Source organism: Moschus berezovskii, chromosome 12, assembly GCF_049115385.1.
Source record: "Moschus berezovskii isolate FMDL1 chromosome 12, NW_MosBer_1.0, whole genome shotgun sequence".
Taxonomy (NCBI): Eukaryota; Metazoa; Chordata; class Mammalia; order Artiodactyla; family Moschidae; genus Moschus; species Moschus berezovskii.
Genome location: NC_142471.1, coordinates 1,717,363 through 1,861,541, shown reverse-complemented (window position 1 = coordinate 1,861,541; position 144,179 = coordinate 1,717,363). Strand labels below are relative to the sequence as shown.

The 144,179-nt window shown below is 44.9% G+C and overlaps 2 protein-coding genes, 1 long non-coding RNA gene and 1 pseudogene across 3 annotated transcripts; 2 read left to right on the top strand and 2 right to left on the bottom strand.

The window, feature by feature from the left end:
- Positions 1-27,762: 27,762 nt before the first annotated feature.
- Positions 27,763-34,957, bottom strand: LOC129555898 (uncharacterized). Its single transcript, XR_008685847.2, has 3 exons — positions 34,400-34,957; positions 34,229-34,320; positions 27,763-28,340 (listed from the first exon to the last, which is right to left on the bottom strand). It is a non-coding gene; the product is annotated as an uncharacterized LOC129555898 (long non-coding RNA).
- A 140-nt stretch (positions 34,958-35,097) lies between these two features.
- LOC129555213 (uncharacterized) lies at positions 35,098-83,830 on the top strand. The gene is made up of 7 exons (XM_088842472.1): positions 35,098-35,103; positions 35,622-36,487; positions 68,383-68,445; positions 69,516-69,670; positions 71,097-71,192; positions 74,661-74,794; positions 78,785-83,830. Exons 1-6 carry the CDS (start codon positions 35,098-35,100, stop codon positions 74,774-74,776), a joined length of 1,302 nt encoding a protein of 433 aa, XP_088698598.1. The 3' UTR covers positions 74,777-74,794; positions 78,785-83,830.
- A 14,144-nt stretch (positions 83,831-97,974) lies between these two features.
- Positions 97,975-119,847, bottom strand: CCSAP (centriole, cilia and spindle associated protein). Its single transcript, XM_055425840.2, has 4 exons — positions 119,717-119,847; positions 118,883-119,287; positions 106,289-106,554; positions 97,975-104,246 (listed from the first exon to the last, which is right to left on the bottom strand). Exons 2-4 carry the CDS (start codon positions 119,235-119,237, stop codon positions 104,070-104,072), a joined length of 798 nt encoding a protein of 265 aa, XP_055281815.1. The 5' UTR covers positions 119,238-119,287; positions 119,717-119,847; the 3' UTR covers positions 97,975-104,069.
- A 9,510-nt stretch (positions 119,848-129,357) lies between these two features.
- Positions 129,358-131,699, top strand: LOC148775913 (28S rRNA/ribosome and sororin micro-cofactor pseudogene; annotated as a pseudogene).
- Positions 131,700-144,179: the final 12,480 nt, after the last annotated feature.

Below are 144,179 nucleotides of genomic sequence, written 5' to 3'. Positions count from 1 at the left end.
GCCACCTTCCGGGTACCTCAGGTGGGTAGAGCCCAAGGAAGCAGAAGCAAGAAGCCTCACCACGGGGCCGTCCGATTGCAAAGCTCTCAACAGCTATTACACAACACACAGTCTTCTGGCCTCTCAACGCTGCACAGGTGCACAGCGGAGACCCGGGGCTAAGGGACGGTCCTGTTCTCTCGCAGCAGGATCTCCGGGCCAGTTGCCGCTCAGTCCGGGTCTGAAACTGGGACGTGGCCGCTCAGCGCCCCCTGCCGGCTCCTCCGAGAGCGCCGCGCACGCAGCAAGGATGCTCACAGACAAGCAAGGGCAGCCTTGCTCCGAACGTTCTAGGCTTGGAACACACCCTGCAGACAATAACAGGAAAGAGGGGAACACTTCAAACGAGAGTTGATCCTAAGACGCAAATGACTTTTCACAATGAAAAGTATCGAAGTCAGGTGGATGGGGTTCCCACGGTCTGACCGCAGAACACAAAAGACCCAAGTGAGGTCTGATCGTTGACTAAAAATAAAACAACAGTAAAAAAAAAAGGGGGGGGGCAGAAATGGTATGGACCTAACAAAAGCAGAAGATATTAAGAAGAGGTGGCAAGAATACACAGAAGAACTATACCAAAAATATCTTCACGACACAGCTAACTACGATGGTGTGATCACTCACCTAGAGCCAGACACCCTGGAATGCGAAGTCAAGTGGGCCTTACAAAGCATCACTAGGAATAAAGCTAGTGGAGGGGATGGAATTCCAGTGGAGCTATTTCAAATTCTAAAAGATGATGCTGTTAAAGTGCGGCACTCAATATGCCAGCAAATTTGGAAAACAGCAGTGGCCACAGGACTGGAAAAGGTCAGTTTTCATTGCAATCCCAAAGAAAGGCAATGCCAAAGAATGCTCAGACTAATGCACAATTGCATTCATTTCACACACTAGCAAAGTAAAGCTCAAAGTTCTCCAAGCCAGGCTTCAATAGTACATGAACTGTGAACTTCCAGAATTCAAGCTGGAGTTAGAAAAGGAAGAGGAACCAGAGATCAAATTGCCAACATCTGTTGGATCATCAAAAAGCAGGAGAGTTCTAGAAAAACATCTACTTCTGCTTTATTGACTACATCAAAGCCATTGACTGTGTGGATCACAACAAACTGTGGAAAATCTTAAAGAGATGGGAATACCAGACCACCTGACCTGCCTCCTGAGAAATCTGTAGGCAGGTCAAGAAGCAACAGTTAGAACTGTACATGGAACAACAGGCTGGTTCCAAATCAGGAAAGGAGTACGTCAAGGATGTATATTGTCACTGTGCTTATTTAACTTATATTTATTTAACTTATATGCATGAGAAACGCTGGGCTAGAAGAAGCACAAGCTGGAATCAAGATTGCCAGGAGAAATATCAATAACCTCAGATATGCAGATGACACCACCCTTATGGCAGAAAGTGAAGAACTAAAGAGCCTCTTGATGAAAGTGAAAGAGAAGCGTAAAAAAGTTGGCTTAAAACTCAACATTTAGAAAACATCTGGTCCCATCACTTCATGGCTAACAGATGGGGAAACAATGGAAATAGTGAGAGACTTTAATTTGGGGGCCTTCAAAATCACTGCAAATGGTGACTGCTGCCAAGAAATTAAAAAACGCTTGCTCCTTGGAAGAAAAGCTCTGACCAACCTAGACAGCATATTAAAAAGCAGAGACATTACTTTGCCAGCAAAGGTCCATCTAGTCAAAGCTATGGTTTTTCCAGCAGTCATGTATGGATGTGAGAGCTGGATTATAAGGCTGAGTGCTGAAGAATTGATGCTTTCAAACTGTGGTGCTGGAGAAGACTCTTGAGAATCCCTTGGACTGCAAGGAGATCGAACCAGCCCGTCTAAAGGAAATCAGTCCTTAATATTCATTGGAAGGACTGATGTTGAAGCTGAAACTCCAATACTTTGGCCACCTGATGTGAAGAGCTGACTTATTGGAAAAGACCCTTGATGATGGGAAAGATTGAAGGTAGGAGGAGAAGGGGATGACAGAGGATGAGATGGTTAGATGGCATCACCAACTCGATGGACATGAGTCTGAGTAAGCTCCTGGAGTTGGTGATGGACAGGGAAGCCTGGAGTGCTGTGGTCCATGGGGTCACAAAGAGTCGGACACAACTGAACAACTGAACTGAACTGAATAAACATATAAGGACAGACAGGAAACAGTAAGTATGTGTGTACTTTCTGTGAGCCAGGCACTGTTCAGGAGCTTTGCCTTTACTGTCTCACAGTGCTCCTCTGCAATGATGCTATGATGAATCAAATTATCAGCTGCAAGGGGTGGGGCACAGAGGTGGGAAGTAACCTGTGAGGCCACTTGGCCAGAATGGCAGGGCAGACAGACACAGCAGCAAGGGCCACGGGAGCAGTGTCTGCTTAGGGAACATCCTCTCCTAGGGTATGCAGGGACAGTGATCCCACCCTGGGTGTGCAGGAGTGGTAACACCCCCACCCACCCCACCCCAGCCCCCAACCCTGCTGATATGCAGGTCCATGCTCCCAGAGCAGCAGGTCCATGCTCCCAGAGCAGCAGGTCTTGTCTGTCTCCTGTTCCTCCTATTCATTCTCCCCTGGTGACTAAAACCAACCAACCAACCAACCGTGTGTGAGTCCATGGTCAGATGGGCCCTCCACCCACCGTGGAGAAGCCCCATGTCCCCTCCCAGAAGCCGATCTCCTGCACCTGCAATGGTGACGCTGGAGGAGGGGGTGGGGGAAGGGGTGGGGCAAGCTGAGGTTCCTGGAGTGACCAGGCAGCTTTACCGCAGTCCCGGGGTTTGGGGTTCATCCTGGAGATGCAGGGTCACCTGAATCTGCCTCCTCGGCTCCTCGGAGTCACTGCCCGGTCTTCTCGCCCACTTGGTTTTCTACTAAAAGATGAAATTGTGCCTATCTGCCTAGCAGGAGAGGTCAATGATTTCAGGGGACAAAGTTCAGCCCTGTTGACTCGCGTGACTCCCAGTCCTTCCATAAAATACAAACAAGACCAGTCACTGGGTGGCTCCTGACATCAGGGGCATTAGGGCGCCCTGAGCCAGGCTCTCCACACTGGGAGGAGGGAGAGCAAGCCTGTGACCTGGGCAGATGCAAGGCAGGGAGCACGTTTAAACCTCCAAACTGACAGCACCTGGGGACCCTGGCAGGGTCTCAGCCTCTCTTCTGCACTTAGGGGAGGGACAGGGCTGACCTTCGAGATGTCCCCGCCTTACTCAAGGGCAAAGTAGAGCTTTGGCAGCTCACCCAGGCACAGCCGTGCCAGGGACGCACCCAGAACAAAGCACAAAGGAGAAGGAACAAATCTGGCTTGTCCATGGGTCAGAGTGTCATCGTGTTTATCCAACAAGACAGAACTGGTGCAGTAAGGAGTCATCGCTGCCAAAGGCAGATCCTCTCAGGCCAGACCCTGAGCACCAGCCTGGGCCCAGGACTCCAGGCCGGTCCCTCTAGGATTTGGGAGGTCAGGCAGCCTGGACAGTGTCCACCCACTCCCGACCCCCACCCCAGGGAGAGCAGGGCAAGCAGGGGCCTCGGGAAACCAGCTGGAAGGGAGTGCTGTGGAGGCTGTGCTGTCACTGACTGATGGAGGCCTTTCTGGGTCAGAGTGACACAGTCCGCCCTCATTTGTATCCTCGGGGCTTTAAATCATGGTGACAGCCCCGCTGGGCTCTGACCACCGGGGGGGCTTCCAGCGCCAGCTCTGCCACTCCTCACCTGCTGGGGAAGCGGGAACAAGGGAGGAAGCGGGCGTGCTGCACTGCACTCCCCTCTCCCAGCTGCTCCAAGCCACACCCCAGCTCCTCTTGGGCCTCTGTTTAGTCAGATAATCATCAGAGCCAGACTCTTTTCACTGACAGAAGCTTCCTAAACAGAAAAAAAAAGTGTATATATATATATAAGCCAGAAAAAAACTGATTGACACAACAGCTCACCTTACAAGACAATACTTACCTTGTATTATTGCTAAGCTTCAAAGCAAATACCTGCTACTGTTAACAGAGCAAACGCTAAAGCAGTAGGCCGGCTAAGTTCTTTCTTCAAACAAATTCTACCAAACCTCTGCAATCCTACTGGGCTGGAGGAAATTTTGAGTGCTCACCCAACTTTCAGTGCCAGACCAAACCTTTGAAGTCTACTGCCTCTTGCAAAAAAAGAAATTAAAAACACAGCACACAAGAAAGCCTTTTTATTTTTTTGAGGGGGAGGCCACAGTAGCTCAGTCTCCATATGGTAGCTGTAGAAGCAAGTAGAAGCAGAAATTAGGCAGGAAATGAAAACCAGGCTAGCTGTAGGAAAGTTTGAGGAAGCAAAGTGACAAGGAAAAGGGAAATGGGTGGATGATTTCTTCTCTCAGATCAGAGCTGAACTCCCCAGCTAACAACAGGGTGAGCCATGCAATTATCAGACAGGAAGCAGGTGTTTCTTATGCTCCCAATATGTGTGGCTGTTGAGTTTGGAATTAGAGGTTGTCTCTGAGATGATCTGGGCTCTTCTGGAAAAAGAAATCCAGCCTTAGACATCTAAATCATCCAGAGATGCCCATGGAACCTTTCCTGTCCTGCTTCTTATGACAGAAGAAATTCTGATTCTGACACAGGGATGCCAGAGATGCACTTCAATCCGTTGACTCAACTCCAGGGAGATGCTCAGGAGGCCAGGAGACTCCTCAACTTGCATTCTGGTTGGTGGGCTGTCACGCCACTGTTTTCTCCAAACCTCCGAACAGGAGGCTAGTGTTGGGATTTCCTTCAAAGAGTATAGTGCGAGCCAATGCCACCTGTAAAGCACGCTGCTCAGAGAGAGCATTGTGCGTGCACAGCCAGGGACAGCCACCTGGGCAACTGAGAGCTTTATTCTCTTATTATCAAAGTGGTAATTGAGGGGGCAGTGTAAAACAGGGCTCTGATTAGGACTCCGAATTTACATTCCAGCTGGAGAAAGACACATGTGAGTCACTGACAAACTCCAAAACTCTGTGAGCTATTGAAATGAGTAAGAGACACATCATACCAGAGTAATGGGAAGAGCAGCTGCTGGCAAACTCCAGACAAAGCAGAGGGCAGAGGTGGGCAGGGGCACCTAACAAAGTCGGCAATGATGGGAAGTGCACGCAAAACCGACAGATTTCTGAGGACACATGATCCGCCCAGCAGGTGGGGAACTTTCTCTTGAGAAGGAGAGAGGATGAGGTCATCAGTCATATGGGAGTCATTGGGCTCCTATGGAGGAGAATCAAGATATTGAAATCAACGTTTTACAGAGATTCATCTGGTGTCAAAGAATAGACGGATAGAAGATGGAAGAAAAACAGAGAGAGTCTCGAGGAAGCTCCCAGACCCCGCAAGCTGAGGACCACAGAGAGAGGAAGAAGCAGGCAAGGTGACAGCCGCTGCGCATCACGAAGGGCAAGGCTCCGGGTCCAGGTGACCACAGCAGGCAGAGGGGGAGGGAGGCATGTGCAGACGCTGAGCTCTGTTTCCAACTAACTTGGTAGAACCTTCCATCGAAGCTTCTCTAGCTGCCACCTTTGTCACATCCAAACTCTACCTGCACTTTGAAATCTGCTCCTGCCAGTGGACTAAGCTCTGAGGCCCCTTGGGGCTGTTTTCATTAGGAAAAGTTTCAAGTGTTCTCACAGAGAACCCAAACAATCAGAACTCCAGGTAGATATGGATTTATCTCTCCTGTAATCTCCTGGCGTGCTGTGATTCATGGGGTCGCAAAGAGTTGGACACGACTGTGCGACTGAACTGAACTGAACTGAATCATCCATATTTCATGCAAAGATGGGCACAATAAAGGACAGAAATGGTATGGACTTAACAGAAGAAGAAGATATTAAGAAGAGGTGGCAACAATACATAGAAGAACTATACAGAAAAGATCTTCACAACCCAGAAAACCACAATGGTGTGATCACTCACCCAGAGCCAGACATCCTAGAATGCAAACTCAAGTGGGCCTTAGGAAGCATCACTATGAACAAAGCTAGTGGAGGGGATGGAATCCTAGTTGAGCTATTTCAAATCCTAAAAGATGATGCTGTTAAAGTGCTGCACTCAATATGCCAGCAAATTTGGAAAACTCAGCAGTGGCCCCAGGACTGGAAAATGTCAGTTTTCATTGCAATCCCAAAGAAATGCAATGCCAAAGAATGCTCAAACTACCACACAATTGCACTCATCTCACACGCTAGCAAAGTCATGCTCAAAATTATCCAAGCCAGGCTTCAACAGTATATGAACTGTGAACCTCAGATGTTCAAGCTGGATTTTTCCAGAAAAACATCTATTTCTGCTTCATTGACTATGCCAAAGCCTTTGACTGTGTGGACCACAGTAAACTGTGGAAAATTCTGAAAGAGATGGGAATACCAGACCACCTGACCTGCCTCCTGAGAAATCTGTATGCAGGTCAAGGAGCAACAGTTAGAACTGTACATGGAACAACAGGCTGGTTCCAAATCGGGAAAGGAGTACGTTAAGGCTGTATCTTGTCACCCTGCTTATTCAACTTATATGCAGAGTACATCATGAGGAACGCTGGGCTGGAGGAAGCACAGCTGGAATCAAGATTGCCGGGAGAAATATCAATAACCTCAGATATGCAGACGACACGACCCTTATGGCAGAAAGCGAAGAAGAACTAAAGAGCCTCTTGATGAGAGTGAAAGAGGAGAGTGAAAAAGTTGGCTTGAAGCTCAACATTCAGAAAACTAAGATCATGGCATCTGGTCCCATCACTTCATGGCAAACAGATGGGGAAACAATGGAAACAGTGAGAGACTTTACTTTGGGGGACTCCAAAATCACTGCAGAGGGTGACTGCAGACATGAAATTAAAAGACGCTTGCTCCTTGGAAGAAAAGCTATGACCAACCTAGACAGCATATTAAAAAGCAGAGACATTACTTTGCCAACAAAGGTCCGTCTAGTCAAAGCTATGGTTTTTCCAGTAGTCATGTGTGGATGGAGAGTTGGACTATAAAGAAATCTGAGTGCTGAAATATTGATGGTTTTGAACTGTGGTGTTGGAGAAGACTCTTGAGAGTCCCTTGGACTGCAAGGAAATTGAACCAGTCCATCCTTAAGGAAATCAGTCCTGAATATTCATTGGAAGGACTGATGTTGAAGCTGAAACTCCAGTACTTTGGCCATCTCATGTGAAGAGCTGACTCATTTGAAAAGACCCTGATGCTGGGAAAAATTGAAGCGGGCGGAGAAGGGGATGACAGAGGATGAGATGGTTGGATGGCATCACTGACTCGATGGACATGAGTTTGAGTAGACTCTGGGAGTTGGTGATGGACAGGGAGGCCTGGTGTGCTGCGGTCCATGGGGTCACAGAGAGTTGGACACGAGTGAGCGACTGAACTGAACTGAATCGTCCACATGTGACGGCCACGGTCGCCTGCATTTCAGACCTGCTCCCCCCTCCCCAGTGGCTCTACTATCCCTGTGGTATTCTCTTCTTGGTGTTTCCTGAACTGGCTTGCTCCAGCCTCCATGGTCTCAGCAGCAGGATGGAGGAAGGTGTGGAAGGAGAGAGCACCATTTCCCTTTAAGGAAATGACCTACAAGTTGCACCTGCAAGTTTCACAGCCCTTTGGCCAGACCCAGTGTGTTGCCACACCCAGGGGCAGAGAGCCTGGGAGGTGGAGTCGGTGTCATGGGCAGCCTGGGTGAAAGTTCCATAACCATGAAACAAGGGACAGATGGCTGTTGAGAGGTCACCTGCAGTTTCTGTTGCAAAAGCACTTCACCTAAATTAATAAACCAGACCTTTCTGAGCAGCGTGGAAAGAATGGCCCAAGAAAATGATGGGACCATTAACAGAAACAAGAGGAGTGAGGAGGGGCCAGCAAGATAAGCGAGATGATTAATTCATGTGGGGATGTATTTGTTTTATTGAACTATGGTTGATTTACAATATTGCATTAGTTCCTGGTATACAACACAGTGGTTCAGTTACACATAATTCTTTTTCAGATTTCTTTCCATTATAATTTATCTGACAAGATAGTGAGTATACTTCCCTGTGCTATACAGGAGAACCTTGTTGGTTATCTATTTTATATATAGAAGCTTGTATCTGCTGATCCCATACTCCTAATTTATAGTTCTCCACCTCCCTCCTTTGGTAACCATGTTTGTTTCCTATGTTTGTGAGTCTATTTCTGGTTTGCAAGCAAGCTCATGTATCAAACTTTAGATTCCACATATAAGTGACATATCACATTCGTCTTTCTCTGTCTTACTTGGTAGGACAAGCTCTAGGTCCATCCATGTTGCTATAAATGGCGTTATTTCATTCTTGTTTATGGCTAAGTAATATCCCACTGTGTGTATGTACCGCGTCTCCTTTATCCCTCTGCCATTCCTCTGTCCGTGGACAATTGGGTTGCAGTGACTTCTCCTTACTAAGCAAGCTGCTGCCTTCCTGATGTCAGTCCCTTGCTGTGTGTGTGCATCTTGGTGGGAACGAGAGACAAAGACAAAAACAGAAGCGCTGAAAATCTTCAAGCCACCTATCGAAGCACCAGCTGCCTTTTCTTGTGGGCGCCAGCATTTTAAACTATCCTGAGTGTCTCATCCCCATGGCTCTGTCGACCATTTTTAAGGTCTTTAGACCAAAAAGTAGGATTAGTGTCACATGGATGGGATGCCATCACTTTCACCCGGCAAAAGAAAAGGCTCTCTGGCTGGAATGAAGTTGGCTCCAGAATACAAAGTGTTCCCTAATCCAGGCTGCTTGGCAAGGTTCTCGCTGAACTGGGGAGCCAGCAGCCCAGTGCTCTAGAAGATCAATGTAAATGTCACGTGCTGAGGGGATGTGTCAGATGTGGCAGAAAGGGGGGCAGTTTTCCAATCCACAGATCTGTGGAAGGCTCTCAAAATCACAACTGTAAGAATGCTGTTTTGCCTGGTGACATTCTGTGCATCAAAAGATAAAGTTTATATTGAACTATTTCTGTCCTGGAGCAAGATCAGGAATGTCGCACAGGATGTTTAGATTTACCCTGTGTGCAGGGTAAACCAAGAGTCAAATGAAGTCCGGGTGATGCTTGGCAGTTGGCGTTTCTTGCCAGCCAGCAAGGTACAGTTAGCAGAGAAGTAAGGTCGTGCCCACTTTAGCAGCTCTGTGAACTTATGAGGCAAATGTAGCAAAGAGGCACCTGATGCCCTTGCTTCCGGCACAGAAGGAAACTGAGACCGACGGAATACGCCATGCACGTGGGACACTCCACATGTGCCACCTCATTCACCATTCCAGCAACCCCAAGAGACGGATTTTGTTGCTGCTACTCTACAGATAGGGAACCCAGAGCTCTGAGAGGTTCAGTCACTCACCCAAGGCCACACAGCTAGTAAACTGTGTGGCCAAGATGGAAGCCCAAGTCAGTCTTCACAGTGTAACTTGGGAAAAAAGGAGGTTTAAGAAGTGGGTCTTCCCTGGCGGTCCAGTGGTTAAGACACCACGTTCTAAATGCAGGGGGGCACGGGTTCAATCCCTGGTTGAGGAACAAAGATCCTGAAGGCAAAATAAAGAACAAACCATGCTGAATTTATTTCAGCTTAATATTTATGCCATGTCTTAAATAGGGCAGGATAAGACAAAACTTAGGACTGAGGTATTGGATACCACTTCATAGGATGAATGAGAAGTGGTAAAAACACATTAGCAAAAATAAATGTGCAGGACGTACATGAAGAGGAGCACACAGCAGGATGACATCATCGTCAAGGGACTAAACCAGGAATGCTTTACTAGGAAGTGTTGCATAAACTCTTGTACAGTGCTTCTATAAAATCTAACATCTAAAGATTAGTAAGATTAAAATCTATTTTAAAACTAATTAAGAACAGAAAAGTAAAAATATAATATGTGGCAGCAAACAAGCTTATTGAAAGAAATATGGAACCTACCAGAATGATTAAAATTAGAGGACTGAAAAATACCAAATGTCAGTAAAAGTCTAAAGCAACTGAACTCTCAGACACCATCTGGTCAGAGGTTAAACTGGGTCTTTTTAAAACTGTTTAACATTACCTACTGAAGCTGAACACACACCTGCACTCTGGCCCAGTAATCCCACTGTCAGGTAAACACCCAACACAATGCAGATGTATGCTTCCCAAACACGCAGGCGCTCATGGCAAGTCTGTCTGTGATGGCCAGGAACTGGGCAGAACCTAGATGTCTCTTCAGCAGATGGACAGTTCCAACCTTTTGACTTTAAAGCCATTCATGATTTCCTGCTGTTTCACTGATCCAACTTTATCCTCCATTCCTTTTCCTTAAAAGCTCAAAGTTCCAAAAGGCAAAGTATCTCAATACAGGCCCCTGCTGAGTGCTGCAGGGAAATGGCGTTGAACATCCTGGGGCTGATGCAGTCAAGGCAGCTGGGGCAGAGGATAGAGGCTGGTGAAAGGACCCGGGAGTCACACTGCTATATATAAAATACTGAATCAATAAGGACCTACTGTATAGCACAGGGAACTCCACTCAATACTCTGTAATGACCTATATGGGAAAAGAATCCTAAAACCAGTGGATATATATCAATATAGATGTATAACTGATTCACTTTGCTGTATAGCAGAATGTAACACAACATTGTAAATCAACTATACTCCAATAAAAGTTTGAAAAAAGAACAAAAAGGCCTAGGGAGTCAGACAGACAATTCACTACCTGGGAAGGTTTGCCTGTACTTACATTTCAAAGCGTAATAAAAACTGGATCCACTCACTTCTGTTCCAAAGGGCCATAACAATCCAAGGACACCAGTGGTTTGATTTAAAGAAAGAAGTGATTCACAAAGGGCTAATAAACATATAAAAATGTTCAAGCTCATCAATACTCAAAAAAGAAACAAACTCAAAATCCAGCACAATTTTTTGCTTATCAATTTAGCAAAGCGTCTGTAAATGTTTTGACATGAAGTGGTGGAAAGGTGGAGATAAGCTTTCTCACTCACAAGGGGAGGGAAGGGGGCAAAGGTGCCTTGATACTAAGTCATTGAACACTGGAACTCACATATACACCTTGTCTTCTTTTCAAACCATATAGGGAAATGATAGTGGATCCATGCAAATCACAGGGTTAATCTTGGTAGCAAACCTAATAGTCCAACCACAGGAGGTTGATTAAATAAATTATGGTGTATCTATCCATTTTGAAATGCTGCAGGAAAATAATGACACAAAAATATATTCACAATATATCATTTGCAAAGTGTATTGAACATATACATAAATCTATGCATAGACACATGAACAGAAACACTCAAAGTCTATACACAAAATTGGTGGGAATATGGGATGTTTAAATGTCCTTCCTTCTGTTTATCTATGTTTTGAAAGTTTTCTAAAATGAATTCCCATGACTACTGGATTAAGAAAAACAATAAACATTATTATGTTCAATAATATAAAGAAGTCATCTAAGAATTGGCTGCAGCCTCGTGGTTCCCGGGCAGGAGCCCACCCCACACCGGCTCCCACCCACCCACTGCCTCCGCCCCTGGGCTTCTCCAGCCTTGAAAGCCACAGCCAGCCTCTGTGATGAGGGTTAGCGAGAGGGTTGGGAGCTTGTGATGCCCCTGGGCTCCTGGGGGAGGAGGAGTGAGATCCCATCAGTGTCTTCTGACCCTCCCCCACACACACATATGCACACACACGAATGCTCCCTACACAACTGACCCGTCTTTGCAGGATTAACAGATGAGGTCAGGAAGAGTTGCATCCGTGTAACTGAGCTGGCTGCCACCTCACCACCAGACACGGCATTGTTTCTAGGAAACACATTCCAGGTTCCAAAGCACTGACTGATTAGCAGTTTTTGGCAGCTGACACATAAGTAAACTGGGAAATGCCCAATTACCTTTTCTGGCAATTGGGGATTGTTCAGTGTCAGCCAACAATGAGGATTCCTGGAGGAGGGCTGCCCTCAAAGGTTCATCTCTTGCTACTGTCTCGGCGACCGTTAAGTAAATCCGCACTACGTGAGTGGAATCTGCAGGTTCACTGACTATGGACACGGGGGCTGGTCAACTCTGCCGGACTCCACGGAGACACCTGAAGGTGCAGAGGATGACGTCACAGGACCCCACTGAGGTGGCCGTCTCAGGAGGCTGTCATACCAGGTGAAGTCAGACTAGAAATACCGTATATCACTTACATGTGGAATCTAAAACACGACACAAATGAACTCACCTATGAAACAGAAATAGACTGACAGACAAAGAGAAGAGGCTTCTGGTTGCCGTGGGGAGGGAGTTGAGGGAGAGAGTTGAGGGAGGAAAGGATTGGGAGTTTGGAGTTAGCAGATGAAATAATAAAGCCCTACTATATAGCGCAGGAAACTATACTCAATATCCTGTGATAATCCATAATGGAAAACAACATGAAAAAGAATATATACATATATATGTGTGTGTATATATATATATATGTATATATATAACCAAATCAGTTTGCTGTGCAGCAGAATTAAACACAACATGGTAAATCTAAATAAATAAAAATAACAGCGCTACATATAAAGTCACGTGTTCTTATAGCCATGCCTCTTCCACAAGGTACTTCAAATATATCCCTCTGCCCTTTCTCTTCAAGCTTCTTTACTTTATTTTTATTTATTTTATTATTTTTATTTTTGGCTGTGCTGGGTCTTTGTTGCTGCTCTCTAGTTGCAACTTTCTGGCTTAATTGCCCAATGTTATGTGGGATATTCCTGGACAAGGAGTTGAACTTGTGTCCCCCGCACTGGCAGGCAGACTCTTAAAAGCTGGACCACCGGAGAAGTACCCTTCAAGCTTCTTAAAGCTACATTAAGGACCAGCTTCTGTAGCTCATGAATCTAGTTAATCAAAATGATTTGTTAAGCCCATTAACTGTCAAGAGTTCAGGTTTTATGAACAGAAGTCAACAGACTTTGGGCTATGGCAGCTCAGGATAAGAGCCAGCCTCCCAATGACTTGGAAACTGGCGAGTTTGCAGGGTTCCCTCACCAACACCTATGAAGCAGGCAGAAATGAGGCTGAGTTTGGGGACAACAGTATTCTCCTGGCTAGGTTGTGGGGCTGCCCTACAGGTGGGTGAGGGACCTCAGCAGTAGGGCCAGGCCTCCCTCAGCAGCCACGCAGGCAAATCTAGAAGGAAGACCAAGAAATGGGGGCAGAAACAAAGTGCTTTTCTATGCCAAAGTGCAGTGTTAAAGTTTTAGTGTATCCATTCCAAAAGCAAAAAGTACAGTGATTTAACTGTTCTGTGCCCCAGCTTTGCTCTAGGTGCCAGGGTGCTGAAAAGAGTACCCAGGGTTACAGCCCTGAAGGGACTGGTTAGGCTTGGGATAAGCATTTACAGGACTACCAAAGACTATAGGGACACCTATTTTACAGGGCAGGGGACATTTAAGATGAACTTGAAGGACGTGTAGGAGTATGCCAGAAATAATGAAGGGGAGCAAAACCCTGGAGAGGTAAGCAGATGTGGCAGGTTTGGGGGATATGAGTGGAGTAACCAGAATATAATGAGGCTTAACGGGGGTTGCTATCACATGAGACGGGAAAGAGAAGGGTCAGATTATGAAAGATTTTATGCATGATGCTAAGAAGCTTGTGTAGTCTGATCATAAACTAAAGATCTCCTGATGCTTTACTAGAGCCTTGCTTCTAAGCATCATCTGATCTCTTAAGGATGAAAAATGGCGTTCTTATCTCATTTCTTTGTTCATCTTTTTAATCTCAAGTGAGTACTTTAACCATCATAATTTCTTGTTCTTTCTTACTCTAACATGAAGCTGCTCAACAATGGAATAATTCATTTCTTTATTTCTCAATATTGCCCTTTTGAAGATTTTAGGTTTTATAAGAATCTTAATACTCATGGTATTGTTACGCAGGGATAGCCTGAAGGCACTTCAAAGCACAGCAGAGAGGCTAGTTTCCTGGGGACAAAAGGGCCTGTGTTAGATCTGATCCTGGGGCTCTGCCACCAGGGCACTGGGAGGGAGATTAAAATGCAGTCGGAAACTGAGCTGAAATCCACATTAATATCAGCAGCAAGTCCAGCTGCACAGTCTCCACAAACTGCCTCCACGACACTGAGAATATATGCATTCAAGGCACAGTAAGTAATGCCAGGCTTCATAACCCGCTTCCTTTCCACTCATCCCAGATAGCTGTGATACCAGCTGTATAAAGCAGCCTCCACATTTTATTTCTCTCTGACCTCTTTTGACTCCTGCATCCACCTGCCTGCATAGCATCCCAACTCACACTTGACAGATGTTGATCTCTGCATCCCTCCTGTGGCAGAATGTATTTCCCAAAGAGGGCAACAGGATATCCACCATCCCATACGCTCCTCTAGAATGTGATACTGACACCCCCCATGGAGATCCAGGGTCCATGTCCCCTGCCCTTGAGCTTGGCAGGCCTCTATGACTCGCTCAAGCAATAGAGGATAATAGAAATGAGCCAAGGGACTTCCAGGGCTGGGGCATAAAATGCCACACCCTTTCACCATGTCTGAGTCTCACTCTTGGAGCCTGGCCCCCAGGCTGGGAGGGACCGAACGCTGGTGCAGAAAGGCTAGTGTGGGGGTTACAACCAACAGCCAGTGTCAACAGCAGGCATGCACGGAGCCTCAGCTGGCCCAGCCAGCATGTGCACCATCTCACCCACCAGGTCCCCACTGAGCTCTGCCCACACAGCAGACTTGTGAGCAGAACTGAGTTTGGGATGGTCTGTCACTCAGCGATTGATCACTGAAACCCCCAATCCTGCTCCCTTCTTCCCACTCTCCCCAACCAGCAGCTTCTCTTTCTCTGATAATAGAAATGTTGTTTACCCCATGGCTCAGGCCAATGCCTAGAGACACTCACTGTTCACTCACTTCTCACATCTAATCTATCTGCAGATTCAACTGATTTTACCTTCAAAATACACCCAGAACCCATCTACTTCCCATTACTTCACTGCCCATGCCCCACAAGCCTCTATCATCTTAGAGGATGGTGGCAACAGCCCCCGCCCCCCAGCATGTGGAACTACCCCCTTCTCTCCCAGAGAGGACACATTTCATATTGACTTGTTATTTCCCTCAAGTCCTGTCTCCTCCAACACGTAAGCGAGCTGCAGGGGGCAGGATCATGGCTTGTGTGCTGCTGCAGCCCTAGAAACAGAATAGACCCGGAACTGACAGGCATACAGTGAACGTCTGCGGCCCAGACTCTGAACCCGCAGCAAAGGGCAGTGTCAACATAGAACGTGAGTCAGCCAGACGAGCCCATCTTTGTTCCTGCCTCCTTAACTCAGAGTTTTGTTTTTAATGGACAATACAACCCAAATTGGCTTCTTTCCCTGATACGGTCTTAGACGAGCCATATCTCAGCTCTAACATTTTCCTTGTCTCCAAAACAGGAATAGTAAAACTCAGTTCTTGCAGGGGTCTTTGAAGGACGAGAAAGAGTATGAAAAGTCCCCACCAGGCGGAAGACACTGAGTATGATGCTGGCATTGTTGTTGATATTAATAAAAGCAAGTGGCAATCAAATTGGGCCATGAAGGAGTTTTTATCCTGGGGGAATGGGAGTCATGGAGGGATTTTAAACAGGAAGTTACCCGGTTAGATTTGTGCTTCACAGAGCTCTCTGTGGGCCTTGGAGCCTCCCAAAACTCTCTCTGGGACATTCTGTGCTGTGCATGCATGGGCTTCACTAGAGTGTCCTTCAGTTCAGTTCAGTTCAGTTCAGTCGCTCAGTCGTGTCCGACTCTTTGCAACCCCATGAATCAGGTCTCTTTAGATCTCAGTGAGTCTGCGGCCCTGTTAAGGTCAGAACCACTGGGAAGGGAAGAAGGTGGTGAGGTCTGGGGAGGAAGCAGGCAGGGGCGGTGGGAGGCATGAGGAGGTGAAAAGTCAGGAAAACACTCACACTGACCTACAGGGACCGCGTAGTAAGGGCCTGAGGCTTCCCATCAGCAGTCACGTGAGGGAGCCGCCCTGGCATCAAGCCCCAGCCCCAGTCTGAACTTCAGATGCTGCAGCCTCTCAGGAGACCCCATGCAGAACTGTCTAGTTAAAGTGCTCCAGATTCCCGAGTCACAGAATCAGTGTGCAGCAACACATTTACTGTATTAATACACTAGTTTTGGTGTAATTTGTCACAGTGCAATAAATGACAGATCCCTTTAACTTCCTCCAACTGCATTCCTGGGCATCACTGCTTTGACTCACTTAATAATCCCATCTTTATAATATTTCTGCACATGGACCAAGGCAAACGGACATAAGAGCTTAGCTCTTAGACTCTGCGCTGCACAACCTCCCAGCTTCCCTTCCATAACAATATAACATTTACACCCACTCTACAGCTTACAGATCGCATGGTCAGACTCCATCTTCCCAGGAAACTTAGGGTACGGGAAACACTTGTATCTCCCCGTTTTGTAGTTGAAAACATTGAGGCCCAGGGAACTGAAGTGATTTGTCCCAGGTCACAGAGGCAGTGAGCGGTAACAGGCCTTCTGACTCAAGCCCCAGTCTCTCTCTGTATTAATTTGCTGGGGCTGCCATAACAAAGTCGCATGGACAGAATGGCTCAAACAGTACAAATGTATTCACTCACAGATCCAGAGGCTCAAGTCCAAACTCCAGGCGTCAGCAAAGTCTTCCTGGAAGCTCTGAGGGAAGATGTGCTTCATACCCTCACGAGATCCCAGTGTTGGTGGCAGGCTTGCCCACAAGCCCCCTGGCTTGTGACTGCACCATCTAATCTCTGCCACCATCCTCACATGACCTCACCTTATGCTGTGTCTCTCTACTCTTTTCATAAGAACACCAGTGTTGCTGGAGTAAGGGTCCACCCTAAAGACCTGATCTTACTTCTTAAATGCTGCTGCTACTGCTAAGTCACTTCAGTCATGTCCGACTCTGTGTGACCCCATAGACGGAAGCCCACCAGGCTCCGCCATCCCTTGGATTCTCCAGGCAAGAACACTGGAGTGGGTTGCCATTTCCTTCTGCAATGCATGAAAGTGAAAAGTGAAAGTGAAGACGCTCAGTCGTATCCGACTCTTAGCGACCCCATGGACTGCAGCCTACCAGGCTCCTCTGTCCATGGGATTTCCCAGGCAAGAGTACTGGAGTAGGGTGCCATTGCCTTCTCCTCACTTCTTAACTACATCTTAACTATACCTGCAAAGACCCTGTGTTCAAATAAAGTCCCATTCACAGGCACCAGGGCTTAGGTTTTCATCGTATCTTTTGCAGGGACACAAATTAACCCAGAAAATCTTCATAGTTATTTTCTTGCCTAGTAGACAATCTACAGACAGTCACTGAACTGGGCCTAAACTGTGGATTCTTGGGATTCTCCTTGCCCCCAAGTGCAGCCTGGGAAAATTCACAAATGGCCACGAGAGGGCACCACTTGACCAGACAATAACTAAAACATGTGTTGGTTTATTAAATTCCTTCATGAATTGTTTCTTAATTTTATTTCTTAAATTAGGATCTTCCCATTTGATAGTCCAGAGAGATTCAAGGATTTATTGGTCTTCCAATTACAGGTTTCTGAGCAACTTTAAAACTCACTGCTCCCACCTTTGGAGCCAAAAACTTGGAGTCACCCTGTGCTGCTAGGTTCGTAAGGAAGAGGGTGTCTCCTTGGTACTCAGGAGTATTCAGGGTACTCCCTTGGGATGAGCTCAGTTAGAGGGGCCATGAGCTCCCACTGATTCTGAAATTCAAGTGAATACAAAAGTACATGGAGGAGCAGGACGGTCATCCCTCTGGGACTGGCTCAAGCTCCTATCTCACTAAGGGAATTTCAACTCTCCCAGCGAAGCTGCCCAAGAAGAGAAGTCTGCTGTGGCCACCACTTCCTCCCCTACCCGCCCCCTTACCCCGCTCTCTTTCCACATGTCCCACAGACCTACCCCCAAACCCACAGCACATCGGGTCCCAAAAAGCCCTCAGGTTCCCCAGACCACATCTCCAACAAAGAAAATATGCAGTCCCTGAGGGCCAGTAGTGAAGAAGGGCCCCTCGTTACTCACATTCAGTGTGCAGCTTGTGAGCTGAGCAAGAAGGAGCAGCAGGAAAACCCACAGAAGCAGCCTCAGAATAACTGTCCCAGCCCTGAGTGGTTCACCCATCCCGGGGATGCTGGCTTGCAGCCCTGGCACGGACTGGGGGCTCCCCTGGGATGGATTAAAGACTTGTCATGGTCTCCATGGGCCTCCCTGGGGGCTCAGATGCAAAGAATTCACCTGCAATGCTAGAGACCTGGGTTCAATCCCTGGGTTGAGAAGATCCCCTGGAGAAGGAAATGGCTACCCATTCCAGTATACTTGCTAGGAGAATTCCATGGACAGAGGAGCCTGGCAGGCTATAGTCCGTGGGGATCGCCAAGAGTCAGACATGACTGAGTGACTAACACATTCACATAATCTCCATGGCCATCATTCCTGTTCCCACACAGGTGGTACCAGCTTCTACTGATCCAGCCACTCATCCCACACATATTCAGGGGCATCTAAAAAGTGCCTGGATCCAGGGCAGGTGCTAGAGAGGGAAAAAAGGGAGCACAACAGTGGTCAAGTGGGTCCTCAGACGCTCCTGGGTCCGAGGCTCCAGACTCAGCCCAATGACACTGAGCCATCACTCAATTATGGAGTCAGGAAACTGAAAGAAAGAAAGAAACTGAACAAACTGGGCTGTAAGAATGGAAATGGACCATCTCACAAAGGGGATCAGGGAGAGTCCTGAGTTTCAAGAGCCGCCTGAGAATGGTGAGAGAGTGACGAGGGGGCCCTGCACACGCACTCTGTCTCCCCACCTTTGATGGCTGACATGGTGTGGCTGCAGCCCTGGAGAGCTCTGCTAACTGGGAATTGAGGGGAGCGGTCTTGAAAGGGAGAGAGCAGCCCCCAAAATGGATAGCTTGCACTTTAGCCCATGGTGTATTTTCAACTCTTCTATACTTCTAACCAGAGGACTACCTCCCAGCAAGACATCCTCACTTCCAGACACGGTAGCCCCGACACCCACTGGATTTAAATACTCTACTTAGCCTCTGCCCCCTCCCTCGCGTGTCCCTCAGGCAGCCAGGGCCCAAGTCCTTCAGTAAGGAAGCCCACCCCCACCTAGCCCATACCAGGATTCCTCATGAGTGGGGACCACCTGTATCAGAAAAATGAGAGGTTGGTTTAAAAATATATGGATCCCTGGGCCCTGATGCAGGACCAGTGAATCAGAGCCCCTGGAGTTAGAGTCCAGAGTCTGTGTTCCTGCCAGTCTCCTAAATGTTTACAGTTTCAGACTCTGCGGAAGCCTGGTCTTCACATCTGAGAAGACAGTGGGACCTATATACTGTGTACCCTCATGCAGCATTTGGGTGATGAAAAGTGTTACTTATGGGTTGAATTGCGTCCCCACCCCCACACCCGTATGTTGAAGTCCTAATCCCTAGTTCCTGAGAAAGTGAACTTTTACTGAGGGTCTGGTTTGTTGCAGATGTAATTCATTGAGGTCACTGGGGCAGGACCCAGGTAGCACTAGCAGTAAAGAACCTGCCTGCCAACGCAGGAGACCTAAGAAATGCGGGTTCAGTCACTGGGTTGGGAAGACTGCCTGGAAAGAGCGTGGCAGCCAACTCCAGCACTCTTGCCTGGAGAATCCCACAGACAGAGGAGCCTGTTGTACTATAGCCTATGGGATCTCAAAGAATCAAACATGACTGAAGTGACTTAGCACACATGGGGTAGGTTTAATTCAATGTGACTGGTGTCCTTAAAGAAAGGGAAAATTTGGACACAGATACACACACAGGGAGCAGACCCCATGAAAATGGAGATGGGGGTTGTCGATGACAGACACACACACAGGGAGCAGACCCTGAGAAAATGGAGACGGGGGTTGTCGATGACAGATACACACACAGGGAGCAGACCCCGAGAAAATGGAGACGGGGGTTGTCGATGACAGACACACACACAGGGAGCAGACCCCGAGAAAATGGAGACGGGGGCTGTCGCTGGCCAGCAGAAGCTGGCAGCGGCAGGAACAGGCCCCCCCCAGCCTCAAAGGGAGCCAGCCCTGCCCACACCTTGGTCTTGGTCATGTTGCTGCCAAGGCTGGGGGCAGTGAACATCTACTATTTAAGCCCCTGAGTCTATGGAATTAACACTTTATCACAACAGCCCTGGAAAATTCATAGAGGAATAGAGGTGGTATTTGGCACAGTTTGGGTCCAAATAAATAGATGTGGAGACCAACAGAAAATTCCGAGTTCAGAGGAGGGAGGGCAGGCTACAGATGGAGAATAAAGCAGGTGTCCTCACAGTGGGAAAATCTGCCCTCCCTGGCCCGCAATTTCACAGAACATATCATATTTTCCCATAGGAAAGCCAGTAATCTTCTACCAGAACTTCTTAAATATCAGCCTAGAGAGGACTGGGGGAAAGTATGAAAGCGCTTTTTGGGTGACAAAAAGATTCTGTATCATGATGGTTGTTGGCTGTTCAGTTCAGTTCAGTTCAGTTCAGTCGCTCAGTCGTGTCTGACTCTTAGCGACCCCGTGGACCCCATGGCTTCCCTGTCCATCACTAACTCCCGGAGCCTACTCAAACTCATGCCCATCATTTCAGTGATGCCACCCAACCATCTCATCCTCTGTCGTCCGCTTCTCCTCCTACCTTCAATCTTTCCCAGCATCAGGGTCTTTTCAAATGAGTCAGCTCTTCCCATCAGTAGGCTAAATTATTGGAATTTCAGTTTCAGCATCAGTCCTTCCAATGAATATTCAGGATTGATTTCCTTTAGGATGAACTGCTTGGATCTCCTTGCAGTCCAAGGGACTCTCAAGAGTCTTCTCCAACACCACAGTTCAAAAGCATCGATTCTTCGGCACTCAGCTTTCTCTATAGTCCAACTCTCACATCCACACATGACCACTGGAAAAACCATAGCCTTGACTAGACGGACCTTTGTTGGCAAAGTAAAGTCTCTGCTTTTTAATATGCTGTCTAGGTTGGTCATAGCTTTTCTTCCAAAAAGCAGGTTTCTTTTAATTTCATGGCTGAAGTCACCATCTGGAGTGATTTTGGAGTCCCCAAAAATAAAGTCTCTCACTGTTTCCATTGTTTCCCCATCTGTTTGCCATGAAGTGATGGGACCAGATGCCATGATCTTTGTTTTCTGAATATTGAGGTTTAAGTCAACTTTTTCACTCTCCTCTTTCACTTTCATCAAGAGGCTCTTTAGTTCCTCTTCACTTTCTCCCATAAGGGTGGTATCATCTGCATATTTAAGGTTATCGATACTTCTCCCAGCAGTCTTGATTCCAGCTTGTGCTTCATCCAGCCCAGCGTTTCTCATGATGTACTCTGCATATAAGTTAAATAAGCAGGGTGACAAGACACAGCCTTGACATACTCCTTTCCCAATTTGGAACCAGTCTGTTGTTCCATGTCCAGCTCTGTTGCTTCTTGACCTGCATACACATTTCTCAGGAGGCAGGTCAGGTGGTCTGGTATTCCCATCTCTTTCAGAATTTTCCACAGTTTATTGTGATCCACACAGTCAAAGGCTTTGGCATAGTCAATAAAGCAGATCTTTTTCTAGAACTCTCTTGCTTTATGGATGATCCAACAGATGTTGGCAATTTGATCTCTGGTTCCTCTGCCTTTTCTAAACCCAGCTTGAATTCTGGAAGTTCACAGTTCATGTACTATTGAAGCCTAGAACTTTGAGCATTACTTTGCTAGCATGTAAGATGAGTGCAATTGTGTGGTAGTTTGAACATTCTTTGGCATTGCCTTCCTTTGGGATTGGAATGAAAACTGACCTTTTCCAGTCCGGTGGCCACTGCTGAGTTTTCCAAATTTGCTGGCATATTGAGTGCAGCACTTTCACAGCATCATCTTTTAGGATTTGAAATAGCTCAACTAGCTTTGTTCATAGTGATGCTTTCTAAGGCCCACTTGACTTCACATTCCAGGATGTCTGGCTCTAGGTGAGCGATCACACCATCGTGGTTATCTGGGTCATGAAGATCATTTTTGTACAGTTCTTCTGTGTATTGTTGCCACCTCTTCTTAATACCTTCTGCTTCTGTTAGGTCCATACCATTCTGTCCTTTATTGTGCCCATCTTTGCATGAAATGTTCCCTTGGTTGTTACACAACTGTATAAAATTTGTCAAGATTCATCGAATTGTATGTAAAACTGGTGAATTTTGTTGCATGTAAATTATACCTCAGTACCAAGGTCCGTCTAGTCAAGGCTATGGTTTTTCCCGTGGTCGTGTATGGATGTGAGAGTTGGACTGTGAAGAAAGCTGATCGCCGAAGAATTGATGCTTTTGAACTGTGGTGCTGGAGAAGACTCTTGAGAGTCCCTTGGACTGCAAGGAGATCCAGCCAGTCCATTCTAAAGGAGATCAGTCCTAGGTGTTCATTGGAAGGACTGATGCAAAAGCTGAAACTCCAATACTTTGACCACCTCATGGGAAGAGTTGACTCACTGGATAAGACTCTGATGTTGGGAGGGATTGGTGGAAGGAGGAGAAGGGGACGACAGAGAATGAGATGGCTGGATGGCATCACCAACTCGATGGACATGAGTCTGAGTGAACTCCGGGAGTTGGTGATGGACAGGGAGGCCTAGCATGCTGTGATTCATAGGGTCGCAAAGAGTCGGACACAACTGAGCGATTGAACTGAACTGAACTGAACTGAAAGCTGATTATTGGAGATGGAAATGGCAACCCACTCCAGTAATCTTGCCTGGAAAATCCCATGGACACAGGAGCCTGGTGGGCTACAGTCCACAGAGTTGTAAAGAGTTGGATACAACTTAGCAACTAAATGGCAGTGACGATGACCTGAATAAAGTTGATGCTGAAGCTGAAGCTCCGTATTTTGGTCACCTCATGGAAACAGCTAACTTATTGGAAAAGACCCTGATGCTGGGAAAGATTGAGGGCAGGAGAAGAGGAAGACAGTGGATGAGATGGCTGGATGGCATCACCGATGCAATGGACATGAATTTGGGCAAACTTCAGGAGATGGTAAGGACAGGGAGGCCTGGTGTGCTTCAGTCCCTGGGGTTATAAAGAGTCAACACAATTGGTCAACTGAACAACAAGAAAGCTGATAACAGCTTCCCAGGTGACACTAATAGTAAAGAACCCACTTGACAATGCAGGAGACATGAGAGACACAGGTTAAATCTCTGGGTTGGGAAGATCCCCTGAAGGAGGGCATGGCAACAAACTTCAGTATTCCTGCCTGGAGAATCCTCTGGACAAATGAACCTGGCGGGCTATAGTCCATGGGGTTGCAAAGAGTTGGACATGACTGAAGCGACTTAGCACACATGCACACAAAGCTGATTAAAGTAAAAATAAATCAGTCCAGAAATGAAAATTCACGTAAAATTAGTTTGGTGGTGACTGGGGAGAAAATAAAAAATAACAACAAAACAAAAAATTTTAGAAAAGCACTTATTTTTACAAACCATCTTTTAAGCAAGAAATCAGGCTAACAATAGGCCATTCGATTTAAAACATAGTATAGAAAGAAAGGGGCTTCCCTGGTGGCTCAGACAGTAAAGAATCTGCCTGCAATGGGGGAGACCTAGGTTCTATCCCTTGGTCAGGAAGATCTCCTGGAGAAGAAAATGGCAACCCACTGCAGTATCGTCTATAGGGTCACAAAGAGTCGAACACATCACACACACATGCACACACATGCATTCATGCTAAGTTGCTTCAGTTGTTTCTGACTCTTTGCAACCCTATGGACTATAGCCTTCGAGGCTCCTCTGTCTGCGGGATTCTCCAGGCAAGATTACCAGAGTGGGTTGCTATGCCCTCCTCCAGGAGATCTTCTCAACCCAGGGATGGAACCTGTATCTCTTATGTCTCGTGCATCGGCAGGCAGGTTCTTTACTGCTAGTACCACCAGAGAAGACCCGAACACACACACACACACACATAGAAAAGAAATAGAAAAATACAATAAGTATAATTTCATGGTATTTTAATCAGAAAAATGGAAAGAAAAAAAGTTTTGTAGTATACTCAGGCAGATAGTTAATCTGATACAGAAAATATAATAAAAAAAGGAACCATAAAATCTTCTTCTTCTGAAAAAAAATTAAAAGAATTCATGAATAATCCCTGAATATAAGTGTTATTAAGTACAGAAATAAGCAGGGAAGCACTGCCATTAGAACTAACGGAAGATCCACTAGTAGGTTTCAAACTGAAAGATGAAGGTGGGAATGACCATGTCACTGAACTGTGCCCATAGCTCTGTCCTCAACTGAACACTGTCCACTGTGCCCTCACATAGGGCGTTTGCCGCATACCCTGGTCAGGGCAGCACGTCTGCGTGCTTTCAGGGGAGGTCCAAAGCCCTGAGCTCGGCCTTCAGCGTCCATTCTGCCTCACAACCACAAGTGCTCCCATAAGCTCTCTCCCCTCATATCTCCATACTTTCACCATGGTGGCACCCAAGCAAACCTGGACTGGAACAGCCTTGGCTGTGAGGGAGGGTGACAAGAGCCACCTGGGCAGGTGCTGTAGGGTCAAGAGAAGAGACAGACAGACCCCACATGGGGCACTGTTTTCTTAGGTTCCCCTACTTGAAACAATTTAATGCCTTTTCAAGCCATGCTTCTGTACTTTTGATTGTTTTTATACTGCATTTTTTTCCCTCTTACCCAGATTATAGATAAAAGGAAGACATGTCTAGTTTAGTTTGACTTTCAAGAAAAATCCCAACATTGCTACATACTGGCAGTGAGAATTGGGGCAAAATATATATCCATTCGGACCTTTAATTCCTGACCTTCAAAATGAGATGATACCTACCTTATGAGTTTGTTGTGAAGACTGGGCTTTATAATACATGTAAAGCACTTAGCACTACAGCTGATGTTTAAGTCCTCAAAAAATTATATTAGATGATACATTCAAATGGCTTTCTTGCAGTCTTTCCACAATTACATGGTGGCATATAAAACACTGACTTTTAAATTTCCCATAAATCAACAAGTTTAAGATTAAGTTCATTATATTAATTTAATCCAAATTAATAAAGAGCTTCTGAGTTTTATTCCAGTCATTCCTCAATCAACAGCTTTTTAATTATTGAAGGTATGTGACCAGTACTGTTTTAGGTATGAGGACAGAACAGGAAATAAGATGAATATATCCCCCTCCTTTACAGAGCTTACAGCCTAGAGGACAGCAGACAATATATTCAGTTCAGTTCAGTCACTCAGTCGTCTTGGACTCTCTGCAACCCCATGAATCACAGCACACCAGGCCTCCCTGTCCATCACCAACTCCCGGAGTTCACTCAAACCCATGTCCACAGAGTCGGTGATGCCATCCAGCCATCTCATTCTCAGTTGTCCCCTTCTCCCGCCCCCAACCTTTCCCAGCATCAGAGTGTTTTCCAGTGAGTCAACTCGTCGCATGAGGGGGCCAAAGTATTGCAGTTTCAGCTTTAGCATCAGTCCTTCCAATGAACACCCAGGACTGATCTCTTTTAGAATGGACTGGTTCAATCTCCTTGCAGTCCAAGGAACTCTCAAGAGTCTTCTCCAACACCACAGTTCAAAAGCATCAATTCTTCGGCGATCAGCTTTCTTCACAGTCCAACTCTCACATCCATACATGACCACAGGAAAAACCATAGCCTTGACTAGACGGACCTTGGTTGGCAAAGTAATGTCTCTGCTTTTTAATATGCCATCTAGGTTGTTCATAACTTTTCTTCCAAGCAGTAAGCATCTTTTAATTTCGTGGCTGCAATCAGCATCTGCAGTGATTTTGGAGCCCAAAAAAATAAAGTCTGACACTGTTTCCACTGTTTCTCCATCTATTTCCCATGAAGTGATGGGACCAGATGCCATGATCTTTGTTTTCTGAATGTTGAGCTTCAAGCCAACCTTTTCACTCTCCTCTTTCACTTTCATCAAGAGGCTTTTTAGTTCCTTTTCACTTTCTGCCATAAGGGTAGTGTCATCTGCATATCTGAGGTTATTGAGATTTCTCCCAGCAATCTTGATTCCAGCTTGTGCTTCTTCCAGCCCAGCGTTCCTCATGATGTACTCTGCATAGAAGTTAAATAAGCAGGGTGACAATAGACAGCCTTGACGTACTCCTTTTCCTATTTGGAACCAGTCTGCTGTTCCATGTCCAGTTCTCACTGTTGCTTCCTGACCTGCATACAGGTTTCTCAAGAGGCAGGTCAGGTGGTCTGGTATTCCCATCTCTTTCAGAATGTTCCACAGTTTATTGTGATCCACACAGTCAAAGGCTTTGGCATAGTCAATGAAGCAGAAATAGATGGTTTCCTGGAACTCTCTTGCTTTCTCCATGATCCAGCGGATGTTGGCAATTTGATCTCTGGTGCCTCTGCCTTTTCTAAAACCTGCTTTAACGTCTGGGAGTTCACGGTTCACGTATTGCTGAAGCCTGGCTTGGAGAGTTTTGAGCATGACTTTACTAGCGTGTGAGATAGATGAGTGCAATTGTGTGGTAGTTTGACCATTCTTTGGCATTGCCTTTCTTTGGGATTGGAATGAAGACTGACCTTTTCCAGTCCTCTGGCCACTGCTGAGTTTTCCAAATTTGCTGGCATATTGAGTGCAGCACTTTCACAGCATCATCTTTCAAGATTTGAAATAGCTCAACTGGAATTCCATCACCTCCACTAGCTTTGTTCGTAGTGATGCTTTCTAAGGCCCACTTGACTTCACATTCTAAGATGTCTGGCTCTAGGTCAGTGATCACATTATCGTGACTATCTTGGTCGTGAAGATCTTTTTTGTACAGTTCTTCTGTGTATTCTTGCCACCTCTTCTTAATATCTTCTGCTTCTGTTAGGTCCATACCATTTCTGTCCTTTATCGAGCCCATCCTTGCATGAAATGTTCCCTTGGAATCTCTAATTTTCTTGAAGAGATCTCTTGTTTTTCTTATTCTATTGTTTTCCTCTATTTCTTTGCATTGATCACTGAGGAAGGCTTTCTTATCTCTCCTTGCTATTCTTTGGAACTCTGCATTCAGATGCTTATATCTTTCCTTTTCTCCTTTGCTTTTCGCTTCTCTTCTTTTCACAGCTATTTGTAAGGCCTCCTCAGACAGCCATTTCGCTTTTTTGCATTTCTTTTCCATGGGGATGGTCTTGGTCCCTGTCTCCCGTACAATGTCACGAACCTCCGTCCAGAGTTCATCAGGCACTCTATCTATCAGATATAGTCCCTTAAATCTATTTCTCACTTCCACTGTATAATCATAAGGGATTTGATTGAGGTCATATCTGAATGGTCTAGTGGTTTTCCCTACTTTCTTCAATTTAAGTCTGAATTTGGCAGTAAGGAGTTCATGATCTGAGCCACAGTCAGCTCCTGGTCTTGTTTTTGCTAACTGTATGCACCTTCTCCATCTTTGGCTACAAAGAATATAATCAATCTGATTTCGGTGTTGACCATCTGGTGATGTCCATGTGTAGAGTCTTCTCTTGTGTTGTTGGAAGAGGGTGTTTGCTATGACCAGTGCATTCTCTTGACAAAACTCTATTAGCCTTTGCCCTGCTTCATTCCGTGCTCCAAGGCCAAATTTGCCTGTTACTCCAGGTGTTTCTTGACTTCCAACTTTTGCATTCCAGTCCCCTATAATGAAAAGGACATCTTTTCTGGGTGTTAGTTCTAAAAGGTCTTGTAGGTCTTCATAGACCCACTCCAGTGTTCTTGCCTGGAGAATCCCAGGGACGGGGGAGCCTGGTGGGCTGCCGTCTATGGGGTCGCATAGAGTCGGACACGACTAAAGTGACTTAGCAGCAGGTCTTCATAGAACCGTTCAACTTCGGCTTCTTCAGCATTACTGGTTGGGGCATAGGCTTTGATTACTGTAATATTGAATGGTTTGCCTTGGAAACAAACAGAGATCATTCTGTCGTTTTTAAGATTGCATCCAAGTACTTCTTTTTGGACTCTTTTGTTGACCATGATGGCTACTCCATTTCTTCTAAGGGATTCCTGTCCACAGTAGTAATAGATATAATGGTCATCTGAGTTAAATTCACCCATTCCAGTCCATTTTAATTCACTGATTCCTAGAATGTCTATGTAAGCTGCCCCAAGTCCAATAGGCGGTGGCTGCGTGGGTGCAGGAGGGCTGAGAGGAGCTACTCCACATTCAAGGTCAGGAGGGGCGGCCTTAAGGAGATACCCCTCATCCAAGGTAAGGTGCAGCGGCTGCGCTTTCTTGGAGCAGCTGTGAAGAGATATCCCAGCACAAGGTAAGAGAAACCCAAATAAGACAGTAGGTATTGCGAGGGGGCATCAGAGGGCAGACACACTGAAATCATAATCACAGGAAACTAGTTGATCTGATCACATGGACCACAGCCGAATGTGGTCCACTGGAGAAGGGAATGGCAAACCACTTCAGTATACTTGCCTTGAGAACCCCATGAACAGTATCAAAGGGCAAAATGATAGGATACTGAATGAGGAATTCCCCAGGTCGGTAGGTGCCCAGTATGCTACTGGAGATCAGTGGAGAAATAACTCTAGAAGGAATGAAGGGACAGAGCAAAAGCAAAACCAATACCCAGTTGTGGATGTGACCGGTGATAGAAGCAAGGTCCAGTGATGTAAAGAGCAATATTGCATAGGAACCTGGAATGTTAGGTCCATGAATCAAGGCAAATTGGAAGTGGTCAAACAGGAGACAATATATTAATACTAATAAATGATGCACAGGGTAAATGCTGCGGTTGTGGGGGAGGGCAAAGTAGGAGATGTGTGAACAACTGGGGAGTGGAGGAATCACTATTTATATCTGCAAGTGAAGGCCTGAAGCTGAGGTGACATATAAGCAGAAAACATGAAAGTTCTGGAGGTATAAGCATGGAGACGTCTGGGGCAAGAGCATTGCAGGCAAAGAACATGTGCAAAGGCCCTGAAGCCAGAGAATGCCTGGTGTATTCAAGACACAATAAGAAGGCCTGTATGATCAGACCCAAGAGACTACTTGTGGGGGTGGGGGTGGGAGGAGAGCATCAGAGGAGAGGCAGACACAGAGCCCTGGCAAGTGGTGTGAGAGGAAGGGTTCTGAGTAGAGCACGATCGCCCTCCTAACCCCACCATTATCAGCTGCTCTAAAGGATTGTTCTTTATGTATTGCTTCAGTTCAGTTCACTCAGTCGTGTCCAACTCTTTGCAACCCCATGGACTGCAACACGCCAGGCCTCCCTGTCCATCGCCAATTTCCAGAGTTTACTCAAACTCATGCCCATTGAGTCAGTGATGCCATCGAACCATCCCATCCTCTGTCATCCCCTTCTATTCCCGCCTTCAGTCTTTCCCAGCATCAGGGTCTTTTCCAGTGAGTCACCTCTTCGCATGAGGTGGCCCAAGTATTGGAGTTTCAGCTTTAGCATCAGTCCTTCCACTGAACACCCAGGACTGATCTCCTCTAGGATGGAGTGGTTGGATCTCCTTGCAGTCCAAGGGACTCAAGAGTCTTCTCCAACACCACAGTTCAAAAGCATCAATTCTTCGGTGCTCAGCTTTCTTTATGGTCCAACTCTCACATCCTTACATGACTACTGGAAAAACCATAGCTTTGACTAGACGGACCTTTGTTGGCAAAGTAATGTTTCTGCTTTTTAATAAGCTGTATGTTTTGCTTATCTACATTTTAATAGACTTGCTCCAGCAGCTGTATAGAAAGTAGAAGGCAGGGAGGTTGGGAGAGATGCAGGGAGTCTGGTAAGGAGCAGAGGGCAGATGGGGAGGGGCAGCACAGATGATAAAGCTGGAGCCCAGGAGACTTGCTGAGGGTCAAATGCAGGCGGGCGTGACAGTGGAGCCGAGGACTGCGAGGGTCTGTCCTGGGCAAACGGCCGTGTGCAGAGACAGGAAAGCCCACAGAGGGCACGGGTTTGCTGAGAACTGTGATGTTTGGGCTTTATTTTGTGGGTATTAAGAAACCTCATATGTGTTTAGGTGAGAGATATCAAGTAAGTGATTGTATACAGAAGGCAAGAGGAAGATCTGGAAGGATCAACTTGACAAGATATTTAAAGCCCTGCGACCGGATGAGATCAACTAATGAGGAGGCGAGTCAGGATAAGGGACCAAGTACTGAACATGGTACACACACACCAAGACCCACTTCCAGAGATGAAACTACCATGTCGGAAACAGAAAATACCTGGATGGGACAGCAGAGGAAACACTGCGAGAAAGATGAGTGACTCTAAAGACAGGGCAGCAGAAGTTACCCAAAACGAAGCACAGAAAGAAAGACTGACCAGGGATGAACGGAGTAGCCATTAACTGGAGCAAACGCAAATATACGTGTGGTCGAGTCATCAGTGCAGAAGGAGGAGGGGCAGAAAGAATATCTGAAGAAATAATGGCTGAAAAGCTTCCAAATCTGATAAAAACCAGAAACTCAAACACACACACACCCCTAAAGAAGTTTAAGGAAAGTGGAGGACAAAAGCCATGAAGAAAACCACACCAAAGCACACTGCAGCACATCATAATCAAAGTGCTTAAACCAGAAATGAAGATCAAATCTTAAGTACTGGCAGAGATAAAAGACACCTTGCCTACAAAGGTATGAAGATAAGATGACAGCAGACTTCTGACCAGAAACAACATTTTAATAGGGGGGAAACACATTAATTTAGAAATCAAAATTTATCAAAAATATTCAAAAACAGAGATGAAATAAAGACCGTTTTAGATATACGTAAGCTGAAAGAATCCATCTCCAGCAGATCTGTGCTTCACTGGGAAAGCCCCGCAGGCAAAAGGGGAATCACAGCACTGGAGATCTGCATTCTCACTGGGGAATCCTAGATATGCTACCTATGGGCTCAGTAAGAAATGCTTGCTTTTATTGTTCAACAAGGAATTTGCTGGGAAATGTGGTAAAACATACAGTGGAATATATAGGAAGGAGATTCTGATATGTGCTACAAGATGAATGAGCCTGGAAGACATGATGCTCCGTGAAATAAGCCAGTCACAAAAGGACAAATGTGCGCTTGTATTCACATGATGCAGTCAAATCTGTAGACAGAGAAATGGAATGGTCACTGTCTGGGGTAAGGGGTGAGGAGAATGGGAGTCAGTGTTTAATGGGTGCAGCTGCATGTTTGCAAGATGGAAAGAATGTTGTGAATGGAGGGTGTCATGGCTGAACACTGTGAATAGAGGCGACCCTTGAACACGGCAGGTCTGAACTGCGTGGGTCTACATATATACGGGTTTTTTCAATAAATATACAGTGGACCCTCCATATGCATGGGTTTCGCATCCACAGATTCCACCAAGCACTGACTGAGATTTTCCTCTGAGGTTGGTGGAGTCTGTGGCTGCAGAACCACAGAAACAGAGGCCCAACTGCACCAGGTCATTTCATCCACAGGACCTGCGCACCCGCGGGCCTGGGCCTCCACAGGGGCTGCTGAGACCAGGCCCCACAGAAACAGAGGGCCAACTGTACCATGTCACTTCATCCACAGGACCTGAGCATCCGCAGGTCTGGGCCTCCACAGGGCCTGCTGAGACCAGGCCCCACACGCACAGAGGGCCAACTGCACCACATCATTTCACCCACAGGACCTGCGCATCCGCGGGCCTGGGCCTCCACAGGGGCTGCTGAGACCAGGTCCCCACAGGCAGAGGGCCAACTGCACCACATCATTTCATCCACAGGACCTGCACACCCGCGGGCCTGGGCCTCCACAGGGGCTGCTCAGACCAGTCCCCACAGGCATAGAGGGCCAACGGCACCACGTCACTTCATCCACAGGACCTGCGCACCCGCAGGCCTGGGCCTCCACAGGGGCTGCTCAGACCAGTCCCCACAGGCACAGAGTGTCAAGTGCACCACGTCACTTCATCCACAGGACCTGCGCACCCGCGGGCCTGGGCCTCCACAGGGGCTGCTCAGACCAGTCCCCACAGGCATAGAGGGCCAACGGCACCACGTCACTTCATCCACAGGACCTGCGTACCCGCGGGCCTGGGCCTCCACAGGGGCTGCTGAGACTAGGCCCCCACAGGCACAGAGGGCCTGAATGACTCGACTGTGCTCTTCAAGTCAGAAGGTTGAGATGGTCAGTTTCATGAGAGGAACTTTATCACAGCTGTAAAAAGAGAGTAAACTGGCTGCTTAAAGCAAAAACAGTAAAAACATATGTGGGGCGTATAAGAAACGTGAGGACAGAAGATGCACAGCACAGTGGGTGGAGAAGCTAGGGGTGCGCTGCTGGGAATGGAAAGTGGACTTGATGAGGTCAAGAATTTACTATCAAGTTGTTCTTTTCAGAAAATTTTTTGTTTATTTTTGGCTGCGCTGGGTCTTTGTTGCTACACAGACTTTTTCTCTAGTTGCAGCAAGTAGGGGCTACTCTCCAGCAGCGGTGTGAGGGCTGCTCAGTGCGGTGGCCTCTCCTGTTGCAGAGCAAGGGCTTTAGCGTGCTCTGGCCTCATTAGCTGTGGCTCCCGAGCTCTAGAGCACAAGCTCAAAAGTTGCGGCACAAAGGCCCAGCTGCTCCTTGGCATGTGGGATCCTCCCAGAACTGGGCCTCAACCTGTGGCTCCTCTATTGCCAGGCGGACTCTTTAACACTAAGCTACCAGTGAAGCCCCAAGTGAAGTGAAGTGATTGTTGCTCAGTCATGCCTGACTCTTGGTGACTCCACGGACTGTAGCCCACCAAGCTCCTCTGTCCATGGGATTCTCTAGGCAAGAATACTGGAGTGGGTAGCCATTCCTTTCTCCAGGGGATTTTTCCAACCCAGGGATCAAACCCATGGCTCCTGCATTGCAGGCAGATTCTTCATCTGAGCCACCAGGGAAGCCCCAAGACCTAAAACAACCACTAAACAATCACTAAAGACCCTAAAACAACCAGGAACATAATCTCACAAGTACTTGTTCCTAATAAGCAAAAAGCAGATGAAACAGAATCATTAAAAAATGCCTCTGTCCACCTTAAAGGCTTGGAAGCAGGGATATCCAAGTAGCAGTGACAACAGGTATACACAGATACCAAAAATTATTGATGTGTATAGCTGAAATAACAGCTATACTTCAGTGCAATTGTTCAAAATAAAAGCAGAATGAGCTGCCTGCACAGGTGAGAGCCCCCAGGGATGGCAGTGGCAGGGGAGGGCAGGGAAACGTCTCTCCACAACCCTCTTCTCTCCTCCTGGAGCAAGAATGACATTGTGCTCTCTGCCTGAGCTGTAACCACATCACTTGCTTTGGCCTGTAAGATGTCAATGAAAGTGATTCTGTCAGCTCCCAACTGGTCCTCACAAGCTAATCATGTGGCGCCATGTCCTTCTTCTGCCCCAGAGATGGTAGAAGTACCTGTGCAGCTGAGCCTTGGGTCAGCCTGGGTCTGCCAACAGCATGCAGCATCCCTGCCAGGACCAGGCAGGATAAGGCAGAGACGGCCTTCACAGACGTGCTGGGGCCTCTCTGTTACTACAGATGACTTAGCCCATGCTGACTGAATACCCCCTGACACCACACATATCCCATTACAGAGGTAGTCCTGTTTGGCCCTAGAAGGTAAACCAGTCCAGCAGCTTCTGCGGTCTCCTCCACCTTAAAAATATGAGCTATATATCACAGGCGTCACCAGCCTGAGGGTTTAACTAAGGGACCTTTTCAAGACTTCACCAACCTGTGCAGAACTTGGCACCTTCTCACAGTATCATCCAGATACTTCTGAGTCCCCAAACACGCAAACACAATTGGCTCCTGTTCTTCGCCTCCAGTTACCAAGGAAAGTCACTGCGACACAGACCGTGACCAGTGTCTCCCGCCAAGCCTGGCGCTGCCAAGATGCCACGTCCTTTTGTTCCCAGTGTCACCGCTCCCTGAAATGTCAGGGTCAAGCAGCATTCTCATCCCTAGATCTTTCTAAGTTCCCTTCCAGGGCACTAGGCCACTGTTTCAGGTCCGGCCCTGTGCCTAGGAGCCCATCTCCCACCATCCCCACCCATGTGGGTGTCTGCAAGTCCTAGGGAACAGGACTTTTTGGGAGCCTGGCAGTCTCCAAAGCTCCTAATTGCTTGTTAAATGTGAGGCACGTCAAGGAACAAAAAGGAAAGTGCCCACTGACCTGAGGAGGAGGCAGTATCTATTTTGGAAGAAATCCTCCTTTCATTTCCCTCAGAAGTATCTCCAACGTGCCTTGGCTTATGGAAGCCTTCCCTGAGGAGAAAGGAGAAAACAGCTGAAGAAAACACAAATTAATTTTGTGGTAGTTTCCCTTACACACAATCATCAGTACCTCAGAATCAAAACAGTCTCCAAGAACACTTAGAAGAAACGTATTTTCTCTCGAAGATTCAAAAGTTGCTGAGATGCAAATCACCTTTCACATTATTATACAAGGAAGCCTGGCTCCTTCAAACCTCAGTTCTTGAGTATTCCCCCTTCCAGTTGCGATGTTTGGCTTTATATTTACAAACTAAAGCAAAGATGGCTTCTCCGGGTGGTTTTTCCAAAACAATCTTTCCTGAAGGCCCATCTAAGTATTCGTCTTCTAAGGAAAACTGCTCTCAGTTTTTAAACAGTCATTTAATTTTTATTTCTATCACCCTGTCCAGGTTTCACAATTCATCAGGTCCAGTTTCAATAACTCATTGATTTCTTTCTGATTATCCACAGAAGTTCCTGACAAGAACACATAGATGTAAAGAATGGATCACTATCTTTCTTCTGAAATAGCTCTAATCAGAATAAGACTACTATACTCAGGAGCGTAGATTAAACTTAACCTGAAGAAAGCAACAATGTGTTCCAGCCACTGAACCAGGGATATATACAAAATAATCCTAGAGAATTACAGTTCCTACCACATTTCTCGGAGGCGGGGGTGGGGACGCTGGAAGGGCTCCTCTGTGATGTAGAAGCAGAGTATCTATTTTCTAGGAGAATCAGAGAGAGGAACCATGTAGAGCCAGATAGCCTCTGGGGAGGAGAGGAATGACCGTACGGAAGGGCTGATGCCAATTTGGAGGACAGACTCAAATGGACTTGAATAAAATGTATTTTCGGGCATTGCCCCCCACCATCCAAGTCACTTGGGAGCTTAGCCAGGGCATACCTTCAGTATTCTACCGTGCCTTTTGAACAAGGTTGAGCCTTATGCGGTAGCACGTGGTACAGATCATGCTCCAATGGAGCAAAATCCCATCCAAAACTCTCTTCCAGTTTATCGCTACATTGCCAACAGAAGGGGATTCTGAATTCAGCTGTGCTCCTTACATCAAAATATTCAACCAACGACTCCTACCCGTAGAAAATGCACTCGCGGCTGAGGGCCGAGAGATGCTTCCTGTACAAAAGCCACAGTCCACTAAAGTGGACGGCAGAGGGGCGACGACTAGTTTTCTAGGGACTCTTCGGAATAGGTACATCCTGAGATTTTGTCAGCTTCACCTAGACGCCAGCTCAGCCGCACCGGCGAGGGCCCCGCAGGTTAGGAGTGAAAGCTCCGTCCCCGGCAGCTCAGCCTGCCTCCCAGCCGGCAGCGCTGGCCTCCCGCTGGACACCTGCGGCCACCGCCTCCTAGTTACACATTCACCCCGATCCGGGTTGATCATTACATCCCAGAGGAAGTCCTTCGTTGGCCGAGTGCCCCAGATGACGACGACCAAGTGTTTGCGGAGGCGGCCCACCTGGCAAAGGGCGGCCTTCCTCTCCAAGGCGGGCGCTCAGCCTCCTCTGTGAGGGAGCGGACCCCGCTGGCTCAGCCCCGGACACCCCCAGTCCCTCCCTGCCTCCGCCGGGCCTGCGGGCCGCCGGCGCCTCCCCAGCCTCGCAGCCACTGCGGGGCCCCCGCGCCCGCGCCCGCGCCCTTCCCGCGCGCCCCCGGCGCGGCCGCCCCTCGGCCGGACCCGCCCCAGCCGCCCGCGCGCGCCCGCGCCCTTCCCGCGCGCCCCCGGCGCGGCCGCCCCTCGGCCGGACCCGCCCCAGCCGCCCGCGCGCGCCCGCGCCCTTCCCGCGCGCCCCCGGCGCGGCCGCCCCTCGGCCGGACCCGCCCCAGCCGCGCCCGCGCGCCCCCACGAGGGCCGGGCCTCGCGCCCCCTCCGCCGCTTCCTTCGCCTCCGCCCCTCCCCGCTCCTCCGCGTCCGGACCGGCGGGGCGGGGCCGTGCGCTTGCGCGGAGCCCGCAGTCCGGCGGGGCGGCAGGCGCTGGGGTCAGGCAGTTGCCGTGGGGACCGCGGGCCCCTCCCTCCGCCGCTGCGCTGCCCCTCGCGATCCCCGCCGAGGCGCGGCAGACTCCCCGGCCTCCCTGCCGCCGGCGCGGCGGAGCCCCGCGAGAGGCGGAGCCGCTCCCAAGATGTCGCAGACGGCCATGTCCGAGACCTACGGTACGGGGCGGGGGGCGCGGGCCGGGGCCGGGGGCGCGGGGGCCGGGATGCCAGCGCCGGGGCGCGGCCGCCCGAGGGTAGCCCGGCTGTGTGAGCCGCTTCTCCGGTGCTCTGCTTGCTGCTTCTCCGAGTACTTGCCGGTAGGGTTTCCGTTTCTTGGTCTGATGTTAGTTCAGGGTTTAGGGGAGCCCGTTAGAGACTGCGATACTGTCCCCAGCGAGGGACGTGAAGGACTTGGGGCGACGCCTGCAGTTGCGTGTGTTCGTTCGGCTGTTCCACTTTGACCTTTCCTTGCTTGAAATTCCTTCCTTTGCACTGAAATTACAAGGACTTATGGATAGGCATTTCTTCCTTCGGAGACCATTCAAGCTGTGTGATTGCTGTTTATAAATGTGTGTTTGCAAGACTATAAACACCTCTGAAGCAGAGACTATTCTGCTTGATCTTTGCTTCTTCTGTAGCACTCACACCCGAAGGCAGCCAGCAGAGATTTTTTTTTTTTTTTTTAATAAACGAAACCCTTCCCAATTCATAATCTGTGTGTTTTTGTCCTGCGTGGTAAAAATAAGCAATAGAGTACATCTCTGCTTTGAATCAAGGTTTACTAGTGTTTACCAGTCTGGAGTCACTCTCAGATGTGAGCATTCTCAAATTGTCTGATTTGGATTTTACAGCCCCAGGGAGGGGCTCGAGTTCAAAACCATTACCTCTAGTCAAATCTGTCATGTCTTCTTCCGTGTGCCCTGGCGTGCTGCCCCTTTCTGTCAGCAGATAGGTGTGGACCGGCTTTATGGGCTGTTGTGCTTTCCAGCACCGCAAGGTACCCACCTGCACTGCTCTGGTCTTGGCAAGCTTACAGTCCACTGGGGGATACAATGTTAATCCACTTATGATACTAATGAATGTTAAAAAAGCAAAACAAAACCCAGGCTGGAGTTCTAAAGGAATGTGGTCTCTGAAGGTGTGTTTAAAAGATAATGTGACTCAGACCTGGGGCACGGAGGCATTAACTGGTCTACAAGTGCCCATGCCCTGAGGGATCCACGATGCCTGTGAGAGGACTGTGGTTGAGGCCCCTCAAGCAGCCAGGCATTTGCTCCACCTTCAGCCACTCCTTTGCTTGGTACCTACCCTGTTCTTGGTACACTGGGAGCATTCCTAGAACGTTTAGGGAGTCCGAAAGGACACCCCTGGCTTGTAAGGATCAGTGTTGTCAGAGCTTCTAATGCTACTGCACTTGCCACATCAACGTGGTCTGCCTCTCTGGAGAGAACCATAGTCAGATTTCCTAAAAAAAAAATCCATTTCTCCAGTGCCCGCACTTTTTTCCTCTCTGACCTGGAGAAGGAGCACATGGGAGCAGTGGAAAGTCCAAGTAAGAAACCGAGTGGGGTCATGAGTTAGGAGGAGGACTGGAAGACGGAGCTTTTATGTTTCATCTGTCTCATGTCAAACTTGCATGCTAAGTCGCTTCAGTTGTGTTTGACTCTTTGTGACCCTATGGACTGTAGCCTGCCAGGTTCCTCTGTCCATGGGATTCTCCAGGCAAGAATACTGGAGCAGGTTGCCATACCCACTTCCAGGGATCTCCCCGACCCAGGGATGGAACCCACACCTCTTATGTCTCCTGCACTGACTGGCACCACCTGGGAAGCCCCCGTATGAAACAGTGTTTGCATGCTAAGTCACTTCAGTCGTGTCTGACTCTTTGTGACCCATGGACTGTAGCCTGCCAGGCTTCTCGGTCCATGGGATTCTCCGGGCAAGAATACTTGAGTGGGTTGCCATTTCCTCTGAAGTGGAGACACCATATTTTGTATGAAATGATAACCTTGATAAAATATGGTGTCTCCATTTCAGACAGAGCTCATCGAGCATCACAGGTCAGCTGATCAAATTCTGTTCATCAGGCTTTGACCTTTATTACTCTTACTTCATAGTAGCTTCCAAATAGGTTTTTACTTTTTACTAAGTGTGGTCCTTCCCTCTGATAGAGGAAATTAAGTGAAACACATAGAAAATTAGTTTTAGCAAGAGCAGATGTGGCACTTTACAGTGCTAACCCAAAATAAAAGTCACCCCAAACCAAGCTGTCACCTTCACTTACCATTGGTAGATTTGCACAGCATTGTTTCCCAGGTGGAAAACAGTTTCCCTCCTGCCAGAGGTTTGCCTGTTAGGTAGGTGGTAAAGGAATGTTTGCCTAATCTTTAAACTCCTTTGTACTCTGCGCTCACTTTCTGTCTTCTGGAAGAGGAGTCTCTGTGGTTTGACAGGGATATGATGAAAAACGAAGAACTGTTGCTCACTAGTGTACTGTGAATGGGTATACGTCCATGAGCTGTGTCTGCATGCCTTTTAGCTTATTAAGGCAGTATTTCACCTTCCAGTGAGTAGTGTTCAACACTTTGCTGCTCCAGAAGCGCTAGCCACAGGAATACCTTACCTTATGTAATACTTATGTAATATTGCAATACAGAATTGAAATCTCAAGCATACAGGTTTCTGACTGAAAACTCCTGCTGATCATCCCCAAACTGAAACAGTGCCTCACAAACCTTGTTAGATTCACAGCATTCTTAAAAGGCCTGGCCAGTTGGTGTGGCTTTGGATTTCCCAAGGAGCTCAATTGGCTGATCACAGATTGGCTTTAGGTGGTTTCTGATACCAAGATTTGTGAGACAAAAACTAACAAATCAAATATTAATATCAAACAGTGATGTTCAGTAAGGAGCTAAAAAGTGTAAGTGGTATAGAAGATGATAGAAATTAAAAAAAAAAAAAGATTTAAGGGCTGAGGCAGTTTGAGAGTGAGGAAGAAATCTAAGCCAAATCTCTATACACACTGTAATTTATGCATTCTACCGTGACAACAATTTGTGAAGCAAGAACACGAATTGTTGGTCCTGTACTAGCTTTATTACAGTGTACTCTTAATATTTTTATTTTGTGCTTTAGTTTGAAAGTATTACAGCATTTACCATATAATTTTGAGAATTATCAGGATATTTTCTTTTTTAAATGTGTGACTGTATGCTGCTGTGAGTTGAATTGTGTCCCCCAAAAGGTATGTTCAGGTCCTAAGCCCAGGCACCCTGTGAATGGGACCTTATTTGGAAACAGGGTCTTTACAGGTGTAATTAGGTTCAGATGAGGTCATGCCGGGTTAGGCTGAGCTCTCATGCATTGGAGTCCTTGTAAGATGAGAGAAATTTGGATGTAGACTCACGCAGGAAGGAATGTGGTTTGAAGAACTACAAGCCCAACCAAGAGTGGCCAGCAGCCACCAGAAGCCAGGAAGGGGCAAGGAGGGAGACCTTCCCTGGAGTCCTCAGAGGGGCTGACTGGCAACCTGACTTTGGACTTCTAGCCTAGAACTATGAGACTACGAAATAAGCAATCAGTTTGTGGTATTTTGTTATAGCAGCCATAGGAAACCAATAGATAGTAGTCAAAATATGATTCAAGGAGAAATTTAGGCTTGATAAGGCAAAGTGGAGTAAGCAGAATATTCTAGGCACAGGACATACATCTTCAAATTCACCTTGGTTCCAGTGAAGTATGAGATAACTTGCTGTTAGGGAGATCACTTAATTGGCATTACTGTATTTTGTTAGCGCATATTGAAAAATGTCAACAAAGGAAGCATGTGACCTCAGAATAAAGGGCCTTTCCCTAAATTGGATGAATTTGTCATTTTAAATGTTTGTATTTTTGTCACCATGAAAAACTGGTGAACAAAGACCAGAATTTGGGGAACACTTATCACTGTAGTTCTCAACTGCACGTGCCACAGCCCACCTGTGTGTTAAAGATGCAAATTCTGGTTTTGCATATTCACTTCTGCACCTGCCCAGCTCCCTGGCCATGCAGGTGCTGTTGGTCTAAAGACCACAATTGCATATCAGGGCACTATTCTGTGTGGTGCCTCCAGGCAATGGAATTTTGAAAACATTGGTCTTTGAGAAATCAAAAGTTTATGAGAATTTTTCATGGTCATTCGAACTATGCGGCATTCCAGTCCTTGCCTGTTACTTGCCTTTCATTGAAGTTTCCTAAGTATTTCTAGCCACATCAATCCTTCAAGCTGAATACCTTTGTTTTCAACTTCCTACCTACTTCTTCCCTGTGGATGGCCTAGGGGTAGCCTGGCCTATGTCCCAAATCCAACTGATTACCCATTGCTATTCCGCAGATTCTTGTTTTCCCCATTTGCCTAGGAGATAATCTTTGCTCTGAATATTTTTTGGAATAAGAAGGAAGCTGAAGTTTCTTTGTTTTTTTTCCTTTTCTCTTAAACCATCCTCTAAAAATTGCTTAGACTGATGTAATAGTTTTTTACCCACTTCTAATAACCATCAGAATATTCGCCAGTGAAAATAGTTTGAGGGAAAACCTTTGATTCCAATGCATCCTGTAATACTTGTCTTTGGGTGTCACAGCTTTCCCTGCCAGTCTCATCTTGGTAATGGACTAAATTCTGTGTGTTTGATGAATACTGTTGCTTCTCTTTAGCTGTGAATCAAAATCTGAAGTGATGTGCAGAGTACTGTCATTTAAAAGATTGATCAAGAAAGACAGATGTAGAGGATAGCGGACTTCAGCACGACGCATAAGTCAAAGGACTCTGTCTCTACAAATTCTCTCCCTTGGTAATCCCCACTGAGCTTTCTAAACAAAAATGTTTGCATTGAGAGAAATTTGGCCAGTAAACAAATCCCTGATAGTGACAGATGTGATGCCTGGAGGAATCACACTTGGTTGCTCTGCCACAGCCAGATGCAACCCTGTGCTCAGAATGGTCCCTACTTATGTGATGACACTTAAAGAAAGATAACTCTTTCTGTTTCTCTTATGTGCTAGGTTTTGGGCATTTAAGAAGTCTTAAGAAGTGGCTAATATTTAGATATGGAGGGAAGGCCACCATTTATAAAGCACTAATAATTTATGGCTCAATGGTTAAAGCGTCTGCCTCCAATGTGGGAGACCCGGGTTCGATCCCTGGGTCGGGAAGATCCCCTGGAGAAGGAAATGGTAACCCACTCCAGTATTCTTGCCTGGAGGATCCCATGGACGGAGAAGCCTGGTAGGCTACAGTCCACGGGGTCGCATAGAGTTGGACACAACTGAGCGACGGATCGGAATCGGAATAATTTATGATGAGAGTATTATTTTATGTTATTAGTTAACTTTATTTATTTGGCTTTGTTGGGTCTTAGTTGGGGCACACAGGCTTAGTTGCTCCATGGCATGTGAGGTCTTCCTGGACCAGGGATCAAACCAGTGTCCCCTGCATTGGCAGGTGGATTCTTAACCACTTGACTCCAGGGAAGTTGAGAGAGGATGTATTTTAGAGGGAGGTTTATCATTTTTAAATATGAATTTTTAATCTTCCAGAGAAGAGACTGAGGACTGAAAGTCACAGCATCTCCCTTCTTTGCTGTAACGACAGTGTCATTATGTGCGCCGGGCTCACTTCATTACAGCAGTTTCTCTGGTTCACTTGCTTACATGGGTTACGACAGCCGTCCTCACAAAATAAACACTCGCTGCTGCCTGTGGGGACTTGGCAGATCTGTTTTGCAATTCAGTCAACTCTCAGTGGTGACAAAGCTCATCTCTTTTGAGACCAGACCACAGACTCTTTGAAATCAGGGGACTGCTTGCATGACTGTCCCTCATGCTGTGACCAGTCCCTGGACAGCCTGCAGGGAAGGCTGAATGAACCTTTGCTTTGATTCTACTAGGTAGGTGGTCTGTTTCCCTCTCCACTACAGAACATGAAACAGAAGGCCAGGGTGAACAGAATAGCCAATTCGAAGATTACTTTATGGTAGAAGTCTACCAGTTTTTTACGTTGTGTGTGATATAAACGCAACTTGAATTAAGACGTCCCCTAAAGAGGTTACCAGCCATTCTTTTTGTAAATGAACTTCCCTCAAGAAGTCACAGGTGAAATCAGCTGCCAGTGCCTTGGGACTGAGGGTGCACAGGCACCTTTGCTGTGCTTCTTGGGTGGCAGCACTTGACCCCTGCCCAGCTGAATGTAGAGAGAACACGACAGTTAGATGGCAGCTGGCCAGCCTGGGGCTGCGAGAGCCCAGAGGCAGGCCTTGGTGTGCCCTTCAGGCACTTCAGGGAGCCTGGTGCCCTGCCCTGGGGCCTGGGGCACCCAGGCAGACTTCTCCCCACCGAAGGGACAGGCACCAGGTGACCTGAATCTGTGCTCACCAAATTTCTAGCAGTTGGTAGCTATTAAATATGTATTTGTTGAAAGTACTCCCCTGGTTTTATATCCATGTTTACTTAACTACCTTCTGTTTATAAATTGACTCTGCATAAGCAAAAACTAAAAAAAAAATTTTTTTTAATTATGCTTAAAAGAAAATTTCTGTTCAATAGATGTAAATAGTTAGCTCTTTGGGTCATTTTATCCAGTAGGTTTCCAACTGCAGGTGGCATGAATGATATGAAAATGTGTGTTTGCAAATAGCTATGAATGAGGCTTCCAGGCTGCTCGATTGAGAAGCACAATTGTGTTAGCAAGACCGAAATTCTTAGTATCTGTCTCCTCTGACCGTGTTATCCTCTTCCCTTATTTCCTGGGTCATAAACGGCTATTGTTTGTAATCTGGGTACCCTTCCTTGTTTACATCCGCAGAAAAGAGGAGTGCTTTCCCAGGTTTATGAAATAGAGTCCTTCCTTCCTATGTGATTGGGCCAAGTTAGGTCAAGTGCCTGCCCTGGACCAGTTACAGGCAGGTAATGTCTGGCTCTGATTGTCTTAAGCCTGTGTTTCTGGCTTCCCAGGTGGCTCAGGGGTAAAGAGTCTGCTTGCCAGTGCAGGAAACAAAGGAGACGCAGGTTCGCTTCCTGGGGTGGGAAGATCCCCTGAGTTAGGAAATGACAACCCACCCTGTTCTTGCTGGAAAATTCCACAGACAGAGGCGCCTGAATGTAGACAGGCACCTACAGCAGCAGCGCCTCGTAGTCTCCAAAGAAAGGTCAGTTGCAGTTCAGTTTGAACTTAATTTGTTCCCGTTAGCAGTCTTACTGAAGTAGACGACAGGCGCAGATGTCTCTTGTCCGGTGTGGAAGCTGCAGCAGAGCTATGGACAGGGCATGGGCCCACCATGGGTGTGTACAGGTCAGAATCCCTGCCTTCGTAGGAAGAGCGAAGTTTTTCTTCTTTTGCTGACACAATGTACTTGCACTTAATCTTCGTTCTTACTGTCTTTGTGAACCTGACAGAAGTATTTGGCATTTTGAAGACTATCATTCACCTTCAGAACCACCTTGACCATGACAATACTTTGAAGGGGAAACGAAAGTCAGTTATTTGATGACCATTGCTATTTCCCCATTTTCTTTAAATTAGCACCATGAGTAATTCTGTCATGAATACTTAAGTAAACTAGGATACTATACCTATCACATACCTTTATAAGAATGAAGTCCTTATTTTGGATTGTCTTTTTAATATTAAAACCCATAGAGACCTTCCTAGTCCAAACATCAATAAAACTTTATTGGTAAAATTGATATTAAAGTTTGTTTTTAGGTTAACAAGTTCAATAAATATTCACAACTACAAAAAGCATTATAAGTTAAAACTGACCCTCCCTGTATTTCTTCTTCTACGTATTATTTAGTAATAAAGTAAATTTTCCATAGTTACATTTCCCAAGAACAGTGTCATATCTAGCAGTCGTGTGACTAAAGTACCTTTCAGGTCAATATCGTTGAATGAGATTCTTCTGGTATTGACCTGTTACTCTGTTTCCCTTGCATCAGGAAATCTTTCCTTATTAAGTTACTTTGCCAACAAAGGTCCATCTAGTCAAGGCTATGGTTTTTCCCGTGGTCATGTATGGATGTGAGAGTTGGACTGTGAAGAAAGCTGAGCCCCGAAGAATTGATGCTTTTGAACTGTGGAGCTGGAGAAGACTCTTGAGAGTCCCTTGTACCACAAGGAGATCCAACCAGTCCATTCTAAAGGAGATCAATCCTGGGTGTTCATTGGAAGGACTGATGCTACAGCTGAAACTGCAATACTTTGGCCGCCTCATGCGGCGAGTTGACTCACTGGAAAAGACTCTGATGCTGGGAAAGGTTGGGGGTGGGAGGAGATGGGGACGACAGAGAATGAGATGGCTGGATGGCATCACCGTCTCTGTGGACATGAGTTTGAGTGAACTCCGGGAGTTGGTGATGGACAGGGAGGCCTGGCGTGCTGTGATTCACGGGGTCGCGGAGAGTCAGACACGACTGAGCGACTGAACTGAACTGAAGGAAGCCATGGATATGTCAGCCTGAATTATAATCTTAATCTCTAGATAAAGGGTGAAGTTAGAATAATCTACGCAAAGTACTTTCTGTCCTCATCAGGACAGAGTAAGGTAAACACTGGGACCCACTTACAGGTGTGGAAGCTAAGAGGCTAGGTGCCTGCTCAGGGTCCCAGAGCTAGGGCAGCGGGGCTGGCATTTGAACTCATCCTCAAAGGTAGTCAAGTTCTTACTCTTATTTTTCTTGCTTATACAGAAATCGGTCTCCTCCTTATACTCATTGATCAGTGGTGACCCCCTGGATGGCACAACTCTAGGGGCATGTTCTCCATAATCTGTGAATATTTGATAGATCAAAATGTAACTCTTAAGGCAGAATTGGTAAGTGGGCGCTAATGCTGAAAACCTCTCCCATTTGGGAGGGGTGCTTTCATAGATCTGTGTAATCTCTAAAGTTGCAGGTACTGTTGTGTACTCAATGCTTGCTTCAGACTGGGTGGTTTGGAAAGACACACTGTCTGTGTGAATCCTCAAATACAGAAATAACAGTTCAGCTTTTCCCCTTTTATTACCCTACTTGGAGTGTTCTCTAAAACTTTTTGACAAACAACTTGCCTTTATTTCTATAAATGAGATTTTCCTTTCAAATACCTCAATCAGATTAAACATTCTGCTCCTTAAAGGATCCTAACTTGTTTCCTGGTTAAGGATAGTTGGTTTTTATTTCATTCTCTTCATTTCTATCTACTTCACCAGCCACCAGCTTCCTTTTCTGGGTCATTTTCTACTTCAGGAGAATAATTTCTTTTCTTTTTTTCAAAATACTCTTACATCAAGTAGAAATCACCTAAGAACTTGTGGTTTTGATGCTGGGTTGCTGGCTGGGTTACTCACCTGCTGAGGAGCCTGGGTGCACGCCTTAGGCCTGCGGTGGGCCGGATCCACACACGCTCATCCACACGGCACGGAGCCCGCCCTCCGCCTGGAGCAGCCTGGGGGCCTGCGCCATGGGCACGGACTCACAGTGTCGTGGTCCCCTCTGCCGTCAGGTGGCTCAGGCAAAGCCCCGCACCCGGCCCTCAGCCCGGCCGCCCTGTGTGTGCGTGTGTCTCCTCCCTGCTGCCTGCAGCTCACTGCTCTCCCGCCACCACACTGGCCACTGTGCCTCAGCCAGCACTCCGTCCGGGGTTCTGCTGCTCGATTCCTGCCACCCGGTAAACCAGAGCTTCGTTTGCAGAACATGTCTGGTGCTCTGTGCCTTCCTAGCTCCTCCACGTTGCTGTTCCCTGGTGTCCTTGTGGCTCTTCCTTCACCCCCCACCAAGGTCCCCTATCCTGAGGTCCTGCTCTCCACCCCAGCTCCTTGCCCACCCTGGGCAGCTACAGGGTCCCCACATAGGAGTCACTCAACAGTTTTGGCGTCTTGATTCCTTGATGTCATCGCCAGTCCCCTCCCAAGCTTCTCTTCTGTCCCCACTTCCAGGCTCTTACCTCTTACATCCCCAGCTGCTCACTGGCCAGTGTCCCATGCCCCTCCGGCCCCTTCTGTTCAGGAGGTGAGCTGCTCTGTCTCCAGCTGTGCCGCCCACAGCCCTGCCTCCCCCTGTCTCCTCTTCAGCTGCCCTCACCCTGGGACCCTGGCCTGGCTCTCCACCACCTGCCCTGCCTGCTGCCATGTGGACAGAGCTCTTCTCCCTTTGAGATCCTGTAGACGGGTGGCCTTTGCCTCTGGCAGTGAGCTCCGTGGTGCCCAGCTCTCCTGGCCCTCTTGCTTTTCCTCTGCATCGGTTGTTTTAAACCTTCCCTGTGATCTCCTTAAGCCCCAAGCTCCCCTATGCCAGATGACTGGAGGAGGAAGGGCCGCACTGAGGAGCCTCCCTGCTCTCCCGCCCTTTCTCCTCCTGTGTCTGCCTCCACGCCTCTCCTCAGCCCTGTTCCTGCTGCCTCTGTCCCCGGCTGAGACTCAGCCCTGCCGTCTGCTCAGACCTTACCTCTCGAGTCTCAGGGACGGGCGTCACTAGTCATCCCCTTTTCTTGTGGTCACTTCTTGTCTGCTGTCCACACCACCCCCTCGCCCCACTGCCCCAGCTCTGCTTTGCCTCCTAACTAAGCTTCTGCTCAGAGCTGCTCGTGACGTCTCTCTGCACCCTCTCACTTCCCCAGTTCTCCTGCGGCCTCTCGCGGCCCCCACCTCAGGTCACCTGGCTTCCCTTGGGTTCAGACCTTGAGCATTCCACAGCCGACCCTCCCGAGCTTCCCTTCACATTCGGCCCTCAGAGGCCCTGCCTCCCCAGAGCTCCTCCGTGGTCACAGGTGTAGGTTGTGAATCTGCATCTGCAACCAGGGATGCGTCCTCCAGATCTTCAGGCTTTCTTGTCTCAGTTGTTGGTATCAGAGGCCAGAAACCATTCTCAGATGACCCCACTGTCCCAGGAAGTGAAGTACACGGAGTGAATCCTGCGGTCATGGCCATCTTCCACCTGTGCTTCCTTTCAGATCTTTGGGAAGCTTAAAAGCAGAACCAATGCTTGTGGGAGAAACTAGGAAGGCAGAGGGCATCTGGTCTACCCAGCATTACCATCTCTGAAGGCTGGGTGTTAGGGTTAGCTGTGCGGTGCCGTCTCTGAAGGCTGGGGGTCAGCTGTTAGATGTGCGGTGCTGTCTCTGAAGGCTGGGGGTCGGCTGTTAGATGTGCGGTGCTGTCTCTGAAGACTGGGGGCCGGCTGTTAGATGTGCGGTGCTGTCTCTGAAGACTGGGGGCCGGCTGTTAGATGTGCGGTGCTGTCTCTGAAGGCTGGGGGTCGGCTGTTAGATGTGCGGTGCTGTCTCTGAAGGCTGGGGGTCGGCTGTTAGATGTGCGGTGCTGTCTCTGAAGGATGGGGGCTGGCTGTTAGATGTGCGGTGCTGTCTCTGAAGGCTGGGGGCCGGCTGTTAGATGTGCGGTGCTGTCTCTGTAGGATGGGGGCCGGCTGTTAGATGTGCGGTGCTGTCTCTGAAGGATGGGGGCCGGCTGTTAGATGTGCGGTGCTGTCTCTGAAGGCTGGGGGTTAGGGTTAGATGTGCGGTGCTCTTAGCGCCCCTTCTAGGCCCAGCGCCCAGTTCCCTGTCACTGGCTGTCGTTGACCCTATGGCCACAGCCATACTGTAGCATGTGCGGCCAACCTCCTGTGCTCCAGGAAATTGGAGGTTGCTTGAAATGAGTGTAAAAACGAGTCAGTACATTCCAAATGAGGTTTCTCCCTGGAATTACTCCCCTGGCTTTGTGTTAGCTGTTTCAGTGGAGGCCATTTTTTTCCAGATGTGAATTCATCTGTGTTCCTCAATGACTGACTTTTGCCCAGAACTGATTTCTAATTACTCGATACCTTTCCTGTTAATTTCATTCAATATTTATCATGCAAAATTAAAAATACAGGGACTTCCCTGGCAGTTCAGTGGTTGAAACTCTGAGCTTCCACTGCGGGGAACCAATATATCCTGCAAGCCATGCAATGCACCCCACCCCCAAAAAAATAGTGCATTAGTAGCATATATCTATTTTAGGTTTTCTGTTTTAGAATATGGTCTTTCCCCCACCCTACAGCTTAACTCATTCTGAGGAAACCCTCATCAGGTGAGTGTAATGATCATAAGTTGTATGCAGAAAATTTCTTTGTAATTTTGAGCAAAATGACATCCACTGTAATAAAACAACATCAATCCCATTCAAGTGGACATAACTATTTAGTTCACACTTAGTTATCAGATACAACCTAACAATGTATCTTACACCCCTCCATTAATTACTCTGTAACATGGCTAGTTTTTTGCTCCTGGTAAGCCTTTTTGTAGCTGTTAGGCACTGTGTGCTTGACATGTAAAACATACATGACATGCAATGTGTATGTCATCCAACTTCAAGCAAAGAAAGAGAAAAAAAATCCCATAGATCGTAAATACAAATTAATCAGTAAAATCAGCACATTTTCTACTAAATCCATGGCTATGTGTCTGGTGTGTTAAGAGATATGCTGCTGTGATAAGCCATCCAACCTCATGCTCGAAGGGGAGAACGTTTGTACAGGAAGCCATTCAGCTCTGAGAGAGGCTGTGAACTTCACATCCCGTCATCCACAGGAGGAACTTAGTAGAAACTCTTCCTAAGTTGGATTCTTGTCACCTCCAGGGAATGAGTAGTTGCCCATTGTGGTCCTTGGTTGTGTTTGCATCACCCAAACACATGCATCTCCAGACTGGAGATAACAAGGCACACACCTCGCATCTCACCTGCTCCCCTCCCTCTAGGTACGACTTCTGTGAAGCCCATCCTTCAGTAATCCTTTCCGTTTGGGATGTGCAGAGTAAACTTACAGAGTCATTGTCCTTTTGAGACGTTTATAGATTCATAGCCAGGTTTAAGAAAAATAGAAAATTTCCCCGTCCCCCCTGCAAAACTGTGTAAGGTAACCAGGATGTTGATGTTGCCATGACTGCTGATACAGATCGCTTCTATCAGCAGAAGTATCTCTCCTGTGCCACCGAATACTCTTTCTCCCTGTCCCCTGGCAACTACTAATCTTTTCATCTGTTTCAAGACTGTTCTGTAAATAGAATCGTGCAGTGTAGAATCTTTGGGGATTGGCATTTTCACACAGCATAATTCTCTGAAGATCCATCCAGCTTATTGCAGTATCAACGGTTCACTCCTTTTTATTGCCGAGTAGTGTTTCTTGCAGAGAAGGCAATGGCGCCCCACTCCAGTACTCTTGCCTGGAAAATCCCATGGGCGGAGGAGCCTGGTAGGCTGCAGTCCATGGGGTTGCACAGAGTCAGACACGACTGAGCAACTTCACTTTCACTTTTCACTTTCATGCATTGGAGAAGGAAATGGCAACCCACTCTAGTGTTCTTGCCTGGAGAATCACGCAGACGGGGGAGCCTGCTGGGCTGCTATCTATGGGGTCTCACAGAGTTGGACATGACTGAAATGACTTAGCAGCAGCAGCAGCAGCAGTGTTTCTTAATCTGCATGTATAATTTGTTTAACCAGTCACCTGTTGAAGAACATCTGGGCTCTTTTCAGTTTTTGGCTGTTACAAATAAAGCTACTGTAGACATTCATGTACAGGGTTTTGTGTGAACATAAGTTTTCATTTTTCTGGGTGAATGCGTGGAAGTTCAGTTGCTGAGTTATCTGGTGGTTGCGTGTTTAGTTTTTTCTGAGAAACTGTCAAGCTGTTTTCTGGATTCACTGTTCCATTTTATATTTCTTCTAGCAATGTATGAGTGATTTAGTTTCTGTGCATCCTGGTCAGCATTTGTTGTTATTACTTTTTATTTTAGCCTTTCCTGATAGATGTGTAGTGACAGGTCATGATGGCTTTATTTACATTTCCCTAATTATTGGTTAATGGTCTTAAACATATCTTCACATTATTTGTCATTTGCATATTCTTTTAAGTGAAATGCTTCTTCATGATGTTTGCCCATTTTCTAACTGGGTTTGATTTTTTAATTAATTAATTATTGAATTATAGTTCATTTACAATGTTGTGTTAGTTTCAGGCATCTAGCAAAGTGATTAATTTACATATTTTTTGCAGATTATTTTCCGTTCTGGGCTGTCGTAAGATATTGAATATGATTCCCTGTGGTACATCCTTGTTGCTTATCTCTTTTTTGTATGGAAGTTTGTATCTGTTAATCCCGTACTCTTAATGTATCCCTTCCCCCCACCTTTCCCCTTTGGTACTTATAATTTTTTTTTAATGTTTGTGAGTCTGCTTCTGTTTTGTATATAGATTCATTTGCATTATTTTTTTAGGTTCCACATACAAGTGATATCACATAATATCTGTCTTTAACTTCACTAAGTATAATGTTCTCTATGTTGCTGCAAAGGGCAATACTTCATTCTTTCTATGGCTGAGGAATATTCTGCTGTACATATATAACACATCTTTTTTTTTTTAATGTCATCTTGGGTCAGTGATGCACCACTTCTGTGGACCTTTATTTTATTTTTTAGCTACACCGCGAGGCATGTGGGATCTTAGTTTCCAAACCAGGGATGGAACCCACACCCCCTGCATTGAGAGCACAAAGTCCTGACCACTGGACCACCAGGGAGGACCCCATACCACATCTTCTTAATCCAGTTGCCTGTTGATGGACACTTGGGTTGCTTCCATGTCGTGGCTATTGTACTTAATGCTTCCATGAATATTGGGGTGTATCTTTTCAAATTAGAGCTTTTTTGTCTTTTCTGGATATCAGGAGTGGTATAGCTGGATCATATGGCAACTTAGTTTTAGTTTTAAGGAATTCTTCTCCGTACTGGCTGCACCAATTTACATTCCCACCAGCAGTATAGGAGGGTTCCCGCAACCCTCTCCAGTAATTGTTCTCTGTAGACTTTTTGGTGGTGGCCATTCTGACCAGCGTGGGGTGGTTCTTCATTGTGGTTCTGATTTGCATTTTCCTGATCATCAGTGATGCTGAGCATCTTTGCATGTGCCTGTTGACCATCTGTTAGTCTTCTTTGGAGAAATGTTTATTTAGGTCTTCTGCCCATTTTTCAATTGGATTGTTCATTTTCTTTATATTGAGTTGGATGAGCTCTTTGTATAGTCTGAAAATCAGTCCCTTGTTGGTCTCATTATTTGCAAATATTTGCAGTCGATAGGTTGTTTTTTCATTCTGGTAATGGTTTCTTTTACTGTACCAAAGTTTTTTAGCTGATTAGGTCCTGTTTGTTTATGTTTGCTTTTATTTCTTATTTCTAAGATAATACTGCAACCATTTATGGCTGAGTTGGTGTTGATTCTTTTTGGAATGTTTATAGGATTCTCTGGTAAAACCAACCTGGCCTGAATATTCTTTTGTTTTAAAATTACAAATTCAGTTTCCTTAGTAGTTATATTGCTATTTAAATTATTTGTTTTACGTTGGTGAATTGTAGGACTTTTTGTTTTCAAAGAGTTGGTCTGTTTCATGTGTTGTTCCTGTCAGATTAAAGTGTGCTCTGCCGCTCCTTGGCTGCCCTGTTGGGTCTGGTGCTGTGCCCTGAGATTGGCCGTTGGTGCCCCCTCTTTGCTGCTGCTGTTGTCAGTCTTTGTTACATAAATGAATTAGAATGGCCCTGCAGAGTGGTCCCTCTGTGGTTTTCTTCTTCATAACCAGCTGATGAGACGTTAGTTCGAAGCCTGCCGGCACCAAACTCTGTTCTTAATGAAAGGGTAACATGCAGGACGGCCAGGGGTCTCCAAACGGAGGAAATAGGCTGCAAATGTTAGACATTTTTTAAATTTCTCTTTTAAGCGGCAGGAGGAAACAAACTACAAGTGTCAGATTTTTTTCCTTCTCTATACAAAATTAAAGGGATGTTTCTTTTAACATTCTGTGTTGCCATGATGACCCCTGGTGTATTTACCCTAGACTCTGTCTTCAAGTTCCACTTAAGACTCAGAACCAATAAGGGCTCAACAAACCAGTATATTTTACTCATACATCGTTCTCCTAATCTATATTAGTGAAACTCTGTATTTACTTGGAAACCTGCCTTCTTTCAAGATCCATGTCGATTGTTTTATGGCCTGTGATGACTCACCTGGTGCCAATGTTATCTCAGAATGCATGTGGTGGGTGAGGAGACTGGTGCCACTCTGAGTTTTGAGACATCTCCTTTCTCTAATTAACGGCGTGCTGATAGGTATATAACGCATGCTAAAGGCTAGCGTGGGGCACTCTTTCTGCCCCCGTCTGCTGTCTATGTCAGAAGCTTTCCCCATCTCTTTTATACTTTGATAAAACTTTATACACAAAAGCGCTGAGCGATCGAGGCTCATCACTGGCCCCGGATTGATTCCTCTCCTCTGGAGGCCGAGAATCCATCCCAGTGTCTTCCTTGGCTCAGCAACAACCTTTTACTTATATACTTGGTTACTTTCAAGGTAGCCCCAGTATGCATATTTGTAGCCATTCAGAGGCTGCCTGCTCTGCTTACCCTGTGAAGCCACACGCTCCTATGCTTGTCTTTGCTTGAACCAACTCTGCGGCTGTGACAGAGCTCCTGCAGGCACTGCCAGCCCGGCTGCTGAGCAACATGCTGTGGACACTGAGCTCCCTAGGGTGCGATGCTGGATGTCTGGGAGTCCTGGGCCCTGTTCCCCCTTTGCAGACAGTAGGAAGGCCTCCTGTGCTGAGGGAGGAAACCTCCCATGCACCCTCAAAGTGCTACCAAAACAGAGGTAGTGTGTGCTCTGACCATCTCAAGGACCCGTCTTTTTCCTTGATCAACTTCCAAACCTTGAACTCATCAGTTATGCTAGACATTTGTCAATTTTATTGACCTTTTCAAGGAACCAGCTGTATTTTATGGATTTTCTTTGCCTCTCATTTCCCTGATGTCCGCTCTTTATTTCCTTCCTCTGTTTGCTTTACATTTATTTTGCTCTTCTCTTTCCAGGCTCCTCAGGATGGCTGCTTAGGTAATTGACTGAGACTTTTCCTCTTTTCTAATATATGCATTCAGTGCTCTGAATTTTCCTTTCAGCACTGCTTTAGTTGTAATCCACAACTCTTGATGTGTTGTAGTTTCACTTCCTTTTAGTTCAGTGCATTTTTCGATTTCCCAGGAGACTTCCTCTTTAAATCATGGTTTATGTAGACATAGATTGGTTAGTATCCAAATATTTGGAGATTTTCTTTGTTGTTCAGTCACTCAGTCGTGTCTGACTCTTTGCGACCCCATGGACTGCAGCACGCTAGGCTTTCCTGTCGTTTACCATCTCCCAGAGCGTGCTCAAACTCATGTCCTTTGATTCGGTGATGCCATCCAACCATCTCCTCCTCTGTCGTCCCCTTCTCCTCCTGCCTTCAATCTTTGCCAGCATCAGTCTTTTCTAATGAGTTGGCTCTTCGAGTCAGGTGGCCAGTGTATTGGAACTTCAGCTTCAGCATCAATCCTTCCAATGAATGGAGATTTTCTTACTGTATATATATTATGAATTTCTATTTTCATTCCCTTGTGTTTGGAGAACACGTTCTACATGATTTTAGTTCTTTTAAATTTGCTGAGATTTGTTTTATGGCCCAAGGTATGGTCTATCTTGATACATGGGCCCTTGGAAAGAATGTGTCCTGCTCCATCCTGTTTGTTTTCTATGCTGAATTCTTCTCTTATCTTTATTGATTTTCTGTCTAGTTTTTGTGTCAGTATTGAGGGAAAGGTGTTGATGTCTCTGCCGTAATTTTGGGTTTGTCCATTTCTCTTTTTGGTTCTGTCAGGTTTTAGTTTGGTGTGTTTTGAGGCTCTGTTTTATGGTGCACACATTGAGGTTTCCTATGTCTTACTGGTGGATTTTCCCTTTTATCGTTACAGTGACCATTTCTGTCTTTGGTCATTTTTTTTGCCCTGAAGACTGATAATGATTTACTTTGATTAATATTTGCATAATAGATCTTTTTTCATCCTTTTACTTTCAATCTGCCTGAACATCATAATTGAAGTGAGTTTTTTTGTAGGCAGTTTATAGTTGGGCTTTTTTTTCATCTTTTCTGCCAATCTTTGTCTTTTAATTGGTATATTTATGTAGCTTATATTTAATGTAATTATTGATCTATTAGAATTTATTTTTGCCATTTTATATTTTTGATTTCTGGTCTATTTTTCATTTTTCTCTTTTCTTTTTCTAGCCTTACTGGGTTTATGTAAACATTTTTTAGAATTCTTTTTGAATTACCTATGTTTTTGAGTATATCTCTTCGCATAGCTTTTTTAGTGGTTGCCCTAGGTATTACATTTTAGGTACATACTACCCTCATGGCAGAAAGTGAAGAGGAACTAAAAAGCCTCTTGATGAAAGTTAAAGAGGAGAGTGAAAAGGTTGGCTTGAAGCTCAACATTCAGAAAATAAAGATCATGGCATCTGGTCCCAACACTTCATGGGAAATAGGTGGAAAAACATTGGAAACAGTGTCAGACTTTATTTTTTTGGGCTCCAAAATCACTGCAGATGCTGATTGCAGCCATGAAGACGCTTACTCCTTGGAAGGAAAGTTATGACCAACCTAGATGGCATATTAAAAAGCAGAGACATTACTTTGCCAACAAAGGTCCGTCTAGTCAAGGCTATGATTTTTCCAGTGGTCATGTATGGATGTGAGAGTTGGACTGTGAAGAAAGCTGATCGCCGAAAAATTGATGCTTTTGAACTGTGGTGTTGGAGAAGACTCTTGAGAGTCCCTTTTACCGCAAGGAGATCCAACCAGTCCATCCTAAGGGAGATCGATCCTGGGTGTTCATTGGAAGGACTGATGCTAAAGCTGAAACTCCAATACTTTGGCCACCTCATGCGACAAGTTGACTCACTGGAGAAGACTCTGATGCTGGGAGCGATTGGGGGTAGGAGGAGAAGGGGACGACAGAGAATGAGATGGCTGGATGGCATCACCGACTCTGTGGACATGAGTTTGAGTGAATTCCGAGAGTTGTTGATGGACAGGGAGGCCTGGCGTGCTGTGATTCGTGGGGTCGCAGAGAGTCGGACACGACTGAGCAACTGAACTGAACTGATTGCAGTCTCCTTGTGTCATTGTTTTACTGGTTCAAGCAAAGTATAAAACCTTACCTTCTCTTACAGGCATACCTTGTTTTATTGTGCTTCACAGAAACTTTGTTTTTTACAAATTGAAGGCTTGTGGCAATGCTCCATTGAGCAAGTCTATTGGCATCATTTTTCCAACAACATTTGCATGCTTCTTGTTTCTGGGACATGTTTTGGTAATTCTCAAATTATTTTAGAGTTTTACATTATTACTATACTTGTTACAGTGACCAGTGATCTTTGATGTTGCTATGGCAAAAGACTATGAGACTGTGACTTGCTGAAAGTTCAGTTGATGGTTAGGGTTTTTTTTTTACCAATAAAATACTTTTAGTTCAAGTGTATGCATTTTTTAGACGTAATGCTGTTGCACACTTAATAGACTGAAAGATTGTATAAACATAGCTTTATATGTACTGGGAACCCAGAATATTTGTGTCACTCATTCTATTGTGATTTTTGCCTTGTTGCAGTGAACTGGTATTGAACCACAGTGTGTCTGAGTTGGACTTGTGTGCTCCTTTACCCTCCCTCACGTATAATGGCCTTAAATATTTCCTCTTGTTATATTTAGAGTTACATCAAATAGTGTTAACCATTTTTGCTTAAACAGCAAAATATGTTTACCTATGTTTTTATTTACCATGTTGTTCCTTTGTATAATGTTCCATGATTATATTCCTTTTATCACTTCCTTTCAGGCTTTTTTTTTTTTTTGGCATGGCTTTTGAAATCGTAGTTCCCCCACCAGGGATTGAACCCTGGGCTCAGCAGTGAAAGCACTGAGTTCTAACCACTGGACTGCCAGGGAATTCCTTTCCTTTCAGTTTGTAGGACTTCCCTTAGCCATTCTTTTAGGGAAGATCTGTTGGTGACAGATTCTGTTAGCTCTTTTGTTCCTCTAAGAATGTCTCAGTCCTTCACTCTAGAAGGGTATTTTTAGGATATAAGATTCTGGATGGAGTGTTCTTTACTTTCAGCCCTTGAAAAATAGTGTGCCCCTTCAGGCCTCAATGGTTTCTGATGAGAAATGTGCTGTCACTGGTATTGTTTTTTCCCTGTAGGTAAGTTACCATTTTTCTCTGGCTACTTTCAAGATTTTTTTTATTTGTTTCAAGAAGTTTAATTATGATGTGCCTTGGCATGAATGTATTTAGATTCTTGTTGGAAAGAATCTGGCTTCCCTGATAGCTCAGTTGGCGAAGAATTCGCCCGCAGTGCGGGAGACCTGGGTTCGATCCCTGGGTTGGGAAGATCCCCAGAGAAGGGAAAGGCTTGCCCACTCCCGCTTTCTGGCCTGGAGAATTCCATGGACTATACAGGTCACAAAGAGTCAGACACGACTGAGCGTCTTTCACTTTCACTTTGGAATAATCTAGCTTTTTGAATTGCTGTCTTGCTAAATTTAGAAAGTTTTCAGCCACTATTTCTTTTGAGTACTTTTTCAGCCCAGTTCTGTTTTTTGGTGGTCTGAAAGGTCCGTGAGGCCTGTATCAGTACATTTTCAGTCTGTTTTCTCTTTGTTGTTCAGATTGGGTGTTTTGTGTCACTTTGATGCTCAGTTCATTGTCTCCTCCGCCCCATTTTGTTCTGAGCCCACCCACTGGGCCCCGTACTTCAGGTATTGTATGTTTTAATTCCAAAACATCCATTTAGTTCTTTTATGTGTTTTCTTTTTCTTTAATGATACTTTGGCTTTGGTGAAGATTTCTTCTTTTCATGTGTTTCAAACATGTTCTTATTGCTTGCTGAAGCATTCATGATGGCTGTTTTAAAATCTTTGTCAGAGTTTTCACATGTTTCTATCATCTTGGCATTGGAATCTGTTGATATTTTTGTTTGAGGTGTTCCTGGTTCTTGGTATGATGAGGGATTTTTATTCGAAACATGCACATGTTTGTATTATGAGACCTTAGATCTTGACTTAAACCTTGTTTGACTCATTTCTGCTCTTAGGTGCTGCCTCGTTACTGCCAGGTAGAGGTGGAAGTCCAGGTTGCTGTCTGAGCGTCCGTGGACATCCGGGTGGAGGGGCTGCTTCTTGCGCTGCTGAGTTGGGATGAGAGCTCTTGTGACCTGTGCCCTATGCCCCCTACCACCGCCGTGTCTCCCCTGGCATGCAGTGGGGGCAGGGACAATTCAGAACTGGCTCGCAGGAATGAGGGCCCTAGCCCCGTCCCTGGTCTCTGTGACAGCACCCTACTGGTGTTGGGGGACCTCATTACAGCCTCAAAAGGGTGGCGGTCCAGGTTCCCATCCAGCCTTTGCTGGCGTGGGTAGGGTGAGACCTGGGGTGAGTATTTCCTGTAGTGTTTGTCTGGAGTAGAGCAGTTTTGTGCAAGTTTTCTGTCTTGCTAGGCTGGTCTTTCCTGGTCCTGTGAGTAGAGAGAGCAGGCTTTTGCTGGGGCTTCTTAAAATCTGCCTCCATTGGCTGATAGCTTGTTCAGTTCCCTGTCTGGGAGATAGGAGGGAAAAGGAAAAATCCATGGAAAAACCCACTGTGTCATTCCTCAGGCCCCTAGGTCTCTGGCCAGTTTCTCACCTTCTCTACACTTTTCCAAGTCTCCTTGTGTTTCTTTTATGTGTGATGCCTGGGATCCTAGGTTGTACTGAGCTGGAGGAATGAGGAAAAGTGCTTCTTTCTGTTCCCTCTTTGTGGAAGCAGAAGTCCATCTTGGTGTGTAGAGTAATCACTGCATATTGAATTCTGCATTAGGCAGTGTGTGGTTCCTGTGCTCCTGTCCCAACACTGAAGATGGTGACCTTTGGTTAACCCCAAAGGAACCTAGTTTCTTCGTAGGGAGTTTTTCCTTTCTTGCTGATTGTTGTTGCAGTTTAACACTGACTTTCTCTACCGCGTTCTCTCTCTCACTCTTTTTATTCCAAAATACATATTAGACCTATGTTGGACCCTTTCTTTCAATTCTGCATTTTTCTTAAACTCTCATATTTTCTCTATCTTCAGTCCTCTATTTTGCCTCATGGTAATTTTCTCCTGTCTCAATTCCAGTTCACTAATTTTCTCTTTAGTTTTGTTAATTCTGCTCTTTAACTTATCCATTGACTATTTCTAATGACTGCAGCTTTTATTTCTAGGCACATTCTAGAAATCAATCTGTTCTTTCATTATCATTTTATTCTTTGCTTATGGATTCAATTCCTTTTTTATGGTATTAATCATATTGAGTATACTTCATCAGATTCTATTTTTTTTGACCATGAGGTGTGTGGGATCTTAGCCACCCACTCGGATCAAACCTTCATTCCCTGCATTGGAAGGCAAACTCTTAACCGCTGGACCACCAGGGAAGTCCCTTATCAGGTTCTTTTTAAAATTGAATTCTTAAGAGTGTAATATCTTTGGACTGCTGACTCACTCATGATGGATTGTTTCCTGGAGTGTTTTGTCTTAAATTGTGAGCTCATCTTCAGAGAAGCTGTAAGTATGGGACTCCTGAGTATCCTGGTTTGAGGATGTGTCCTTCCAGTGTGCTGAGTCCCTTCAGTTGTGTCCAAACTCTTGGTGACCCCATGGACTGTCGCCTTCCAGGCTCCTCTGTCCATGGGATCCTTCAGGTAAGAGTACTGGAGTGGGTTGCCATGCCCTCCTCCAGGGTATTTTCCCAACCCAGGGATTGAACCTGAGTCTCTTACGTCTCCTCCATCGGCAGGCGGGTTCTTTACCACTAGCACCACCTGGGAGCCAGTGTTATTCCAGAGTGATCTGCTTTGCTTCTTTCAGGCATCCTGGTGACATCACTGTCTAGGGCCATTTTTACTGTCTTAAATTTCTCGACTTGGAGTTTCACCGTCCACATGTTTTTTGGTTTGAATTTCAAACTCCTGTGGAGCCAGCCCATGATAAATCTTCAAAGGGGAATGGGTTTTTGTTTGTTTGTTTGTTTTGCTGAGAGGCCAGGCAGAGTCAGAGAAGGCTCCTTGTCCCCCTGAGCTGGTGAGAGGATTTCCCAGCCTGTCCTTCACTTCAAGCCGAGCCTTGAAGAAAGTTCAGGTTGACCTCTGTACTCTGTCCTTCACATGAGTACACTCTTGAACCCTGTCCCACAGTGTTTTAAGACCCAAAACTTTCACCCTCTCCCACAGAGTCCCAAAGACTGTTCTAAATGCCTATGTCTCTTTTGCAGTCTCTTATACAGGGTTCAGGTTACCATTTTTCTAAATTCCATATATATGCGTTAATATACAGTATTGATGTTCTTCTTTCTGGCTTACTTCACTCTGTATAATTGGCTCCAATTATGAGGGTGAAGGTGGAATGATTGGGGAGAATGGAATTGTAGCATGTATATTATCATAAGTGACCAGTCCAGGTTCGATGCATAAATTTTCCTCTGTTCAAAAAAAAAAAAAAAAAGACCCAAAACTGACAGCCCTCCAGGGCCCCTACTGCTTTTTCCAGTCCTAAGCATCTAGAGATTTCCTTTTCTTTCCTGAAAGGTCAGCTGTATAGTTTTTTTTTAATGTGATATGTTTTATCCAGCATTTCTAGATGTTTGACTCCAAAAGCGTTTTCAAACAAAAAGGTTTTCTATTTTAAGTAAGAAAACTTAACTCTTTGAGCTACAAGATTCAGAGTGTGAAGAGTTTTTTGGAGAAATTAAATATTTTCATATATGGAAATTGCACATCTTACTTGTCTTTTGTCCAGCAAAGTTAAATCAGTTGACATTGTTACCCTTTTACCTGTTGAGACTGTGGTGTAATCTGGAAAACAGTCACTCTGTGTGTGTGTGTGTGTGTACGCGTGTGTGTGTGTACACGCTTAGTTGCTCAGCCATGTCTGACTCTTTGCGACCCCATGGACTGTAGCCCACCAGGCTCCTCTGTCCAAATGAAGTCCATTTAAGCAAAACTTCCAAAGCAGAAAATAATAAGGGAACAAGCTTTAAGTCACAGTCTGTGCTTAGACATGTGAGTTTTCTTTCAGGATTAGATGGATTAATGAAATTCCTTTTGCTGTGTACATATGAAGCATAAGAAACACTCCCATTTGTGTGACATTTCCTCTCTCAAGACTTACTTTTGCCTATACAGTGGCAGCATTTTCACCTGGTTCTCATCCTCCTGTGTTTACAACTTATGCAGCAATGTATTGGGCTTTATTTTTCAGAGAGGATATTGAACAACATTGAGAAATTTTAATTTCATGGGCTGTAAAAGCTGTTCAGTGCAACTGATCAGACCTGGCATGTTTTATTTTGTGTGTGTGATAAAATGCGCACGTACCATGAGATTTGCCATGTTAAAGTCAGTGGCATTAAGTCCATTCACATTCGTTGTACAGCCATCACCACCATTCATCCTCAGAGCTTTTTCATCCTTCCAGACTGACGCCGGTAACCACTGATGCTGACTGCACATTCCCTCTCCCCCAGCGCCCCTGCAGCCACCATTCTACTCTCTGTCTCTGTGAGTTTGAGCACTCTGGGCACCTCATGTGAATAGAATCTCCTGCTATGTCTTCTTTTGTGTCTGGCTTATTTCACTTAGCACACTTAGTGTGAAAATTCATCCATACTGTAGCATGTGTCAGAATTTCCTTCCTTTTCAAGGCTGAGTAATATTCCAAAGTATATATGTACCATATTTTGTTTGTTATTTATCCACCAATGGATAGTTGGGTTGCTTCCATCTTTTGGCTACTGTGAATAGTGCTGTTATGAACGTGAGTGTGCCATGCTTTTAAAACAGTGAGATGCATAAAGCTGTATTTGTAAATGCTACAATCCTAATAGCACTGTCTGATAAGTTAAAGTGCCTGTAAATATGAGAGGTGGAATAGGCTTAATCTCTGAGTGATAATGAGTAGTTCTTAGGAACAGGGCTGGGCCAGGCCTAAGCAAAGAAATGGACTGCTTGGGCTTAGCTGGGGGAGAGAAGGAGCCAGGGCTGGGAATGTGTGGTCAGGTCCAAAATGGGAGTGTGGAGCTGATAGCCTCAGAGGTGCAGCCAAGGGAACCAGGAGCGTAGAGCAGGGCCTTCTGAGCCACAGGTGAGCCTTGCAGCCTGGGGGTCGGCAGAGGTGGGTGGTGGTCAAAGCATGAGGGTGGGAGCTCTGCTCGAAAGGCTAGGCTGAGCCAACTAGAATTCTTTGCTATCAGAAAAAGCAACATGAATCAGCAAGGCAGTGTCAGGCTACTGGGGCCCCTCATTCTGATTCACAGACTCCACGCTGGAAAGCCTCTCTTTACAGTTTATGCAAAATAAGATCCCAAATTAAATATATTCCTCTGTGTAAAGAAGTGAAGAGTTCTCCCTGTATTGAATGAGACAAATTTCATACATGGAATACTGACCAAATTGGGGAATACTGACCAGAAGCCAGCCTTCCCATGAGCCCTGGGTGCGGGGACAGAGGCCAGGCCACAGAAGCAAGTGCAGGGAGAAGTTGCACCTGTTTTTTAAAAGAAGAAAGGAGTGAACTTGTCAAAGTCTACCAAGTTTTTTCTTCTGTATAGAAAGCATTTGAAATTTCTGAGTGATTTTTACTTGTCACTGGATATGCATATTTATTTGAATAGCAAAGAGAGAGATTTTAGCCACTTTTGTCATTATAGTTATTACATTTCAAACTTTCAGAAAAGAAATTATCCCCAGAGAAGTTAGAAAAGGCACTGGGTTAGCATGTAAAGCCACATATTGAAAAGGTGGAAAGGTAAGTCAATGTGTTTGTTGCCATTTTCTCAAAATATCCAGTTACCTCTTTTTTCTGTGATGTTAACAACTACAGTCTCTTAAATTTTATAACTGTAGTCTAAGTTCATAGCACCTGTTTTAATGTTATTGTTCATAGTCTCTTTTTGTGTTTCAGATTTTTTGTTTAAATTCTTGGTTATTGGAAATGCAGGAACTGGCAAGTCTTGCTTGCTTCATCAGTTTATTGAAAAAAAATGTAAGTGACATCACATGGTCAGTGCTCCTTTTATGTCTTCTGAGAGTGTGCTTTTACACAGATTTGTTTATGGCAAAACTTCAGAATATGTTTTCAGGAAGAAAGTTGTAGTTTACAAATACTTTTAAATGACAGAAAAAGTTTATGTTATTAAAGGTTTAGTAATCTGATTTTTTTATTTAGCACTTCAGTTTCATAATGGGTCATTGTTCATTATGTAGTAAATTGTCCTGTACATTTTCCAGATACTAAAATACCTTATAATGCTGTGGAATTCCGTTTCCTGACAGGGAGTGGCCCAATAACCCTAGTTGTACAGTTTGGATAAAGTAGTGTTTGGTCCCCAGCGGCCTTGTATTGTCGTTAAGGCAGCTGTTGTCATCAATCCTGTTTTACAGGTAAAGAAACAGGTAGTGATGGTACATGCAAGACTCAAACCCAGGCCTTTTGTCCACAGAAATATCTTTTGCCATGACCTGCCCCATGTTGTAAGGGAGGTTACATTTTGTATTCCAAACTATTGTAAAACATAGTAGGTTTGAAAGGCCCTTAAAATGTACCGTTCTTTTATAATTATCGAAAGAGTTGTGGCGAATGACCTGTCTGTATTCCTATAGTCAGGTGAAGGCACAAAAACAGAATTAATTTCATTTAATGAAGTTCATCCTAAGTAAGGGTGTGTGCGATGTGTTAGCTGGTGGGTAAAATGCAGACAAAGGGTGTCCTGGGAAAGAGCTTGAAGAGTAGGACTCTAGAATGTTTTCTGCTGCTTCCATTCCCATCGACCGGGAGCTCATTGGAGTCTCTGTGTGGTGACAGAGACCCATGTGGCTCGGTCATGGAGTCAGTGCCCTCTGCATTAGCAAGCGCCCGTCTGCTGGGTGGGCGCGGGCTCTGAACCAGTCACTCAGACGTTGTGTCACTCCATCTCAGAAGAGCGGACACTGACCAGACGCCTGGCCTGAGCATGCACTCCCCGCACATCCTCCCTTCGCTCCCCATGACCAGAGTGGCGGTATTCCTCTCAGCCGTGTGTTCACCTGGCTTTTAGCCGTCACCTTTGGAGGCGCTTCCTCCCAGGCTGGCCCAGTAGCTGAGTGCTGCTGAATGTCCACGCTGGCTCTGCATCGTCCACCCATGAGACAGGCTGCTGGACTCACACCCTTTCCCACCCCAGGTCCCCAGGAAGCAGGGAACACAGCTGTCAGGTGATTTCTGGTGCAATTAAATTTTATCCTATGGTTATAAACGGAACCAGTCAATGGACTGTGTAGCCAGGATGTTTCTTTTATCCCTTTTTTATCATCACAGATATTTTCTTTTATAGACAGCTTATTCCAGTTGGGTTTGGCAAACTACATATTTTGCCTGCATCCCTGCCCTTCAGACAGTATTGATTTTGCCAACAAATTCGTTCCAGATGATTGCCACACACAATGCTGAAGTTCATGAAAGCTCAACAGCTGTGATAATGTGCATAGAGGTCTTGGTTTGGGGGGGGCGGTTATTTGCGTTTTTTTTACTCTATCTTTTCCTCTTTTTCCCTTAATCTTTGGTATCCATCCAGTTTCCTTATTGGGCTACAGTGCTTTTCCTTCCCGTTACTTTTTTTTTGTTTAGAATATTTGTCCAAATAGTTGAAACCATCATTGGCCGAGTTGCAGTCTATCACTAGGCGATAAGCCTCTCAAGATGGTGTCCAGTATTTTGTGCAGTGACCATTCTTGAGAACCTGAAGAGTGGCCTGGTAGATACGGTCTCATGTGCCAGGGTCACCAAGCATTGGCTTTAAAATACATGGCTTGTTTAGGGGTTTTGAGAAAAAAACTTGATTGGCTCTTTGAGAACAGAAACTGTATGTATTCTTTTTAATGCTTTTTATCATTTTACTTTTGGAGAAATAAATGGCATAAGTAAATTACATTTTCCATTGACTTAGCTCTTGATTTGAATGTTACTTGTGTAAATTTATAAGCTTGTTACCTTAATGTCCTAAAATTAAATTTCTTTTTCTTTTGCAGTCAAAGATGACTCAAATCATACAATAGGAGTGGAATTTGGTTCAAAGATAATAAATGTTGGTGGTAAATATGTAAAGTTACAGATATGGGACACAGCAGGCCAAGAACGATTCAGGTAGCTTTTTCTCTAACTTAATAATAATATTTGAAAATTTGGTTTGAAATAATCAATTATAGTCTCTTAATGTATATAATCCCTTCCTCCCCACCACAGGTTTTAGAAACTTCACCTGTGAAAGCTTTAAGACAAGCTAAAACTCCATTTTTCTCCATTCAGCATTGATTTATGGAAGAATACGTTAGAACAGTGGTCCCCAACCTTTCTGTCACCAGGGACCGGTTTCACAGAAGACAGTTTTTCCACAGACAAGGAGGGGGTATGGTTTAGGTGGTAATGTGAGCGATGGGAAGTGATGGGGAGTGGCCGATGGAACTTCAGTGGCTGGCCCGCCAGTTATCTCCTGCTGTGTGCCCTCGGGGCTAGGGATTTCTGCATTAGAATCATTTCCAAATGAACATTTTCTAATTTGGAGGATAATTTATTCTTTGAGACCCAGTGGCACATTAGGATGGTATCAGGTCAGTTCAGTTCAGTTGCTCAGTCGTGTCTGACTCTTTGCGACCCCATGAATTGCAGCACACCAGACCTCGCTGTCTATCACCAACTCCTGGAGTCTACTCAAACTCATGTCCATCGAGTCGGTGATGCCATCCGGCCATCTCATTCTCTGTCGTCCCCTTCTCCTCCTGCCCCCAATCCCTCCCAGCATCAGGGTCTTTTCCAATGAGTCAACTCCTCGCATGAGGTTGCCAAAGTATAGGAGGGTATAGCTTTGCATGTTAAGAAGTTTTTAAAGTCTTTTTGGGGTTGGTTTTGCTTTACATTAAACAGTCCACAAGATATTCTCTCCTTAGCACTTTCAGTACACGCAGGTCATAATCAGCATTTGGAATAATAACCACCAGATCACTGCAGATAAGTTCCATGTTTGATATTCCATAACTACTGAAGTGGGCTCAGTGGTAAACAATCCACCTGCAGGAGGTGTGTGTTCAATCTCTGGGTTGGGAAGATCCCCTGGAGAAGGAAACGGCAACTCACTCCAGTATTCTTGCCTGGAAGAATCCCATAGACAAAGGAGCCTGGCAGGCTACAATCTTTGTGGGGTCACAAAAGAATCAGACACAACTTAAACACTAAACAACAAACGATAACCGCTAAAGCAAGAAAGTAGATTAATACTCTGGTTGTGTTTTTTGAGTCGATACACAAAGTCAAACAAGAGATATTCACAGTTGCAAAATTCAGTTAAATAAAACTCAATCCCAGTGCAAGCATTTCACTTACAGTCAGGTATAGTATTTTAAATGCTTAATAATTGTTTGCTTCAAAAAGTATCATAACTAGACTTCAGGCAAGAATACAAAGCTACAGTAATCAAAGCAGTGTGGTATTACACCAAAACAGACATATGGATCAATAGAACAGAACAGAGAACCCAGAAATAAATCCACACAATTAATCTTCCACAAAGATGGCAAGAATATACAATGGAGAAAAGACAGTCTCGTCAATAAGTGGTGCTGGGAAAAGGGGACAGCTACATGTAAAAGAATGAAATTAGAACATTCTCTAACACTGTACACAAAAATAAACTCAAAATGGATTAAAGACCTAAATGTGAGACCAGATACTATAAAACTTCTACAGGAAAACAGAGGTAGAACACTCTCTGACGTAAGTCACAGCAATATTTTTTTGGATCCATCTCCTAAAATAATGGAAATAAAAGCAAAAATTTTTTAAATGGGACCTAATTAAACTTAAAAGCTTTTGCACAGCACAGTGAACCATAAACAAAGTGAAAAGACAACCTACAGACTAGGAGAAAATACTTGCAGATGATACGACTGAGAAGGGATTACTAAATTCCAAAGTACACAGACTCATACAGTTCAGTATAAAAAACAACTCGATCAAAAAAATGGGGAGAAAATCTAAATAGGCATTTCTCCAAAGAAGACATACAGATGACCAATAGGCACATGAAAAAATGTTCAACATTGCTAATTATTAGAGAAATGCAAATCAAAACTACAATGAGATATCACCTCACACTTGTCAGAATAGCCATCACGAAAAAATCTATGAACAGTAAATGCTGAAGAAAGTGTGGAAAGGAAGGAACCCTCCTACGTTGCTGGCGGGAATGTAAGTTTGTGCAGACACTAAGGAGAGCAGCGTGGAGAGTCGTGAAAAAACTAAAAGTCGGGGCCCATTAGAGGGCAGGGGTACGTGAGGCAGGGACCGGAAGGATGGAAGTTAACTGGAAACTACTGACCTTATCTCTTCCCCCACCTCCTCCTCAGTTACTGACAGCCAGGTGTGCATGTCTCAGGCAGAGGAAACGATTCTTCTCCACAGAAAAATAGCCGCAAGGAAGCGGCTTAAAGGTACTAATATTTTGATTTCCCCAATGAAATAGCCCAATCTCTGTCCAGCCATCTCACAGTGGAGCCCCCATCCCCTCACGTAAAGAGCATCTTTTACACTTTGGTATTCCTTGCTCTTGAATATAAATGATCAATATAAATGATCCGTGGATTGCCAGACATGTGAAGCAAGTTTCTAAAATAAAGACCCCAAAATAAGTAAGAACTCTCAGGGAATAGACAAAAGCTAAAAACTACTATATGCTCACAAGTAAGAGTAAAGGTTGCATCAAGGAAATTAAAACAAAATTAAAATGTAAAAAGAGAAATTAAAATAATGTACTACATGGAGTAATACTCTTCCAGAAAGTTACACAGTAAACTCAAGCTGAGACAGAGAAGAGACAGCGTAGAGAATCACCCAGAGTTAGTCCAGGAAGGCCAGGGCCTAACCAGTGATGCCTTCCTGAGGGCAGCGGAGGAGAGGAGACAGTGAAAGCCACAGTTGAAGAGTTTCCACTAAAGGAAATGAGAGTCTATACAATCCCATCTTACACCAGACACAGATGAGGCTAGGCTCTGCCGTGTGAAACCTCAGAATGCCAGGGGTGGGCTGGAGATACCAGAGATTCTAAGAGGGAAAAGCAGGCACAAATCAAAGATCAGTATGACCATTGCACTGGGCTGTTCAGCAGCAGCAGTTGGAAGCTGGAAGGTAATTACAACCTTGACTTCAAAGCTCAACATGAAAATTTTTCTCCACCCTAAAATTGTACACTCAGCCAGACTCTCCATTCAGTATGAGAGTGAAATCAGAGTGCCTCCAGTGATGCAACACAGAGCGGGCTGTAGCCCTGAGGGAGGAGGCCGGGGATCACGGCAGAGAGGTCGGGCAAGTGGCACTGGGCCATCTGTCCACGGAGCTACATGGCCCAGTGTCATGGAGGAGGAGGAGGAAGACGCACTGGTGAAGCAGCTACCGAGAAGTCTGGGTGCAAAGAATCCCCTTTGGAGCAGTAGCAGGAGCATCCTGCTGTCTGCACCATGCTTGTTCAAGACGGGAGGTGCCAAGCACATTTTATTCTGCCCCTGGGAAAATCTAATGAACAGGGAAAGAGTCGTGATTCAGGCAAGTGTTTACTGAAGGAAAACTCCCAGAGGTTGTGAGAATGGACGTGATGTACCTGGGTGGGCACTCGGTTCAGACTGGTGTGCCCCCAGGAGGGAGGGAGCACAAGCCGCACCGCCGGGCCTGGGACAGGGCGTGCGATGGCCCATGCCCTGGAAGACATGGACCCCGCGCAAGCAGAGGAGCCACTGCAGGCTTCGTGCGCTGTAGTCTTGCTGCCGCCTTCCTGTCTTTCCCCTGCATGTTCTCAAAGGTCCCCTCAGTTCTGCGGGGCCCTTCCCCACTCCACGAGGGGCACACTCATCCCCAGCCTCATGCCCCACCTCCTTATCACTACTCTGATACTGTTTTGGACAGAAAAGCGTTTCGTGTCTGCTTGCAAATGTCTTTGTATCATTTCTCTTAGAGCAATATCTGTCCCTGTATTGCAGTTGCCGAGGCAAAAAATGGGTGTTTTGTGTGGGAGGATGCTGCTCTTGAGCAAGGGCTCTGCTCCCGTGAAAGTAAAAGCCTGTAACTCTTCCAGGTCTGTGACAAGAAGCTACTACAGAGGTGCAGCGGGGGCGCTGCTTGTCTACGACATCACCAGGTAATGACACCCCTACTCAGCCTATGCTCCCTGGGGTCCGCACCTCCCCATAGGCGGCTGGTGTGTCAGCAGACAGCAGAGGTGGGACTCAGCAAGACCCTCCACCCTTTCCCTGAGGGTCCTGCAGGTTTTCAGAGCAGCCCCTTTCACCCCTTTACCATGTGAAACATGTTCCCAAGTTTCAGATAGATAAAGCATCTCCAGTGTCATCATGTTTCCTTAAGGTTCACAGCATGAAGCTTTGCACATGGTAAATTGTTAGTAATTGTCCTCCATCAAGCACAGGCTCTGTGCTGGGTTGGCCTGGCTTCAAATCCTGGTTCCTGTCCCAAAGCAGTGTGAGCCCTCTGAACCTTTGTTTCCTTGTCTGTTTCACGGAGTCATGATGACCACATAATACTCGTGAGGCTGTTGGGTGGTTAAATTGGTTCCTATAAAGCTCTTGGCCCATCATAACGATCTGAGTGCACTGTCCTGCATGTCGCTGTCACCTTGGTGTCACAATGAAGTTCAATTAAAAATTCAGTTCCTGGGTCGGTCCTTAGAATATAGAAGGATTTTGTCCTTAGATAGATAAGAGCTGAACGCAGTCCTGGAGGCAGACAGACCTGGTCAAGTCCTGGCTCTGCATGTGTGACTTTAGGCAACTTAACTAGTCTCCCTGGGCCTCAGGTTTCTCATGTAAATGGGAGATGATAAGTGTGTGTCGCAGAGAATCAGTGTGATAGATTCCTGTGTAGCAAAGGACCACCAGGTTGCGTGGGTTCATTGCGTGACAGCAGTTAGCCTTGGGTCTCGCTCATGTGTCACGTGAACCAAAATCCCAGTAAATACCGCACCCTGCTTGGGGAAACAACAGGTGGCACGCTGCCTGACTCGCCATGGCATCTCCCTGGAAACAACACACCCTTAGCACATGGTGTGCTCTTGGGGCGCCCAGGTCCTCTGAGTGCTCTGAAGGTCGCGGGCACTGCCCTGCGTGTGTAGAGGTGTGAGTGGTGTGAGTGACTGGAAAGAGTTGCTAGCTTTATAAAATACATGTACTGTTCTCACAATCTTATATTACGCAGCCGAGAAACCTACAATGCGCTTACTAATTGGTTAACAGATGCCCGAATGCTCGCGAGCCAGAACATTGTCATCATCCTCTGCGGGAACAAGAAGGACTTGGACACCGATCGAGAAGTCACTTTCCTGGAGGCCTCCCGATTTGCTCAGGAAAATGGCAAGTGGCCTTTCACCTATCACAGCTCCTGAAGGTTTAACATGAAGCCGTATTTAGGGAGTGTGGAACCTCCTATTGCTTTTACTAGGCAATTGGACATTTAGCATATTTTCACCCTGTTGCACTGTGCCTGCAGAGGTTGCGATGATGATAAAAGCTGATCTCTTTGCATTCTGTGATGGCGTTTCAATTTAGGATCTTTAATATCACAGCTCTTGGTTTGAAGTGAAAATTATAACAATTTTTAAAGGCCCTAATCAGATGATGTTATCATTTTTAAAATGTAATTTGAAGCTAAGTTGGTGAAATATTAGATCTAAATAGAAAGTGAAGCAGTAGATGAGATACTGGACTTACCGGCTTTATTTTGCTCACATTAAATTTAAGTCATTTGGCTAAAGATGCCTTTGAAACTTGCTGAATTTTTATGTAGGATACATAAGGATGACACATAAAATCAATGATTCCTTATAGACAGCAGAATGACGGGAATTCAGATATTTTTAAATAGCTTTAATTTTTAGAACCAGTCAGGAAATAAAATACGCTAATAGCAACTTTCAACGGTCTCTAGGACTGCCGACTTACACTCTCACAAACAGGTTCTCTGCTAAGAAAATAAGCATGCAATAAAAACATAAGCCGTTATGAGTTTGTAAAGAATGTGTTTAGAAATATGTAAGCTTAGACTGTTAATGCTCAAAAGGAATTTCTCTATCATTTACATGCATGTCATTTTTACTAATAAGGAAGCAAGTGTCTGGAGAGGTTGTGGTTTGCTCACAAAAGCAAGGAGAGCAGCCTTCCCCTGGGTGAGTGACCGCCCGGCGGAAAGCGGAAGGCTTGTTCGTGTAAGATCTCTCCCTGTCAGGGACCACACGCCATGTGGCCCCCAGATGCCAGCACTCACAGGCTGCATCTGTGGTGACCTGAAGCCTGTTGGAAAGGAAGTTGCTGCTTTGTCTTATGTCAGCAGCTGGGTGCCTTCAGCCAGCCTGCTTCCCTACCAGCATCCTGCTTGCTTAGCTTCTTTTTCAGCACATGTAAGTGCTAGTACACACTGCTAGTTACTTTTCAGAAAAAGAGTTCTTTTAAGACTTAAAAAATATGTATGCATTGCCATTTATTGATTTTACATTTGCAGAAACACCTGTTTTTAAGGACAAAATTCTATTTTGTCTGCTATTCTAAGAGAATAATATATTAAGCAGGTGGTTATGAGTTGAATAATTGTGATTATCTTCTAAATATGGCTTCATGTTTTGTTTGATGTTGATTTTAGAGCTGATGTTTCTGGAAACAAAGGACAAAATTCTACTTTGTCTGCTATTCTAAGAGAATAATATATTAAGCAGGTGGTTATGAGTTGAATAACTGTGATTATCTTCTAAATATGGCTTCATGTTTTGTTTGATGTTGATTTTAGAGCTGATGTTTCTGGAAACAAGTGCACTAACAGGGGAGAATGTGGAAGAGGCCTTTGTACAGTGTGCCAGAAAAATACTCAACAAAATCGAGTCGGGTAAGAGCTCTCCATTGACAGACTCTCCTTTAGCTCGCTCTCCTCTCGGGCTCAGCAGCGTCGCCTTTCAGTATTTCCAGGAGCGGGGTGGTCATGGAGCTTCCTCTCTCCACCTGCCTACCTGCGGTGGCCTCTTAGGGGTCTGAATGTCCTGTCTACACGGGAGGTGAAAGCCCAGGCCTCCTTCACAGGGACTTCTTCAGCTGTGTGGTGGCAGGGAAGCAGCTGTGTGACGGGAAATGAGTTATGGGCACCTCGCTTAATGCTGCTGGTTATGGATCGGGCATCATGGAGAATTTGTTTCTGAAGCTAACTGATCATGTCACAGCAGGCACCTGTCTCGTTATTGTTCTACTCGTTGCTTCAGTAAAAATAAGTTTAAAACAACCCTACTGTAGGCAGCTGGCAAAATAACATGTAGTGGCCATTTATTTGAGTTAATTTTTATTTAAATATCACCAAAATCACAGGTGGGCATTACATTTTTAATTGATTCCTTTAACTGAATGCCTATTCTTTGTCTGGTGCAGGGATACAAAAATAAATTAATCCCAACCCCTGCCCTCAAGAAACTGTCTTTCATGGGAAACAGTTAATCAGATAATCAAAAGATAATTATAACACAGTGTGGTCACTACAGCAGCTGAGAACTGCACCGGACCATGGGGCCACACAAAGAAGGAGAGCCCGCTTGTTCAGGAGGTGATGTTGGGAAGAGCTTCTAGGAGGAGGCGGTGACTGAGCTCAGGCTTTCACAGCGTGAGGAGGGGAACCGGGCCTGCGGGTGGGAAGGAGCGTAGGCCATCAGAGGGGCAGCGAGAGTGGAGACTGAGGGGAAAGCTGCAGTTACTAGAAGAGAAAGACCGCAGTGGGGAATGGAGGAGAGAAGACTGAGGCGAGGCAGCAGCCAGGCCAGTCATCTCCACCCAGGCTCGAACTTTGCTCCGTGGGTGACTGAGTCTCTGCCCTGGCTGGATGCAAGAGTCGCCTGGGATACATAAAAATCTGAATTCTAGGCCCCACCTCTAGGAGATGCTGAGTTAAAGCCTCAGCATCATCATTTTCAAAAGCTGTCCCGTGTGATTCTCATGTTCGTCCAAGATGGAGGACCACTGCTGGCCGGCTGAGAAGCCATTTGAGGGTGGCAGGCAGAGAGTGATATGGTCAGGTTGTGGCTGGAGACACATCGTGAGTGTAGGAGGTCACATCAGAAACGGGCCAGAGGGAGCCCAGGGCTGATGGCCAGGATACCGACCGAGCCATGTTTGAGTAATTCAGGAGCAGGCCCCTGATTAAAGCTGTAAAAAGGATGTGGAAGCAGAGATGAAGAGACACAGATGAATCTAAGAAACGTGTTGGCAGTGGCATCCTGACTCAGATGCTCAATAGCAGGGCAGGGCCTTTTGACTTTGTGGGGTATTGGAAGAGCAGGGGTTGGAAGAGTGGAGGAGCCACAGTTAACTCCGTGTCACAGCTGGTAGCTCAGTGATGAGATGGCAGAACCAGAGGAGAAGCCAGTGCACGGGAATCGGGTTGGTTGTGTTTTGAAATGTTCCCTGGGTGGCATCACTGGAACAGGCACAGGGCGCCATCCAGGAACCTGGGAAGAACCCAGCTGGTGGTACCCACTTGGGAGCCGTCGGTCTATGGGAGCAGCTGCACCTGGGAAGGACTGTGATCCCCAGAGAGCAGTGAAGAGCGGCAAGAGCAGTAGCCCAGAGCAAAGCCTCGGAGGCTGAAGGATGCGTGGAGGAGGGGAAGGCTCAGACATACAGGAAGCTGCCCGGGAACAGGAGTGTCACCTCTGCCCACAGTCAGCCAAAGGGTTGTCATTATCACATACATGGGAGAGAAGTCTTGTAAGCTAAGACTGGGGCTGGAAAGGATCCAGTGGGGTGGGCAAGAGGAAGTCACCAGTCATCTTTACCAGCAGAACAATGCAGGGAGGAGATGGAGCAACTGAGCACAGAGGAGATGAGGAAGCAGAGCCTGGGCGCCTCCCTGGAGGAGGAGGCAGAGGGTTCATTTAACTTGAGAGGTTTCAGGAATGGAAGAAGTCTTAGCACCTGTAAATGCTGAGGGAGGAGAGAGGGGAAGGTAAAGGAGAGAAGGTGAGAGGGGAACTGACAGAGAGGGTGGGGCAGGGAAGGTGGTGGGAGAGTGTCAGCGCCCAGACCTCTGGTCTCAGCAGAAATAGGGGTGCTCCATCCCTCTGTGGCCTTTTGGTCTGAAAACAGCAACAGAATAGTTACTCAACTTGGTACAGTACTGTTATTTTTTTTAAGAGTCTATAGCGTAAGTAGTTAACATTAAAATTGGCGTTGTGTTGAGTATAATCAGGCTCAACTTCTTTAGATTACCTTCCCCCTTTGGTATCCACCCATGAAGACAGTGCATGTAAGTTAACACGTATAAAGCTTTCGGGATCTTTTTCTCCTAAAATCATCAAAATCATAATTACACCAACTGAAAAAATATACAGATGTGTTAGAATTCTTCAGCAGTACTTTTTCATTGTAATCTTCTAAATAGGCAGTGTATTCATATGGTTCAAAACCCTTTATTTTCTCTGCCACTTTATACAGAAAGGTTGGCATACTATACATTCTGCACTTACTGTACCTGCCAGTCATTACAAATCAGTATTAGAGACTTCCACATACACATTGTGCTAATGTATATATACATGCATAGTGTGCATGTGTAATATTCAGATGTGTATATTGCCATAATTTATCTAACCAGTCTGCTTTGGACATCTGAATTGTTGCCAGATGTCACAAACAATGTTGCAATAAATAACCTTTTGTATATCATCTCACATGTGTGTGAGTGTATGCTGCTGCTAAGTCACTTCAGTCGTGTCGGACTGTGAGTGTATATGTAAGATAAATTCTCAGTCGTGTCGGACTGTGAGTGTATATGTAAGATAAATTCCCAGAAATGGAGTTGTTGGGTCAAAGAACATAGGCATTTGGAATTTATGTAGAGGCTGTCAGATTCCTCCTTTCAGGCTTGAGGCAGTTTATCATCCCACTAGTATGAATGAAGGTGTTTTATTTCACTAAAGCCATGTCCAGAGGGTATATTATCATGTTTGGGTCTTTACCAGTCTCATAGTGAAGAATGGTATCTTTGTGGTTTCATTTCAGTGCTTTTTGTATACATAATGTATTCACATAATTCCAGATTCAAGTAAAGAGGATACAGTGAAAGTCACCCTCTATTCCCCCATCTTCTGTCCCCTAGCATCTCGAGCTCTTTCTTGAAGTCAGCCACTATTACCATTTTATGTACCCATCCAAAGATATTTTTATGCCCATGCAAGCAAATATGTGTGTATTTTTCCTCTTTATTCAAAATAATGTTTTATATAAACAGTGTTCTGCACTTTACTGTTTTCACTTAATATATTTTGGGGATCACAGAAACATAAACACTTTTTCTAAAGACTTGCTTGATCCTTAGGTGAGCTGGACCCAGAAAGGATGGGCTCAGGTATCCAGTACGGAGATGCGGCCTTGAGGCAGTTGCGGTCCCCACGCCGTGCACAGGCCCCGAGCGCGCAGGAGTGTGGCTGCTGAGGCCTCTCAGGTGCGCAGGTAGGTGCCCGCATTGCAGCGGTCCTGTCGCCCTCAGGCCTGTCCTGTTTCCCACCCACAGCTCCACACAGGCTCAACAGTGGGGGTCGTCGTTGCTTTCTGAAGCTGCCTTATGAAAAGGAGAGGTGATTGCATAATTAAAAGTTTATTCTCAGCAGTGGAATACACATTCTTCTCAAGCTCACATGGAACACTCATCAAAACAGACCACATCCTAGGCCATAAAACACACCTGAAGACATTTAAAAGAATAGAAGTCATTCTATGTGTCGTTCTATGTGTCTTCCCTCAGAGCACAGTGGAATAAAACTAGAAATCTGTAGTGGGAAGATAACTGGGAAATCCAGAAATGTGAGTATTAAGCAGCATACTTCTAAATAATAAATGGGTCAAAGAAGTCTTAAGAGAAATTTAATAGTATTTTGAACTAAATGAAAAAAACACAGTTTATCAAAATTTGGGGGAGATTCAACACAAATAGTACTTAGAGTAAAATTTGTAGCATTGCAGGCATGTATTAGAAAAGAAGAAAGATCTGAATATAATTATGAAGAGCAAATCAAATCCAAAGTAGAAAGAAGAAAAGAAATAATAAAAATTAGATCAGGAAATCAATAGAAGAAAATTAGTGAAACCAAAGTTAGTTCCTTGAAAAAATACAGTAAAGTCAATGACTAGCCAGGCCAAAAAAAAAAAAAAAACCAATATAAACTACTGATATCAGAAATGAAAGCAGGGACATCACTGCAGATCCTATGGACACTTAAAGGATAGTAAAGGAACACTATGAACAACTCTGTGCCCACAAATTTGATAACGTAGATGAAATAATTCTGTCAAAGACAGAATTTGCCAGAACTCACACAAGAAGAAACAGATGATGTGAATAAGGCCTATATCTGTGTTAAAGAACTTGAACCAATAACTAGTAACCTTCCAAAACAGAAAGCACCAGACCCAGGTGGCTCCACTGGTGAATTCTTCCAAACATTTAAAGAAGAGATTTCACAGCACAAAAGCAGACAGAACACTACCTAACGCATTCTATGAGGCCAGTGTTATCTTAATCCCAAAGCCAGACAGAGACATTCAGTTCAGTTCAGTTCAGTCGCTCAGTCGTGTCCGACTCAGAGACATTACAAGAAAAGAAAACTACAAACTAGTATCTCCTGTAAACATAGATACAGAAATTCTCAACAAAATAGTAGATTGAATCCAACAATGTATAAAACGAATTACATCCTTCCAGTTGGGATTTATCCCAGATGTACAAGACTGGTTCAACATTCCAAAATCAATCAATGTAATCATCACATCAACAGAGAAAAAAAATCACATGATTTCATCAAGAGATGAAAAATCAGTTGACAAGTTCCACTATCCTTTTGCAATGAGAACTCTCAGTAAACTAGGAACAGTGGGGGATCACCTCAACTTAGTGCAGTCTACCAAAACCTACCAAGATTAGACCTAACGGTGAGGAAGTGGAAGCTTTCCCATCAATAGCAGGCACAAGGCAAGATTGTGCCCTCTCAGCACCCCTTTCAACATCAAACCCGAAGTCCTAGCTGATGCAGTAAGAAAAGGAAATAAAAGGTATACAGATTGGGAAGGAAGAAATTAACTAACTTTGTTGGTAGAGGACATGATTATGTAGAAAATCAAAAAGAATCCACAAACTCCCATATAAGTGATTATATATTAATAGCACAGTTGCAAAATACGAGGTTAATATACAAAAGTCCATCACTTTTCTGTATGCCAGCAATGAACAAGTGCAATTTTAATTGAAAAACACAATACCATTTACGTTAGTTTCCCCAAAAAGGAAATACTTAGGCAGAACTCTTAACAACATCTATATGAGGAAAACTAAACTGATTCTAAAGTTCATGTGGAGAAACGACAAAAGACCCCTAATAGCCAACACAGTACTGAGCGAGAAGAACAAAATTGAAGGACTGTCACTACCCAACTTCAAAGCAGTGTAAAGCTACCGCAGTCAAGACAGTATGGTATTGGTGAAATAAGAAATCAGTGGGGCAGAACAGAGAGCCCAGAAATAGACCCACATACTGATGTTTGACAAAGGAGCAAAAGCAGTACAGTGAAGCAGAAATAGTCTTTTCAACAAATGGTTCTGAAACAATTGGCCACCCATATGCAAAAAATGAATCCAGACATCAGACCTTATACCCTTTACAAAAATTAGCTCAGTATGAGTCATAGATATAAATGTAAAATGCAAAATCATAAAAATCATAGAACATAAAATGAGAGACAATGTAGATGCCCTTGAGTATGTTGATGATTTTTTAGATACAACACTAAAGATACAATCCATGAAAGAAATAATTGGTAAGCTGAACTTCATGAAAAGAAAAAATTTCTGTTCTACAAAAGACAGTGTCAACAGAATTAGTAGACAAGCTACACACCAGGACAAAATGTTTACAAAAGACATATCTGATAACTGTTACTGTAAATATACAAAGAATTCTTAAAACTTAGCAGTAAGAAAGAAAACAAACCCAATTTAAAAATGGACCAAAGACCTTAACAGATACCATGCCAAGGAAGGTATCCAGATGGCAGTAAGTACAGGAAAAGATACCTCATAAATGAGCTGTCACTACAAGCCTATTAGAATGGCTACAGTCTATTATATTGGCCACCAGCAAATGCTAGTGAGGATGCAGAGCAATAAATTCTCGTTCATTGCTGGTACGAGTACAAAATGGTGCAGCTACTTTGGAAGACAGTTTGACATTTTCTTATAAAACTAAGCATACTCTTAGTATATAATCCAGCAGTCTCACTGCTTGATATTTACACAGAGTTGAAAACTTGTGTCCACACACATACCCGCACATGGATGTTTACAGCAGCATTGTTCATAATTGCCAAAACTTGCAAACAAACAGGATGTACTTTGGAAGGCAAATGGGTTAACTATGGTCCATCCAGACCATGGAATATCATTCAGCACTGAAAAGGAATGAGCTGTCAAGCCATGAAAAGACTCAGCATATAACTTCAATGCATATAACTAAATGAAAGAAGAGCCTTCAATGCATACAACTAAGTAAAAGAAGCCAGCCAGGCAAATACTACCTGACTGCAACTATGTGACATTCTGAAAAAGGCAAAACTATGGAGACAGTGAAAAGATTGGGGATGAGAGGGATGAATATATGTCTTCGTATATTTGTCCAAACCCATAGAATCTACAAGAGTGAACTGTGGTTAAACTATGGGTTTTGGGTGATTATTATGTGTCAGTGTAGGTTCATCACCTGTAACAATGTACCAGCTGGGGGGATGTTGATAATGGAGGAGACTGTATATGTGTGAGAGTCCAGGGTGTTTGGGAACTGAATGTAATTGTTTCCTCCTCAGTTTTACTGGGAACCTAAAACTGCACTAAAAAAAAATAAATCTTAAGGAAAAACCTAAAGCAACCACTGAAACAACACAACAAAGAGTTTTGGCAAATTTAAGTCAACATGGGAATGAAAATGAAAAAAACACATAATCTAAATAATCTGAAAGAAAAAGAAGGAGAAAGGACGTAGAACGAATGGGGAAAATATGGAACAAAATGCTAGAGTAAACCTTCCCAATTAAAAAAATATTAGATATTCTGCTTGAAATAATTTGTAGGAAATCCTTATGCTCTTGCTCAGAAAGAAAGGAAAGTTGATGGGAATCATTGGGTTAGAGACTCTTCTGCCTTCATGTCGGTGACGAGTCTTTCTTGGGTTAGTTGAAGTCTAATCGAATGTGCCTCTCGCTGAGGCTCGTTTATAAAATATGCAAATTGAGATTTTAACTTTCTAAAGCTTCCTCTATTTTATGTATAGTCAACATTATCTAATAGGCATAAGTAAATAAAAGTTGGAAGTGTTCACTGGTTCCCTTTGTGACTTTAAGCTATGTTTGGACATTTATAATTATGCATATTTCTAAATCGTTCTTAATATTTTTTAGGTATTCATACAGTGGTATTTGGGACACAATTATTGAAGCTTGAAGAAGAAGGTTTTCTTTTTAACCACCATCTTTTTCTACTTTATATAGAAGTAGACTTTGTGCAAAAAATAATTTGGGATGTTCCACAGGCTAGTAGATGTGGCACAGCAAACTGTATAATAAAGCCAGTTCAATGGACGAGACCGTTAAATGTATGCACGTATGTAACAGTGTTCTGTCCCACATTCGCCCTTTGACCCTGGTTTGGATCCTGGCTATGTACTGTCCACATGCTCCTCCGGTGCATCTCCTCAGCATGGTCTCTGAGTATGGTGTGACAGAGCACTGCACGAAATGCAGTCTCATACTTTACTTTTTGTTTAATCGTCTGAACTAACGTCTGTTCATTGTGAGGTGTGCTTTGATCATTATGTTGGTTATATTGCACAGTTGGTTATGTTTGTGACCTGATATTCAGAGATCCTGGCATTGATGGCCGATGCAATACTTAGTTTATTCCATTTACCACAGTCCACAAGGGGTTACATGAGCCACACTGGAAATACTAGATCAGAATTTACTCACTTATTGAAATAAAATGGTAGATGAAATTTTCTCATGAACTGTCTAGCACTCTGATTTGAAAGCATCTTCATCAGCTCAGTTCAGGAAGTAGAGCCGAACACATGATGTGTTTCAGGCACTAAGTTCACCAAACTTCCTAGGCAATGGAGGCGACTCTCAGCATTGGTCAGTGCAGTAGCGGAACCAGGGCTGTTTACCTGGTCCCAGTTTACTGATCATCTGGTCTTCCTGTTAGAAAACACATTTTTGCTACTGTGCTTTTTCTGGGATTCAGTATTACAGCATCACTGCCTCCTTTTTAGTCTTTTATTGTTTTGCGTTCATTTTAAGGACACCCACTAAAGTTAATATTAAAGGGACACCTCTAAGAAATTTCTGTACACTTTACTGAATGCTTAAATGCCTTAAAACAGTTATCAAGTTGACGTGTTTTTAATTCACATGAGTTAATGTATACTGTATTACAAAGACTTGTTCTAATATTTTAAAATGTTTATGCAAAAGTATATAATAGAACTTTTCTTTAAAACTAAAACACAGTACTGTTTAAAACTGAAAGGTTTAAACAGCATTCTTCACCTTACATGTGTTCTTCCACTGTGACTTTTAGCTCAAACTGGTAAATTTGATTACCTTTACGTCAGAAGCTGCCTACTGCTTTTGTTGTTTTGTTTTAACCAATAGAGCACAGCAGCACTACAAACTCTGGAAGTGACTTGGATAAAAATGTCAAGATGTAGCTGTTTTAGATATTTTAATTTTGCATCTTTATATCTTGAATGTTTGATTTTGAAAAGTCAGAATATGAAGCAAATTCTCAGACTGATCTGCTTCTTGGACCTCACTGGAAGAATGTTCCATTCAGTGTAACAGTGGGTTTCCAGGCTGCTCATTTTTGAACAGCTTTTTGCATGGGGTAGGAGCATGTCTGTTTGACTACATCAGTTTATGCAAAAGCAAAATTTTTAAAAAATAAGATAAATGTTGGTTTATAAGTGAGCCTGTTAATTTAAGCTCCAGGTATTGCATATAATTCCACATCCCTTGACCAATAAAATTTGTTGGAGAACCAAACCATGGTGGTTCGTAATAAAGGCCTTTAGGAAAAAATGAAGAGGAGAGATGTGGTATTTGGTCCCTGGAGTGTTTTCTACCACCAGCCAATCCTCTAATGTTTCTGACACCAGATGGACTCTGTTCTGACACTGTCTACCTGGAAATGGCATCAGATCACACAAGTTAAAGCCTGTGTCAACACCCACCACCACCCAAACCAACACATTCTAGGCGCCAGTCACAGGTCCGGGGTGTCACCTGTATTTTCCACCAGCCGGCCCTAAACCTGAGGTTCCTATGACCCACTCCTTGGGTTTGATTAATCTCTAGAGCAGCTCACAGGACTGAAAGTTTCCTTATGAGATTATGGTGTGTGCTAATTCGCTTCAGTCGTGTCTGACTCTTTGCGACGCTATGGACTGTAGCCCAACCAGGCTCCTCTGTCCATGGGATTCTTCAGGCAAGAATACTGGAGTGGGTTGCCATGCCCTCCTCCAGGGGATCTTCCCAACCCAGAGCTCAAACCTGTGACTCCTGCATTTCAGACGGATTCTTTACTGCTAAGCCACCGGGGAAGCCCATGAGATCACTGGTTTATTACAAAAACTACACATGAACAGCAGATGAGGAGGCACATAGGGCCAGGCCTGGAAGGGTCCCAAGCACCAGAGTGTCTGTCCCCGTGGAGTTTGGGGTGCCTCACCGTCCTGGCTCATGGCTGTTTTCCTGTTCACCAACCGAGAGGCTCCTCAAATCTTGTTGTTTAAGATTTTTTTCTAGATCTTAATCTCTAGCACCCCCTTCTCTGAGGTCAGTGGGTGGAGCTAAAACTTCCTTAGATCTTTCTTGTGACCAGCTGCACCCTGAACCTCTCTAGGGTGACCCTGAAGTCATTTCATTGGCATAAACTGTGCTCAAAAGGGACCCCTAAAACTCAGGAAATTCTTAGTTTTTTAGGAGCTTTGTGTCAGGAACCAGAGATAAAGACCAAATATATCTAATAGTGAATGTTATTAAATGTGTACATTTCCCACAATTTGTTAAGTTTGCAAGATTTCCTTAATTTACATTTCTAGGAAAGCATTTTCTCAGTCTTGCTAGAAAAAGATTCTACACTCGATTTAGACTTGCGATTTTATTTTTTCACGGTCCAGCATATAAGTGAAAATGAAAACATTACAAATTGGGATACTTGTAATGGTTTTATTGAAAAATAATAAGAGTTCTTGAAAATGTAAGAGTTCTTGAAATCTTAAGAACATTGACTCCTAGCAGATCAATATTATTCAGAATGAAGGAAATGCTAACATTAGTCATCTAAATGATTTGCATTTCATACTGTGACACAGTAGATGGTACTTTATTTTCTATCAAATTTGTCCTATTTTTTGCTCTTTTTTCAGAGGGGAAAGTTAGTCTTTAAAACACCTGTAAATTTTAAATAATTTTTTGTACTAGTTATAAAGTGATTTTACTAATCAATTGAAAATAGTCCAAGTTTGTCCCAGTTGTTGCTTGGTTGCTTCCTGATTATGTTTACTTCTTTAAGGAGTTGTTTTTAGAAATTTTTAGAGGGATTTATTTGAGAGCACTCAACTTGCCAGGTTCAGGAAGAAGAAATAAATTGTTGGCCATCACCCTCTAAAGTTAGAAACTAACTGCTAGAAAATAACTTGTTGAGGGAGCCTTTTATTCTTTTAAAATAGAATTTATGTTGTTTTTTTTGAGGGTTTTTGAACATACACAAGTATGGAGAAAATAGAATGCAGAACGACAACATCAGCTATTTTCCACAATTGTCTATTCATTATGCCAGTCTTGTTTTATCTACCTTTGCCCCTCTGTTTTTACACTGTAGTATTTGGAAACATCCAAAACCTCTGTCATTTCACCCAAAAATAGTGCAGCATACATCTCAACAAGAATATATACTTAAAATTTGTTATTGTCAACATACCAGTGGGAAGTTCAGAAGAGATACTGTTACAAGCCAAGAATGGTTATGGTTTTTTTCTTGGAATTATATAAAGTTGTTTTTCTGGATGTATTGAAGAAACAAGATACACATCCTTTATCCAGTATTACTAGAGGTGACTTACCAGCATGCGGCTAGTTGTATTGGAAGTCCTGTCTCCAAGCCCAAAGGACAGTGTACCTTCAGAAGGGACATGGGGCGACCAACCTGCCACCCGCAGCCCGTGCAGCCTCAGAAGCGGGAGCCTTTGTCACGCTGGTTGTTAAGACATTCTCAGTATCACCCCTGCCACTGTAGTGATGCAAGGCCCTCTTAATTAATTCTTCTCAGTGTGTCCACATAAGGGAATGTACTGAGCTTGAGGTACACATCTGTGGAACTTAACGCTAACCAAGTATGATGTGGTTGAGTCTGCAGGAGTGTCAGCCTGCTCCTTCATGCTAAAGGATGGACATTGTCCTTCGCCTGTGGGAACTGGATGAAAAGTAGATAGCCTGTGCTCTGACAGCTCCCTTCTCTAATTTCTTGATGTCATGTGTAAATTTCACTTTAAAGGAAAACTAGCATTTTAAGAAAAAATGCTAAATTTCTGAAAATGTTACATTCCAAAATACCATAGAAATAATTGGATTCATTAAATATTTCTGGGCCAGCTAGCTCTGTATGAGTAAAACTGCTGATTTATGTATGTTGGGTGGGAGCCCGCAAATCATTTTACACTGATTAGGAAGTTTTGTGATACGATTATTTCTGGGTAAGTCTACAGCATCAGAAAAGTCATCATGTTGGTTTCTGTGGTCATAAGCATTGGTCCCATGCCCTCATGCTGTGCCTGTTTCCTGGGGAAAATGGTGCTTTTATGACACTCGTGTTTGTCTGAACGCTCCTTGATTTCTCATCACCTCTGTGCCTTTGTATGAACCGTGTTTGTTTCCCTCACCTGTACTGCACCCGGCTGTTTGCCCAGGTCTTTCAGGCTGAAGCCCCCTTGTCCTGACAGGTGCAGTTGGGAGCTGTCCCCAGCCCCGACCCCTGACACACGCAGACACATGCTGCTTCAGTATTTCTCCATCCTGGCCTTTCTTTTGCTGTTGGTCACATTGATCCATGTATCATCTTTGTCTTCTCTGCTGGGCTGAGATGTCCTTTGAAAAGGGTGCCTTCTGTGTGCCCAGGGCCTGGCACACAGACGGGACTGAAGTGCTTGTGAAAAGAACAGATGATCAGAGCTGGGTTTGTTCCCAAGTCCTTCTGAAGTACACGGACATCAAACCTATCCACTGCAAGGTGCCTGTTTTACAAAGTCCCCTAAAAAATGATCATATGATCCCGCTCAGTCCCTTCCTTTCTGGGAGGGAGCCTCATAACTCCTAGAGCTCATTTTCAATTGACATCACTGAGATGGTGAAGTAGGAGGCCCCAGCTGCCATCCCCACACCCACCCGCCCAAAGATCAACAATTAGCTATCTGCAAAGTCCCTTGTACTGCAAGGAGATCCAACCAGTCCATTCTAAAGGAGATCAATCCTGGGTGTTCATTGGAAGGACTGATGCTAAAGCTGAAACTGCAATACTTTGGCCACCTCATGCGACGAGTTGACTCACTGGAAAAGACTGATGCTGGGAAAGGTTGGGGGCGGGAGGAGAAGGGGACGACCGAGAGTGAGATGGCTGGATGGCATCACCGACTCTGTGGACATGAGTTTGAGCGAACTCCAGGAGTTGGTGATGGACAGGGAGGCCTGGCGTGCTGTGATTCATGGGGTCGCGGAGAGTCGGACACGACTGAGCGACTGAACTGAAAGATAAGCAGCTCTGAGAGAGCTCAGGAGTATACTTAAGAAAATGCAGCAACTCAGCGGGACAAAAACCTGAGAATAATCACACAGAAATGGAAGAAAAAAGAGCTTCATTTTGTCTGCAGTCTCCCATCTCTTAGGCAGGCTCTGCTCAGCACCAAGAGAAACCTCCCAGACTAGGAAGAGTTCCCCAGGCCAGGAAAGGGCATGGGCGTGACCAGCTTCCCCAGCCTTTTGGGGCATCAGACAAAGGACCTATTGAGTTTATCCCACTCAGAGACTGGCGAAGCTGAGACAGAGAACAAATGTCAGCCATTCAGCTGTTAAAAACCATGGTTCCTAGTGCCCTGGTTCACAGTCCTCTGCAGCTTTCAATAGTTACCACCCCATGGGAATTCCAATCCCCAACCATGCTCCCCACCCTGCTCTGGCCCCACCAGAGCCCAGGATCTGGACTGGCAACCTCCCCAGACCTCTGAAGCTGCGTAGGTGCAAGATGGCAGCCTAGGTCCCCGAGGCTGACCCCCCACCGCCTGGTGCACACTTGCGGCCAGCACTTTCCAGCTGTGTGCCTGCACACACCCAGGCTGATCCCCATCGCCAGCTTCCACTGCTGCGTACATGCCTGTGAGAAGATACTGCAGCTCGGGAACGCACACCACCTGCCTGATGGGCCCACACCTGGCCCAGACCCTGCTCCCGGCTCTGTCACCCACCGCTCTGTGTGTGTCTACAACCAGCCCCGCCACCGCACATGCACCTGCAACGGGCCTCCCCAGCCCGATGTGTGCGGGCCTCTAGCTCCAGGTCATTGTTGCTTCCTGCCCTGATCGGCGGGCCTCCCCAGCCCGATGTGTTGGGCCTCTAGCTCCAGGTCATCGTTGCTTCCTGCCCTGATCGGCGGGCCTCCCCAGCCCGATGTGTGCGTGCCTCAAGCTCCAGGTCATCGTTGCTTCCTGCCCTGATCAGCGGGCCTCCCCAGCCCGATGTGTTGGGCCTCTAGCTCCAGGTCATCGTTGCTTCCTGCCCTGATCGGCGGGCCTCCCCAGCCCGATGTGTGCGTGCCTCTAGCTCCAGGTCATCGTTGCTTCCTGCCCTGATCGGCGGGCCTCCCCAGCCAGATGTGTGTGTGCATCAAGCTCTAGGTCATCGTTGCTTCCTGCCCTGATCGGCGGGCCTCCCCAGCCCGATGTGTGCGGGCCTCTAGCTTGAGGTCATCGTTGCTTCCTGCCCTGATCGGCGGGCCTCCCCAGCCCGATGTGTGTGTGCATCAAGCTCTAGGTCATCATTGCTTCCTGCCCTGATTGGCGGGCCTCCCCATCCCAATTGTGTGTGCCTCTAGCTCCAGGTCATCGTTGTTTCCTGCCCTGATACCTAGATGCTGAACCTGGAGGTGCCACTGGGGAACCCACCAGCCCTTGCAGACACTGCAGACCCCCGACAGTGCTTGTCCAGAACCACACAGTTGATGCTGTGACCCTCAGTGACCTGAGTCAATGACAATATCCCTCCCACCCAGACACACACCTGCACTTGACACCCTGTTATCACTGGGCCTGGGTCACATCATGTTCCAGCACATCCCTTATACCAAAGGCAGCTCATAAAGTTTGGATGAGGTAACTGCCTACACACCTATATAAGACTTCAGGGATCACAGAGAATCAGGGAATCATGAGACCACCAAAGGAACATGGTAAAATTCCAGCAACTCTCCCTAAAGAAATGGAGATACATGAGTTGCCCAACAAAGAATTCAAAATAATTGTTCTAAAAATGCTCAGAGAGCTACAGGAGAACATAGATAAAACAACAAAATCATGAAGCAAGAACAAAATGAAAAGTTTAATAGAAAACATAAAGAAAAACCAAACAGATTTTGGAGCTGAAGAGTACAATGACTGAACTGAAGAATCTAATACAGAACTTCAACAGAGTAGATCAAGCAGAAGAAAGAATCAGTGAGCTGGAAGACAGAGCATTTGAAATTACCCAAACAGAGAAGGGGGTAGGGGGAAGAATTCAGAGAAATGAAAAGCTTACAGGACTTCTGAGACACCACTAAGAAACAGTCTGCACATCAACGGAGCCACCAGAAGAGAAGATGGGGAGGTGGGGCAGGAAGCTTGTTTAAAGAAATGATGACTGAGAAATTCCCAAGCCTGGGTAGGCATTTGGACATCCAAGTTTCAGTCCAAAACACTCTCCTCCAAGACATATTTTAAACAAAACTGTCTAAAATCATAACTCCCAGAGCAGCCTCTTCATTTGTTACAGTTGACAAGTCCTTGTGTTGAAGCAGAAGCCCGAGCTATAAAAACTAACTGCTGCCTTTTCAAAGCAGTAGTAGAGGAATGGCAAATAATAGTTTCCCTACTCTAATTTTAAGATGAAATGATTTCACCTGAAGCTTTTAAATTTGTTTTTCTATTTAAGTTGTTTATACCTGTGTTTAGCTGATTTTTCAAATGTTAGTCCTACCTGAGCTGTGAGAACTCTACCTTTGCACTTGGTGAAATTCCGTACCCAAGTGCTGCTTTGGTTGTTCACTGTGTCTCTGATCAAGGTATAGGACTTCGTGCCCACTTTTCATCCTTAAAAAAAAAAAAAAAACACCACAGTTTATCGAGAAATTATGGGAGAATTTTTAGTTTAACACTCATTTTTAATATTGTCATTTGAAATGTCTGTAACTGAGATCTAAAGGGGCATAGCATTTTTTACAATTTAAAAGTGTTCTCACATCTGATTGAACCTTCAAAACAGCCCTTTGCAGTGGCACAGAACAGAAGCAGGCCCGCTTCACAGCCCAGGCACCGGAGATGCGGAGGCAGGGCCACCACCCCCAGGATGCGGCCGGCAGGGCCGGGGGAGGCCCTGTGCTTCCACCATGCAGCACTGTCAGACAGAGCACTGGGTTTTCTGTTGACGGGAATCTTTATTTTCCTTCAAAATTGATGGCAATTTCAAACACACATGTTTATTGAAAATTCAAAAACTGTAAAGCATTCTTTTTTCATAATTAACTTAATTGGAGGATAATTACAATATTGTGATGGTTTTTGCCATACATCAGCATGATACATCAGGTATACATATGTTGCCCCCCATCTTGGACCCCTCTCCCACGTCCCTCCCCACCCTAACTGGTAAGAATATTTTCCATGTTTAAAATACCCTTAGTGCTAAACCGTTTGAGGTGGGAAACAAGTTGATTTCATCACTGTGAAGCCATGCTTTAAAAAAGAGAAATTTGCAAGTTTGATAACTGGTTCTATTGTCCTTGCCTTCAACACATTGAAAATATTGTCAATTGAAAATGCATGCCAACTGGTTTTCAGAATGCTTGTCACAATACTCTTGTGTTTTGTGGTGAAAGCTGTGTGGAAGTCGCTGTGGGTCAGATGTTACTCTGTAAAGGTGAGACCTGCCTGAGGGCCAGTGCTCTGGCCGTGGCCCTCCTGGCCTGGGGGGTGGTGTTTGCCTCACGCCGTCCCCGCTGCATGCACTGGATCTGGTCACCGTGGCAACACTCCTGTGCCGTCTGCCGATAAAGTCCTGGCCCCAGCTGGCCCTCACCCCTGCTGCTCCTCTTCTCTGCTTATTTAACTCGGTCCTTGTGCAAGAATAAAGGAAAATTGTCTTTACACACTTATTTTACTTGATTTGTAACTATCTGATTGTTCTACCCTGGCCTTCCCTTTCCAATTTCCAAGAGCAGTGTTGGCTTTAAACACTGGCGGGTGACTTCAGGCTTTTACCCAATTCAGTTACATTTTGGGACCCATGTATCGGCCTCAGCTTTAGGCCACGTCTGTGGTTTGTCCTCAGGGACGTCCCACTGGATGGTGTCTGACTCTGTCAGAGCTATTCTCACGGGGTGACCTCACACCAGCAGAGTGCTTGACTGGAAGTGGGTACAAGTCTAGTTCATAGAAAACATCGTTGAAGGCACAGCCAGCAGTGTTGGGCGGGAACCATCCATGAGGGACCAGGTGCAGTGCCCAGCACGGGGCCCCAGCATGGTGGACTGTTGAAGGGGGCTCTTGGCAGGAAGCAGGTATTTGGTCCCGACCCTCAGGGCTCCTCTCAAGGGGCAGAAGGCAGCATAGAGACAGAAGAATCTCCCTCTGCCCCCGTTCTTGTGAAATCCTCAGAGACCTCAGGCCCCAGTCAACACCTAAGCCATAAAACCAGTAAAGGGTGGATGAACAGCAATGATAGCTGTCACAAATTAGTGTGTGCTTAGTTGCTCATTGTGTCTGACTCTTGGCAACCCCACGGACTGTATCCCACCAGGCTCCTCTGTCCATGGTGTTCTCCAGGCAAGAACTATGGAGTGGGTTGCCCTTCTCTCTCCAGGGATTCTTCCTGACCCAGGGATTGAACCTGGGACTGCTGCACTGCAGGTGGATTCTGTACTGTCTGAGCCACCAGGGATGCCTAGTGGTCACAAGTAGTCACACTTAACTAGTTCGATCTACCTCTCACAGTCAACATGGCCAGTGTTTTGGCTTTAAATCAAAGCCACATTCACAGCAAGATCCTAGGCAACAGGCATGGTATCCCCTGCCCACAGGCCACCAGGTTCCCTGCGCCTGTGCGGACGTGGGTGGAGGGCATCTGCTGGACCTTCCTGATGCTGAAGACACTCCGCACTTCCCTTCTTCATTGTACCCACTGTAGGTAGCTCCTGACGGGCGGAGGGGGAAGCATGTGAACGCATCCCCTTCTGCTTGGGACACTGCACTGTCGTCAGCTCCCTGAGCCAGGGCATATCTGCCCACATGTGGATGTGGGGGAAGCCTGGGAGTGGGGTTGCCAGTCAAAAATGTGCCCGTCTTTAAGGGCCATAAAGCCAGACTGACCCCCGGAGAGCTTGCGCCAATTTACCCTCCCACTGACAGTGTGGGGGTGCTGCGTGTGCTCAGTCGCTCAGTCGTGTCCAACGCTGTGACACCGTGGGCTGCAGCCCACCAGACTCCTCTGTCCATGGGGATTCTCCAGACAGGAATGCTGGAGTAGGTTGCCATGTCCTCTGGGGAATCTTCCAACCCAGGGATCGAAGCCAGATCTGCATTGCAGACAGATTCTTTACCTTCTGAGCCACCAGGGAAGCCCAGGATTACTGAAGTGGGTAGCCTATCCCTTCTCCAGGGGATCTTCCTGGCCCAGGAATTGAATCAGGGTCTCCTGCATTTGCAGGCAGATTCTTTACCAGCAGAGCTACCAAGGAAGCCCAACAGTGCAGGAGACCCAAACTTAAATTCATTGTTACCAAAAAAAGTTTCAATTAAGGTTTACATTTTGTTTTTATTAAATTTTAACCTTTGGCGGTCGTGAAGAAGGTATTGTTTAATCTATAAAGAGCAGTCACAGGCTAGGAGTACTGTTGTCATGAAGTGGGCACCACAGTTATTCCTGGGAAGTCAGTCCTGCTGTAGAGGAAAGTGGAGCAGAGTTTGTGTGTCCAGAAGGGAATGCTTGAAAAACCAGCAGCGTGGCTCACCTAAGCAAGCCCTGGTTCTTCTGAAAAACTTGATAAGCTTCTATTAGTGTAATCAAGTTAAAATTTTATTCCTAGGAAAGGTTAGTCTGCTGCTGCTGCTGCTGCTCTGTGTGACCCCATAGACGGAAGACCACCAGGCTCCCCCTTCCCTGGGATTCTCCAGGCAAGAACACTGGAGTGGGTTGCCATTCAGGAATTATACCTCACTATCCAACAATCTCCATGTTTTGAATATGGTAAAGAATCTGCCTGCCAGTGCAGGAAACTCGGGTTTGGTCCCTGGATCAGGAAGATCCCCTGGAGAAGGAAATGGCAACCCACTCTAGCATTCTTGCCTGGGAAATCCCATGGGCAGAGGAACCTGGCGGGCTACAGTCGGTGATGTTGCGAAAGAGTCGGACACAAATTAGAGACTAAACAACAACAAATGTTCAAGTTATGCCCCCAACCGGTTCAGGCCCAGGAGAGGAGGCTGTGGTCATAGCCCTACAGGCCCCCAGCTGTGGATGTGGAGGCCAGTCTGGCTTAACCATCACAAGCTTAGTTTTCAGGGGAATACATATCTTCAAAGAGTGGGTATTTAGTTTTTGCTTTTTTCTGTTTTCTCAGGAGTTTTTTTAAAAATGCTAATACATTCTTATATGTCAAAAGTCAAAGCAGTGTGGAAAGTCCCCCTGGGGCCTCCTTGCCTCCCCCTGGCTCCCTCCCTTCCTCTACACCTCATAGTAACCACTGGCTAGTGTGTGTATCCCTCCAGAGTTTCTTGACGTGGATACAGGTGTTATTACTCTTCCCTTTCGTAAACAAAAAGCAACATGTTATATACATCATCTTTTTCCATATACATTGTATCCTGGAGTGAGAGCATTCTCCTTCCTGAAGGCTGCAGAATGTTCCATTCTGTGGATATGCCACATTTTCTGTAACCAGCTTTTTACTGATAAACAACTGGGCTGTTTTCAATTCTCTGGTTCTCAGGAGGTAGTTCAAAAATATATGATTAATGACTTCATCATCAATTTCTATCTTCATTGACATTCATTAGAAAAGTAACATCATTCCTCCTAGTTCAGCCCCTTCTTACCCAGAGGCAAGAAAAATTTACAAAATCAGGTGGAAGGGGGAAAAGAAATCCAGCAAGAAATATGAAAGACTTTCATTGAAAACTTTATTAAATAAATACATGAAGACCCAACTTAAATGGAGACATATTCTATTTGGGAATACAAAGACTCACTACTACTATAAAGATGTCAGTCGCCTCAGAATTAGTAAATTCAATACACTTTAATAAAATTGCCCAATGGAATGTTAAAATAGAAACCGACAAGCTCATTCAAAAGTTCAAATAGGAAAGAAAATCACCAAGAAAAGTAAAGAACAAGATAGGGGTGGGGAGACTTGCCATCAGTTCAGTTCAGCCACTCAGTCGTGTCCGACTCTTTGTGACCCCATGAACCGCAGCACTCCAGGCCTCCCTGTCCATCACCAACTCCCGGAGTTTACCCAAATCCATGGCCATTGAGTCGGTGATGCCATCCAGCCATCTCATCCTCTGTCATCCCCTTCTCCTCCTGCCCCCAATCCCTCCCGCAATCAGGGTCTTTTCAAATGAGTCAATTCTTCGCATGAGGTGGCCAAAGTATTGGAGTTTCAGCTTCAACATCAGTCCTTCCAATGAACACCCAGGACTGATTTCTATTAGGATGGACTGGTTGTTCTCCAACACCACAGTTCAAAAGCATCAATTCTTTGGCGCTCAGCTTTCTTTATAGTCCAACTCTCACTGGAAAAGCCATAGCCTTGACTAGGCGGACTTTTGTTGACAAAGTAATGTCTCTGCTTTCTAATATACTGCCTAGGTTGGTCATAACTTTCCTTCCAAGGAGTAAGCATCTTTTAATTTCATGGCTGCAATCACTATCTGCAGTGATTTTGGAGCCCAAAAAATAAAGTCAGCCACTGTTTCCACTGTTTCCCCATCTATTTGCCATGAAGGGATGGGACCGGATGTCATGATCGTAATTTTCTGAATTGTTGAGCTTTAAGCCAACTTTTTCACTCTCTTATTTCATTTTCATCAAGAGGCTCTTTAGTTCTTCTTCACTTTCTGCCATAAGAGTGGTGTCATCTGCATATATGAGGTTATTGATATTTCTCCCGGAAATCTTGATTCCAGCTTGTGCTTCATCCAGCCCAGCGTTTCTCATGAGGTACTCTGCATAGAAGTTAAATAAGCAGGGTGACAATAGACAGCCTTGACGTACTCCTTTTCCTATTTGGAACCAGTCTGTTGTTCCATGTCCAGTTCTAACTGTTGCTTCCTGACCTGCATACAGGTTTCTCAAGAGGCATGTCAGGTGGTCTGGCATTCCCATCTCTTTCAGAATTTTCCAGTTTCTTGTGATCCACACAGTCAAAGGCTTTGGAATAGACAATAAAGCAGAAATGGATGTTTTTCTGGAACTCTCTTGCTTTGTCAATGATCCAGCGGATGTTGGCAATTTGATCTCTCCCTGCCTTTTCTAAAACCAGCTTGAACTTCTGGAAGTTCACAGTTCATGTATTCCTGAAGCCTGGCTTGGAGAATTTTAAGAATTCTCTAAGAATTACCCAAGTAAGATGGTAGGCTCTGAGAGAGGGCATCAGACGGCAGACGGACTGAAACCACAATCACAGACAACTAGCCAATCTGATCACATGGACCACAGGCTTGTTTAACAATGAAACTAAGTCATGCTGTGTGGGGCCACCCAAGACAGACGGGTCATGGTGGAGAGGTCTGACAGAATGTGGTCCACTGGAGAAGGGAATGGCAAACCACTTCAGTATTCTTGCCTTGAGAAGTCCATGAACAGCATGAAAAGGCAAAAAGATAGGACACTGAAAGATGAACTCCCCAGGTCGGTAGGTGCCCAATATGCTACTGGAGATCAGTGAAGAAATAACTCCAGAAAGAATGAAGGGATGGAGCCAAAGCAAAAACAATACCCAGTTGTGGATGGCACTGCTCACAGAAGCAAGGTTCAATGCTGTAAAGAGCAATATTGCATAGGAACCTGGAATGTTAGGTCCATCAATCAAAGCAAATTGGAAGTGGTCAAACAGGAGATGGCAAGAGTGAACATCAACATTCTAGGAATCAGTGAACTAAAATGGACTGGAATGGGTGAATTTAACTCAGATGACCAATATATCTACTACTGTGGGCAGGAATCCCTTAGACGAAATGGGGTAGCCATCATGGTCAACAAGAGTCCGAAATGCAGTACTTGGATGCAATCTCAAAAATGACAGAATGATCTCTGTTCGTTTCCAAGGCAAACCATTCAGTATCACGGTAATCCAAGCCTATGCCCCAACCAGTAACACTGAAGAAGCTGAAGTTGAACAGTTCTATGAAGACCTGCAAGACCTTCTAGAACTAATACCCAAAAAAGATGTCCTTTTCATTATAGGGGACTGGAATGCAAAAGTAAACGTCAAGAAACACCTGGGGTAACAGGAAAATTAGGCCTTGGAGTACAGAATGAAGCAAAGGCTAATAGAGTTCTGCCAAGAGAATGCACTGGTCATAGCAAACACCCTCTTCCAACAACACAAGAGAAGACTCCACACATGTATATCACCAGATGGTCGACACCGAAATCAGACTGATTATATTCTTTGCAGCCAAAGATGGAGAAGCTCTATACAGTCACCAAAAACAAGACTTGGAGCTGGCTGTGGCTCAGATCATGAACTCCTTATTGCCAAATTCAGACTGAAATTGAAGAAAGTGGAGAAAAGCACTAGACCATTCGGGTATGACCTAAATCAAATCCCTTATGACTATACAGTGGAAGTGTGAAATAAGATTTAAGGGACTAGATCTGATAGACTGAGTGCCTGATGAACTATGGATGGAGATTCGTGACACTGTACAGGAGACAGGACTCAAGACCATCCCCAAGAAAAAGACTTACCATACCAAATATAAAATGCACTGCAGAATTAAAACCTTTGAGCTCAGGTGTAGATCCATAGAGGAGCAGCATCTAGAACATTTCCCTTGTATCTGTTGCAGTTTATGAAAAAGTATGATGTGACATTTTAAATCAGTAAGGGCTCTTCACTGGATGGTGTAAGTCCTTTTTCTACCCATTTAATTCAATTTTTTCTAAAAAAGGTTGATCTCAAATTCATATTCACCAAAAATTAATTCTAGTTGGATTAAAGGTCTAAAAGCAAAAGGTGAGATTTTCTTTTTTTAAGGCACTGGAAGAACATACAGAATTTTTATTATGACCAGAGTGAATCTTTCTGTTCAGTTCAGTTCAGTCACTCAGTCGTGTCCGACTCTCTGCGACCCCATGAATCACAGCACGCCAGTCCTCCCTGTCCATCACCAACTCCCGGAGTTCATTCAAACTCATGTCCATAGAGTCGGTGATGCCATCCAGCCATCTCATTCTCTGTCGTCCCTGTCTCCTCCCACCCCCAATCCCTCCTAGCATCAGACTCTTTTCCAGTGAGTCAACTCATCGCATGAGGTGGCCAAAGTTTTGGAGTTTCAGCTTTAGCATCAGTCCTTCCAATGAACACCCAGGACTGATTTCTTTTAGAATGGACTGGTTGGATCTCCTTGCAGTCCAAGGGACTCTCAAGAGTCTTCTCCAGCACCACAGTTCAAAAGCAGCAATTCTTTGGTGATCAGCTTTCTTCACAGTCCAACTCTCACGTCCATACACGACCACGGGAAAAACTTGACTAGATGGACCTTTGTTGGCAAAGTAATGTCTCTGCTTTTTAATGTGCTATCTAGGTTGGTCATAACTTTCCTTCCATGGAGTAAATGTCTTTTAATTTCCTGGCTGCAATCAGCATCTGCAGTGTTTTGGAGCCCCCCAAAATAAAGTCTGACACTGTTTCCACTGTTTCCCCATCTATTTCCCATGAAGTAGGTGACACTAAATACCTCATCTGTAAAGAAAGTGTTTGAGGTTTGACATCACAAATTAGTATTTCCTATACAACAGAAACAGAGGAGATTAAGAAGAGGTGGCAAGAATACACAGAAGAACTGTATTTAAAAAATCTTAATGACCTGGATAACCACAATGGTGTGGTCACTTACCTAGAGCCAGCCATCCTGGAGTCTGAAGTCAAGTGGGCCTTTGAAAGCATCACTATGAACAAAGCTAGTGGAGGTGATAGAATTCCAGCTGAGCTATTTCAAATCCTAAAAGATGCTGCTGCTACAATGCTGTACTCAATATGCCAGCAAATCTGGAAAACACAGCAGTGGCCACAGGACTGGAAAAGGTCAGTTTTCATTCCAATCCCAAAGGACAATGCCAAAGAATGCTCAAACTACTGCACAGTTGTACTCATTTCACATACTAGCAAGGTAATGTTCAAAATCCTTCAAGCTAGGCTTCAACAGTATGTACGTGAACCGAGAACTTCTAGATGTACAAGCTGGATTGAGAAAAGGCAGAGGAGATCAAATTGCCAACATCTGTTGGATCACTACTTCTACGTCATTGACAATGCTAAGGCCTTTGACTGTGTGGATCACAAGAAACTGGAAAAGTCTTAAAGAGATGAGAATGCTAGACCACCTTACCTTTGTCCTGAGAAACCTATATGCAGGTTAAGAAGTAATAGAACCGGACATGGGACAACGGACTGGTTCAAAATTGGGAAAGGAGTATGTTGAGGCTATATATTGTCACCCTGCTTATTTAACTTACATGCAGATTGCATCATGTGAAATGCTGGGCTGGATGAACACAAGCTGGAATCAAAGCCAGTTTTTTCACTCTCCTCTTTCGCCTTCCTTGAGAAGGTCTTTAGTTCCTCTTCACTTTCTGCCATTAGGGTGGCATCATCTGCATATCTGAGGTTGTTGATATTTCTTCTGGCAATCTTGATTCCAGTGGTAAAGCTATGGTTTTTCCAATAATAATGTACTTACATGAGAGTTGGACCATAAAGAAGGCCAAGTCCCAAAGAACTGATGCTTTTGAATTATGGTGCTGGAGAAGATTCTTGAGAGTCCCTTGGACAGCAAAGAGATCAAACCAGTCAATCGTAAAGAAAATCAGTCCTGAATATTCATTGGAAGTACTGATGCTATAGCTCCAATACTCTGGCTACCTGATGCAAAGAGCCAACTCATTGGAAAAGACCCTGATGCTGGGAAAGATTGAGGGCAAGAGGAGAGAGAAGCAACAGTCTTGGTTGCTCCAGAGATGGTTAGATGGTATCACCGACTCACTAGACATGACTTTGAGCAAACTCAGAGAGATAGTGAAGGACAGGGAAGCCTGGTGTGCTGCAGTCCAGGAGGTCAAAAAGAGTAGGATACCACTTAGTGACTGAACAACAACAATACAACAAAAGAAAGCATAAAGTTAGCATTGGGCTATGACAAAGTATTTGCAATGTGTTTACCAGAATATTGGTATCAGATATACAGAGATCCTAGCTAGTTAAGCAGATAGAAACCCACTGAAAAATTAAAAGGCAGTGTGCTTTTCCAGTTTTTCCCAAATAATTTTAAGCTTGGCAAAGAACACAATTAGGCCATTCATCAAAAAAATAGATGATTGATCAACATGAAAAAGAAGCTAACCCTGGCTATTAGTGAAATTCAGATTCAGACAACCACATTTTATTCCTGATATTGCTAATGTATGGCTTGTTCTTTTTTGTCAAGCTTGCTAAAGGCTTATCAATTTTATTGATCTTTTCAAAGAAACAGCTTTTGATTTGTTTTTGTTCCCCATTTCATTTATTTCTGCTCTTTTCTTTTTCCTTCATTCTCGAAGATGTGGTCTTGTTTGCTTATTCTTTTATAGTCTAAGATGGAAGCTTAGATTATTGCTGAGACCTTCTTTCTTAACATAAGCTGTCAATGCTAATCAGTTCCTTCTAAGCAATGCTTTAACTGTGCCCAGAATTTTTTAAATGTAATTTCATTTTTCTCCCATTTAAAATATCTTCTGATTTCTCTTGAGACCATCTTTTTGGTGGATTATTTATAACCAGGTTATTTAATTTCCAACTGATTTGAGATTTTCCCTTCTTTACCGATTTCTAGTTTAATTCTATCATAGTCAGAAATATGAGTTGTATGATTTTTAATGTAAGATTATTTTAATAACCAGGATATGGACTTGTCTTGATGAATGTTCCATGTGCAGTGAAAATTTTTTGTTCTTTTTTTGGTAGAGTGTTCTATAAATGTCAGTGAGTTGGTTAATGGTGTTGTCTACCCCTTCTAATATCTTTACTAATTTTTTGTCTACTAGTTCCATTACTGATAGTAGTATTGAAGTCTTTATAATTGTAAATTTGTCTAGTTCTCCTTTCAGGGGTCAGATGTGTTCCTTCATAATATTTTGCCTCAGGACAATTTGCTTTGTAGTTTTTTAATTTTTTTAATAGAGTAATAATTTTTATTTTGTTGTATAATCTATATTAAAGACAGTGATTTAAATGGCTCCTGTGATGTATGGACTATTAGATATATCAAAGGCCCTGAGTCCAGGCTATAAAAACCTTAGAACTTTATAAGATGATTGGCATGTATTTTTTTTTAACTATTTGTTTTTTTTCCTTTTACTGGAAGACCAGCTTCTGAGACTACACTGAGGGGACAGAGGAAGGTCAGCAAAACCCGCCCACCAGAGCCACTTTGTTCCTGTCAGAGTGCTGCTCTCCCCACGCGTGCAGAGAACCCCGGTTCATCTTGCATTCTGCCATTTTGTAGAGACGCTGTCTGCCCTGCTTCCCACGAGAGTCTGCCAGACTTTAGGCACATTCACACGTTCACACTCTCACTGTTGGCACAGATGCTCATCTCTTTGGAAGCTCTGTTGTTGGGGTTTGAGTGAAAGCCCACTGCTGTGTCTCCTCCACTACATCACTCTTCCGCCTCTGACCAACTCTGACCCCAGGTGAGAAGAGGCTTCCCACATGTCAAGCAGTTTCTCAACCTCAGCTGAGTGTCCTTCAGTTCAGCTCAATCCTGAGAACATACTTGGAGAGAGTGGCAGGTCCCATGAGTTAAGGGCTCAGCCTCATGAGCCTGCCGCTATCCCAACTTCAGACGCCAGTCACAGGTCCAGGCTATCACCTGTGCTTCTGAGCAACCACCCCAGAACCCCCTCCTTGGGTTCAACTAATTTGCTAGAGCAGCTCACAGAAGTACAGAAAAACAATTTACTTACTTGATTACTGCTTTATTGTAGAGGATGTAACTCAGGAACACCCAGATGGAAGACATGTAGGGGGCATGGTAGGGGAAAGGGTGCAGTTTCCATGCTCTGTGGGCACCGGCCAACTGTGCACCGACCAGAAAACTCCATGAAACCCTGGAAACTTCTGGGTTTTACAGAGGCTCATCACAAAGGTGTGAGCGATTAAGTCATTGGCCATTGGTGACTGACTCAATCTCCAGCCCCTCTCTCCGCCCTGGAGGTCAGAGGTCAGGGGTAGGACTCAGAGTCCCAACCTTTTCCTCCCAGTCGGTTTCCCTGGCAACCAGACAGCATTCTTCAGTTCAGTTCAGTTCAGTCGCTCAGTCGTGTCCGACTCTCCGCGACCCCATGAATCACAGCATTCTTAGGGCTGGCCAAAAGTCACTTCAAAATGTGTGTTGAAAAGGGGGTTTATTATGAATGACAACGCACTCCTTTCACCTTTCTGGCTCTGGAGCTGTTTCTGGGACCGAGAACAAATGACCAAATTCTAGAACTTCTGTTCTCATTCCCCCATGCTCCCAGCTTCCTTTGGTATCACTTCTCTCCCCTGTCTGAATACATCCTTTGGCTGTTTCTTTAAAGCAGGTCTTCTGGCTATCAATTCTTAGTTTTCCTGCATCTGAGGATGTCTTTATTTCACCCTCATTCCTGAGGGATATTTCACTGGATACAGAATTCTAAGTTAACAGTTCTTTTCTTTCAGCACTTTAAGAAATGTGCCACTTACTTCTGGCCTCCATAGTTTCTGATGAAAAAAATGCACGGGCATATGAATTGTTCCCCTGTAGGTCATCTCTCACTTTTCCCTGGCTGCTTTCAAGATGTCTGTTAGTTTTCAACAGTTAGTGATGTATCTGGGCTTGGATTTCTTGGGTTTATTCTGTTTCAGCTTCACTCAGCTCACCTGGAAGGATTTTAGCCATCATTTCTGCAGATGATTTTAAAGCACTACACTCTTCCTCTTATCTATGATTCCTATAACACAACCTGGAAACTTGTCTTCAGCCCTTTTCTGTTGTTCAGATTGGATGATTTGTATTGATCTTTGTCATCTTCAACCTGCTATTCCATCCACCCAGCAAGATTTTTAAAATTTCAGTTGGAGTGTTTTTCCGTTCTAATATTGTCACTTGGTTTTCCTATTATCTATTTCTCTACTGATAATTTCAGTTTAATACTTATTTCAAGAGTGTGATTGTTCATTTGAACTTTTCAATAATAGCTTCCTTCAAGTCTATGATGGCAGCTACTGATTGCCTTTTTCCATGACAGCCATTTTCATGGTTTCATATGCTGAATAATTTGGAGTGCCCCATAGGTATTTTGAATATTACATGATGAAACATAACCAAGTCCTATGGAGAATGCTGGCAATTTTGTTTTATCAAGTAATCAATCTGTTTAGGCTCAGGCCCCAAGTCCTGGCGTGCTGGTTCCAATGCCAGTTCAGCCTTCGAAGCTTTTGCAGTGCTCTTTGGACCTGCCTCACATGTACAGAATTTTGTGGTCAGTCTGAGACCTGAGGAGGGGTCTGCCAGGCAGCCCACTCTCAAAGGTGCTTGGCTGGCTAATTAGGATTGGGGGACAGTGTGAACAAGGAGAGCAGGTGAGGGAAAGCTGGGGAGTTACAGAATATGTACAGCATTATTCCATATTTGTGAAAAAAAAAAAAAAAAGCGTGTATGTACCTCCAAGTGCCTGGAAAAAAGGTCTGGTTTCCTCTAAGAAGGGAGGTAGAATATTGGTGAGGGGGTGGTATTGAAAGGAACTTTGACTTTTTACTCTATACTTCTCTTTGAGTTAGGGCTTCTCTGGTGGCTCAGTGGTAAAGAATCTGCCAGTGTAAGAGACATGGGTTTGATCCCTGGGTCAGGAAGGTCCCTAGAGAAGGAAATGGAAACCCACTCCAGTATTCTTGCTTGGGAAATCATATGGACAGAGGAGCGTAGTGGGCTACAGTGCATGGGTTCACAAAGAGTTGAATGCAACTAAACAACAAATCTCCTAAGTTTCTCTTGCCCATGCCCTACCCCTTTTGTAATTTTCAAAGCAATAAGGTATGAGGGAAAGACTGGGGAAAATGTGGAGTTTAATTCAAAGTGTATACACAGAAAGTAGCTTTTCCTGAATGTAATATACCTTACTAAATATTTATCTAATGGAAAATACATTTAGGAGTCAATATAATCATCGAATTCTCTTCAGCCATTAATGTACTAATCAGAATTACTGCCCACAAAACAGAAGCTTAGCCTGCAGTTTTATGAACTTTATTCACATTTTTCCAAGTAACTGCAATATTAAATACAAGCTAAAAGCAACACACAGTTCTTAGAAAACACAGCCCCGAATGCCCACCGCCTGAGCTCTGTGACTGTAGGTGCCCGGCCTTAGTGTCTTCCGAATGTTAAAGTGAGTGCAGTGCTCAAAATAAACATACAACAACACAGGGAGACAGCTCTGAAGAACAGTTCTGCTAACTACAAAGAAATCCAAAAGAGGCCTCTAGTGTCTTCACTCAGGTGTCCTGACTTTCAAAACTGAAATAACTAATAAAGGGGCAGCTTTCTCCTCTCACACCAGCAGGCTGGGAGGAACCCTGGGCCTCAGCCCACGACATGGCTCCTCGCACAGAGTTTGGTACGAAGCAAACACTTAGAGTGGACAGCTCCCTGTTCAGCCTATAAAATCCATTTCAAATATTACCCGTGGTCACACTTTTACGATCACTTTTTAAATACTATTGAACTGATCACAAGACTATGGTAAGGACCCATGAGTCAGGCATTGGCAGTTTGATCCCAAACCAACTACGGAATCAGACTGTATAAATATTAGCACCATTTTTTACCTGGTCCAGTGAAATGTAAAACTGCCCACTAAGCCATTTTTCACTGAACCAGTCGACAAGACAGTTGTTTTCACTTCCAACATATGCTTGGCCCCTCGTCCTCTTTGCCAGTAATACATTTGAACACTTTGATGAGCACGTACTAACATTTCTGCTGACTAAGTTTATGTCCAGCACAGCCTCAGCACTCAAAAGCCACCTTTCTCTTGTGCTGGCTGTGTGTGTTGTGTTTAGCTGGCTGAAATACACAACAGAAAGGTGGCTTTTGAGTGCTGAGGCTGTGCTGGACATAAACTTAGTCAGCAGAAATGTTAGTACTTGCTCATCAAAGTGTTCAAAGCTTTCAAATTACTAGTAATCTACATCGGATGAATCAATGACAAAGCTATTTCATAAGAAGCACCACAAATGTGTGCTTACTGCATTACGAGCAATTCAGATAAACTATACCCTCTTACTTTTAGTAGACTTTAAAAGAAATGTATATAGATACTTGGGAATTTTCTGGCAGTGGGGGAGTACAAGCATTTTGACACCTCATAAATAGAGCAGTCTTTTAGGTTTTAAAAGGAAGAAAAAGGACAGATTCCTATTCTCCTTCATCTCAGTCCAGCAGAAGTATTCAGGTGTTACTTAATATTCTATTATTGCTTTTAGTAAACACAGAAAACATGTTACAACAAGTTGTTTTAATTAAGAACTTAAAAACTAAAATTTTAAAAAGAGACTCTTGTGCAGCAGTTCAGTTCAGTTCAGTCGCTCAGTCGTGTCCGACTCTCCGCGACCCCATGAATCACAGCACGCCAGGCCTCCCTGTCCATCACCAACTCCCGGAGCTCACTCAAATTCATGTCCACAGAGTCGGTGATGCCATCCAGCCATCTCATTCTCTGTCGTCCCCTTCTCCTCCCGCCCGCAACCTTTCCCAGCATCAGAGTCTTTTCCAGTGAGCAGTTACTATATTTTAAATATCACTGGATTCTCAGTTTCAAACTTTTCAACATGAAAGGCAATTTTAAATTACCTCGCTGTTTCATAAGTTGTCTCAAGGAATAAGAACATGATCACAATGACATTAGTGAGAAGGAAAAAGTAGGACATCAAGTTGTTACAACTTGAAAAATTTTGTAGGTTCAAAAGATCATCTTTACCCCTAAAGAGAAAGAACAAAAGGAAACCCTAACAGGACACAGGAAGGGGACTCCCATTTCTTCATATTGACCCATTCATTGTTCATTAAATGAAACAAACTGAAACACTAAAACATTAAAAACACTTTAAAAAATCTTGTTCATTGGTCCTCTACTTAAAAGGGGGGAAATACTGACCAATATCACCCTCTAGGTTCTTCCACCTCTGCATGTGGAGTTTGCAGTAGTAATTAAGCATGTTAAATACAAGTCTGTGTTTTAAAGGAGAGAGTCTGGCTTGCTCAGGGCCTTGAGGGGTCGGGTTTCTAAGGCAGTCCATCAGTGTGGACCTGAGCTGCTCCCCACAGCCTCTTCCTAAGACTGTCAGCTACAACGGGAACAGAACACTGGAGCTGGTGGATGAAACTATACATGCAGGAAGTGGTTTTAAGGAACATTTTCCCACCACCACATTACCACAGAAATTTCATCTTTAGGTACCTGCAGTGTTTAAGGATTATAATAGCAAGATTCACCAGAATCCCTAGCAAGGACATTTTGGACAACACATAGAGCTTTCTCTTACTAAACATACATTGTAGTGACTAGAAGAGCTTTCTATATATTCACCTCAAAATAACGCAAATATTTTAAGTTTTTTTTAAAGCTCATGATTCAATATGAATTTGCAAAGCTTAATATGATTGTGTAAGATGATACTGTGTGAAGATTTTACATGGAATGAAACATTTTTGTAGAAATCAACCATAATACTTCAAAGACCCAGAGTAAAAATATCAAGGAAATGCTCAAATGCACATCAAACACCAAATTTTCATTCACACATCTCTACATGGTAAGCTGGCAAAGTACTTTCTTCTCTCTTATCAGGAATTTAGCATTCATCCTTACTGTACATCCATCCTGTCTCTGCTAAATGGAAAAAATGTTTCTCAAAACCACTTTCTGCCCTCAAAGCAAATGTACTGGAGAGAAGGAAACACTTCATTGAAATGCTCACATCTATACCCATACACACAGCAGCATCCCCTCACATTAGCTTCTACACAAAACCTACCAGCTAGGAACCTATGAGGAATGTATTTCAACCAAAAATCTGAACAATGTACATCATCAAGGCTTTGTTATTGGTAAGTTCCATGGAGGAGAAAAGTAGGGGTGATCCACATCTCTAATAGGTAGCTTAAAATCTGTCCCCCATCCCCAGTAAGCAAGACAATCTCAATTTACTAAGTGAAATTTCAGATTTTAAATTCTAAATATCATTGGTAAACTCTTCTAGAAGAGGCAAAAGTCCACAGTGGGTGAGTGCCAGAAGGCCAGACTGCAACAAGTGACTGGTACCCCATTAAGTGTCCTTAAAAAATCTCAATAAAAAGTTGACAGTCTTTGACTCAAAAGAAACTTCAGTACTACTTCTAAACACTTCGTTTACTGTAATGCACTTGAACTAAACTATTAATAAGTGCCTAGATGACAATTTAAAGAGAAAAGATGACCCTCACCCAGCCCAGATAGTTCTTAAATATCATAGTCCACATGAAGTGGTGCTCGAACTGAAAAACAAAAAACATTTAATTGTTTAGGAACTACCAATGTTCTACAATACTTTCACTATACATGGAATCAATAGTAGTGTTGAAACTCACTTTTAACTTGATGTTCTTTCCCAAAGCAAACTACACATAAGGAAAAGGAATCTGTGGCAAGCTGGCATGACCTTACCAGCTATGGAATCTGAGAAGCTGTTCAGAACAGGAGGAAAACAGGCTTCACCTAAACTGAGCATAGATACTGAAGTTAAGCATCTGTCAGCCATTTAAAGGCATTTGGTGTCACTATCTTAAAAGATTTAAGATGCTTTAAAACAAAACCCTTATAAGAATATTAAAGATTTAGGGAATTCTCCTCATAAATAACCAAATGTCTATGGCTTCAGTTGTCACCCTACTGCTGAGGTAGGTGACCAGGATTCATCAAAAGAGACAATCTTTTGGAAATTCCCCAAGAAAAATCTTGCATAATCAGTTGGTTTCTTAAACCTGTGTCCAATTTCTTTTGATCGTTTTTGTTTTCTTTCATTTACACTTTTAAAAAGAGGTTGTCCAAGCAACTGTTCCTTCCCTCAAGCTCTGGCGGAGTAGCATCTCATATACTCTGTCATCCATGGGTTCTCTGAGGAAGCAGGCTTGACCCGCCTATTTTTCTCCACATCAGCAGAGTGAGCCCGCTGTCTCTGAGCCGCCAGCCTCCTCTTCTCCACTTGCCTTCTGCTCTTGGCTCGTAATGCTGATTCATGGATCTAAAGGGAGTCAGAATGAATGAACAGTCACTCAAGTGGCTTTGGCACTGATTTCCAGAATATTCACAATGAAGCTTCCTCCAGGTCACCTGGAGCAGGGCTGAGGCAAGTCAGTCTTGCCATATTCAGGACTTCTGTGAATAAAAGTTTCTCCAGAAGAGCCATTCCCCTGAGTTCTGTCTTACCCATTGTCAGCAATACAGAAACTAGGCAACAGAAAATGTCTGCCAGACTAAATTTCAGTTTAAATGGTAAGCAACTAATCTACACGTGCCTTGAGAAACTGGCTCTGGAAAAGGATTGGAACTCCTTAGCATTAAGCAAGAATAAGTATTCCATTGAAGGAATTTATATATTTTACAGCAAAATACTAACAAATTTCAAGATTTTACCACCTAAGATGTTTAAGGAACCCCATTCAACTTAACTCCACAGGACTGCCAGAGGACAACTCTGTTATCTCAAATATCAATCCAAACAACACCATCTGCTAGAGTTCAGAAGTCTGTTCAGTAAACTTGGACTCTGGTATTTAATGAGAATTCAAACAGCCTGCACCTCTGCTTCTTTTCATTCCCTCTCTGCCTTGGGCTGGTGGACGCTGTCAGCACTGACAGTCACTGCTCTCTGACCCCACACGCAAGGCGCCTTGTCTGCCTTGTTCTCAGGTCTTTGCACAGCGACATGCCAGGCCTGAGTCCCAGGAGAACTAAACATTGGGGGAGGATGAGCAGGGGACATGCAATCACTCTAATTTAATCCGAAGAGAAAACGGGTGTCTAGACAGATATGGAGAACCACAGGAGGTGTGGTCTGACAGACAGCAACAGAGGGGCTGAGGTGTGGTGTGCCAGTTATCAGGTCCAGCAGAGCAGGGGCCTCTCGGGAGGCCAGAGGCAAGTCCAGACCGGCAGCTGCCAGCCCTGGCTGTGCCCCTCGGCTGTGCCTCCTGGGCTCCAGGAACCTGAGAGCCCCGCGTCCTGCCCCTTCTCCACCTGGCTCGGTGTCAGTAAAACCTTCCAGCTACCAGTGCAGTTCAGTCTCATCCAACTCTTTTGCAACCCCATGAACCACAGCACGCCAGGCCTCTCTGTCCATCACCAACTCCCGGAGTTCACTCAAACTCATTCATGCCCATCGAGTCGGTGATGCCATCCAGCCATCTCATTCTTTGTCATCCCTGTGTCCTCCCGCCCCCAATCCTCCCCAGCATCAGAGTCTTTTCCAGTGAGTCAACTCTTCACATGAGGTGGCCAAAGTATTGGAGTTTCAGCTTTAGCATCAGCCCTTCCAATGAACACCCAGGATTGATCTCCTTTAGAATGGACTGGTTGGATCTCCTTGCAGTCCAAGGGACTCTCAAGAGTCTTCTCCAGCACCACAGTTCAAAAGCATCAGTTCTTCGGCACTCAGCTTTCTTCACAGTCCAACTCTCACATCCATACATGACCACTGGAAAAACCATAGCCTTGACTAGACGGATCTTTGTTAGCAAAGTAATGTCTCTGCTTTTTAATATACTGTCTAGGTTGGTCATAACTTTCCTTCCAAGGAGCAAGCATCTTTTAATTTCATGGCTGCAGTCACCATCTGCAGTGATTTTGGAGCCCCAAAAAATAAAATCTGACACTGTTTCCATGGTTTCCCCATCTATTTCCCATGAAGTGATGGGACCAGATGCCATGATCTTCGTTTTCTGAATGTTGAGCTTTAAGCAACTTTTTCACTCTCTTTCAGTTTCATCAAGAGGCTCTTTACTTCCTCTTCACTTTCTGCCATAAGGGTGGTGTCATCTGCATACCTGTCTTGGTGTCAGTAAAACCTTCCAGCTACCGGTTAACTCCCAGCAAAACCCCAACCTCTAGGCAGCTAACACCCTGCATCCATTTGCGATCAGATGCCCAGTCCTGGGCTTTCCTTGGCCCATCTGAGACCTACCATGTCCCAAAACATCACCATAACCATAGGTATGATAGCCAGCGACAGCCAGGCCAGCGCCACGCCCCAGGAGAGAGCAGAGGAGCCCGTTTACCGGCACCTACCTCACGCTCGGGGGCAGAGGCGCAGACGTTGTGCGTTCTCTGGCCTCCTGTGTCCGTCTGTTTCTCTCCCCACCCATAGAGGGCGAACGGGCGCCTGTGCTCTCTCATTCTAGTGGACGGCCTCTGAGGACTCTTGGCTCTCCTGCTTCCTCGGGCAGCTAAGGCACTTGGTGGTTGCTGAGGGTCAGTACTGTTGGCTGATTTTTCAGGGTCTCTCATCCTGATCGGTCGTTCAGGTTTCTCTTTTACATCTTTCACTGGCAGTGCTTTTTGAAAAAGGAGATAAAACAGGATGAATGCTTTAAATTCAGGTTTACATATAATTACACATAATTTAAATATTTGGGATGGAAAATTCATAATGCCTAATTAAGTCAGTAACTTTTTTACTTACAGCTCGATTCTACAAGTTGCACTTAAAATGGACAGAGAGAAACAAGTTAGTTTATCCCATTTTAAAATCAACAATAAATACCAAGACTGAACCTAGCCTATTCAAAAGTAACAACTATCATTCGCATTCTAAGATTACAAGTCTCAATTGAACACTAAAAGCTAAAAACCTAGAAAACACCAGGGCCTAATGGCTTTCCCCATGATAAATCGTCATTTTACCATCTTGCTTCAGGGACAGATCTGGATTTGTGACAATCATTCACCAGCTGCAAAAGGTTATTTTTTAAGTTACTCAACTGGAGTTTCAGGATTGTACTGCTTTGTCATGCTCCATGACTATGGAAAATGCTCCTTTCAGCTCTCCCGAGCTCCTTATAACTGGCCGGTGACCTTACCATGGAAAGCCCTCCATCACAATAAGGAGCGGTTTCCATAGCTCCTCACCTCCATGTACAGCTGGCTGCACCCAGGGGGAGGAGCTGGGAAGAGGGCTCTTATTTGTGACAACATGAACCAGGGCCCCTGGCCTACACAGTCCTAATCTGGCAGCAAGGCTGGTAAAACTCTGGTGGGGAATGGACTGCCCACCTGAGGTGTACTCAGATATTCAGGACACACTCCAGAACATAGCTATTTCCCCTAATTACCCTTTATGACTGTCCAATCATTATTTTTATAACTATTTGTATAATCCTGTATGATCTTATAATCTTATGTGATCTTATACAGGTTGTATTCCTTTTGTAAAGCCCTAGTGAGCCTATGTTTTTTCTGAATAAGAGCTCCTTGTGCATCCAGGGCGCCACTTTACAGACCCCCTTGCTCACATCTGTAGAAAACTGTTTGTTCCCGAGGCTCCAGAATTTGACTCTAGGTCATGATTTTACAGGTTCCTATTCCCAAACCCCATCATTTTTAGGACACACTCATGTCCCTCACTCATAGTGGACCCTTCCCTGATGACATCCATGTAATCCAGACACAGCGCACATGTGTGAACCCTGACACATCACCTGCATTTCTGTCTTCAGCAATGACCTTTATCTTCCAAATCATTTCCTTTAATACTAAGCATTTTAAGGAGTAGACAGCATGCGTCCAGCCCTGGGGTTCAGCGCTTCGCACAGCTGTGCACCATAGTTGTAAACCCAGCACTCAGGCTGTCTGGGGACACGTGAGATGCCAGTCTTACACTGAATCCTGAAAACCCAAATCCCCCCATCACTCACTCTTCTGAGTGATGTGTCCACACCTCATCCTCTTCCCTCCCGTGGATCCAGGAAGAAGGGAAAGAGCCCACCAGGACCAAGACAACAGGAAGCAGAAGGGGGTCCGTGCCTGGCGCAGTTACGACACTGAGAGGGGAAAACAACTCAACTCATCTTCAGGGATTCATCTCCTTCTCTTCCTCTCCAGCCCCCATATGTCTACCTCAGAGCCTCCAGGGAGCACATCCACAGAAGATGATAATGATTTGGCTCACGGGACAAGCTGAAGCCAACCAAGGAGAGATTAGGAAAGAGAATTCCAGCAACTGGGGAACTGGCTTCTACAAAGACATGAAGAGAAGAAAGAATAATTTAAAATGACAGGTACATAGAGAGTCTATGGATGAAGACATGAGTGGGTAGCAGTGGGGAGATAAAGACCTTCTATGCCAAACACAGGAGTTCTATTTTTTCCTAAAAATGAAGAAGAATCACTGAAGGATTTTAGGCTGAAAAATGCTATGGTCCTATCTGCATTTCAGGAATGAGGCGTCTAGCAACAAACGTACCCCAAAGAGGCGGGGGCAGAAAGGACGGAGAGTCCAGGGCAGGGGGCAATGCTGGCAGGGGCCGAACAGGGAGAAAAGGACAGACAGCGCCCGCCACACCTGGCTGGTGCTCGGACTCACCTGGGCACCCCTCTCCAGAGAGCCAGAGGGCTAGACGGGCAGCTGAGTCGGTGACAGACACAAAGCAGATGCTGGGGGGCAAAGAGCAATCTTGGGCCCCTACAGGGGTTGGGAATGGATGGTCACACTACCCTCCAGCCGAAGGCCATCAAAGGTGGGGAAAGGGTACTTGACGACTCAGGTATGAGACACCCCGGGACCGCCAAGCAGGCCACAGCAGGACCCTTCACCAGGGGCCAGAAGAGAATGTGGAACTGGAGACAGTCATCAGCAGGCAGGTGGGGGGTGAGGCTCAGACGCAGAGAGATCCGCCAGGAGGAACACAGAGTCGGGGAAGGGGGGCAGAGGTCGGCCCCCTGCACACCAGCACCTCTGAGCCAGCAGAAGGGATGAGGAGAGCCAGAGAGGCAGCCAGGAAAGAACAGCCAGCAAAGTCTAGAAGCTCCCAGGAGAGAAGCTGGAGAAGGAGGTTCAGAAAAGGACAGAGCAATTAACAGAGCCAAATCTTACAGAGCGGGCAGTAGAAAGAGGACAAAACAAGACTGGGCATTCTAGGGTTTAAGAGACAAACTGCTATGTAAACACAAATGCTCCAAGGGTGCACTGCACAGCACAGGGAATACAGCCAATACCTCGTCTATCTCTAGATGGCAATCGTGAATCACTACGTGGTACACCAGGGCTTCCCTGGTGGCTCAGCTGGTAAAGAATCTGCCTGCAATGTAAGAGACCCCGGTTCAATACCTGGGTTGGGAAGATCCACTGGAGAAGGGATAAGCTACCCACTCCAGTATACCTGGGCTTCCCTGGTGGCTCAGCTGGTAAAGAATCCACCTGCAGTGCAGGAGATCTGGGTTTGATCCCTGGGTTGGGAAGATCCCCTGAAGAAGGGAAGGCTACGCACTCCAGTATTCTGGCCTGGAGAATTCCATGTACAGTCTATGGGGCTGCAAAGAGTCAGACATGCCTGAGCGACTTTGACTTTCACGTTGTACACCTGAAACATATAAATCAAATATACCTCAATAAAAAACTGGATGGTTAAGTGTTACATTAGGTGTGCTGCACCACAATTAAATAAAGGAACATAAGATAAAATATTTACACAAGTCTTGTAAATTGTAAAAGACAGACTTGGGTCTGGGCAGTCAGGCTGTCTCACATGACCAAGAGGAGCACAGGCGATGGAGAGAGCCAGGTTACGGCAGGTTGCAGATCAGGGGGATCCCAGTGATCTCCTCACCATGGATCACTGAAAGGTCTGACATTAAAAACAGCAGTGTCCACCAGTACCCAACACGAGAAACTAAAATCCTCTCTAGGGAGCTGGGTCTCAGATTATTCCTACAGATAACTTTCTGAACACAACAGTGAGTGTCCTGGGGATGATGACCAGTCACACAGGAGACAAGACAGTAAGGAAGTCCAGCAGGAGCAAGAGACTTGGGAAAATGGGGTTATCGCTGACAGACCATAAAACTAACATGTATTTAAAGAAGGAACACACGCTCAAAAATATCTGTAGCAGGAGAAAAAAATGGAAAACACAGAAGAGATAAAACATCACTATAAAGTTAATACTTATAGAACTCTTGAAACAGTGCCTGGTACAAGGTAAGTGTATATATGTTTCAAAATCCTATTCAAAGTTTTAAACAAAGCCATTTCCAGGCAAATAAAAACAGTGTCACCACCAGTTACTGTGGAAGATTCTAGTAGCACCTTTCTCAGTAACTGACAAAAATCAACTCAGCCTTGATTTAGGACTATGCTGTTCATTACAAAAGCCATGAAGCAGAGGGGACTTAAATATAAGTTTCAGTTCAGTTCAGTCGCTCAGTCGTGTCTGACTCTTTTGAAATTAGCTAGAAACAAACTTTCACTTATTCAGTTATACCAGAGTTCAAGTGCTCAAACGTGTGGCTCATGGTTAGCATGTTTCATGTTCCAGACAGAGAAACTGCCCATCATCACAGAAAGTTTGACTTGAACAGACTGATTTTTTAAAACTATTTGAACAAAATCAACACATTTGACCCAATGGGTACATACAGAATACTGCACTCAAAACCACAGATACACAATCTTATCAAGCACATGTGGAACATTTACAAGAATTTACCCAGCCAAAGCTATAAAGAAAATGTTAATATAGTTACGAAACTGGAATCATACAGTGTGTATTCTCTGACTCGTGCGATTAAACTAGATCGTGCTCATGCTCATTTGAGTCATGTCCAACTCTGCAACCCTGTGGACTATAGAGTCTGTCAGGCTCCTCTGTCCATGGGACTCTCCAGGCAAGAATACTGGAGGGGGCTGCCATGCCCTCCTTCAGTGGATCTTCCCAACCCAGGAATCAAATTCCCGTCTCCTGCTTACAGATGGATTCTTTACCACTGAGCCACCGGGGAAGCCCTAATTAAGCTAGCTACAACAGCAAAAATATCTTTTACAATCTCCAGCTATAGAATTCCTTGGTGGTCCAGTAGTTAGAACTCCCATGTTTTCACCACTGAGGGTCAGAGTTCAATCCCTGATTAGAAGACTAAGATCCTGTGAGTCTCGTGGCATGGCCAGTAGATAAATAAATAAAATCTCCAGTTATAAAATTAACATTTCTCTTTTTTTTTTCTTAAATTGAACTACAATATGGTATTAGTTTAGGTTACAGCAAAGTGATTCAGTTATATAGATATATTCTTTCAGGTCACTTTCTGTGATAGGTTATCATCAGATATTCAATATAGTTCCCTGTACTATACAGTAAATCCTTGTTGCTTATCTGTTTTATACATGGTAGTTTTTAATCTGTTAATCTCACACTCCTAATCTCTTTCCTTAAAAAGATTTCTAAATAATGCATGGGTCAAAAATAAATCATATAATTTCACAAAAATGTAAATGTTCTCCATGTCATTGAGCTATACACTTAAATTGTTAAAATGATAATTTGTGTTGTGCGTTTACCACAAGTTTTAAAAATAAAAAAGTAATGGCAATAGAGAGCATAATCCCATTCTTATTAGAAATATTTCTAAATTTCTTCATTAAGTATGATGCAGCTAAAGCAGTAATCAGAAGTAAATCTAGAGCCTTAAATCAATATATCAAAAAGAAAAAAAGGCAAGGGAAGAAAAAAGAATCCATGATAAGTATTCATCTTAAAATGTTATAAAAAGGGCTTCCCTGATGGCTCAGTGGTAAAGAATCCGCCTGCCAATGCAGGAGACATGGATTTAATCCCAGTCCAGGAAGATCCCACGCGCAACTGAGGAACTAAGCCCGGGCACCACAGTGCTGAGCCTGTGCACCGCGACTGCAGAGCCTATGTGGGACAGCTGCTGAAGCCTCGCGCCTCAGAGCCTATGCTCCGCAACGAGAGAAGCCACTGCAATGAGAAGCCTGCACACTGCAACGAAGAACAGCCCCACTGCCGCAACTAGAGAAAAGCCTCAGCAGGAAAGAACCCGGCACAGCCAAAAATGAAAATATATTTTAAAAATAAAGAATATTAAAAAAAGTATAAAAATAAGCACTTAAAAAATGAAACTAATCATGAATTAATAAACACATAATAAACATGTGCCAAGACGGGGGAGCCTGGTGGGCTGCCGTCTATGGGGTCGCACAGAGTCGGACACGACTGAAGTGACTTAGCAGCAACAGCAAGGGTTAGCTTGGAACAAAAATTAACAGAATTCACAAACCTCTAGCAAGACTAATTAAGAAAGAGGGTAAAAAAATAAAAATAAGTAAAAGTAGAGCAAATGAGGCCATCAGGCTAAATGTGCACTGGTGACACATGATTGTAGTCCTTTCCTCTTCAAACCTCACTGAAGTGCAGGAACAAAGGCCAAAGAGCAAGGAGGGAAAGGACAACAAGCAAGCAGGCAGTGACTCCAGACAAAGTTGCAAAGTGATGAAGACAGAAATGACTCACGGGACTCAGCAGGATGATGCAAACTCCCTGCAGGAGAAGCGCTCACAGGACACCGTGGAGCTGTGCAGAAACCGACACTGAGGCACCAGACTTCCCAGAAGGCTAGGCCCAACATCAGTCAGTGCCCCAGTGCCCCAGGCCATGTGCTCCAGTGACAGCTTAACAAGGATGCGCCTCGGCTGAGAACCAGGGTCCATGCTGCTTGCCCTTGAACCTGGGCAGATTTTCTGTGAGCACAGAATGGGGTGAAAGAGGTGCCACATGGCTCCTGGAAATAAGTCATGATGGGCAATACAGCAGCTGCCCAGCTGTCTCTCAGGAATGCTCACCGTTGGAGGCCGGCCTACAAGTGATAAGAAGGGCCAGGCACATGAAGAAGTCACCTGCAAGTGTCCTAGCAGACAGCTGCAGTCAGCACGCAGCAGAGGTAAGGCACACCTTGTGCCTTGGCCAAATTCTAACTTACAGAAACCATGAGCTCACAGGTGAGAGCTGGAACCTGAAGTACTAGTTTCCAGGGTAAGCTTGTTGTTAAAAGCAAGCATTCGAGTACATCCTTTAATAAGAAAGAGACCAAAATATAGAGGAAAAAAACTAGGCTTGGAATATAAGAGAGCTCTCAAAGGATATTTATGGCTTGGGGAGGGTGGTTGGGGGGGAATGGAGGGGGCAGTTAGAGAAAAGGATGCTATTTTTGGTTAAATTTTAAAAGACTACTTGGGACAAAAAAGCAGTCTTTTTGAAATTAAAAACCAGAATGGTAGAATTTAAATTTTCAACAGAAAATTTAGAAGATAAAGCATTCTCAAAACAAAACCAAAGTTCCAATTTTTCAAAAAAAAAAACAAAAAAAAAACTAGAGGTTTGCTCCAGTAGGTATACAAACCAGCTAAAAATAACTATCAAGAAAAAAATGAATAGAAATTTTAAAAAAGTTTTTAAAGTCTTTTTTGGCCTCTCTGCATGGCATGTGGGATCTTAATTCCCTGACCAGTGATCAAACCCATACTCCTTGCAATGGCAGCATTGAGTCATAACCACTGGACTGCAAAGGAATTCCCCAGAACAGAAATTATTTCCAACAGTACTAGAAAATATCACTGAACTGAAAGAAATGTTTCTAGATTTAAAAGGCTCACCAAGGGATTCCCCTGGCAGTTCAGTGGTTAACTCTGCGCTCCCAGTACAGGGAGTATGGGTTCAATCCCTGGTCAGGACACTATATATCACATGCCATGCCATGAGTTGTGGCCTAAAATAAGTTTTTTTAAAAAAACTAAATAAAAAGTCCCACCAAGTTATCAGCCCAATGAATGTATTTTAGAATACCTAGGATAAAGGGACTGTCCTAAAACTTCAAAAAAGAAAAAGGTTACATATACAAAACAAGTGTCAGAATGACATGGTACTTGGTACTTCTCAACAATAAGACCAAAACCCAGGATTCAATATAAAATCTTCAAATAAATGGCAATCCAGCCTTGGATAAAGGAATTTTTAGACTTCAAGGTGACAAAATTTCTACTTCCCTTTCAACATTTCTCAGGACTTACATAAGATGTGCTCCACCAAAAGGAAGGGAGATTGGAGGCTTCTAGAACAGGGATCAGACAAAGGAGGAAAGCAAAAGGAATGCTCAGCAAACATGAAGAGAAGTCCCAGCTTGACAGCAGTGTCAGACCTGGACAGCATAAACTCTAAATTAAAGACAGTCAAGGGTTCCCCAAAATTATTTCCCCAAGGAAAACAATGCAACAAATAGAACACCTAATGTGCCTGGCATATAACAAGTTTTACAGTACCACCAGACTATTTCAGGCTAAATTATAAAAGAAAAAAGAAAAGCAAATATAAAAGTAAAGCAACAATTACCTCTAGGAAAAACATAAATAACAAAGAAAATATAATCAAAATGTACTGTATGGATTATCTGCAAATAGCACTTACAGAGCCATGATCATCCAAATATAGAGTAGTACTTAAATGAAATAGTCATATAGCTAATACTGTGGGACAAAAGAGGTGCTTGTGTATGTCTAGGTGGGAGGAAGGGAGGGTTTGAGGAATGGTCAAGCCAAGATCCTAAACTAAATCATCTCCCATTATGGGAAGACAATATACAATTTTCAAAATAAAAAAGCCAACATTGCTGAAAAGAAAGGTAAAGAGTTACTCCAGGGAGCAAGGGGCATGGGTGGTAAATGGGCCAGGATTACTTTTTCATTTTAAGCATATTTTTAGAAAGAAATGTAAATATGAAGAAAAGAATTGGAGACATTCTAGACACTCTTGAAAGCGTGTTGGCTACAGAGAGAAGGCATTTCACAGTGAACAAGCATTCCCACACCCACACCCCACACACAGGCAACTTCCCAACAGCTTTTTAGTACCATCTCTTAAATAAGAAGAAGCCAAGAATCATTAGACATTTGAGGAAAGCTGCTAACTTGAAACACAGGATTACAAATTAAAAAAAAAAAAACCACACATCCAGAGAGAGGGAGGGGAAATCTGTGCCAAAGAAACATGCAAAAACTAAAAATTCCTAGTCCTCAGCAGGACAAGCGAGGATACTATATACGTACAAATCAAGAACAGAATATTATTTTTTAAAGAGGATTAAAGAGAAGGAGAGAAGGCAGGAAAACCCAGAAAACAATTCAACAGTTCTTAAGACAGATGGATTGGAGGCCAAGGTAGAAAATTAGAGGATATGTTTGTAAAGTCTAATATCCAACTAAGGCGATCAGAAAGAAAAGAGAAAAAAATAATAGTAATAAACAATTCAAGAAAACTTTCCAGGATTACAAGATAGGAGTTTGATTGCAAGGATTCATGAAGCACATTAGAGGAAAACAGGCCTAGACAGAGGATAATTTTGAGAACACAGAGAAGACCCTAGAAGCTTCCAGAGGAGGGAGCATGTTATCCATGAGGGGTTAAGAGTGAGAACGACACAGGAGCATAACAGCAACCACAGAAGTCTCAGTACCAGACAGCACGAGAGACAAAAGCTTCCAACCTAGAATTTCATGCCTATTCACAAACTTACTGAATTGTGAGGGTAGAATCTTTTGACATGCAAGATCTCAGAAAATTAAGCCTCTCACACACCCTTTCCCAGGAAGGTACTAGAAGATAATCTCTGCCAGGATAGGAAAACCAGGCAAGAAGATGATGTGAGAGCCACGCAACAGAGGGTCCTACCAAGAGGGGAGGCAGGGAGTCCCTGGGGTGGCGGCCAAGAGCCTTCCCAAGATGAAGCAAGGCAGCAGGCTGCCAGAGCAGCAAGCAGGCCAGGCGGGAAGTAGGTCAGAGGCCCCGGGAAGGATGTCTTAAGATGGGGAGGGTGACAGTGAACCTGATGCGTTGGTGGTATTGCAACAGAAAGAAAAGGGAATCACAGCAAATAATATAGGGCAGCTCTAAGCAACCTCTCGGAGAAGGCGATGGCACCCCACTCCAGTACTCATGTCTGGAAAATCCCATGGACGGAGGAGCCTGGTAGGCTGCAATCCATGGGGTCACTAAGAGTTGGACACGACTGAGCGACTTCCCTTTCACTTTTCACTTTCATGCATTGGAGAAGGAAATGTCAACCCACTCCAGTGTTCTTGCCTGAAGAATCCCAGGGACGGCAGAGCCTGGTAGGAGGCCGTCTATGGGGTCACACAGAGTCGGACACGACTGAAGTGACTTAGCAGTAACAGCAGCAGGTAGGACCAGGTGTATGGGTTAGGAGATCACTAAAAGGAATTAAGGACTTCCCAGGTAGTTCAGACCCACTCCAGTGTTCTTGCCTGGAGAATCCCAGGGACGAGGGAGCCTGGTGGGCTTCCGTTTATGGGGTCACACAGAGTCGGACACGACTGAAGTGACTTAGAAGCAGCAGCAGCAGCAGGTAGCTCAGTGGTAAAGAATTCACCTGCCAGTGCAGGAGACATGGGTTTGATCCCTGGGTCAGGAAGATCCCTTGGAGGAGGAAATGGCAACCCGCTCCAGGATTCCTCCCTGGGAAATCCCATGGACTGAGAAGCTTGGTGGGCTGCAGTCCATGAGGTTGCGAACAGTCAGATGTGACTGAGCAACTGAGCATACATACACAGAAAGAATTAAAGCCAGCAGTAGATGGTACTAAAAACTCAATAAAAAAAAAATCAACAAATCTCAATAAAAGCTATGCTACTTGGAAAAACAGAATTACACACCAAGGAACAGCCAGAGGACTGGGAAGTGGTCACCTCGGGAGTAGGTAACTGGTGTAGGGGAGGACGGCTGCTGTATCTCCGTACTAATCATGACCATATGATTCTATGTGTACATATGGCCTCAGTAAAGACAAGAACTAAATGTTTATGTTTCACAGAAACTCTAAAGAGTGATCATTCTGTCCACTGAAAAACAAGGACTTTCAATCCTGCCAGACAGAGGGATGAACAGAGGCTGTGATAGGTATGAGCAAAGCAAAAGATGCTGGGATGGGGAGTCCTGAAAGCAGAAACATTTTTTCTTCCCAGATTCCTAAACCAGAAGTATTAACAAAGAAGAAATAACTACCTCAGGCAGCCCCTGGGAGGATTCAGTGCGTCTCTAAAGGAGCCAAAATAATCATGAACTCTTACAAACACAAGCCCCATACGCCATACTCCAATGCCGTCTAAAAACTGCATTTATATACACCTGGAAATAACTGACAGCTCTTTCATAAGCAATGAAGGGGAACGACCAAGGAGAGAGGAAAGCTCGCTCAGTCTGAAAAAGTGGGTCTCATAACTGAGCTAGTAGCTCAGTGCCCCGTTCTCTCCCCATCTTCTGTTATTCAGACTTCCAGCAAAGGTCAGGAATCAGTGGGAATTCACAAGTAACAGGTGAGGATGGAGGGGCAGCCCTGCCACATGATGAACCAAGAACAGCTGGAAACAGCTTAACAAGACTCAGCTTCCTCTCCTCCCCAGCATCTCACAGACAAGCTAGGATGAGAGTCATGAGAAAAGTCTCATCAGAGTACCACTTACAAAGCGGTAAACAAAAGCAGTCACCAATCATTGATTCTGAGCTTCTATTTCTTCATCTATAAAATCGAGGTAAACGAGGTAAAAGCTATGGTCCTGCCTCTTAGAATTGTTTTCAGTGTCGACTATGAAAATGCATACTCTAAGATCGGTGACTGGATGCATGACAAGCTCTCAGGCCATTTTAGTTATTTGGCTCACTGCTGCTGCTAAGTCACTTTAGTCGTGTCCGACTCTGTGCGACCCCATAGACGGCAGCCCACCAGGCTCCCCCGTCCCTGGGATTCTCCAGGCAGGAACACTGGAGTGGGTTGCCATTTCCTTCTCCAATGTGTGAAAGTGAAAAGTGAAAGTGAAGTCGCTCAGTCGTGTCCGACCCTTAGCGACCCCACAGACTGCAGCCTACCAGGCTGCTCCTCCATCCATGGGATTTTCCAGGCAAGAGTACTGGAGTGGGGTGCCACTGCCTTCTCCATTTGGCTCACTGGGATCTCTTTAAAACTGAGTGACGTCGGGTGATGCCTGGCCCAGGTTAGAGTAGAATAGAACCCCACGGGGTTCCTCCAGGCTGTATCTGGGGCATTCATTCAACTGAGCCCTGACCACCAGCGGCCGCTCGGCTCGCCCCACACTCCGAGAGCCCGCCTCTGCGATCCTCCGGCAGGAGAGAAGGTGCAGGGCCCCGCTGGGAGCAGCAGATGCACCACCCCGAAGAGCCATTTTCCAGCTGCCGCTCCCCAAGCTCACAGTAGCAGCTGGAGAAGAGGAGGCGAGCAGCCGAGAGGACCCGGCATTTAGAAGGATTATCTCCCAGCAGCCGGGACTCATGCAACAGTCTCTGGAAACAAATACAAAATATTCCTAAGGGAAAGCGCGGCCAGGTCAGGGAGTTAACACAGAACATAACAGCCCCAATCACAGGACAATGCGCTTAGCTCACAGAGGTTAGTTCCTAACCTCTGGCGGTCTGATGAAAGCTGGTCTCGTCTCATAAAACAAATGAGCGTTTAGAAATAAATAGCTGGGAGTTTAGCGGTCCAGAGGCCATCAAGGCTACCTGGTGAAAATCTGCACTTCGCCAGCGGCAAGTCTACAGGGCTCACAGCTGGCTCAACCCAGAGACACACTTAACGGAAATACCGGGTGGGACGGCGGGGGCGAGGCCGCCCCTTCACTATTTTGTCAAGGGCGGCGTATTCTCCGCCTACCAAAAATAGATTAAATAAAATTAAGAAAGAGCTCGCCCTGAGCCCTCGCTGCGAGAAACGGCTGCGCGGCTCAGGAGACGCAAGAGCACATCCAGTCCCGAGAGCTGGCCCCTCGCAGCCCCCTCCCCGGCCCGGTACCTGGCAGCGCCGCGTCCTCCGCGTCCACGGCGTCCCTGGTCTCCGCGTCCCCCGCGGCCTCCACGCCCCGCTCCTCCGGCCCTACATGCGCCTCAGGCTCCACGGACGGCGGCGGGGAGGCCGGGGCGCACTGGGGCGCCAGGGCCCCGGTGCCCGACGACGCCGAAGACGCCGAGTCGTCCGAGGAGCCGGCCTGGCCCCAGTCGTCCCAGAGCCAGGGCGCGTGCGCCTGCTCCAGCAGCCGGCGACCCAGGCGGTAGTGGCGCAGAGCACGGTAGCACGGCCCGTACTCGTCCCAGCGCGGCTCCTGGTAGCGCTTCATGTACTCGCTCTTCACGCCGCTCCCCGGGGACATGGTGCTGCGCGTCGGCCCTGAACGCCCGCCTCTCCGCGCCGCGCGGTCGCCTACAGAGCCGATGACACGACACAGAGGCGCGCCCCAGGCCTCCGCCAGCCCGGCCCGCCGCGACGTTTAAACCCAGAGCCCCGCCCGGACGGGGCGGGCTGGGGCGGAGCGTGGGAGGGGGTCGGGAGCGGGGGCCGGAGGGTGGCGGCGGGGCGTGGGCGCGAGGGGCGGGCGAGAGCGCGGCCCGCCCGGGGAGGGGGCGGAGACCTGGGAGGGCGGCCGGGGGCGGGGGAGGGCCGGGCGGCCGCGGCTGCGGGGCTCGGGGGTCACCTGGGAGGGCGGCTCGCGAGCTCAGCAGCCAGAGGCCGCGGGAGCCCGCGGACGGGAGATGGAAGAGGGAGGCGTGGGCGCGGGGAGCGGGGCGGCCTCGGGGTCTTCCGAGCGCCCTCGGAGCGGGACGCGTGGGCAGGAGGGGCAGCCCCGCTTACCTCCTTCAAGAGTGCCTCCAGCCCCGCGGCTCCGGCGGGTCCTCGGCGCTTGTGGCGCAGCAGCCCGGATCCGCCCGCTCTCCCAGCGCTTTCCTGCCGAGCAAGATGTCGCTCCTGCAGCAACCGGTAGGGGAAGGCGCCGCCTCAGTCCCGGGAGCAGTCGTCTCCCGCGCGCGCTCCCGGCCCCCGGCCCCCACCCCTCTCGGTGGGGGCGGCGACTTCGGCGCCTGGCGTGGGGTGGCGGGCGACTCGGCTGGCCCAGGACCCGCGCCAGGCCCCCGCCCGCCCGAGGCGCCCAGGAACCTGGTTGTGGGCGGCGCTGCCCCGGGCCCCCGCCGCGGCGGGCGGCGTTCAGGGAACGGAGCCGCCCACCAGCCCGCGACGTGTGTTCTCTCCCCAACACTTGCCAGTGTCGCGCTTCCCAGAAACAACCCCAAGTGCGCGCTCCTGCTTCCTTTCCTCTGGTCACAACACCTGTTATCTGGCTTTAACTCCTTTCAGTGCTTTGGTGCAACTCCTTTCTTGTCTACACCCCGGAACATATTTTGAAGCTATTGATTAAAACTGCAAACCACCCTCCCAGAGGCCCAGACGCACGGAAAACCTTGGCAGACACGGTTGCGTTGTGCTAAGTATACAATGTGTATACAATGTTGCGCTGATTGTTACAGTTTCCAGAGCGGTCCCGTGCAGATTCTTCCCCTTTATGAAAAGGAGCCTGGATACATTAGGAACAAAGATTTGAAAGAAAAGAAGTTGGGGGAAGTCAAAACATTAGCAGTTAAAAAGCAGGCCTAGGTTCTGGCTTCCATACTGGTTGTCCACCGACTCGCGTCTGTTTTCCCTTCTGCCTCCGCGTCCTTCGCCGCCCTGCATCATAACCAAAAGATCCGTAGGTAGACGCTGCCCAAGCAGGACGAATCAACCTGTTCTGAGAACTTGAAGGTAGTTGTCCAGAAGTCATTAACACTAATTGTTAAACAGCAGTTTTCTGGAGAAACGCTTGTGACCTCCGCTGTTGACACCCACACGGTGGCCCTGATTTCTCCCCTCCTCCACTTTACCTTCTATAGCTTGAAATATCCTAGGAACCTGCTAATGCATTTCTCTTTAAACTGGCTTCCCATGGCTGGAAACAAAAGACCCTTAATAAATATATTAATAACGTGGGGGACATGACAATGTGCAGTTACATCAAAAATTCAGAACACAATCTGTTTCAGTTAGCTTTGGTTGCATAATTAAGTACCCTAAAATTTGTGGTTTAAAACAAAAGATGTATTACTTCTCACAGTTCTGTGGATTAGCTAGGCTATTCCAAAGCTGGTTTCACTCTGCTGGTTTAGACTCAAACAGTTGCATTCAGCTAGAGAAAGAACTGGTCTGGAAGGTTCAATGTGGCTTTACTCACATGCCTGACACTGGGGCTGGCTGTGGGCTGGGCTGTCTTGATATCCTCCCTGTATTCTTGTCCTCCAGGAGGTTACCCTAGCTTCTTCACCTGGCCCTTTCTTCTAAAGAGCTTAATAGCAGAAGTTGGAAGGCCTCTGAAGGTCTTATACACCTCTCTGCTGCAAGCTAATGCTCAAATAAGTCCCAAGGCTAGCCCAGATTCAGAGAGCAAGAAACCACCTCTCCCTGAGAGGAATAGACCCAAACTTACTTTGCAAGGGGGTGTGCATACTGGATGGAGGAATTTGTGGCTGTATTTTACAATCACACAACCACACACACACAGTATATAAGGTATGACACCATTTTCTGTATAACTCTTTTCATTTCTGAAAAGTAGGGTTAGGAATGATTTTTTTGTTTTTACATTTCTCTATTGTGCAGATTGGAGAAGGAAATGGCAACCCACTCCGGTGTTCTTGCCTGGAGAATCCCAGGGATGGGGGAGCCTTGGTGGGCTTCCGTCTATGGGGTCACACAGAGTCGGACACGACTGAAGTGACTTAGCAGCAGCAGCAGCAGCATTGTGCAGATAGGTGCATGCCATTCATTCTAATTTTTTAAAGTATTGTTATTCAGGGCTTACCACTTGGAAGTGACAGAAACCTGATTCAACTCGCTTAAACAGAAAGGGTATTGATTGGCTCTGGCAAACCTAGACCCAAGAATCCAGTCTATATCATTGGGACTCTACTTCTTTCTCTTGGTTTCTGAGCTTTCCTCTCGGGGCTGGCCTTTTCTCCCACTACAATGGACTTCCTCTTCACAGCTGCAGAAAGTGCAACTTGTACTCCAAGCTTACGTTGTCTTAGCTGAGGACCACCAGCAACAGACAACTTCTTAGTATTCCAGTTATAGAGAAAGATTCTTGGCTGTCACCAGGGGTAGGAGGTGATATGATTGGCCAGGAGTGGGTCTTGTTTCCATCGCTGTGAATGGGGATAGGGTCAGTTCAGTTCAGTCGCTCAGTTGTGTCCCACTCTGCGACCCCGTGAATCACAGCACTCCAGGCCTCTCTGTCCATCACCAACTCCGGAGTTCCCTCAAACTCATGTCCATCAAGTCGATGATGCCATCCAGCCATCTCATGCTCTGGCGTCCCCTTTTCCTCCTGCCCCCAGTCCCTCCCAGCATCAGAGTCTTTTCCAGTGAGTCAACTCTTCGCATGAGGTGGCCAAAGTATTGGAGTTTCAGCTTTAGCATCAGTCCTTCCAATGAACACCCAGGACTGATCTCCTTTAGAATGGACTGGTTGGATTTCCTTGCAGTCCAAGGGACTCTTAAGAGTCTTCTCCAGCACCACAGTTCAAAAGCATCAATTCTTTGGTGCTCAGCTTTCTTCACAGTCCAACTCTCACATCCATACATGACCACTGGAAAAACCATAGCCTTGACTAGACGGACCTTTGTTGGCAAAGTAATATCTCTGCTTTTTAATATGCTATCTAGGTTGGTCATAACTTTCTTTCCAAGGAGTAAGCGTCTTTTAATTTCATGGCTGCAATCAGCATCCACAGTGATTTTGGAGCCCCCCAAAATAAAGTCTGACACTGTTTCCACTGTTTCCCCATCTATTTCCCATAAAGTGATGGGACCAGATGCCATGATATTAGTTTTCTGAATGTTGAGCTTCAAGCCAGCTTTTTCACTCTCCTCTTTTACTTTGATCAAGAGGCTATTTAGTTCCTCTTCACTTTCTGCCCTAGAGGCTGAAATTGACAGCCCCAGGAGACCCACAGGGAACAAGGAAGGACTGGCTCCCCAGAGGAAGGAGCAGTAAGCAGACAAAACAACATATGTTCATCCATATATTCGTCTTTGTGTTAAAAACAAAAAAAAAACAGGTTGAGAAAGATCTAATTTCACAGCATGTGTGGGGAGAACCATCTGGGACCTAGTTGACCATAAGTAAGGTGCAACTGTTAAGACATTGAATACAATCATAAGCAGTAGCCACAAAGTTGTATTTCTTTATCAGAGGCAGTAAACCTTTCCTGTAGAGAATCCTCTGTTCCTAGAGCACTGAAGGACTGCCTGTGTAGAAGACAGTGTTGTTTTGTTTTACAGATAGAATCAGAACCAACAAGCAGAGATTATAAGCTACAACTGTGGCAAATATGGACCTGCAACTGGTTTCTGAAGCAAGAGGGAGACTTTAGGGCTGGCCTATGGAGCTCACGGAAGAAACAGTAGAAAACCGACAGACACCAAAGGGACATCAGACACTGGACAGCAGGGTCCCCATAAGGACAGGAGAGGACTTTGGCAGAAGAAACTCAGTGAGAGGCAGCCCTGGGTGGGTCCGTCTACAAGAGTAGGAGCTGATAGAAAGGAAGGTCGATGCTAGACTCCTGAAGGATCATAGAAAGATAATGGAGATTTGCTACCCAAATGCACAGGTTCCATGTCTGAAAACCTGCTAATGACTTTGTCTGGCAGCCTCACAGAGTGGCAAGCCCCGAAGGCTGGCCTCCTTCAGGGGAGCTGGGCTGGACTTCCTAGCTTCCTGCTTCCAGAGTCCTGCATCCTGAAGCCCCGGGCACTCCCACTTCCTCCCCTCAGAGTGTCATCCATCTGTGTCAATGTCTGTGTCCTTCTGAGCTAAGAGAGGCCGTCTTCCAAGAGCACCTCCGATTCACCCTTCCTTCCCCCTGAGGTGTTCTTTCCAGACACGTGCCTCCTGCCTTTCCTGACCCCTCCCACCCAGTGTTCCATCAGCTTTCATCTTCCCTTTTGTCTCTGGATTTTGCTTCTTTTTCTATTTCCCTCTCCCTTGCATTTTCCCTCACCTCTCTCTCCAAACACAGACTTGGGAATCCACTATCCACTCTACCCTTTTTATAAACCCACCCCCCAGTGTGGAAGCTCACATGCTAATGTGCTAAGTCACTTCAGTCATGTCCACTTCTTTGTGACCCTGTGGACTGTAGTCTGCCAGCTTCCTCTGTTCATGGGTTTCTCCAGGCAAGAATACCTGCATACCCTCCTCCAGGGGCTCTTCCCAATCTAGGGATAGAACCCATCTCTTATGTCTCCTGCATCAGCAGGCAGATTCTTTACCATAAGTGCAGTTGGGAAACCTGTGGATGCTACAGATGGTAGATAATTTCCATAGCATCCTTTGCAGCTAGAACGTAGGCCTGTGGCCTGAAAGTGAAAGTCTCTCAGTCGTGTCTGACTCTTTGTGACCCCATGGACTATACAGTCCATGGAATTCTCCAGGCCAGAATACTGGAGTGGGTAACCTTTCTGTTCTTCAGGGGATCTTCCCAACTCAGGTATCAAACCCAGGTTTCCTGCATTGGGGGTAGATTCTTTACCAGCTGAGCCACAGGGGAAGCCAAAGAATACTGGAGGGTGTAGCCTATCCCTTCTCCAGTGGATCTTCTTAACCCAGGAATTGAACCCAGGTCTCCTGCATTGTAGGTGGATTCGTTACCAAATGAGCTATAAACTCTGCTAATCAGATACTCCTGCCCCCAGGCTTGGAACAGGGTCTGATGGTGCTGAGAAGCAAGGACCAAGAAGGTTTCTCTTTGGCTTAAATGCCAATTTCAGAGCCAAGTTCCTGGAGCAGCAGTGGCCCCAACACTTGGAAAAATGCCTTTGTCCAGAGCCGATGGTGTCGGGGATGCAAGCTCCATTGGTCTTCATTGGTGTTCTTCCTCTCAGAGCCCCAAACCTGTTCCAGAGATTCTGGAAGCCAGCCAAGCAGTGTTTAAATATTAATATATGTCTTTTCTCCTAAAATTAGCAGTGTTGATTTCTCTGAGCAAGCACCCTGACGCACTGGACTGTCCTAATTCCTTCCTCCTCGCTGACTGGTATCTGGTTTCTCTGGCAGCTTCCTATTCCTCCTTCTCTGTTTTCTTAAATTTGTCTGTTTATTCATTTATAGGTGTGCTGGGTCTTTGCTGCTGCTCTGGCTTCTCCCTAGCTGCAGAGAGTGGGGGCTTCTCTCTAGCTGGTGCATGCAGGCTTCTCACTGGGGTGGCTTCTGTTGTTGCAGAGCACGGGCTCTCGGGCACACAAGCTTCAGTAGATGTGACTCCCCAGCTCCCGAGCGCAGGCTCAGCAGTTGTGGTGCATGGGCTTGCTCGCTCCATGGCACATGGGATCGTCCCAGATCAGGGATCAAACTTGTATTTGGCAGAGTCTTTACCGCTGAGCCACCAGAGAAGCCCTCCTCCTCCTCTTTTTTGAAGTAAGGGTTCCTCATTCTTTCTGCACGTTTCCCCACCTACCATCTCTGCACAAGGGACCACTTGTGCAGAGTAGTGATTACTGTGTATACTGTGGCATCCATCTCTCTGTGGCCCCCAGCCCCCAGAGCCAGACCACTGTGCAGCTCACTGGCCGTTCCCCCTTGGTGCGCAGCTTGCCGAAGCTCATATTCAGTGTTCATATTTACCGTCTTACTCTCCCCACCAATCCCTTTGTCTCTGTTCCCTATTTTGTTAATGGCATTTTCATTCTCTCAGTCATAGAGTCAAAATGTCAGGGTCATCCTAGAACCTGGGTGCCCACATGCTAGGCTAGGGTGATCTTGTCCATCAGACAGTGTCTCTTGAGTTCACCTCCCCCCCCTTATCACGTTGGTCAGGGATGGGAGGTACAACTCACTAGCATCAAGCCCCCTCATGGCCTTGCAGAGAACAAGTACCTGATCCAAAAAAGGGTCTGCAGCAACAGTAGGCCCAGCTGTGTTACTGCACCCTCAGCCCCACCCACATGCACGACTACCAAGGGAAGCCACTTGTGTGGCTTGGGATGGGATGGGGCTATCAGAGCCACAACCTGGTCCAGACTGCTAAATGTGGGCAGAGAAAAATCATATTTTTAAAAAATCATCAAATACAAATCAGTACTGTTTAACTGCCCTCTTTCTCTTCTTGTCTACAACGGAGGTAGTCAGGGACTATAATATAGAAAAATGCATATGAGCAGTTTCTTTTTTGTGGATAAGATCTGGGTGAAACATTTGTTTCACTGGATCAGTCCTGGTGGTCATGACCTTATCTCTGAACATCATACCAGCAACAGAAAAAATCAAGACTGTGCATTGAAAACAACAAAATATTTAGCTTGAGTTCCTGCCAAGAAGCCTGGGGAAATACCCCCAAGTTGATAGCCTAGAGTCTGTTCTTGAGAAGGGGATTCCCGAACAGCAAACCCCAACCTGTGTGCAAAACCTTCTGTCTATGCAACAGTGAGGTTGCCCAGACTCCTACTTTTCTCTGGGGCTTCTGGAGTTGTTCACTTCCTGAGAAGAGGAAATGAGAGGTTCTTTGCCAGGACCCACTGACCGCAGACCCTGACCTGGGCCACCAGTTGAGCTCTGGCCTGAGAGGCTACTCAACCCTGGGATGGCTCTCAGGTGAAGACGCATCTCAGTCTGATCAGGCCGCTATAACAAAGCATCACACACTGGGCAGCTTATCAACAACAGACCCTTATTTCTGACAGCCCTGGTCAAGCTGCCAGAATGGACAAGTTCTGGGGAGAATCTAGTTCGTCCCTCACAGACTGAGTCCTCGTATGGTGAGAAAAGGGGCGAGGGAGCTCTCCGGTATCTCTTACAATAGCAGAATCCCATGCATGGGGGCTCCACCCTCAGGACTGAATGGTCCTCCACGGGCCTTATGCACTTCTTAGAATCATCACTTTGGAGGGCAGGTTTCAACGTGTGAACTCGTGGGACAAGGACATTGCGTCCCCAGCAGCCCTCTTCCTCTGCCGCTCCCCCAGCCCCTGCAGCCTCTCATCTCCTACGGCCTTTCTGGAGCAGCCCCCAGCTCTGCCCTCCCTCACCTCTCTACCCTTCCACTGTGCCTGTCTCCCCTTCCTTGCTGTTCCCACTCTTGGTTCCATCTAACAGAGAAGCAAAAAGATCCCCAATTCCCTTGACTACTTGATAATAAGCCATCAAATCCAGAAAAACAGTGTGATTACTGTGGCAGTTTGTCAGAACATGGAATTCTATGTGCAGCTCTTCTGACAGCATCGGGAACGCCTGTTTTGAAAGTGAGCCCAGACTCAAATTCCGACTGTCTTGCTCTGTGTGGGGGGATGCTGAGCCCAGGGCCACCTAACTGTGTAAGTTTCTGAAGACATTCTTGGCCAAACCGCCTGTATTGCATCAGCCCATCACCATGCATGTAAGGATATCTGTCTTTCTCTGAGGCTTCAGAATTTTCATAAGAGGATGACATTCTTTGTTGAGCAACACAGACTCCCTACATTTCAGGTTTTCCCCCCAGATAACAGAGTCCCTAACTCTGCCAGGCTGGGGAGCAAGAAAATATCTGTCCTGGAGGAGTCCCTAATGAATATGCACTCTCTCCATGGCTCTGGGATTCCAAAGTCTATTTTTTTCCCTTGCATTCTAACCAATTTAGTAGAAATCCATGTACTTCAAGAGCACTGCTCTGGCCCCTCACAGAACTGCTTTTACTGAATTGCATCTGGACAGGATACAGACAGAACTGTTTGATCTGGAAAGGGAGGTGACCTGGTCCTCACTTTGTGCATAATCCTCTGTGACAACCCATGGCAGAAATTCATCTCAGTCTTTTGTTGACAAGCTGACTAGTTTTTTACATCTTGAACATTGGAAATTCTGATTTTTTTTTTCTTTGCTTCAGCTGCTATAAAGTATAGAGCCAGATTCGTGGTGCACTTTTGGGTATTAACATACCAGGGCTGTATTCTTTTCCTTGCTCTAAATTCCTCTCCTACAGATTTGATCTTCTTGTAGCACAGGTATTTCAGAAGCTGACTTAAATTTTTTTTTAATTGTTATTAATTCTCCAAAATTCATGTAAAATGTGAACTTTTAAATTCAATGAGATTTGCAGGAAATATGTAATATGAAGCTACACAGATCTCATATTGGTATATAAGATACATGCTGCTGCTGGTAAGTCACATCAGTCGTGTCCGACTCTCTGTGACCCCATGAATCAGCACGCCAGGCCTCCCTGTCCATCACCAACTCCCAGAGTTCACTCAAACTCATGTCCATCGAGTCGGTGATGCCATCCAGCCATCTCATTCTCTGTCGTCTCCTTCTCCTCCTGCCCCCAACCCCTCCCAGCATCAGAGTCTTTTCCAGTGAGTCAACTCGTCGCATGAGGTGGCCAAAGTATTGGAGTTTCAGCTTTAGCATCAGTCCTTCCAATGAACACCCGGACTGATCTCCTTTAGAATGGACTGGTTGGATCTCCTTGCAGTCCAAGGGACTCTCACGAGTCTTCTCCAGCACCACAGTTCAAAAGCATCAATTCTTCGGCGATCAGCTTTCTTCACAGTCCAACTCTCACATCCATACATGACCATGGGAAAAACCATAGCCTTGACTAGATGGACCTTTGTTGGCAAAGTAATATCCCTGCTTTTTAATATTCTGAAAGAGATGGGAATACCAGACCACCTGACCTGCCTCTTGAGAAACCTGTATGCAGGTCAGGAAGCAACAGTCAGAACTGGACATGGAACAACAGACTGGTTCCAAATAGGAAAAGGAGTACGTCAAGGTTGTATATTGTCACCCTGCTTATTTAACTTATATGCAGAGTACATCATGAGGAACGCTGGGCTGGAAGAAGCACAAGCTGGAATCAAGATTGCCGGGAGAAATATCAATAACCTCAGATATGCAGATGACACCACCCTTATGGTAGAAAGTGAAGAGGAACTAAGAAGACTCTTGATGAAAGTGAAAGAGGAGAGGGAAAAGGTTGGCTTGAAGCTCAACATTCAGAAAACAAAGATCACGACATCTGGTCCCATCTCTTCATGGGAAATAGATGGGGAAACAGTGGAAACAGTGTCAGACTTTATTATTTTGGGCTCCAAAATCACTGCAGATGCTGTTTGCAGCCATGAAATTAAAAGACGCTTGCTCCTTGGAAGGAAAGTTATGACCAACCTAGATAGCATATTAAAAAGCAGGGATATTGTATTAGGTTGGTACAAAAGTAATTGCAGTTTTGGACCCATGAATTTTAAATCATTATACTAGGCTCAAACACATTTTTATTAATCAAAATAAGAACCGTTAAAATCAGCACATCTTGCCTACAAGAAATAAGTTTGTTTATCCCTGTAGCATAAAAATCCATGCTTTAAGATTTGACAAACTCTTTTCTGCCTCCTGCTGGTTGTGGAAGCATTTTCCCTGTGCATCCATGGGTGCTCCAGGCAGAAAGATCAACCAGCCATAACCTGAGCTGAAGAAGAAGCTGTTTAAATGACAGCAGATTTCGAACCAGGATCAGCGACTGAAGCACTGGGTGGTCAGAGCTGTGAAGACTGGTTATGCAGTGCCACCTCAAGAAGTGGGCGTCCGGTGCCAGCATGGCTCTGTCTGGGAAGAAGCACAGAACACTCCTCCACAGATCAGGCTTGCCCAGAAAGAGAAAGCAGCCATGGAAGTGGACTAGTGAACCACAGCCCAAATCAAAAAAGAAGACAAAAGCCCCCTAGAATGTAGGCATGGAGGACTTTGAAGATAAAGGCTAACTCTGAATCTCATCTTCCTACCAGATTCTTAGCTGGAGCCAGGAGGACTCGATGCTTGTTTCAGAAGACTGGAGAAAGCATTGCTCCTTTTCACTCTCCCCATTTTTCTCTTCCCTAATGGCCTACTGCCCTGTCCTGAAGGGATGCATTGAGAGGAAGAGTGTAGAAAAGAAAGATTGGAGAGGGAGTTCTAAGCAGTCAACTTCATTTGTAATAAAGCCCTAGCAATCTCATTGAGATGTGTGTGATTAAATGTAGGAATGGGGATGGGCCAGGAAAAGGGATGGTGAGCATGGAAGCAACAATTGGGAAACAGGACCCACAGCGCTTACTTGAGCAAAGGCGACAAGAAGTTAACCTCCTTGAAGGCCCTGTCTCCCCAATGAGTGATCCTGCAACTTTCTATTTCTGACAAAAATAAAGATTATTATAGATATGGCAGAGGAGGAAAGGGTTTTGATACCAGCCCTGCCACTTCCCCTGTGTGACCAAAGTGGACAAGTGACTGTGATTGTCTTTGCTTCCTTTGCAGGATTATATTTTTAATAAAATGAACATTCTTTATCACTAAAAAAAAAAAAAAGTTGTCAAGATGCTTGAAGAAGTGGTAGTCAGTCAGTTGGCAAACGGTCAGGTGAATACGGCAGATGGGGCAAAACTTCATAACCAATTCACTGAACTTTTGAAGGATTGGTGGTCAGACAGTGTCACGGAGAAGAATTCGGCCCATTCTGTTGACTAATGCTGGCTGCAGGCTTTGCAGTTTCAGTGTATCTCATAGATTTGCTGAGCATGCTTCTCAGATGTAATGGTTTTGCCGGAATTCAGAAGGCAATAGTAGATCAGACAGGCAGTAGGCCACCAAACAGTGACCATGACCTCTTTTTGCTGCAAGTTTGGCTTTAGAAAGTGCTTTGGAGCTTCTTCTCAGTCCAGCCACTGAGCTGGTTGTTGCTGGTTGTTGTTTAAATCCACTGTTTGTCCCATGTCACAAATTGATCAAAAAATGGTTTGTTGTTGTCCCATAAAATAAGACAGCACATCCAAATGATGATTTTTTAAATTTTGAGTCAGCTCATGAGGCACCCACTTACCAAGTTTTTTCACCTTTCTTTCAAATGCCAAATGTCCATAGAACAGTCAACGTTGAGTTCTTGGGCAACTTCTTGTATAGGTGTAAGAAGACCGGCTTCGATGACTGCTCTCAATTGGTCAGTGTCCATTTCTGATGGCCAGTCACTGTGCTCCTCATCTTTAAGGCTCTCATCTCCTTTGCAAAACTTCTTGAACCACCCCTGCACTGTACATTCATTAGCAGCTCATGGCCAAATGCTTTGTTGATGTTGCAAGTTGTCTCCATTGTTTTATGATCCATTTTGAACTTGAATTTTATTTTTTATTTTTTTTTTAAAGAATTTTATTAAAAAAGCACAAATGCAAAGAAATGAACAGAGGAAAATTTATGCGTCGAACCTGGACTGGTCACTTATGATAATATACATGCTACAATTCCATTCTCTCCAATCATTCCACCTTCACCCTCTCCCACAGAGTCCCAAAGACTGTTCTAAATGCCTATGTCTCTTTTGCAGTCTCTTATACAGGGTTCAGGTTACCATTTTTCTAAATTCCATATATATGCGTTAATATACGGTATTGATGTTCTTCTTTCTGGCTTACTTCACTCTGTATAATTGGCTCCAATTTCATCCACCTCATTAAAACTGATTCAAATGCATTCTTTTTGATGGCTGAGAAATACTCCATTGTGTATATGTACCAAAGCTTTCTTATCCATTCATCTGCAGATGGACATCTAGGTTGCTTCCATGTCCTGGCTATTATAAACAGTGCTGCAATGAACATTGGAGTACATGTGTCTCTTTCAATTCTGGTTTCCTCGGTGTGTATGCCCAGGAGTGCGATCGCTGGATCATATGGCAGTTCTATTTCCAGTTTTCTGAGGAATCTCCACACTGTTCTCCATAGTGGCTGTACTAGTTTGCATTCCCACCAACAGTGTAAGAGGGTTCCCTTCTCTCCACACCCTCTCCAGCACTTATTGCATGTAGACTTTTGGATAGCAGCCATTCTGACTGGTGTGAAATGGTATCTCATTGTGGTTTTGATTTGCATTTCTCTGATGATGAGGGATGTTGAGCATTTTTTCATATGTTTATTAGCCATCTTTATGTCTTCTTTGGAGAAATGTCTGTTTAGTTCTTTGGCCCATTTTTTGATTGGGTCACTTAGTTTTCTGGAATTAAGCTGCAGGAGCTGCTTGTATAATTTGGAGATTAATCCTTTATCAGTTGCTTCATTTGCAATTATTGTCTCCCATTCTGAAGGTTGTCTTCTCACCTTGCTTAGAGTTTCCTTTGCTGTGCAGAAGCTTTTGATTTTAATTAGGTCCCATTTGTTTATTTTTGCTTTTATTTCCAATATTCTGGGAGGTGGGTCTTGGAGGATCCTGCTGTGATTTATGTCGGAGAGTGTTTTGCCTACGTTCTCCTCTAGGAGTTTTATAGTTTCTGGTCTTACATTTAGATCTTTAATCCATTTTGAGTTTATTTTGGTGTATGGTGTTAGGAAGTGTTCTAGTTTCATTCTTTTACAAGTGGCTGACCAGTTTTCCCAGCACCACTTGTTAAAGAGACTGTCTTTTCTCCATTTTATATTCTTGCCTCCTTTGTCGAAGATAAGGTGTCCATAGGAGCGTGGGTTTATCTCTGGGCTTTCTATTTTGTTCCATTGATCTATATTTCTGTCTTTATGCCAGTACCATACTGTCTTGATGACTGTGGCTTTGTAATAGAGCCTGAAGTCCGGCAGGTTAATTCCCCCAGTTCCATTCTTCTTCCTCAAGATTGCTTTGGCTATTCGAGGTTTTTTGTATTTCCATACAAATTGTGAGATTATTTGTTCTAGTTCTGTGAAAAATATTGTTGGTAGCTTGATAGGGATTGCATTGACTGTATAAATTACTTTGGGTAGTATACTTATTTTTACAATATTTATTCTTCCAATCCACGAACACGGTATATTTCTCCATCTATTCGTGTCCTCTTTGATTACTTTCACTAGTGTTTTATAGTTTTCTATGTACAAGTCTTTTGTTTCCTTAGGTAGATATATTCCTAAGTATTTAATTGTTTTCATTGCAACAGTGAATGGAATAGTTTCCTTAATTTCTCTTTCTATTTTCTCATTATTAGAACTTGAATTTTAAAAATCGCTTGACTTTACTTTTTGTCTAGCATCATTTCTATAGTCTGAAATAAATATAAAATAAACAGCAAGTAATAAATCAATAGCAAAAAATTAAGTGAGGAATGCACATTAAAATGATGCAAAAATGTTAAAAAATATATATATATATATGTATGTATTATTGTTGTTTAGTTGCTACGTTCTGTCTGATTCTTTTGCAACCCCGTGGACTGTAGCCCACCAGGCTTCTCTGTCCATGGGTTTTCCAGGCAAGAATACTGGAGTTGCCATTTCCTTCTCCAGAGGATCTTTCCGACTCGGGGATTGAACCCCCATCTCCTGCATTGGCAGGTGGATTCTTTACCACTGAGCCTCTGAGGAAGCTCTATATATGTGTGTATATGTGTGTGTGCATGTGTGTGTGTGCGTGTGTGTGTGTGTGTATGCTCAGTTGCTCAGTCATGTCCAACTCTTTGTGACCCAATGGTATGTAACCCACCAAGCTCCTCTGTTCATGGGATTTTCCAGGCAAGGAAACTGGAGTGGGTTGCCATTTTCTTCTCCAAGGGATCTTCCTGACCCAGAGATCAAACCTGCACTCCTGTGTCTCCTGCATTGGCAGGCAGATTCTTTACCACTGAGCCACTTGGGAAGTCCCATGTATGTGTGTGTGTATATAATTTTTGAATTGTGGATGAGTATAACAAACCACAAGTAGAACGGTAAAAATTAAAATAAACACTTTGGTGAATGATGTCAGATTTGTGATCTCTGAAGAGATTTAGCTTTGGGATGACCAGGGACCAGGCTTGATCACTCAAGAGCTTTTGTGTAGCAGAGTTTTATTGAAATATAAAAAGGGACAGAGAAAGCTTCTGACATAGACATCAGAAGGGGAATAGAGAGTGTCCCCCTTCCTCACTAGTCTTAGCAAGGGAGCTATACACTTTTTCAATTGGTTATTACAGTAAATCAAAAGTATGTCTCAAGGTTATAAAGGTCTTACCAGGCCCACTCCCACAATTTACATTTTAAGATAACAGGATTAGAACTAACAATAGAAAGATCTTACCAGAAAAGCAAGAGAGTTCCAGGAAAACATCTATTTCTGCTTCATTGACTATGCCAAAGACGTTGACCATGTGGATCACAAGAAACTGGAAAATCTTGAAAGAGATGGGAATACCTGACCTGCCTCTTGAGAAACCTGTATGCAGGTCAGGAAGCAACAGATAGAACTGCACATGGAAAAAAAGACTGTTCCAAATAGGAAAAGAAGTATGTCAAGGCTGTCTATTGTTACCCTGCTTATTTAACTTATATGCAGAGTACATCATGAGAAACGCTGGGCTGGAAGAAGCACAAGCTGGAATCAAGATTGCAGGGTGAAATATCAATAACCTCAGATATGCAGTTGACACCACCCTTATGGCAGAAAGTGAAGAGGAATTAAAAAGCCTCTTGATGAAAGTGAAAGAGGAGAGTGAAAAGGTTGACTTAAGGCTCAATATTCAAGAAACTAAGATCATGGCATCCAGCCCCATCACTTCATGGCAAATAGATGGGGAAACACTGGAACCAGTGACAGACTTTATTTTGGGGGGCTCCAAAAACACTGCAGATGGTAACTGAAGCCATGAGATTAAAAGACGCTTAATCCTTGGAAGGAAAGCTATGACCAACCTATACAGTATATTAAAAAGCAGAGATATTACTTTGTCAACACAGGTCCGTCTAGTCAAGGCTATGGTTTTTCCAGTGGTCATGTGTGGATGTGAGAGCTGGACTATAAAGAAAGCTGATCACCGAAGAATTCATGCTTTTGAACTGTGGTGTTGGAGAAGACACTTGAGGGTTTCTTGCCCTGCAAGATCCAACCAGTCCATCCTAAAGGAGATCAGTCCTGAATGTTCATTGGAAGGACTGATGTTGAAGCTAAAACTCCAATACTTTGGTCACCTGATGCTAAGAACTGACTCATTTCAAAAGACCCTAATGTTGGGAAAGATTGAAGGTGGGAGGAGAAGGGGACAACAGAGGATGAGATGGTTGGATGGCATCACCAACTCAATGGGCATGAGTTTTAGTGAACTCCAGGAGTTGGTGATGGACAGGGAGGCCTGGAGTGCTGCAATCCATGGGGTGGCAAAGAGTCGGACACGACTCTGCAACTAAACTGAACCAGACATATACTTTAAGGTTACAGGATTAGTCAGAAGTTTCTTAAGAAGGAGAAACATGTCCTTGAGCAGGATACTTTGTTATATAATCAATGTTACAGAGTTTAAGGAAGAACATATCCTTGAGCAAGATGAGTTGTTTTGTTGTGTAATCGTTAACTCTGGTCTGTCCTTTTTCGCCTCTTTGAGAACCCCAGACCCCTTTCTCATCCTTGGGGATCCAGGACTTCTTATCAACCTAAGAACTGACTCTCATTCCCCCCTTTTTTCTTTTAGGAGAATTATGTTGCAAAAGAAAAGGGGTGGTGTTTTCATTCCATAACTATACTTTCTGCTTGGATGGAGCACTGTCCCTATATTGTTGAGGCATCATATTCCCCTAACCCTCATATTGAGAGTCTCTGATCCAGCGACCCCAAGTAATAGTTGGAGAGGCTGTGGCACTCATAAGAGCTTGGACAACCACTTTAACTTAAAAGCTTTCAGATGGTTAGAAACAAATCCAGTTACACAGTTAGAGATTCAGGGAGCAAAGAGTAAGAGCAATTAGAATTATTATGATTAAGATAGCTATCCACCATGGGGAACTAGTTAATGTTTCCCAAAATGAGGTGACTGTGGCTTCAGGAGTATCCATAGCCTGAATTATCTTGTTCATGTGCTTAGTAAAGTGAGTAACATTAGTGCTCATATCTGGTATATATGTACAACATTGGGTATGAATAATGACACAAGTTCCTCCTTGTGCAGCCATTAGAATATCTAAGGCCAACCTGTTTTGTAAAACCACCTTTCTAATTTGTATTTGTTCAGCATTAAGGGCTGAAATAGATTTTTTGAGAATCTTGTGAAGTCTGTTGAGTAAAGTTAGTCAGAGAATCAACTCATAGCATAATATCAGTAGTTCCCAGAGGGAATGAATACTGCAGCCAGATAATCATACCAGTGAAATATAGACCTTGTCCAGTGAGTTTTAAGGTATGGCAGATTAGCAGGCTTCTCTGGAAACTCTGAAAACATGAAGTCATGAATAAAATCTAGACCTAGGGTGCATCTCCCTATCCAGCCAGGGGGAAGCCATGCCCATAGGTAAGAGCCACACATCCAGTGGCTCCCGTCTGGAGAAAGCCAGCATGACTGAGGGATCCAGTCCCAATCAGTGCCTGGCCAGGCAAAAGGAGGACTTGAACTGGGATTAGAATGCATAGGAATGATTGCACTGCTTATTTCTTGGGGCAAAAATCCCAATTGTTACTAGTCATTATAATTAAGTTGTTGGCTAACTTCTGGGGATGGCTCTATTGGTTCCCAGCATATGGAGGTGTTAGATAGTAGGTGTCCCTTTTCAGGAGTTAGCCATATGACCTCATTCCATATTTGATAAATATCAGGGAGAAAGCCACCAGTTCTAGACCCACTTACCTACTTATGTGCAGGAAAATAGTCGTTAAACCAAGATAATGTATGCTGCTGCTGAGCCCACCAGGCTCCCCCATCCCTGGGATTCTCCAGGCAAGAACACTGGAGTGGGTTGCCATTTCCTTCTCCAATGCATGAAAGTGAAAAGTGAAAGTGAAGTCACTCAATCATGTCTGACTCTTAGCGACCCCATGGACTGCAGCCTACCAGGCTCCTCCACCCATGGGATTTTCTAGGCAAGAGTACTGGAGTGGGTTGCCATTGCCTTCTCCGAAGATAATGTATAATCAAAGTTAAAAGTCAGACAATAAAGTATAAGGATTAGGCACCATGGGATGTAAAGAAACCACAGCCTCATTTATTATTCATAAATCTTGAACTAGTATCCATTTATCATTTGACTTTTTTTACACTCAAAATGTTGCATGGACTGTTATAGGGAATTAATAGCCTTTGTTCCTTTAAATTTTCAACGATGGGTTTTAACCCTTCCTTAACCTCAGGTTTTAGTGGATACTACTTTTGATATGGAAATAAATGAGGGTCTTGACAAGGATAGGAACAGTATTTTGTGCTCAACCCACAGTTTTTCCATCAGTCCACACTCTAGGATTTACATTTTGTTCAAATAATGGGAGAGAAAGAGCAGGCTGCATATTCATGAAAGCAGAGACCTGGACCTTGCTCAGTATATCCCTCCCCAGAAGACCTGAGGGAGACTCCAACATTATCAGAAACTCATGAGAAACAGAGTAGAGTCCCAGTTGCAGCTTAAAGGGTGATGGAAATAATAGCATGTGGCTCATCCAGACAGCCCCAGGAGAGGATCGGGAGGAAAGCAGGCAAGGGGCTTCAGTGAGCACAGAGAAAGTTGCCCCAGTGTCCAAAAGAAAATCAATTGACTGGCCCCCCACGGTCATTAATACCTGGGCTTCCTCAGGTGTTTTTTTTTTTTCTAATTATATATTTATTTGCATTACAATAGTTTAATATGAACAATCAGAACTAATGAACAGTATAACAATATTTTACAACTGAAATAATTAAAATAAACTATAAAATTACTACATAAAACAGGTCTGATCTAGCTTATTTACTTTCTATAATCTCTTCAGTGCTGCAAAACCATTTATTTCTTTTGTTTTTCATGTTTTAATAAACACTTCGTCTTTTTGTATTGCTTTCTTTTTCATCACAATAATAGAAATATAACACCATATATCACTGTAAAACACATTTCCACATAAATGCTGATAAGCACAAAATATTTTTCATCATTTACATTTTAACTGTAATAATATATGGCAGGATTAAAGCTGCATCCATCATGTGTCTAACTAACCTTGCTGTAATGAATTTTTAAATGTAATGGTTTCTGTTGCAAAGTAAAATCGTACATAATGTCTAGTGACACAGTACGCTGGTGAATGGGTGGTTTTGGAAAATGGAAATGCAACTTCATTTTTAATTAGATTAATAAACTTCACCACCTCCACCTCCACCTCCAGCCAGCTTCCCAACCATCCCTCCCACCACCATTATTTATTTATTTTAAATGAAGCTTTTAATTAATGTTTGACAGAGCTGATTCAGGTTGAATAGACTAAATTTCTTTAAACAAACTTACTTATACTCCAGAGTCCTTTAAAAACTTAATAGCATTTATACATTGAAGGTATTTGATTTTCTTGTAACTAGCACTTCAAATGCAAAAAGCATTTGAAGCAACAAGCATTTGACCCAACAAGTAAAACTTTCTACAGTTCATAACTTTTATAAATAAAATAAATTAAATGTACAGTGAATAAGTTCTCTGAAATATTTCAATATTTCTGCAGGTTCAGTAACATCATAAAATACATATTAACTAAAATTCACAAATCTGTTAGGCATTTTTAGGCGTTTTAAGTTGGAAATGAAGACCAATGTTACATCGTAATATGCCAATTACAAATAGTACTTCAAATAGCAAATACTACAGTTTGTCCCAAACTTTAAAAACTATTCATGAACTCAACACTGAACTATTGATGGCTATGAGAATTGTTTCCTAGCCTTTTTGAAAATTTCAACCCATTTACGTTTAAGGTAATTATTGATAAGTATGATCCCATAACCATTTTCTTTATTGCTTTGGGTTCAAGTTTATACACTCTTTCTGTGTTTCCTGTCTATAGAAGATCCTTTAGCATTTGTTGGAGAGCTGGTTTGGTGATGCTGAATTCCCTCAGCTTTTGCTTGTCTGTAAAGCTTTTGATTTCTCCTTCATATTTGAATGAGATCCTTGCTGGGTATAGTAATCTGGGCTGTAGGGTATTTTCTTTCATCACTTTAAGTATGTCTTGCCACTCCCTTCTGGCCTGAAGAGTTTCTGTTGAAAGATCAGCTGTCATCCTTATGGGAATCCCCTTATGTGTTATTTGCTGCTTTTCCCTTGCTGCTTTTAAGATTTGTTCTTTGTGTTTGATCTTTGTTAATTTGATTAATATGTGTCTAGGAGTATTTCGCCTTGGGTTTATCCTGTTGGGGACTCTCTGGGTTTCTTGGACTTGGGTGATTATTTCTTTCCCTATTTTAGGGAAATTTTCAACTATTATCTCTTCAAGTATTCTCTCATGGTCTTTCTTTTTGTCTTCTTCTTCTGGGACTCCTATGATTCGAATGTTGGAGCGTTTAACATTGTCCCAGAGGGCTCTAATATTGTCCTCATTTCTTTTAATTCGTTTTTCTTTTTTCCTCTCTGTTTCATTTATTTCTACAATTCTATCTTCTAGTTCGCTAATCCTGTCTTCTGCCTCTGTTATTCTACTGTTTGTTCCCTCCAGAGTGTTTCTGATCTCATCTATTGCATTATTCATTGTATACTGACTCTTTTTTATTTCTTCTAAGTCCTTATTAAATCTTTCTTCCATCTTCTCAATCCTTTTCTCCAGGTTATTTATCTGTAACTCCATTTTGCTTTCAAGATTTTGAATCATTTTCACCATCAAAATTTGAAATTCTTTATCAGGTAAATTCCCTATATCTTCTTCTTTTGTTTGTGTTGGTGGGCAATTATCTTGTTCCTTTACTTGCTGGGTATTTCTCTGCCTCTTCATCTTGCTTATATTGCTTTGCTTGGGGTGTCCTTTCCCTCTTCTTGCAGTTTGTGGAGTTCTTTTTATTATGTAGTTTCTTCGCTGTGTGTGGGGTTGGTCGAGTGACTTGTCCGGGTTCCCTGGTTAGGGAAGCATGTGTCGGTGTTCTGGTGGGTGGAGATGGATTTCTTCTCTCTCCTTTAGAATACAATGGGCTGCTTTTCTGGGAGCCTGATGTCCTCTGCCAGTATTCAGAAGTTGTTTTGTGGCCTTTACTCCAAGTTCAAATGTTCTTTTGATGAATTTGTGGGGGAGAAAGTGGTCTCACCGTCTTATCCCTCCGCCATCTTGTTCCTTCCTCCCCAGAACACTGGATTCTTATATTCCACTTGGTCGTGGAGTATCTCTTCCCAGCTGCTCCAGCAAGGTGCAGCCACTGTACCTTACCTTGGACGAGGGGTATCTCCTCAAGGCCGCCCCTCCTGCTTTGAATGTGGATCAGCTCCTCTCAGCCCTCCGGTGCCCAAGCAGCCACCGCCTCCTGGACGTGGTACAGCTCCTCTCGGCCACCGCCCTAACCCTGGGCGCGGGGCAGCTCCTCTCAGCCACGATTCTGCACGTGGTCGGTTGCGCCGGAGCCGGGCGTCTCTCGCGTCTGCTAAATCAGGATTTTTTCGTGAAGATCTTTTTTGTACAGTTCTGTGTATTCCTGCCACCTCTTCTTAATATCTTCTGCTTCTGTTAGGACCATACCATTTCTGTCCTTTATCGAGCCCATCTTTGCATGAAATGTTCCCTTGAAATCTCTAATTTTCTTCTTCCTCAGGTGTTATTAGGATGGTGGCTCATGTGGGGACCTCCAGGCACCTTCAGTCCTGATTGTCCTGAGAGTCCAATCCCTGAGGCCTACGCCTCTGGGGGAAGTCTCTCCTCCAGTGTGGTCCTTTGCAGACCGGACAGGGAGCTGGAGTGGCTTAGATGCCTGAGGGCAACCTCACTTGAGATGCCCCTCCTTTCCATAGTAATAGCAAGCCTGTCCCTTTTCGCCTGGGTTGCTCTGGGCATTTTTCAGGCTGTTTTAGAACGGATCTGAAAGCCATTTTAGGGCTTCAGTCTTTCCTGGTCTTTTTCTGCCTTTTCTCCTCCTCCTCCTCCTCCTCCCTACCATAGTACACTGTCTGAGCCAGTTGCAGCAGTTTATTTAAAGACTGATTTGGTCCGAATACCTGTTTTAGTACTTTACGGTGGATATCCTGAGCCGGCTGAGGGAGAAATCTCTTTTAAGGTAATTCCTCCCTCTGTGCTTTTGGGATCAGTGTCAATAAACTTGCAGAGAGCCTCCCATAGTCTATGTTAGCAGTTTCCTTTTCCCCCAGTTCTGTGTCAGCCAACTTAGCATAGTGAAGAGCCTTAGCAGGTGCTCACTTGAGTCCTTCAGGAGTACATCTGACAGAGAAGGCCCTGATCCCCGCTTCGTTTAGCCGTGTAACACTCCCAGTCTAGCTCTGTTGTGGGAACTGCTCAGCTCCCAGTGGGGAGGAGGGCTACTTTGTGTTCTCTCTTTCCACTTGTCTCACATTCAAGCCATTCTTCTCCAAAAGTAGTAGCTTCCCCCAAAATTCAAGCTCTTGAATCAGGAGTCAGCATCTGTCCCAGGACATATGTTACATCTCTCCAAGTAAGGTCATAAAGTGAAGTTAGTCCCATAAAGGCTTCTATGTGCTTTTTAGATCCTCGACCACATTGGGACTGTTTGAATTTCTACTGAGGCTGAGGCAACCCCTCCTGGAAGGGCGCCCTGATTCTCAGTCGGTTCAATTGGAAGCCCCAGATACAGGGGCAAAGTAAGAGGACAGGAGGGAGCTGACGGTTTGACACCCAAATCTGCACAAGTCTGGCATGTCTCACAGAGAGAAAAAGAGCAACACATATGGCACTTCTACCCATTTCCCTTGTTTTCTACAGAACCAGTCTAATTGTAAACCGACATTATAATTAAGATACCCTTCAACGGGCCAGCGTTCCCCTTCTTCCAAAGGATACTGTGGCCATTCAGTATCACAGAAGAAGATCAGGCATGTCTTTTTTAAACTCTGGGGATCAAACTTGTCCCAGTTTTTAAAAAATACTTTTTAAAGGAGTAGTTCTTGGAACTGGTATCTCCCATCTGTAAGAGAGAAAAAAGTGGCATCCACAGCCATGGATTTTTTCCACTGGAGGTGTCCCTCCCTGCTTTAGATGGGGGTGGAGACAGACTTTCCAGCGAAGCTTTTCTTTCCTTGTCTGACTTGGTCTGTCCCTTACTGACACAGGCACTTTACTCATTCCCATCAGCCCACTCGTTCTACCATTGAGTCAGGACAGAGATGCACCAGGGGTAGACCTGATGGCATCCCAAATTGATTTCCTCGCAGGCCCTGTCTCTAAACACAGTCATACTGAGGGTTGGGGCTTCAACAAATGCATATGGAGGGGGCAGCATTCAGTCCATGGGATGTACTTTGACAGTTTCGGAGATCCCAATATGATGTCCAAGTAGATTCAACTTTCAGCACATCATTGCCCCAAAAAAGTGCACCCCCTAGGCCAGATAAGCCCAGGAACGTATTTTGTTAGTCCCTGGAGTGAATCCCAAGTAGTAATAGGAACCGTTTGTTTGACTCTCTGCCCTCCATCCCTGCCCCATGGTCTTGGTTCTGTTTCAGATCCTTAGACAAACTTGCTTCTGGCTCTGATTTGGACATGGCTAATAATGTATTCCTCACTGCAGCAATGATTAGGAGTCTGGCTTTATGGTCTAACCATGTACGAGGATGCTGATAATTTTTCTCTACCACATGAAATACAGTGGAGACTTGGGTTAACAGTCTTGTTTGTCTATTTATGAACTCAAGTCAATTACATAAATATTTCATGCACACCATGAAGGAGGTCAGTTCTCTGAGCTATGAACTTGCTCTGCTCTATACTATTAATACAGACTCTGGAAGTTGGATTACAACAGGAAATGACAGTCTTAGGATGTTGGTAGAAAAGATTTTACTAGAAATGTCTAACAATCGATACCTCAAGGAATAAATTTATAGCTATAGACTTCTAAGTTGAAGCTGCTTGGACAACTCTCAGTATGAGATCAAGTCAGAATTTCCAAAACTCGTATTAGTGGTTCCCAACAGTAAGGATGTGGACAATTCTGGTTGTCACAAAGGAGAAAAAGTGCTAGTGGCATCTAGTGAGGAGAGGTCAGAAATGCTGCTAAACACCCTACAAGGCACACGACAGTGCCCACAGCAATTAATCACCTGTCCCAAAATGTCAGGAGTGCCAAGGTTGGGAAACCCTGGTCTAGTGATATGTATCTTGCTTGATTATTGATTAGATATTTTTAAATGGTGTAAGGAAGTATTGATGTTAATTTATAAAAATACAAATGATTTTTTATTGTGGTAAATATACATAACCCCAAATTTACCATTTTAAGTGTACAGTTCAGTGACATTAAGTACATTCACACTGCTATGCAGCTATCACCACTGCTCACCTCCAGAACTTCTTCATCTCCCAAACTCAAACTCCACTCACCTTAAACAGCAGTTCCGCTCTCCTTCCTCCCACAGACTCTGGCAACAAGCATCCTGCTTTCTGTCTCTGTGAATTTTGACTGTTCTAAGTGCCTCATTTAAGTGGCTCCTTCTGTGACTGACTTACCAATAAGCATAATGTCTTCAAAGTTCATCGATTTTGTAGCATTAGGATTTCCTTCCTTTTTAAAGCTTAATAATACCCCATGTTTTGTATACCACATTTTGTTCATCCATTCACCTATCAATAGACATTTGGGTTGTTATTATCTTTTGGCTTTTGTGAATAATGCTGCTGTGAACACGAGTGTTCAAGTCCCTGCTTCCAGTTGTTTTGAGTATATACCTATAACTGGAATTTCTTCATCATATGGTGATTCTGTGTTTAATTTTCTACACAGCAGCTTCACCATTTTACAGTCCACCAGTGATGCACAAGGATTACAGTTTCTCCATATCTTTGTCAATACTTCTAATGGGTGCGAAGTGATATCACATAGGGGTTTTGATTTGTGTTTCCCTACCAGTCAGTGATGTGGAGCACCATTTCATGTGCTTATTGGCCTTTGTACATCTTCTTTGGAGAAATATCTATTTAAGTACTTTGCCCATTTTTAAATCAGGTTGTTTTAATTGTTGTTGTTAAGTTGCAGGAATTCTTTATAATTCTGAATATTAACCCCTTATCAGATCTATGGTTTGCATATATTTTCTCCCAATCTGTGGGATGCCTCTTCCCTCTGTTGATAGTGTACTTTGAAATGCACAAAACTAAATTTTGATTAAGTCCAATTCATGTATTTTTGTTGTTGTTGCTGTGCTGTCTGTGGCATAGCAAAGAAATTGTTGCCAAAGCTAATGTTAAGAAGCCTTTTCCTGTTTTCTTCTGAGAGTATTATAGTTTTAACTCTTACAATTAAGTCTGTGATCCATTTTGAGTAGATTTTTTTGTATATGTTGTAAGGTAAGAGTACAACTTCACTCTTTTGCATAAGGATATCCAGTTTTCTCAGCACAATTT

Bases quoted from the DNA above. Each gene is read 5' to 3' on its own strand.
- LOC129555213 (XM_088842472.1), top strand. The intron at 68,446-69,515 runs GTAATGACACCC...TATATTACGCAG, and splicing joins CTTGTCTACGACATCACCAG to CCGAGAAACCTACAATGCGC. The intron at 69,671-71,096 runs GCAAGTGGCCTT...TGTTGATTTTAG, and splicing joins CCGATTTGCTCAGGAAAATG to AGCTGATGTTTCTGGAAACA.
- CCSAP (XM_055425840.2), bottom strand. From the start codon at position 119,237: ATGTCCCCGGGGAGCGGCGTGAAGAGCGAGTACATGAAGCGCTACCAG. The intron at 106,555-118,882 runs GTACCGGGCCGG...TTTTTCAAAAAG, and splicing joins GGAGGACGCGGCGCTGCCAG to CACTGCCAGTGAAAGATGTA. The intron at 104,247-106,288 runs GTAGGTGCCGGT...GACTCCCTTTAG, and splicing joins CCTCTGCCCCCGAGCGTGAG to ATCCATGAATCAGCATTACG.